The sequence below is a fragment of the Macaca mulatta genome, chromosome 7, assembly GCF_049350105.2.
Source record: "Macaca mulatta isolate MMU2019108-1 chromosome 7, T2T-MMU8v2.0, whole genome shotgun sequence".
Taxonomy (NCBI): domain Eukaryota; kingdom Metazoa; phylum Chordata; class Mammalia; order Primates; family Cercopithecidae; genus Macaca; species Macaca mulatta.
Genome location: NC_133412.1, coordinates 38,955,269 through 39,099,447, shown reverse-complemented (window position 1 = coordinate 39,099,447; position 144,179 = coordinate 38,955,269). Strand labels below are relative to the sequence as shown.

Here is a 144,179-nt window from a genome sequence, read left to right as displayed (position 1 = left end):
GCTCCAATCCACAGTGAAGCTTCGGTATAGGGTTATAGAGTCGACTACAGTGACTCTCATAGGAAGAAAATGTGGAGTGAAATCACAGGGCTGGAAAATCCCTGGAGGAGTTAACTAATCTATCCCCCTGCCTCTGGCAGGACCAAAAGCAAAACCCATTTAGGTTCAGGTACAGACCTATATTCCTATTTTGTTTGCAAAACCTGATTGGTTCATCTCTTTCCATGTTTTAAGTGAAAGCTGTAGGCAAAGTATCAGAGAAAAAAATTACTTAGTATATATAGACATGCACGTATACAGCCAGGGCTTGATCATTAAGTATTTATTGGAGTTCTTCTATATTAAAAGGACAACACTGAGCTCAGAAAGTTAACCCAGTTTAGGTAAAAAGATAGTTTATACTCACAATACAATTTGACTAGGGAGATATGACATCTACCAGAAACATTTATATCCCAATTCAAGCCGGCACTGGATTGTCTTGACATAAGTATTAGGAACCTAATGTGTACTAGCACAGACGGTTCTAATCGCATTCACTCAGACTTCTAGTTCTTTATACATTCATGTCCTGGGAATTCATTCATAACATTTCAAAATTACAAAAACTTTATTTTAACGAGATTGGTGACGTTCAACTTTTGTATCTTGAATTCTTGCTCAGAAATGTTATCCACTCCCTCTATGCCCACTCCCTCTCACTGCTGGAAGCTACTAGCGTCATCAACTGGACTGACGTAAGAAATCCAGCAAAGCAGGGCCAATGTCTCCGTGCAAGGTTATGTCTTACGGCATTCTCCTAGGCTATGGGGTGGTTTTTTAGCTAGGGAGAAATGGTTAATGGTCTGCCGCGAGGTGTCTCCTTAAGTAGGGTCAATAGGCTCCTCCTACTTGGGTCAGAATGCATAGAATTAAACAGAATTAAACTAGGTAGAAAGGCAACCTTTCATTCATTCATGAACTCAATCAATGGGCTGTTATGAGCTAGACTCTGAGGCTATCAAAATGCATGACACCTGGTCCTCGTTTGTGAAGGGCTCACAATAAACAAGTAACAATGATGTTGTGGCAAAGGGCAGTAATCGAGGCAGGTACTGTGGGAGCCAGGAGGCAGAAGGATTTGATTAGCCATGAGGTCTGTAGATATTTCATAAAGTATGTGACATTTAAACTGAGCTTTGGAGTATAGGGGATTTCATCAGATGGAGAAGGTGCAAGAATCATTCTAGGCAGAAGAAATGCTATGTACAAAGTACTGGCCCTGGGACACAGCGTGGTCAGAGAAGGACAAGGTAGAAGAGGACGTGTGGACTGGGCAAGGAGATGGGGTTGTAACAGCAGTGTGATGACCACATTATAAAGGCCTTTTTATAAAGTTTGGTTTGGGCATTTTGATCCAGAAAGAAGGATGCAGAGAAGGCATGGGAGTCACCTAAAACTCTTAAACAGAAAAGGACATGTCTGGGTTCATGTTTTAGGAAGATCACCCCAGGGCCCCCCAGTACATGGAGAGAATACTGAGGTGGGGAAAGCCTGGGACAGGGAGACTGGCTTGGAGGCCACGGCAATAGTCCGGATGAGATAAGGTGGGGAGAGGAGATTGGAGATTGCTGGCATCATAGGAGATGGCAGGATTGGCAGACCAGATCTTGTGGGCAAAGGAGAGAAAAAGCTGGGGAAGGGTTTGTCACACTTCTCTGGAGATCAACAGAACATGAAAAGAGGATCAAATTAGAAAGGGGTGAGGTGTAGAGCCCAGGAATCTTTGAAATGAGTTTAAGTGTAGACATGTTGTATTTGTGGGATGAGTTTTTAGTGATGTTTAGCTCGGGTGAAAACATTAGATTGTAGAGCTGAGGAGTGACTTCTAGGTGGGACAGGACAGTGAAACTCACCGTGATGACCGAATGGATGTTCTAGTTCTGGGAAATGGTCCCGTTGCTGGGGCCGTTTCTCAGTTTGCATGCCCAGAGATAGCTGTGAGATCATTAGTTTCAGCCACACTGTGGTTTACACGTGCCAACATTTCTCCAATTTTTCTACCAAGATGCTCTTATACCGTGGAGAAGATTGGGGCAAGGAGCAATATTATTTCAAGTGCCTGTCTTGTCTGCAAAATGTATTTAATGTCTGGATTCTGTGACAAGTTTGTTTTGATTTAAATAATGTTTTAAATTATTTACCAATTAAATTATGCATGGTAACCACTCCCCACCCAAGCCTACGAATAGCCAGGGTTTTGGGCCCCCTTGGTATGTGACCGACCATACTCCTTGGTGTGCGAAGCACAGATCTAGTAGAGATCTCACCATTACTGTGACCACCCTTCTATTCAGAAAGAGCCTCCTAGGCCCCATCTGTGTGCCTGTAAGATTGCACTGGCCCAGAATTCCCTAGTCATTCCCCGAGGCACAGTGTGAGCACATTCTGACTTCGTGAAAAGAAAAAGAAAAACAAACAAACAGACAAAAACCCAGAGATGATCCTTTTTCTTTTCTTAAAAAAACAAAGAGAACTAGATTATGTATTTGACCATTTTTAAATTACAAAGATAGAACACAATGGAAAAAACTGAATAATACACAAGTGCGTAAAATATCAGGTAGGTTTTTACCTTATTCCTCTCCCTCCTCTCCTCCCCAACTCCCACTTCAGGGCTTCCTATTTGAATCGTTGCATGTGCTATCTTGCCTCAAAATAAAATCCAGTAACTGGCAGCAGCAGCCTCACCTGGGAGCTTTCTAGGAATGCAGCGTCTCAGGCGCCACCCAGACCAACTGAGTCAGAATCTGTGCTTTAGGACTCTCCCTAGGAGATTGATATGCACTACCAAGTTTGAGGGGCAAACTTTTTGTGAAATTTGAAGGAAAAGTTGATTTCCCTTCTCTTCATCGAGTATCAGTTTCTTGAGTCCCCAAATGTTGCTGCTTTCTCTGGGCTTGTTGTACTTGCCCTGCCCTGGAGGGGAGGGGCTCATCTGTACCTGGCTGTGGCCCATCCTCTCTGCTCTACAACTGATCAGTCCCCGCCCAGACAAGTGGTCGCCAGCCAGCCTGGCTGTTTGCAGGTCCCACCATTCATGTAGCACTCTCTGTCCTCAGATTTCCAGGAAAGCAAAACAAAACGACAGGACAGAAGGAAAAATGCACAAATTGCGCTTTCTTGGGCACCCCTCCAGCCATTCACACCCATTTGAATGGATTCCAGCTCTCCTGGTGTGTTGCTCTGAAGCTGCTAGGGGAGGAGGCCCACCAGCTTCTTGTGATAGATCCCCTGGATCCCCTGGGTGTCACTAAATGCTCATTCCTGGCATCACTGCTGCCGGGGAGCTGTTGGCTAGGTTGTTGGTGGAGGTATTTTATCAGGGACCGGTGTGAGGAGACTAAAGCAGAGGTGACATGGAAATGATACTCACATTTTCTATAAAATTATGCATGCTGGAGGGCCAGGTGTGGTGGCTCATACCTGTAGTCCCAGCACTTTTGGAGGCCAAGGCACGTGGATCACTTGAGATCAGGAGTTTAAGACAAGCCTGGGTAACAGGGCTGGGTAGCAGGTTCCTAAAAATAATAATAATAATAATAATAATAATAAGAAGAAGAAGAAGAAGAAGAGGATTTAGCTGGGCATGCATCTGTAGTCCTGGCTACTTGGGAGGCTTAGGTGGGAGAATCGCTTGAACCCAGGAGATGGAGGTTGCAGTGAGCCAAGATGGCACCACTGCACTCCAGCCTGGGCAACAGAGTGAGACTCTGTCTCAAAAACAGAAACAAACAAAAAAGCACACCAGAAGCTGCCTTGCTGCATAGGGAGTCTAGTTTGTATGCTGTTGGCATGGATCCAAGATACCTGGGTCATAAAGATTCAAGTTAGTCCTCAAGGCTTCTGACTCATTGTGGTAGGTTTTACTGGTCACACTGGTTATGGATCTTGGAGTCAGGCACACTAGTCCATCTTTCTCCTTTATGTGGGGTAATGACCACCACAGAAGCTGAAATATACTGGAAGATCTAAAACAATTACTCAGGGTTAAGCTGTGATTAGTTCCACCAGGGCTAGTTCCTCTGGAGTTGCAGAAAGTTTAACTAAAGGGATCTGAGCGTAGTAAAGCATGTACAAAAATGACTGTCTTAGCTGGCTCAGACTGCTGTATAACGACAACCATAGACTGGGTGGGTTAAACAACAGGCGTTTGTTTCTCACAATTCTGAAGGCTAGAAGTTCAATATCAGAGTGCCAACATGGTCGGGTTCCAATGGAGGTTTTTTCCTGTCTCATAGACACCTATCTTCTTGTATCCTCACATGGCAGAGTGAGAGATCATCTCTCTTGTGTGTTTTGTTATGAGGGCACTAACCCCATTCATGACCTATACCCTCATGGCCACATTGCCTCTCAAAAGTCCCACCTCCAGATACCGTCCCATTGAGGGCTGGGGCTTCAGTATACACATTTTTGCGGGGGGAGGAAGGAATACAAGCATTCAGTCCATAGCAAGTACTAAGAGGATGATGTATTTTAGACCCATTTATTTATTCACTAATTTGACACGTAAACTGTGGAGAGAACAGGCCAGTGTTTTAAAGCCCATGCTTTATTGGACGTACCTAAAACTCCCTTCCTTCACTGCCAAGATTTTGAGACACTCGTTGTCTCACCCTTACCTCCACCATTTCTACTTAAAATCAGTATATTCTGTTTATCTCCATCAGTGAAGACAATTTTTAGATGTTTATTTCCATGCTATGAAAATAATGGCTGTGTTTTTCATTTTTTCAACCATAAAAACATATTATTGAATATATTTTCTTAAATTACATGTTGTCTCCACATCCCACCAGGGGAGTTTGAGCCACTCCTTTAAGAAAACGTGCTCCTGGGAGCGAATCACTGTCCTAGGAATTTAGTGCAGGTGAAATTTTAAAAATAATGGTCTTGCAAAGATCATGCTGGAGAGCTCAGAAAAGCAACAAGGCAGCTTCTTCCAATAGATAAAGAAGACATGACAAAGGCGAGGTCTAGATAATAGAGTTTGGGGTTATAATAGGTTTTTCTTTTACCATTTCTCAAATTTGCTTTCCACCAAATCCCTCCATGGATGAAATATGAATCTGGGAAGGTGCTTGACTATTTCAAAGTTATAATTTCAGCACGCTTGTGAATATTTGGAATTTCTTTCATAAGGAACCGATCTATTTTTCCCATTGAAAGTGAGTTTTAAAAGCCCTGGGAGATGCCCTTCAGAAAAGAAACTCCTACTGATGTGTAAATGATTGATGGTGATCTTTCCTTAAAGTAGATTTTGAGGTATGGAGAGGAAGAGAGCATGAGAGCTTTGTGTTTCTGAGGAAAAAAGGTTGCAAAAACCACAGAGCAGACACAGGACGTGGAAGACAAGTGTGGCTAGTGTCACAGTTATTCTGTAGGAGTTTTAGTGTTTCAAGGGCATCTGACAGCTTATTTCCAAGTGCAGGTGGAGAGGGACAAATGTGGTGTTTCCACTCAGTATCCCAATAGCCTCTGACACATAGTAGATGCTCAATAAATGTGGAATGGATCAACAAATTCTTAAAAATATTACTTAGTGTTCTTCTCTAACTCTTGCCACCTGTCACAAGTGAAGTAATGGTGGGCAGATGGTTTCTAATATCCCAGAGGCTCAACTTGATGTTCAAAGTTCATCTGAGCATCCTAAGAGAATTTTGCCGGGAAAAAAAATGATTTTCACAAGATACCTCTAAGGCACATAGAATAAATGTCAGAAGCCTGATCTGAGCTTTGGTACTACTACTCTTGTGAAATTCTCGAAGTCTCCGTTTTTCATCTATCAAAAAGTAGAAATGAATATTTCATCAAGTTGTCATGAGGATTACATGAGACATGTAGGGCACAAGGCATAGGGCCTGGCACTTTGTAGGTGTTAAAAAAAATACCATTATGCCAAGTCATTCATGCTATGAAAATAATGCTTGTGTTTTTCATTTTTCAACCCTAAAAACATATTATTGAATATGTTTTCTTAAACTACATGTTGTCTCCACATCCCACTAGGGGAGTTTGAGCCACGCCTTTATGGAAATGTGCTCCTGGGAGAGATTTGTTATCCTAGGAATTTAGTGCAGGTGAAATTTAGTGCAGGTAAAATTGAGTGGGGAGCAGAGTTCCCTGCCACTTCATATTCCTTTGGAGTAATGACTTTGAGGCCTTTGGATTTGTTTATGAGTGATATATTTCAGAAACATACAGTGGTCCTTTATGGGGACATTGCCTATTTCTCAAGGTAGGGTAAGAATGTTGGTTTTTGAGGAACCTACTTAGGAGTGTGACTCAAACCAAGGGTGTAACTCAGAGGTACCGGAATCTCCTTACCCTGCGAGGACCCTGAGATTTCAGGCAAGTATTATAACAGTGTTTGCAGAAGCAGTGGGCTCTCTTAGGGCTTGGTCTGGTGATTTTCAAGCTAAATGCAGGCATATCTCATTTTATCATGCTTTGCTTTATTGCACTTTGCAGATACTGTTTTTTATACACTGAAGCTTTGTGGCAACCCTGCACTGAGCAAGTCTATCGGTGCCATTTTTCCAACGGCTTGTGCTCACTTTGTGTCTCTATGTCACGTTTTGGTAATTCTTGCAATATTTCAGATTTTTTTATTATTATATCTATTATGGTGATCTGGGATTAGTGATCTTGGACATTACTATTGTAATTGTTTTATGGCACCATAAACCATGCTTATATAGGTTGGCATACTTAATAAATATTGTTGGTATTCTGAGTGCTCCACCAGTCTACCATTCCCTCATCTCTCTCCCTTTCCTCAGTCCTCACTATCACCTAAGACACAACAATATTGAAATTAGGCCAATTAATATCCCTACAATGACCTCTTCTTAGTGTTCAAATGAAAGGAAGAGTTGTGTGTCTCTCACTTTAAATTAAAAGCTAGAAATGAGTCAGCTTAGTGAGGAAGCATGTCAAAAGCTGAGACAGGCCAAAAGCTAGGCCTTTTGCACAAAATAGTTAGCAAAGTTGTGCATGTGAAGAAAAATTTCTTGAAGGAAATTAAAAGAGCCACTTCAATGAACATACTAATGCTGAGAAAGTGAAGCAGCCTTATTGCTTATATGAAGAAAGTTTGGTGGTTTGGAGAGAAGATCAAACCAGCCCCAACATTTTCTTAAGCCAAAGCCTAATCCAGAGCACAGCCCAGCTCTTTTCAATTCCACGAAGGCTGGGAGAGGTGAGGAAGCAGAAGAAATGTTTGAAGCTAGCATAGGTTGGTTCAAGAGGTTTAAGGAAATAATTTGTCTCCATAACATCAAAGTGCAAGGTAGAGCAGCAAGTGCTGATGGAGAAGCTGCTGCAAGTTATCCAGAAGATCTAGCTAAGATATTTGAGGAAGGTGGCTACACTGAACAACAGATTTTCAATATAGACAAAACAGCCTTTTTTTTTTTTTGGAAGAAGATGCCATCTAGGACTTTCATAGCTAGAGAGAAGAAGTCAATGCCTAGCTTCAAATCTTCAAAGGGCAGGCTGACTCTCTTGTTAGGGGCTAATGCAGCTGGTGACTTTAAGTTGAAGCCAATGCTCATTTGCCATTCAGAAAATCCTAGGGCTCTTATGAATGATGTTACATCTACTCTGCCTGTGCTCTATAAATGAAACAACAAAGCCTGGATGACAGCACATCTGCTTCTAACCTTAACTGCTGAATATTTTAAGCCCACTGTCGAGACCTACCACTTAGAAGAAAATATTCCTTTAGAAATACTACTGCTTATTAACAATACACCAAAACCCTAGAACTCTGATGGAGATGCGCAAGGATATTCATGTTTTTTTTCATGCCTGCTAACATAACACACATTTTGTAGCCCATGCATCATTGAAGCATTTTGACTTTCAAGTCTTATTATTTAAGAATTACATTTTATAAGGCTATAGCTGCCATAGATAGTAATTCCTCTGATGGATCTGCACAAAGTAAATTGAGAAACTTCTGGAAAGGATTCACCATTCTAGATGCCATTAAGAACATTTCTGATTCGTGGGAGGAGGTCAAAATAACAATATTAGCAGAAGTTTGAAATAAGTTGACTCCAGTTTTCATGGATGACTTTGGGGAGTTCAAGACTTCAGTGGAGAAAGTAACTTCAGATGTGGTAGAAATACCAAGAGAACTAGAATTAGAAATGGAGCTTGAAGATGTGACTGAATTTCTGCAACCACATGATAAAATTTGAATAGATGGGGAATTGTTTCTTATGGAGAAGGAAAAAAGTAGAATCTATTTCTGGTAAAGATGTAGTGAACATTGTTGGAATGACAACAAAGGATTTAGAATGTTATATAAACGTAATTGATAGAGCAATGGCAGGGTTTAAGAGGATGGACTTCAATTTTGAAAGAAGTTCTACTGTGGGTAAAATGCTATCAAACAGCATCATATGCTAGTTGTGAAAGAAAACCTTAATTGTTGTGTTATTTTTAAAAATTGCCAGAGCCATCCCAGCCTTCAGCAACTGCCACCTCGATCAGCAAGCAGCCATCAACGTCTAGCCAAGATCTTCCTCCAGCAAAAAGATGATAAGGCTTAGATGATTGTTAGCATTTTTTTATTTTTAAATTATTTTATTTTATTTCTCAGACAGGATCTTACTTTGTCACCCTGGAATGCAGTGGCACAATCATAGCTTACTGTATCCTCAACCTCCCAGCCTCAACGGTTCCTCCTACCTCTGCCTCCCAAACAGGTAAGACTACAGATGCGCCCTACCACACCTGGCTAAGTTTTGGATTTTTTTTTTTTTTGTAGATGGGGTTTTGCTATGTTGCTCAGGCTGGTCTTAAACTCCTGGGCTCAAGTGATTCGCCCACCTTGGCCTCTCAAAGTGCTGGAGTTAGAGGCGTGAGCCACCGTGCCCAGCCAATCATTAGCATTTTTTAGCAATAAAATATAAAATTAGCGTATGTACAAATTTTTTTTAGACATAAGGCTATTTCATTCTTAATAGAATGCTTTATTTTAGTGTAAATATGACTTTTATATGCACTGGTAAATAAAAGTATTCATGTGACTCGCTTTATTGCAACATTTACTTTATCACAGCAGCCTGGAACTCAATCCACAATATCTCTAAGGTATGCCTGTATTCATGTATCCAGAGCCTGGAACATGAGCTTGTTAGCAGCAAGGGGCTGTGATCTTTTCTTTGTGACTGCACAGCTTCTAGTCCAGGCCTCCTGGGAGCTGGTAGATATTTGCTGAGTGAATAAATGAATGCCCAAATGAAGGCCAACCAGGGACATGAGCTAGATGGTGAAGACTTCAGACAGGAAACCAGCCCAGAGAGAGGGAGGCTGGTGATGGATGGGGACAATGCCGGAATGCCAAATAGAAGTAGTGCAAAAAGTCACACACCAGGGCAAACGCCACACCCAGGCCAATTCCCACATAGGTTTTTGTTGTTGGTGATGGTGGTGCCCCCAAATTCTACATCCTACAGGGAAGCTATAGATTTTCTTGGTGGCCCTTCAGACAGGCAGCTTGGTCCTGGCCTTAGAGTATCTAAGGAAACTATAGAGAGATGGCTTAACCAGAGGCCAGGTGTGGGTTGCCTTTGGTGCTAGGGTCTCTGACTCTGACTTGCATGACTGCATACTTCCTGTTTGGAGCAGAGACAGAAATCATGAGGTCATTTGTGTGTGAGGCACCTTTGGGCTCTTTTTTGCACAGTAGGCCAGAACTATTGCAAAATGCGTTTGATCATGTCATTAGTAGCAGTTCTTTTTTTTTCTTTTCTTTTCCCTTCTTAATTGAGACCCACCATTTGGCACTGGAAGATTACACTCAATGGGCATCACAGGCCCCCAAAATGGGTACACTCAGACTCAAGCAACATTTATTTATTTATCCTTAAAAACCTTTTATTATAGAAAATATGAACCATCACACACTCATTTAATATCTTCAACAATTATCAACTCCTACAAACTGCCTCCTCCTGAAGATAATTCAGGCAAAATATAATTTCATAATCTGGAGGCTAAAAATTATTATCTTTGTCACTACTACCATCATCACTACCACCATCACCATTATGCTCAAAACTCCTTTGAGAGTCTGATAAGAACTATGGACTTTATCATCAGAAACATGCATCTACCTGCCTGTACCCCCAATCCTGTGTTCCAGTGAAGGTTTTCACAATTCTTGAGGTTTTGCCAAGGCGTTGTGTTAAGAAACCTTGTTTTGGATTGAAGTAATCAGTTCTGGTCTTAATTCTTGGACCTCCATCAGTCAAGAAGACTGCTGATTAAAGCAAAGACGATGTGATATTCCTCAGCAGAATGGAGAAGTGCAGGACCTCCAATCCCGATTCATTACTTTAGTGCATCTCTGAGGAGTCACTTGCATTACTATGAAGCACAAATTATTATTTTCATTGAAGGTGGAAGTAGCTCAAAGCCTTTAAAAGTAATACTTATGAATATGTAATAAAAAGTTAGTCTGGGTTTATTGAAGTAGCAGATACTTTCAATGAATATTGATGAAGAAATATGAGACTAAAAAAGATACTAGGTTATAATACCAATGCACTGAAATTGAGAAAGATAAATTTTAACAAAAAATGATTAAAGAAATTGATGCTGATATAATTTTTATATGTTCCAAATTTTTTAAGGGACAAGAAATTACTTTGGAATGAAGCCAGCAAATGATGTGTTTAAATGCCAGCCTGGCTACAGTTGTGTCATTACTAACTTTCACTAAGTATTGAAAAATCTATATGGGGTGTATTTCGATTCCTAATTTTGCTCATTTTAAAAGAGAAAAGTTAAAAAGGGGAATCCATCACCAGCCTGGTATTTAAGCTCATAATCAAGATGACCAGCATAACATTTAAGATACAAGCTGCTGAAAATAATTGATCATCTTATGTGCAGACAGTCTTACTAACATATGGCAAAGATTATAGGCATAAATATGAGAATCAGCATAAAATCCTCTTGCTTAAAAGTACTAAATATTGTCATTAAAAAATAGTAGACATTATTAGGTAACCAAGCAGATCTCTTCTTCTCAGGGCCTCAGAATGATTTCCTTCCATTTCTGCCATCTACCTTCTCTTCTGCTAAACCCATCTTCAATTCCCTCTGCAGTGGTAGTCAGGCTTCCCCATTCCTTAAGGGTTCTCCTTGACCATTTAGAAAGATAGTGATGGCAATCACTTAATTAACTGCATCATTATCTCCTAAGTGGCTTCACCGGGGAGATCTGAGCTCACCTTTGGGATCTTTACCTATTTTTTAAATCACTCTACCATCTTCAGCCTAGTATATTTAATAGAATTAAGAGTAAGCATGCTAACTTCTGACTTGGTCTCTCTCCTTCTCTCTCTCTTTTGCCCTCTCCACACACATGCGTGCATGCGCGCATACACACACACACACACACACACACACACACACACACACACACACACACACACACACTTTACCCTTCTGTGTGAGCTCAGACTTTCATTACAGAAATAATGTATACCCAGAATTTCTAGATACTTAGGAAAAGTTTGAGCATGTCTTTAGTCGGCCCATCTTTCTAGAACGAAAAGCTTGTCTTAGTTTGCTGCTATCTCTGCTTGGCCTGTGTAGTGTTGGCTTCATCCTCAGATTCCACAATACAGTTTCTAGAAGGAGCTAGGCTTCTCTCTTCTGGTACCGAGATGACATCAACAGTTCCAGGTGTTCACATCAACAAATTTAGAGGAAAAGTGATGGTCTCTTCTGGTAGTTTTATTGAAAAAGGGAATAGTTTCGCTTTCCTGGAAACTCCCTGGTCTCACTGGCTGACGCTGGGCTGTATGCCCCTGAGCCAGTCACTGTGGCTGGGGATGGCACAGGCTGAGTGGCTGAAGCCCTCAGGGAGCTCACCCCAACACTCTTCAAGCCACATGGGTGATAATGGGACAAAAAATAACAGTATTCTGTCCAGAAGGAGGGTGAATATGTGCTGGACAGCCAGCAATGGATGTCCCTTTTACTTCCCTTTCTTTGTGAGACCGAGTTTCACTCTGTCACCCAGGCTGGAGTGCAGTGGCCTGATCTTGGCTCACTGCCACCTCCACCTTCTGTGCTCAAGCGATCCTTCTACTTCAGCCTCCCGAGTAGCTGGGACTACAGGTGCATGCCACCACGCCTGGCAAATTTTTTATGGAGATGGGGTTTCACCATGTTGCCCAGGCTGGTCTCGAACTCCTGAGCTCAAGCAATCCACCTGCCTCAGCCTCCCAAAGTGCTGGGATTACAGGCATGAGCCACCATGCCCAGCCCATTTTACTTTCCTTTTTGCTTTTACCTGGCCACATGTTTAGTGAGATGTGTCCAGGTGCTTGTTACACCAAAATGTGGGGGTTTGCAATGGTGGGGTCATCAAATGGGGATCAGGAAAAAGATATGCAATATCTTCATCTGCAGGCAGACAAGTTCAGTTTTACTGTTATTTAGTTAAGTCTGTTATTAGGACTTAAAAGCCCTACAAGTCTAAAAGTCAAGATAGAAAGCAGAGAGTTTGTAATACCTGTGGTTGATGATACTAATGCTATCATCAATAATCATAATGACATAGCTGTATAGAAACTTACTATTTATAGAACACTTTTACACTCATTTACATTTAATGGTATATGTAAGGCAAGTGTGAATTTCATTCCTAGTAGCAGAATCCCCACAAACATACCAAATAACCCAGGAACTTGTAGAAGTAACAGCTTGTGCTAAAATTAAAATGTTATTTTGGCATGTAAGTAAATACGTGCTTCAGATTATAACATTAGCTACTCAAAGGTTTATGTACAAAAGATATTTACGATAACAAAAATTGGAAGCTACATGAATATTGAACACTAATAGAATGTCTCAACAGATCATGATATCAACTCGATTGCATTATCAGTAGATGATTTTAAAATCATGCCCTTAAAGAATGTCTAATGACAGGAAAAGTTCATTGTATAAGCGATAAAAGCAATTTTAAAATCTGAATGAACCTATATATTGAATGTGTTTCCACAAACAAACGCATACGAATACAAAGAGTGCACAAGCCTTGGGTGATGCTGGGAGTATTTGGGAATTGTTGTAGCTGGCTCCAGCCAATCAGAAGGGACACCTCTGTTCTCCATTGGTGTGTCCATGCCAGTATTTCCCGACTCATTATCTATCCTCAAAAAATCAACAGTGATAAGATTATGAGGTTGATTTTTCTTTTCTTCTTTTAGTTTTAAAAAAATTTTTGTGCCTGTCTCTGTTTTCTAAATTCTGTATGCTGAGAATGTGTTGTTTATAATAAGAATTAATAGAATATGATGCCTTAATGTTCCTTTTAGTGAAAGTAATTTATAATTTCTTAGAATTAGACAATGTTTTTTGCGTTCCTTTCTGTTTCTGTAGCCCTTTCTCACCCTTCACTGGATTTGTCTCCTTTAGTCCATGCAATTTGCAGAGAATACCGGGAATGGGTCAAAAGATATGCTTTTTGAACTGCCCAACGAAGCCAAACTAAATCAACACTATAAAAAAAGAAAAGTCTCCCATCTCTTAGTGCTTATTGGTGTGAAACCACAATGTAACCAGTTATATTTTTAGTGGAGGAGTCATACAGGCCAGCCTACCTATTGACTATAAAAATCTCTTCTCTGTCAACAGAGGAAAATAATTACAGTATTCATTTAACTTTTACGATGCACTGGGCTCCGTTCTAAGCCTTTCCCTGAGATTATTTCCTTTCATCCTCACAACCACCCCACCAAGTAGTTGCCATTATTGCCTTCATTTTTATAGTTGAGGCTTAGAAAGTTCAAGTAATTTGTGCAAGGTCACACAGCTAGCCGTGGTGGAGCTGAGGTTTGATCTGAGAGTCTGACTCCACAGCTTGTGCTCTTAATCAGTTCATTATCCTGCCAACATTATTTCATTTGTGTGTGTAAGAGCCAGCATCGTTTGGAAAATAAGAGTGCAGACACACTATACTTACACACACACACACACATGCGCGTGTGCACGCAAAAGAACATACTGTAGTAGACGCTTAATAAATGATAGATAAGATACGTATTGTTATTAAACCTGTTGGCATTTTAAAATCCTTCTAGTAGACAATGTAGCATAGGACGTAGAACCTCTCGTCTTCAGGGTCTTCTTGCTTTCTACTCTGTGTGGTGGTATCTATGGTCTTTAAGCCTCAGTTTTCTTTCCTATTGAATGGAGATAGGAAAGATAACTTTCAGCACAGTGTGAATTAAACAAGTTAAAATATATAAAGCCCATAGACTAAAGCCTGGTACAAAGTAAGAGCTCAATAAATATTAGTTGTTTCTAAGTGAAATAACTTAGAGATGGAAATGTCTGTCCCTAGGAAGCAACAAAAAGAGGTTTCTACCTGTTCATCAGTAAGGCTTCCATGACATCAAAAGGGAAGGCACAGACTCTCAAATCATAAAGGTCAGCATGGAGCATTTAGTCATTATCTTCATTTCCATGTGCCTGATATTTATTTGCACTATATATTCCAGATTTTTCCCCCTTGAATAGCCACCTCCTAAAAGGCCCTGCTTTGCTCTGTAGTTTGGTTAAGACAGTCCCTCACTGATTTTACATATACTGCTCTTATGTTGTTTTAAGATTAGAGTGAATTTCAGCTGGCAAGGGTTTCCATGATTGATTGTAAGTTCTATCCATTCATAATATGGCTGAAGTGAAGAGAAACGTGACCAGTGGTTTGAAGTTAACATGGTACAAGGCTAATGGGACACTAATTGAGCAGTGAACGCCTAATTAGGAATCACTAAGGGCTTGAGCTGGCATGTGGGGAGTGAAGGTTCCCAGTGAATGCTGAGTTGTGGATTTTGGGAAAAGGACTAACTAAGCTTGGGCGTGTCTACACTCTTCTTGCAGCCCAATGGTCCTTGTCATTCCACATTTTCTGGGCAAGCGACAGCTTCTGGGAAAGAAATTCTGATTTGTGGGATTGAAAAGATGGTAAGAGAAAGTGCTCCCTCTCCTCCTCCACCCCCCACCAAGGGTGAAGAGAACAAGCAATTGATTTCTGAGGCAGGAGATCTCTAAACAATTGTGTACTCCCTGATAATTTGGGGAGCTGCTAACATTTATGGAAATGGGAATATATTTAAAATTCAAACGTATAATTTCTAGCTATTTCCAACCTCCCATATGTGTATCACCAAAAGTGAATTTTGAGAGCAGTAGTGGGAAAATACTGCCTGGGGATAAAGAAAAGTTACCTCAGGAGTCTGGTTTCTATATTAATTTATTTCACAATAAGAGCAAATTCCTTTCCCTAGGGGAGTATTTGACAGAGTAATTGCACTAGGGAACAGTCACTGTTTCATTTCGTTTTCTTTCTCTCTTTTAAACTTTCTTTGTAAAGCAGAGTGTCATAAATCTTCCTGAAAGAGCAGCTTAAACAAGATATGTGGGCTCTGAGATACAGGTTTTATTTGTGCATGTGTACACGTATATGATGAGTATATACACATTCATTCATTCATTGTTGGATTTCAGAATGACATTTTCAACAATTAAAAGTGCAAGTTAAAATGTGTGAGATTAGAGACACTATGAAGTGCATCTTTCCAGATTTAGAGAGGGTAAGAGAATGCAAATCATCTATATATTACTGATCAGGAACAAAAGCCATAGACCTAAACTTGACTTGCACTGCTTCTGACCCAAGTAGTAATGATTTTCTTACTTATAAAGATTGCTAAACATTTCAATTGTATCTATAATACAAATTTTAGACAACAAACTCCTATACATGTGATGGTTTTAATGGTCAATATCCAATTATTAATAAAAAAAAATGCTTAAAGGTAGAGGGATCTGAGAGGCATGCCTTTCTGAACTCTAGCCTTTGATTGAGACCTGCGCTCCAGTATCCTGTAAAACGCAGCAGCCTCCTGGTTCCAGCCTCCTTCTCACCATCCCCAGGGTCTTAGTACTGTCACAGGCTCTTATTAAGGTCTGGAAAATCTCTAATAAACTCAGCTGCACCAAGGTTTAGGGACTGAAGCTGTTGTTCCTCCCATGAGCATTTGTAGCTGCAAAGACAACACAAGTCAGAGGGACGGATTCCACTATTAGAAACATGGAGTTTCATGTGTGAGGAGGATATATTTCAGGATGGGGGGTTTTCTGGCCTATCTCAGTTATTATCATGAACAAAGCATGCAAGTAATGCTCACGCGCTGCATTCTGCAAGGAAAACGAATGCTTACAAAAATAGAAGTGTTACACAAATTTTAAAAAGTAAGAGAGGTAATCAAAGCTACCAGAAAGATAAGAAGAGAAAAATAAATTGATTCTAAAGGGTTCAAAAAGATATTAAATTATGATATTATTACTATTATTTTCATTACTACAAAGACAATATAACACCAAGAAAGTTAGGGAATTGACAAACATAGTTCTCATACTCCTTTTCCCAGTAGGAGAATTACTCTTTTTAAAAAACTTATGTTCCAACAATCTCATTTTCTAGATTAAGAAACCGTTATTTAAAAAACGAACTCATGTGCCGATGATTACATAGGTCAGACAGAACTCATCAAGACTGACAAACAGGACCTACTTTTAAGAAAGGCTTATATATTATTTTGGAAAGTACCTTGCTGATTTTCAAGTACCGTCAACTCATGCCAGCCTGTGTCCAATAAAGACTCCACGATTGAAACATTGCATTGGATTGCATTCTCTTTGTCTTGCAATAGGAATGAGAGTCCTTTACGGGCATCTCCATAGCCCTAGAACAAATTATGAAGGGAAAACTGGGACAGATGCCAGCATTCCTAACTCGAAGCCCAGCTCATCCCCTCCTGTACTTTGCTACTTTTATTGATTGAATTGTTAAGTCTAGAATGGATGCTGTTCATAGATTTCTCTGCACGATTTGTCCTTTTAGATAAGGGGGGTGCTTCTTTTCATGTGAAAATAAGTTTGGGTTGAGAACAAAAAGAAACAATTCTGTGGGGAAGTTAATATTATGGCCTTTGATAGCAGATGAGGAAACCAAGACTCAGAAGGTTGAGTGGGGAGACCGAGTCAGGTGCTGACTAAGGCCTTCATCCCTCCAAAGCCCATGATCTCAAACACTGTGCCAAGGCAGAAAATCTGTAGGAGGCATGGTATTGCTCCTCAATTCTATGTCTTGCCAGACATTGCTAGTTAAGATACTCTTTTCTCTTGAGTCCAAACAGCCTCAGAATCCTCTCAACACAGCACAGTTACTACCAACCAATGCAAACTGACTGTTGTGTGAAACCTATTGGGCCCCAGAACTGCAAACCTCCCCTGAATTAGGCTTATATGGTGGGTAGAGCCCTGAACATCTGCCTGGATCACTTCTGTGAGTTTGTGAGCAAATGCCTTAAAGTTTCAGAGCACCATTCTCCGCATTATAAAGGGGAACAGTCCTGTCCCCTTTCCAAGGCTGGTGTGAGGTACACATCAAATAAGAAAACACACGTAAGAGCACCTGGTAAATATTGTGGGATCTGACCAGCAGCCCACAATGCAACGGGGCTCTCTCTTTGTTTCTAGGAGGATCGGCAGGTCGAGAAATAATAGACACACACAAGATAGTGAAAACTGGGTCCAGGGGGGTCACCACCTTCTGGTCCCGCAGTGCCAACAATGCGCTGGATATGCCAGCATTTATTATTAAGTTCAGTGAGGGCAGGGGTAGGTTAGTGAGGGATTTAGGGTCATTTGATTATGAGGTGAGATGGTCACATGGGGATGAAGTAATTCTTTAACATAACATCTGTATGCAGAAGTACAATATACAGAGATAAGAATTTACAATATAGTGTGTGCATCAGTAATTTCTAACAGAACCTTAAAACGGAAACACAGTCTTTCCATAACCTGTGATTAGCAAGATATTAATCAGCAGTAACAGATACAGCAAAAGCTGGTTACAAACAATCCGCAGAAACAGGACATGAAGCTAGACAACTGGTTAGACCAGAAATTCTCAGAAGGGAGTATGCCTTAACCCTAAAGAGGCCTAGAAGAGCTGTGGCAAGATGAGGGCATGTATAGCCCTATCTTATCCATATGGACAGATGCCCCCCATGCGTCCGTTTACGGGCTCTCCACAAGGGTCGCATTCCATTCCTAGAGCTATGAACATCTGCTTTTCTGGGATAGGAAACTTGGTGATGTGAAACCTCCCTGACTGCACGTCCATTCATAGGCTCTCTGCACGGGGAAGCACATCACGTGCTGTTGGCTCATTCTGGCAGTCCAACCTGGCATTGTCTTTACACAATCCTGCATGCAATTTTGTATTTACAATAATCAGGAGTGTTTCATCTTTTATTCCGTAGCAATAGTTTCAGGCAATCTCCCTATAGGTAAACTGTTCAAATTGAAGGATAATAATAAAAATAATAAGTTTTACAGATGAGAAAAATTGGTTTTGCTTACACAATTCACTCCTTTAGGTATTTACTACTTTTGACCCTTTTAAAAATAAGATTTAATGTACTCTCATATTAATCATCTCATTTATAGCCTAGACGCACAGAAGCAGGAATAGTTGCTAGAATTGTGGCACGAAGTTCCACTAATGATTTTGTTTTCAGTTGCTCCCTTTCTACCGAATAACGTTGTTACCGTTCCCAGACACATGAGGGTTTCTTTAATTACTGTGAAGTAGGTCCCTTTTTATTTCTCGGTAGTGTAGCTTCATCTCTCTTTCCATGCTCATAGCATGGGGAAATTGAGGAGCAGGACTATTTACAAAAACACGGGTAAGGTGAAAGACCGCCACCAAAGGAAATGCCCTATCCCAGGGCTAAAATCAATGGGGGAACTGTTACCTCTTGGGCTTGCAGAGGTACGGGAGAGGGCTGTCACTACAACCTAGAGAGGATGGCCACTCAGAACCCAGCCTTTGGCAGAGGAATAACTGCAGCAGGTGCCACCCTTTGACTCAGTAGAGCAAGAACCAGAGTTCAGAAGGCACAGGAGCTGTTGGTGGGATCCATATGCCCTGTCTCTTGGGCACAGAGAGGTAGGCTAGGGAGAGACTGGGGTGCACAGAGGACACCCGGAGCAGCAGGCATTCAGAGGGGCAAGCAGAGTGGTGCTTAGAGGAATTAGATTTTTTTAGGGGCTGTGACAAGATGTAAAGAGTAGAGGAGAAAGAGGACCCTGTGACCCCAGTGTCTTGACCGTCCACGTGGGAAGCATGTGGCCTTATATTGTGGAGAGATCCAGACTGAGTCACTCTTCTGGAGGCAACGTGGAGACCCACCATGAAGATCTGAAACCAACCATGCATTCACCTCCGCTCTCCAAGCTCTGTCTCTGAAGAGAGTGGGATTACCAGAAAGGTAGGATCTGCACTAAACTTCCTTAGTTTCTGATGGAAATGTCCTCCCAGGGCAGTGATAGAATCCTCTGTCCTCAATGTTTTTACCAAGGATTGAGTTCTTTGAAAAGTCACTCAAAGAATATTTCTTTGCTTAAGTTTCTTCTTGAGACAATGACGATGATTGTGTTGTTCAGAGAGCCTGCCAGGAAGTTCTCGAAAATCAGCATTTGTCATGGATGATCACTAAACCATCTTCATCAAAACTACCAGGAATGTGTGTGGAAAACAATGATTTTTGGGGCCAGGCAGGACCTACTATGTCAGAATCTGCAGAGGGATCCCAGTCATCTGTTTAACGTAGGCTTTCCAGGTCATTCCTGGGCACCCTAAGTTTTGAGGGCCACAGCTTTAGAGTTTTGCACCAGAGAGAACGCTGTTCATTGAGGCCTAAGTGATTGTGATTACGCCATGTGATTGTGAACGCTCTGGCAGCGTGGTTCAACCATCTCTCCCCTTTTACTACTTAGGTTATTCTTTTACCACTGTCTTAATCCCTTACATGTATATTTAAGCCACCTCAAACATTTTCAGAAGTTGACAACGTATGTATCATTAAAGTTCGGCTGTTATAAAATAATAGTTTTGTCTCCTGCCGACTCATAGACACTTGTTTCAGACCCTGCTCTTAATATTAAAAATTTAACTTTCGATTTAACCGTCTTACAAAGTTACTTTTAAACTTACACCTTTGATTTAAAAGCTCACATTCTGACTTATCTATTTACGTAGTACAGTTTGACTGTATGCCTGGAATCCCAGCACCCACAACCACCTGCACTTATATTTAAAAATGGGTCTTATTTCTTGAGTATCTCCCTTGGGGTCGGCAGGGGGTTCAGCTATGAGTACAGAAGGTGAGGGTCATTGGGAAGGGTTCCCAGAGATGCCGTGTGAGGCTGCCATGGCCGGCTTTATGCCAAACATATTTCCCAGGGGCTCCTGGAAAGTAAAGATGCAGTGAGGATGTTCATCTGTTTTTAGTGTCTGACATACGTGGTTTAAGTCCTGGCTTTGTCACTTACTGCTATGTAGATAACTATGAACATATTTCTTAACCTCTTGAGCTTTAGATGGTTTTAGGGATTTCATTGGAGAAAATAGCAATATACTGGATTAATTGAAAATGCTGTCGCCCCACAGCATTAGTGGTAGATTGGATTAAATGAAAATGAGGAATGAAGCCAGGATGACACTGAGGCTGTGTTTTGGAGGTCAGAAAAGGGGACTGTTCCCACAAGCACCCTCGGGGAGCTGTAACATGTTTGGGGGCTGACCGCAACCAAATTCATTAGGTAGATCCCACTTTCAGCATCCCGTGAGCTCTTTTCAGATTGGCATCCTATTTCTCTGTACAGGTGCCCATTGACCTGTCTTAGTGGTTAGCAAACTATGGCCAGTGGACCAAATCTGGCCTGCATGCCCAATTTTTGCAAATAAAGTTTTATTGGAGCACAGTCACATTCATTCATTCATTCATTCACCCGTTGTCCATGGCTGTGTTCATGCTACAATAGAAGAATTATGTAGTTGTGACAAAGACCAAGTGGTCCACAGAGCCTAAAATATTTACTGTCAGGTCCTCTAGAGAAAGTATTTACTGACCCTTGTTCCAGGACAAGAAAGCTTTTTTGGTCCCACCTGTCCCTTTCCCCAGGGCCCTAGGAGGAGATTGACTGATCTGATGCATGCTCCTGATGAAGTTGTTCCTGGTGTCAGTCCTTCCCGGTAGGGTTCTCTTATCAGCATTAGCCTTTAAAGCCTGGTCCTAAGAAGGAAGCGATGTGGAAACTGATGACAGAATCAGGGGCGGGGTGCGTTTGGGATTGTGGAGATTTTGTCTTCACTGAAGTCATACCACATTGACGACACACTTACGGAGAATGAACATATCTTTACTGTTGGTGGAACTAAAAATAGCTTTCACTTACAGATCTCCTTCCCGGTCATTAGGAGCAGCATCCTGATGTTAGAAGAGAGGCAGAGATTAAAGTGAAGATAATGGACAATCGGGGAGTTGTGGGGCTGCAGCTTAACCTCCTTTAGGCCTATTGGGTATATCCTCACTGTCCTGAGCGTTTAACCACCTTGAGGGCGCGGGCGAGTCCTTAAGGCTAATGAAAATTCAGCAATGAAAGCTGAGTCCTGCTGCTTCTTAGGTTAAATGCTAACCAGATGTGCTGGGATGCTTTGGAGACACCTTCTACCCCATCCCCACCTTCCACCCCACTTCCACCCCACCTCTGGTGATTGTAGAGACCCACTGACAGACAGTTTTTGTGTAAAGTTGTGGGGTTGACTCCCCTGACCATCCCAGTCTCTTCAGTCTGGTCAAGGACACCACTCAGTCCTTTAACCCTCCCACCCATCCTCACCCACACAGAAGCTCCTTCCCCTTGGCCCATTGTTCATACACTTCCACTCCTTTGGATGTCTCTTTCCTTCTGCCAGGGCCGCCATCTCCCTTCGAACCTAGATCTCATGTCTCCTTGCTGTGAATCTTTCCTTGGCTCCCCCAGACAGAATCCCTTCTCTTTCTGCGACCCCAGAATATTTTTCCTACTTTGTTGTAGCTTCACTCAGATGGTGTATTTGCATTTTTATCTCTTGATTCCCTGGAAAGTGGGCAAGGACTACATCTTTGTCATTTTTGCATCCCCAGTTCCCAGCACAGTATCTGGCATGGAAGAGAGCACCAGTAAATGCAAAGCAATAAAGCAGCAAGTTTATGAGCATGAGTTAGAATCTGTGGGACTCTGGACAAGTGGCTTAACCTCTTTAAGCCTCACTTCTTCACTGTCATGTGGGAATGATAACAGTTCCCAGCTATAGGATTGTTATGAGGGTTAAATGAACTGATTAGGTAAGGGGCATAGCACGGTGCCTGCTACATAGTGAAGACTCAATGAGTGTTAGCCAATGCAATTACTAGTAATAGTCTCCACTATTTAATTATCTGATATATAAACAATAGTACTGATAACAATTTGATGACTGAATGACTTGATGTACGAACGTCTTTCATTCTCTTTTATTCCCTTGATAGGGTCATGATAAAAACAGTGGTTTGCTACCTAAATGAAAGCATTGTCCTGGGCAGTGAAAGGACCTGATTTCTTCAAAAGTTTCTCCTTTTCTGGAAGGCCTTCCCTCCACTTGGGCAAAGTTTAGAATCTCTGAACTTTCCTTTTCTTCAATCAGGTCAAGCACTCCTGTGCAGGGAGGAACCGACACCAAAGGCCAAGGAATGGGCTCCAACACCCCAACTCATTAATATCATCAGCATCCTAACAAATGGGAGGCCGGAGAGCCAGACCGAGTGGCCACTTGGTCACATGGCAGGGGTCTGCCCTGGGGCCCTGCGCACATTGAGCGGACGGGCACAAGTGCCATCTATATTTCTCTGCACAGCCCCGGCCCCCACCTCCCATGTCAGCCTGCTGAGCGGGCTTGGCCCGGGTTCTTGTGCTTCACAGAGAAGATTTATTCCTCAAGACTGACCTACATGGACGTATGTATCTGAATTCACAAAAGCTTGAGTTTGATGGCAAGCAACAAAAGGTCAGAAGAAAAACAGGCAAGGCATTTAAATCAAAATGATGAAACTGGGTAATTTCATTAGCAACAGTTGTATTTACTGGAAGTCACAGATGGTGCAGTTTAGCTCATAGCCAAGTTTTTAGGACAAAATAAGAATGAAGAAAGAAATATTTCAAGGGAGAGGTGGTTAAAAATTAAATAGGCAGCAGATGGCTCAAGATTGTCCTTCCTATAAATTTGGTGAAGGAAGGCATGCTGAATCCAAAGCCTTTCTGAATGGGTTTAGAGTTTGAAAAGGAACTTTAGGAATATATAAGGCCTTTAAAAGGAAGCAATATTAATTTTGGAGTGATATTGAGTGGAGGTGACAGTATTATATAAACCACATTTTATTTACTTATTATTTATTTATTTAGCATTTATTAAGAACCTCCTGTGTGCTAGATCCTATTTCTAATATCTGTTAATGATACCAAGGAAGGTTATAGTTTCCTGGAATGTTGGAAAGCTCCTTGCTTAGGCTAAGAGGGGGAAAATGTGGATTTGAAATACATTTAGCCATGAAGACATACTTGTTTTTCCTCTGGTACATTTGGTGAGAAATGCTTCAATAATTTCCCATCTTGTAGAGATTAAAATCTAAGCTCTGTACCATGCCCCGAGCCCATCGTGGGCTGGCACTCTCTACTTCTTTAGATGAGGAGTTCGCGAAGTACTAAGCTGGTGTGCATCAGATCGGGAGGGACCTGCATTTCAGCAAGCAACACAGTTGATGTTATTGCAAGCTAAGGATTGAGAGCTACTGTTCTAGACTCTTCTTTTACCTATCCTCATGGTGTCTTCTCTTCAACCTGCTGGGAGTTAGTTGCCACTCTCTGAACTTCTAAGTCTGTTACTCTTGTATCTTTGTAATGGTATTCCCTGACATGTTTTTACAAGTTTATCCTCATGTTCACCCTCCACATCTGAGTTTAAGAAGCATTTCTGGCCATGCGCGGTGGCTCATGCCTGTAATCCCAGCATTTTGGGAGGCTGAGACAGGTGAATTATCTGAGGTCAGGAGTTTGAGACCAGCCTGGCCAATATGGTGAAACCCCATCTTTACTAAAAATACAGAAAGTAGCCGGGCGTGGTGGCAGGCACCTGTGGTCCCAGCCACTCAGGAGGCTGAGGCAGGAGAATCATTTGAACCTGAGAGGTGGAGGTTGCAGTGGGCCAATATCGCACCACTGCAATCCAGCCTGGGTGACAGAGCGAGACTCTGTTTCAAAAAACAACACAAAGGAAAAAAAAAAAAAAAGCATCTCCTCTGAGCCGGGTGTAGTAGCACAAACCTGTAATCCCAGCTACAGCTACTGGGGAGGCTGAGGCATGAGAATCGCTTGAACCCAGAAGGTGGAGGCTGCAGTCAGCCAAGATCATGCCACTGCACTCCAGCCTGGGCGACACAGCGAGACTCTGTCTAAGAAACAAAACAAAACAAAACAAAACAAACCCCTACATTTTAAGGGAAATTGACCTGCTCTAACAAAACTTCCACTAGTTCAGGGTGATCACCAGTAATTTAAATGTCTGCGGTAACAAAACTCATTACTCTTTAGTGGAAGCTCTACACCTTAAAATGATAGAATTTCTTCAATGGAGGAGGCTGAGAATGTATGCATTTTAAGATTTTATATTCTTTGCTCATTTATTTGCTTTTCTTAATCCATTGGAAAAAAATTTCTATTCCTAAATAATTTCAAATTAAGTCATATCAGGCTGGGTGCTGTTGCTCATGTCTGTAATCCCAGCACTTTGGGAGGCTGAGGCGGGCGGATCTCTTGATGTCAAGAGCTCAAGACCAGCCTGGGCAACATGGTAAAACCCCGTCTTTACTAAAAATACAAAAATTAGCCCGGAGTGGTGGTGCATGCCTGTAATCCTAGCTACTTGGGAGGCTGAGGCACTAGAATCACTTGTACCCGGGAGGTAAATGCTGCAATGAACTGAGATCATGCCATTGTACTCCAGCCTGGGCAGCAGAGTGAGACTCTGCCTTAAACAAACAAACAACCAACCAAAAAACCAAATTAAGTAACATCACATATAAGTGCTTTTGAATGTCAGGGTTCCAAGATCCAATACCCAGTAATGTATAGTGCAAAGCCTTCTCCTTATCTTTGGGTCACTACCACATTTTCTCCACAATTTTAAGTTCTGTCTCACTTTACAGTCTCCAACGCTATTCCATCTTAATTCTTGGTAATTTCATTATAAATATACACGATGCTCCCAATACATTTTTTAAGGTGAATTAAAGAATCTTTATTTTTCTTGGCCCTCTCAATTCCCTGATCTTGTCTTGCCGATGATTCTATCCTACCCTAATTCAGCTGCTCACTTTCAAGGTCAAAGCCTAGACCTTGTCATTACTAATAACTGCAGTGCCACCAGCAATCACAATTTTAAACACTCATCTCCTGACCACTCCTCTCTTTCTAGCTCACATGCTTCTCTACGCAAGCTCCAATAGCCCTTCTTCACCTATTAGCCATGGATCCACCAACATTATGTCTCTCTCGAAATTTCCAGAAACCTTCTCTTTTTTCCTTACCATTTCACTTCCTTTGCACACCTCCACCTTCCTAGTTTCTCTCCTAGATCTTCATTCTGGCTTGCTTAGCCACAGGCTGATTATATCCAACTCGTTATCTACTCCAAGCCTATGCCTGTGCAGCTGGAGAAAACATAAGACCAAACTGAGGTCTTCACCAGAGCCCTCACTGCTGTTTTCTCTTTCTTTATCGGAGACAACTGTTTCTACTCTCTCCTCGTCTCCTGAAACCCTCAATTATCTTCCTTATACTTTCAGATAGACCTTGCCTCCTACATCACTAAAGAAAACAATTTCACAAAGAGGAAATCAGTGAAGAACTTCTAGAGACCCATCACCATCTCTCCCATCTTCCACCCTGTGTCTGTCCTGATAATATGGACAAAAAGCCAATAGTGCTGTTTCTCCACATGGGCCCTACCTCTTGAGAGGGGGGTCATTCCAGCTCTCTTCTTTCCCTGCTGGAGCAGCAGCTGCATCCCTCTCTGCTGGCCTTTCCCCACAGCATACAGATCTGTCTGCATTAAAACTCCGACACTACTTTTTCCTTTAACTGCTGCTACAGCTCTCCTCATGAGCCTCTCCCTCCCCAAGAGCACAGTCTCTGGTCGCTGCCCGGTGTAACTCTTGAACCCTATCATCTTTGGTGATCTCAGGATTGAATATTAGGTGATTAGCACAATGGCATATTATCTTTTTACTTTTTCTTTAAACAACATTATATTTCAGTGAAGTTACGGGTAATCATGATTTTCTTCCCTTTACTTATTTGTTCTTTCTAAATTTTCTATGATGAATATGCAATACTTTGGTTAAAATGAGAAACAATAAAATTATATAAAAAGAAACACCATATTTTATGAATACTTTACAATCAATTGCATTTTTATAGCAAAAAGTTGGCAGTGGGTTGGAGTGGAATGGGCATTGGGATTGGGGCCAGTTCTACTCCTGACTTGCTCTTGAGAAGACACTTAAATTCTCTGAATTTCAGATGCCTCAGCTGTGAAGGGGAGAAACTGCCATTTTCCCAGCTTTCCTTTCAACAATATTGTGAAGATCTTAAAAAAAAAAAAAAAGGATGTGAATATGCTTGGGGGCTACATGAATGTAAGCCCCTAACACTCCTGGCCCAGACATGTGTGAGCTACATGGGTAATATCTTTGTTTTACTAATGAGGAAATGAGCACCCTGAGATGGGACAGGTTTCAAACCACATCCAAGGAGAACAGTAATAAGATCAGCTTTTCATGCTTCTTGGCCAGGTTCTTCGCTGTGTCCCAATTTCTTCATCTAACCCACTCCCAAAATATCTAGTGAGAAGGATTCTTCTTCCCTCCACTGAAGGAGGTTGTCGGGCTGGCTGACAAGAAGGGGGTACGTGAAGGCATCTTGGCCAACCAGATTCTATGGAGATATTGGCTGAAGGTCGTTGAAAGTATTTGGGTTTTAAACATCTGTTAGAAAGAATACTCCTTAGCCATGTGAGATCCTCAAGAAGAGTGACCTAATAGTTTGGCTGTCTGCTACAGTTGCAATCTGGAATCTATGACACCAAGGTCTGCTTGGGTGTGGGAGCTCTGATTCGTGTATACAGAACTTGAAATGTTTGTGTTAATTGTTTTTCTCCTAGCCCTTTCTTTGTTTTCTCCATTTTCTTCCTTTGACTTGGTTTAGTTTCTAGTAAGTAGGGAGGGAACATCCCACTGATACTGCAGAGCGAATAGATTTAGTGCATCCCTAGGCTTGACCCATTTTTCATATTAATCACATGCCGGGTGAAGTACTTTCTTCCCCTTCTCTTGTCCTTAGGTTCAGCCCTTGCACTCTTAGTCCAAGATCTGATAAAGAAGCCCCATATTCACTGAGTTGAGTAAACTTCAAGGCATTAAACTGACAAGCAAATTCTTTCACTGCCCAGCCCTCATGGTTTGCCTGATGGTTTGGTTCCTTCCTCCTAGGAGGATGCTTATCTCTTGCTTTCTACCAATCAGCATTCCCAGCCTTCACAAGGAAGGGAAAAGCATTTCCTGAATGTCCACTTTGTGCCAGGAATATTCATATACATTGCTTCATTTAATCATCAAGACAACCATACAAGGCACGTATTAGTCCAGGTCACTGAAACCCTTTGACCTCGCTGTATAGAGATGTAGATGAATTGAAGCTCAGAAAGCTAAGAAGCCACCACGCTGGGATTCAAAGCCAGCTCTGTCTAATTCCAGAGCAGAGCTCTTTGCAGCACCTCCAGCAGTTTTTACAAGGCTTTTCTTCTCTAAAGTTTTCCTTGACCACCCTTCCCTCTCTACGCATTAAAATGAATGCAATGGTTTGCTAGCATGCTTCCTTGACCCTCATCCTTTCCTACTGAGGAACACAAATATTTTCAGTTTTTTCCTTGAATGTGCTGGGATGCTGACCAAACCTATCCAGACAGGGACACCTGAAGCTGCTTCATGCTGAACAAGGAGTTTCCTGGGAGAGAAGAAGGTCTCTACCACCAGGCTTAGAAATGACATGTTGGTTTTCTCGATAATTGGATTGTTAGAGTTTTCAGAGAAAGAGTCTGAATCCAGAGGAGCACAATTTAAATATAAATGAATGTTTACATGGGTATTTGGAGGAACTCTGGGGTTGGAATACTGATGTGGTGGTGCTGAATAACACCCAGGGAGCTGACTTTGGAGGTGCAGGGGTGGAGATTTGCTCCTTCTCCTGTTCTTATCTTGATGGAGAGAAATGGATCTGCTCTGGCTTAAGGGCCTCGCCCAACGTGTTCGTGTCTTCTTGTCAATCAGTTGGTGAAAATACAATGGTGGAAAAATACTTACTGAACTATAAAATGAGTTGTGGAAATGGCCCCTGCCTCTCAATAGTTAAGAGTCCAACCAGACTGCCCTTAGAGAATATGTCTTACTGTCCAATGTGATTGTCTTTTCTGCCTCTGACCTCTCTGCTGCAATTTGCACTCGACTCTAGAGGGCTCTTCTTCCTCTGCTTAGACCTCAGGGAGCCCAGGACTCAAGGTTTGAATTTGTGTTCTTGGCCCTACCTTCCTATCCCTGAGATAGCTTCTCTGTCCCCCTGGATTCAGTGGTTCCTCCTTACTGTTCATTCTTCCCCAAACTTGGACTTCTGGCTCCAGCATTCTCCTGTCCAAGTGCTCAGATCCTATTCTCAAGGACAGCCTTGTGTCCTTGCAGGTACAGAGCACGTCTAATCCTGCTGTATACCCCCTAGGGCAGAGCTGGTAGTAGATGTTCAAAAACTGCTGCTTTTAAAAATTCACACACACAAAAATTCACTGTCACACAATTCACAAGATTAAAAATTCACAAAATCCACAAAATTAAAATGCACACACACATGCACACAAAATTTACTTTCAACAAACATGTAATGAACATGGATGAGCATAAAGAATGGTTTTAAGTTTAACACATTAAAACAGATAATATGTTGTTTTAGTCCGTTTGTGCTGCTACAACAGAATAGAATATACTGGATAATTTGTTTAAAAAATAGAATGTATTTTTCACAATTCTGGAGGCTGAGAAGTCCAAGGTCAGGGAGCCAGCAGGTTTGATGTCTGGAGATGGCCCCCACTCTGCTTCTAAGACGGCACCTTGTTGCTGCATCCTTCAGAAGGGATGAATGCTATGCCCTCACATGACAAAAGGAATGTAAGGACAAAAATGGCAAATGCTATAGAAAGCCTCTGTTCTTTTTTTTTGAGACAGAGTCTTCAGTGCAGTGGTATGATCCTGGCTCACTGCAACCTCCGCCTCCTGGGTTCAAGCAATTCTCTTGCCTCATCCTCCCAAGTAGCTGGGATTATAAGAGTGCGCCACCACGCCCAGCTAATTTTGTATTTTTAGTAGAGACAGGGTTTCACCATGTTGGCAAGGCTGGTCTCAAACTCTTGACCTCAGGTGATCCGCCCGCCTTGGCCTCCCAAAGTGCTGAGATTGCAGGCATGAGCCACTGCCTGGCCAGAAAGCCCCTTTTATAAAGGCCTTAATCTCATTCATGAGGCAGGAACCCTCATGGCCTAATCACTTTCTAAAGGCCCCACCTCTTAATACTTCTGATGCTCCTCAACTTATAATGGGGCTGTGTCCTGATAAACCCATTGTAAGTTGAAAATATTAAGTCAAAAATACATTTAATACGTGTAACCTATCAAACACATATAGTTTAGCCTAGCCTACCTTACGTGTGCTGAGAACACTTACATTAGCCTATAGGTGGCAAAATCATCAACACAAAGCTTATTTTATAATAAAGTGTTGACTATCTCATGTGATTTATTGAATACTGTACTAAAAGGAAAAAACAGAACGGTTGTGTGGTTAAGTACAGTTTCTACTCAATGCGTATCACTTTTGCATTATGGTAAAGTTGAAACATTGTAAGCCAGGGCTTGTGTTACATTGAAATATTGCACCACCTTTGAATATTACCATGTTCTTATTCAACATGAATTTTGGAGGGGACACAAACATTCAAACTCTTGTGAAACCTATGGAATCACAAGCTCCCTTCTCCTCCCTGCCCCCTGCCAGGCTAAAGGATATATGAAGACAACAGAAGATTTGTCTTCTTAGGTGGGGAGTAAGTTATGATTAAAAATACAGTTTGTTCTCTCAATTCAATTAATTCAATTTAAAACTATTTATTGAGTCTCTACTATGTGCCAGGGAGGCTGTGAGTGAGGAGTTAAGATGTGACTATAATCTCTTTAGGGGATTCATCTAGAAGGATAGAAAAACAGGTTTAAAAGGTTTATATGGGCCGGGCGAGGTGGCTCACGCCTGTCATCCCAGCACTTTGGGAGGCCAAGGAGTGTGGATCACCTGAGATCAGGAGTTTTCAACCAGCCTGGCCAACATGGTGAAACCCCATCTCTACTAAAAATATAAAAATTAGCTGGGCGTGGTGGTGGGTGCCTGTAGTCTCAGCTACTTGGGAGGCTGAAGCCGGGGAATCGCTTGAACCCGGAAGGCAGAAGTTGCAGTGAGCTGAGATCGCACCACTGCAGTCCAGCCTGGGTGACACAGTGAGACTCTGACTAGAAAATAATAATGATAATAATAATAATAATAATAATAATAATAATAAAAGGTTTATAGTGCAACATGACAAGGAGTTAACTCCACATGAGGAGATGGGGGCTTCTGTGAGTCAGGGAAGACTATCAGAAATGTATAGTAGAAGAAGGGACCATCTGAGCTCTGTTGTTAAAGCTAAATAGAGATTTGCTAGGCAAGACTAAGAAAGGAGTAAGCCAGGCAGAGAAAGTTGTGTATGCAAATGCTGGGAATGGGCAAAGGCAGCTGTGTTGGAGGCCTGGGAGTGGTTGCCTACCAGAAGGACAGTATTAAAATGCAGGGAGAATGGAAAAGACATGGGGGCTGAGGGAGGACACAGACCCAGAGGGACCCCTGCAGCCCATCTTAAGATCTTGTTTTTTATCCAGCAGCCATATTGAACAAGTGGAGGGCTAACCCAGAGGGTTAGGGATGGCCCTGAGTGGTTATAAAAAGATAGACAAGCACAGGGCAGGGCTGCAGGCCGGCGAACCACTTATGAGCCTGCTGAAACAGTCCAGGAGAGAGATAATGAAGGAGTAGAGAGGAGAGAGGTTTGACAGATGTATTTTTGCTGTAAAGAAAGAGGAAGAGAAAGATAGTGAGATACCAGTCCTGTATAATTCATCCTTATTCTTCCAACCCTCTGTTGCAAGGAACAGTGTTTGATGCACTATGGGCTCTTAATAACTATGGAAATGAATGAATAACTCCATTTTTTTTAAAAGTCTCACTGTGTTGCCCAGGCTGGAATGCAATGATGCGATCTCAACTCAGTGCAACCTCTGCCTCCTGGGTTCAAGTGATTCCCCTGCCTCAAGCTCCTGCCACGATATGCAGCTAATTTTTGTATTTTCTTTTCTTTTTTTTTTTTTTTTTAGTAGAGATGGGGTTTCCCCATGTTGGCCAGGTTGGTCTTGAACTCCTGACCTCAGGTGATCCACCCACCTCAGCCTCCCAAAGTGCTGGGATTACAGGTGTGAGCCACTGTTTCTGGCCAACTCCAAGTATTATATATAATTCCTACAATTTATTAAAACAAAAAAACAGAGCTGGGTCTTTACATAGCAAGACATTTGTCACCTGGAGACTAGAAGAATTAGCACCAGGCATAGTTAGATTACCTACGATCCAAATGAATTATTGGTAGTAGAATGTGTAACCTTGAATAATGCATTTAAATTATCCCGGATCTAGGATGGAGAAGATACACTTCTCATAGCAGTGTTGTGAGGATCAAGAGAGAAAATATATGTCCAAATATTTTGCAATATATAAGGTTTATAAAAAGCTACAGTTCACTAAGGTGTTGCTCTGGATGGTGCGTTGAGTTCTGACCAACAGGACTAATCTTGAGAGGTCAACCAGATGGGCAACAAAGCTTTCTCTGTGTAGAACTGGCAGGTCCCTATGGGGAGCCTAGAGCTATAGAAGCTGCAGTTCCTGAAATGTCACCCTCCCTGCTCTCGACTCTGGTGCTTCCTTTCCTGTGTTTGCTTTTCTTTCTGCACTTGCCTTTGGCTGCCCCTGCCCTGTGGTCACTTCATGGGCAGCACCCAGGATGATGTCACCCTTCTTCTGTTCCAACAATAACCACCCCCACCTGCTACCACCTAAGATAAGCAGGTGTGGCTCTGGGCCCCTCAGCAGCAGGCCACTGGAGAGGCGAGACTAGCAGTGTGTGGCCTGGGATACGAGGAGATAAAAGGCAGCCATGGTAAGTGTTCTCTCCCATAAAAGCATGCTGAGGTGGAAAGGCCTATATGAGTCAATGTGTGTGTGTGTGTGTGTTGGGGGCGGGGGGTGGAAATGCCTATATGAGTCAGTGTGTGTGCGTGTGTGTGTGTGTGTGTGTGTGTTGGGGGCGGGGGTACAATAGTAAAAAACTGTGCTATCACAGCAGAGCAAATACAACCAGCTAAGGTTTAGATGGTACTTGGATTTACAAAGTGCTTCTACTTCTGTTCCACCACAGGTGGTCCTTACAATATCTGGGTAAGGAGGAGCTATTATTCCTATATTCCTATTTATCTAAAGGAGAAACTGAGGCTTACAAGAGCTCAGCCAAGCTCCTCTAACCAGTGGCTGGGAGAGTGAAAGCCCAGATCAAGCTTTCAGACTCCATTCTTTCACTGTCTTTGGTGGAGGGAGAAGAGGAGGTACCAGTGTGCCTAGGAAGCTGCATTCTATGAAGGAACCATTGAAAAAGTTAACATTTTCAGTTAATACAATAAGTAAATGCTTATTGTAAAATTTTAGAAGCACAGAAAAGTCTAAAGAAAAAGTACAAATCATTCAGAATCTCACCATTCAGACAAATACTGTGAATTTACCATACTTCCTTCCATTCTTTCTTCTGTGCTTATGTTCTGTACAGCTGAGATTGCATTTTATGTGTAATTATGTATCCTACTTTTCTGCTTAACATTATATCATAAACATTCTTCTCTATGATAAAAGAAAAATTTCAGCTGAATTAAATTTAAAAGAGTTTCATTGAGTAATGAACGATTCATGAATCGGGCAGCCCCCAGAATCACACCAGATTCACAGAGACTCCAGGGGTGCCTCGTGGTCAGAACAAATTTATACACAAAATAAGGTGACATAAAGAAATTAGAAATGAGGTACAGAAAGAGTGAGATTGGTTACAGCTCGGTGTTTGCCTTATTTGAACAGTTTGAACATTCAGTAGTTTTTGAGTGGTTGAAGTATGGCCGTTGGGACTGGCCAACACTCAGACATTGTTACAGGTGCATACTATTAAGTTAGGTTTTCAATTTTGTCAGACTATTAAGCTAAGTTACTCTTCATCCACAAGGGCTCAAATATAGAAGTACAGAGTCCTTCTTAGGCCATATTTAGTTTGCTTTAACATCTGTTATTAAAAGCTCTTGATCGGGTGCGGGTGGTTCACTCCTGTAATCCCAACACTTTGGGAGGCCAAGGCAGGTGGATCACTTGAGGCCAGGAGTTCCAGACCAGCCTCAGCAACATGGAGAAACACTGTCTCTACTAAAAATATGAAAATTAGCAGAGTATGGTAATGTGTGCCTGTAATTCCAACTACTCCGGAGGCTGAGGCATGAAAATCATTTGAACCCAAGAGGTAGAGGTTTCATTGAGCTGAGATTGAGCCACTGAGTTCCAGTCTGAGTGACAGAGCAAGACCCTATCTCAAAACAAACAAACAAACAAACAAACAAACAAAAAACCCTCTTATTTATAACTATAATTTTTATTGATTGTATAATATTCCTTTTTGTGAGCATACTGAAATTAATGTAAGTGTTCTCTATTTATTGATCAGTTAGTTTAGGGAGGAATTTCCTATTAATTTATTCTTCAGTTTCCACAGACACCAAAGCAGCATCCCAGTTGACTCCTTACTTCAAAAATTCGACTTATTCCATAGATTCTCAGTCTTTTAGGTTGAAACAACTTATCTCTAAATAATCTAACCATTTATTGATTTAAGACAAAACAAGCACATCATCAGTGAAAACAGAGAGGCTGAGGTGGGCAGGGAGGAGGTGACACATAAGAAGTCGCTACCTTTGAAGAGCTTGCAATATTATGATGCTTAGACGACTAAAGACTATGAAACAAGCAAGTTAAGGCAGATGCTCATTGCTAGGCTGTGATCCTTACTGCCAGAAAGCTCATGGAATGGGTTTGTGGGGGCAGAGCCATAGTGATGAAAATAGACAGCTCTCTTACCTGTCTTACACTTCCTTTCATAAGCAGATCTCTCTCACAGGTTTGTCTGCAGGAGTGAGTCATGATCAGTGACCCACTTGATGGACGGGACCTGGAAACTTCGTGTTTATATGCTGCATAGCCTGAGTATGGCTCTCGACTACAACATCTAACCCTTGTAGAGTGTTTTTTGTATCCCAAGCACTCTGTGAAATACTGCATGAGGTTCTTCTTGTCTCCCTTAGACAGGGAGGCAATGTAGCATAATGGTCAAAGACCCAAAACCAAAGCTGCTTTCTGACTGTGTGACTTTAAACAGAATATTTTCATTTCTCCATCTGTTGAAAGGAGAGACAAAAATGTCTACCTCATTGCATTGCTGAGAGGGCTAGATAAAACAGGTGGAGCATTTAGCTTGGTAACTGACACAGAGTAAGCATGCACCAAAGGTGAGCTCTTATTACTTAAGCTTCCCAAAACATTTCCCAGGAGGTCCCATATTTATTTCCATTTCATGGAGGCTGAAATTGAGGCACATAGAAGTGAGGCGCCTTGGCCACAGACACAGACAGAGTAGGACTCTAGAAACTGCACTCTGAATTCTATGCTGTACTGTCCAGAAGGAATTTTCCACCAAGGCACAGGGCCCTCCAAGGAGAAGCAGGGCACACTAACTTTTGTATGTGGTCAGGTCTCGGAAGATGAATGCAGAGCCTGAAAAGGAAAGAGAAGACTAGAGATGTTTGTTTGCCGGGGTCCCAGGCAATAATAGAAGAATTCTCATGGCTGCCAGAAGCCAGGGCAGCCAGCTGTAGTCTTTTGGTCTTTAGAAAGGGAGAAGGATGGGAAACTTAAAATATTTTGGCTGCGTCAAAGTGCCCTATGGGATGCTGGCTGATTTACCGATGATGCAATATGTGCAAATGATTCAAATTTGCTGAAAGAAAATGCTGTTCCTGCACTGGTATCCTGGGGAAGGCCCTGACTAGGGGCACTGGACTGGGCAGAAAGAGTCAGAGAAAACTTGGTTTTGTTTGAATCTTTCACTTTTTTCTCCAGCCAAGTTGAAGCTTATTGTACCCCTCCCTGATTTCATTCTCCTCCTTTCCTCTCCACTAAAGTGTATTTGGTGCGGTGTGGTGTGTGTGTATGTGTGTGTGTGTGCGTGCATGTATAGAACATGTAGCAACCTATTGTTTTACACAAATATACCAACTTTAGTGTTCTTAACTTATTTTTGTCATTTTTGTGTTTTTGCCGTCTACGTTGATACGCATGGCTCTAGTTCATTTAACTTTTTAAAAAAATTTTTTACTTCCATAGGTTTTTGGGAAATAGGTGGTATTTGCTTACATGAGTAAGTTCTTTAGTGGTGATTTGTGAGAGTTTGGTGCACCTGTCACCCAAGCAGTATAAAGACTACAACCCAAGTTGTAGTCTTTTATTCCTCACCCCCTTCCCACCCTTCCCCTCTGAGTCCTCAGAGTCTACTGTGTCATTCTTATGCCTTTGCATCCTCATGGCTTAGCTCCTACTTATGAGTGAGAACATACTGTGTTTGATTTTCCATTCCTGAGTTACTTCACTTGGAATAATAGTCTCCAATTCCATCTGTGTTGCTGTAAATGCCATTAATTTGTTCCTTTTTATGACTGAGTAGTAGTTCATTCATTTTAACTGCTGCGTAGTAGTCCATAATGAGAACATTCTATAATGTATCCATTTCCTTACTAATGGAAATTTCCATTTTGTAAATATTGGCTATTTCGACTAATATTGCAGTGAACATTTTTGTGCTATTCTTCTTGTAAGGACATGTGAGAATTTCTGGTTTTGGTATCAAAGTTATCCTATCTTTTATAACAAAGTTACCATATAAAATGAACAGGATAATTTTTCACTTTTCCCCAATTTCTTGAAACTGTTTGGTTAATATAGGATGAGATTCTCTGGGTTTTCTTTTCTTTTTAGGGTTTGATAAAATAACTTGTAAAGCCATTTGGATTTGGTTTGGTTTTCTTTTTCAGGAGGATGAGAATGTGATGAGATTGGAAGATATCTGACTAGGAATGAAATTGTTGAACTAAAAGATAGTCACATTTTTAATTACCAAATTCCTCTTCAAAGTGATTGTATCAATTTATGCTCCTACCAGCACTGTATGAGAGCAAATGTTTCCTCATAATCTCTTCCACATTTGGTATTATTTAGCTTACCTGATGATACCTTATAGTTTAAACTTTGCATTTGACCAATTGTTAGGGACATTATGTTTCCTCTGTGCATTGCTCATTCATATATTTTGACTAATTTTTCTAATGGTATGTTTGTCTTTTTTCTTAATGATTATAGGAATTGTATCCTGCATTCAAATCCATATCACTAGCAAACTATCTTCTTCCAGTTTGTTACTTGTGTGTTTTGCTGTGTATTGTAATTTAGAAATTTTAATCTCTATGTAGTCAAGTTTATCAATTTGTTTCTTTATGATTTTTGCTTTTTTGAGGGCTTAAGATATTAGTCTTTACTCTAAATTCCTAAACATATTCTTTTACATTATATTATGATAATTATAAAAGTTTGGGATTTTTTTACTTATAGACATTTAATTTTTCTGGAGTTTATTTTTGTGTACAGTATGAGCTGGGTATTCAATTTTATCTCTTTCTTTTTTTTATTTTTTATTTTTATTTTTTATTTTTTATTTTTTTTTAATTATACTTTAAGTTCTAGGGTACATGTGCATAATGTGCAGGTTTGTTACATATGTATACTTGTGCCATGTTGCTGTGCTGCACCCATCAACTCGTCATTTACATCAGGTATAACTCCCAATGCAATCCCTCCCTCCTCCCCACTCCCCATGATAGGCCCCGGTGTGTGATGTTCTCCTTATCTCTTTCTATAGGGAAAACCAACTATTGACTAGCAATTCAGTTTACTTAATGGTGATTGGTTAATTCAGATGTTCTTATGTTTTCTTGGGTAAATTTTGCATGTATACGCATATCTATGTATGTTTGTGTATACACACCTATTTCTGTTTTTATCTATATACTTGTATATAATTTTTCATGTTATCTAAGTTTTTGAATGTATAAGAATTCAGTTTTTTGTAGTATTCTTTTTTGTACGTGTAGTTCATCCCTTTCTCTTTCTAATGGGTCATCCTTGCTTGAGATTTTCCTGTTCTATTAGTAAGGCAACTACCAGCTTTTAATTTTGCAGATCATTAATAGTTTTTCCCATTGCTTTTACTCTTATTTATTCTTTTCTATTTTCTTTTAATTTAATCTGTTTTTCTTTTTCTTACTTTTTGAATACTTAACTCATCTATTTTCAATATTTAACACACGGATTTAAGACTATAAATTTCTCTATAATTCTTGTCTTCATTGACTCCCATAAATTTGATATATAGTACTTTCGTTGTTATTCAGTTCCAAATATTTTATAACCTCCATTGTGATTTTTTTTTCTTTAACTCATTGGTGGCCGGGTGTGGTGGCTCATGCCTTTAATCCCAGCACTTAGGGAGGCCAAGGCTGGTGGATCATTTGAGGTCAGGAGTTCGAGATCAGCCTGGACAACACAGTGAAACCCCCACCTCTACTAAAAATATAAAAATTAGGCGGGCTTAGTGACACACGCTTGTAATCCCAGCTACTCTGGAGGCTGAGACAGGAGAATCGCTTGAACCCAGGAGGCAGAGGTTGCAGTGAGCCAAGATTGTGCCACTGCACTCCAGCCTGGGTGACAGAGCAAGAATGTCTCAAACAAACAAACAAACTCATTGGTTACCTAAGCATGTGATTTTTGCTTTCCAAATTTATGATTTTTTATTCAATTTTATTTTAATTATTTTGTTATTGATTTATGAGTTCTTCTTAACATAGAGTCTATGCAATTTCTAAAACAACCTTTATGACCTAGTAGGTACTGAACTTATGCGTGTGTGAAAAGAATATGTATTTTCCACTTGGGTTCTATGTGTCATTGTTAGATCAAGATTGATATTAGTGCTGTTCAAATCTATGCCTTTGCTAATTTTTTTGTCTGCTTGATTGCTGATACCGTTTGGATCTGTGTCCCTGCGCAAATCTTGTGTCAAATTGTAATCCCCACTGTTGGAGGTGGGGCCTGGTGGAACGTGATTGGATCATAGGGGTGGTTTCTCATGAATAGTTTAGGGTCAACCACCACTTTGTACTGTCCTCATGATAGTGAGTAAGTTCTCATGAGAGCTGGTTGTTTAAAAGTGTGTAGCACTTCCCTTCTCTCTCTTGCTCCTTCTCCCACCATGTGAGATGCCTCACTCCCCCTTTACCTTCCACCATGATTGGAAGCTTCCGGAGGTCTCTCCAGAAGCAGAGGCCGCTATACTTCCTGTACAGCCTATAGAACTGTGAGCCGATTAAACCTCTTTTCTTTATACATTACCCAGTCTCAGGTGTTTTTTTTTATAGCCATGTGGGAACGGACTCATACAATTGCTTACTGATAAATGTGTGAAAAAATTCCTGCTAGCCATGTTGATTTGTCAACTTAATGTAATTCTGTCATTTTTCACTTTACCTAAGCAGATACTGTTGGGCACACACAATTCATGACTGGTATATCTCTCTGGGTGGTTTTTCCCTTTTGTCATCATGGTGTTCCCCCTTTGTGGTAGAGAGAGTTAGTACTCCACATTCTTGCTCTCAGGTTGGGCCACGTGACCTGTTCTGGAGAATGGGTTGTGAGGAAAAGTATGCTCCTTCAAAACTGTGAGGAAAAGTGTGGCTCTGCAGTGCCTCGTTCATTTCTCTCCTCCCCTACCATGGTGATCTGTGAGGTCTTAATGTTTCAAATGACATAGCTAAAATACGTAAGCAGCCCTCCTACTTATACTGACTTTATGTAAGTGAGAAATGAATCTTTTTATATTAACCTGCTGGGATTTCAGAGGTCTGTTAGTCATAAAAGCTAGTGTTAATTATTTTGAAATATATTCCTTTATATGATATATATGTATATCACATATATATTTTAATGACTTTTGTTCAAATTTTACTTATTAATTCCTTCATATTCAACCTTGCTTTAAATGTGAAGTTCCAGACCAGCCTGGCTAACAGGGTGAAACCCGGTCTCTACTAAAAATACGAAAAAGAAATTAGCCAGGCATGGTGGCAGCTGCCTATAATCCCAGCTACTCAGGAGGCTGAGGCAGGAGAATCACTGGAACCTGGGAGGTGGAGGTTGCAGTGAGCCGAGATTTTGCCATTGCATTCCAGTCTGGGTGACAGAGTGAGACTCTCTCTCAAAAAACAAACAAACAGAACAGAATATTGCTGTGTTCAAAACTTCATCTAGGTGTCTCTGTTTTTTATAATGAATCTGTTGTGATTACTGATATATTTGGTTTTATTTCTGCTATTTCATTTTGTGTTTTGTATGTAACAAGTTTTTTCTTTGCTTCTTCCCACCCCCCACCCACCCTGCTTCCTGTTTTCTGTTGGATTGCTTTCGTTTTCTCTATTTTTTTTGTTTTTATTTTCTGGTGGTATTCCTGGTATTCCTGAAATTTTAATACGTGATCTTTTAAATGTATTTTTTATTTCTTAATTTTCATTTTGTAATAATTTTATACTTACAAAAGGTTGCAAAAATAGTACAAAGAATTCCAACATATCCTTCTTCAACCGCAGATAGTAACATCTCACATAATCACAGTAAAGTGATCAAAACTAAGACATTAACATTGATATAATACTATTGACTAATTTATAGGTCTTATTTGCATTTTTCCAATTGTCCCCCTAATGTCCTTTACCTGGACCAGGGTTTAATCCAGTATCATGTATTACATTTAGTTGTTTTATCTCTTTAGTCTCCTCTAATCTGGGACAGTTTCTTGCTTTTTCCTTATCTTTCATGATCTCGACATTCTGAAGAATACTAGCCAAATACATTCTGTAGAATGATCTTCACTTTGGATTCATCTAATGTTATGTCATGATTAAATTCAAGTTTTGCATTTTGGGCATGAATACCACAAATACGATGGGTTCTCAGTACTACGATACCTATTTGTCTCATTACTAGTGATGTTAACTTTGGTCACTTGGTTATGGTGATGTCTGTCAGGTTTTTCCACTATAATGTTACCATTTTTCCTTTCCAATTGAGATATATCTTGTAGGAAGATGCCTTGAAACAGGAAAGCATGCTGATTTTCATCATCATACTCTTATCTGTCGCTTTTAGCATCCATTGATGATTCTTGCCTGCAACACTTATTATAGTGTTTGCAAAATGGTAATGTTTCTATCACCATCACTTCTTTTATTTTTATTAACTAAAATATACTGTAAGGAAGAGTTGTTCCTTTTTTGCATTTCCTTATTCATCTTTTTATTCTTATTGTGTCCTCGCTTGTTTTTTCTATGGGCCATAATCCATTATAATCATTAATTATGTTATTGCTTAAAATGTTTCAGATTTGGCCATTGGGAGCATTTTCAAGTTGGCGCCAATGGATATGCCCCCATCAGTTTTTGAGCATTTCTTTACTTTTTGGCAACATGAGATGTTTCAGGCTCACCTTGTGCTGTTCCTGCTCCAGCCCTAAAGTCTGCCATTTCTCCAAGGAGTTCTGGTTCGTATTATTGGAGACCAAATTTTTAAACAAGATATGGTTGCTAGATGTACATTGCTTCTAGATTCTCTTAGTAGACAAAACTAGGACACTGATCCATGACAGTTCATAGAGATCTTCCTCTTTCTTCCTATGGCTGCATAGATTTCCATAGCGTGAATGTACCAGAGTTCATTCAATTACTCTTCTGTGTGTGAGTATTTAAACTGTTTCCAGTATTTTGCAATTACAAAGAATTTGGCAATGAATAATCTCATGCATGTGTACTTTTGTATTGATGGAGGTATGTCTTCAGGGTAACTTCCTAAGAGTGGAATTATTACATTAAAAGGTAAGTGCATGTGTAACTTATTAGATATTGTGAACTCCAAAAGGATTGTAGTGATTTCCATTTTCACAGCAGTGTTTGAGAGAAATTGTTTCCTTTTTCATCACAGTTTTGTCAACAGAAGTAGTCTTTTTAATCTTCGCTAATCTGATAAGAAATAGTATGTCATTTTAATTTGCATTTCTGTACTTATGAGTGAGTTTAATATCTTTTTATGTTTGAGGGTCATATTTATATCTTTCTTTTGGTAAATTGTTCATATCTTTTTCACATTTTTGTATTGCAGTTTTGGTACCTTGTCCCTCGATTTTTAAAAGTTCTTTATATATTAGTGATATTAGCCCTATCTGTAATATCTGCTGAAAATATTTTCTCTGTCACTTGTCTTTTAACTTGGCTTATGTTTTGTCTTTCCCGTAAATAGTTAGAATTTTAATAATAAATGTTTATTCTTATTTTAAAATTCTATAGAAACATTTATCAATCTATTATTTTGTTACCTCTGGATTTTGAGTCATAATTAGAATACTTTTAATATATAACATATATATGGGTGACTTTCTCTTTAACCTAAGCATGGGAAAAGTGGCTATACATAAACATATATATATGTACTGGTATGGTTCTATTTTATAATTTATGTTTATTTGAAACTTATTTTTTATTTATTTTATGAAACATTTTTATTTATTGAATGAGGCATGGATCTTGCTTTTTTTCATTCCAAATGGCTATCCAGTTTCTCCAGTTTCCTAAGCACCATGTATTCAAAAGTCTGTCTTTAAAGGAAGAAACAAAACAAAAAATTCTAAAAAATTAAAAAAATCCAAAAAACAAAAGTCCATCTTTGACCCAGTTACTTTAGATGTCATACTTTTAATACACTAATATTCCACGTGTACTTGGATGCATTCCTGAGCTTTCTATTATATTTTGCTGGTCTATTTTGCTGGTCTGTCTGTACATGAGCCAATACTGTACTGCTTTAATTATATGGGTTTTACATTATGGTTTAATGTCTGTCTGACAGAGTTAGTTCCCCCCAGTTGTTTTCATTTTTCTGTTGTCGTTGTTGTTGTTGTTGTTGTTGTTGTTTTTTGAGACCGAGTCTCATTCTGTTGCCCAGGTTGGAGTGTAGTGGCGTGATCTTGGCTCACTGCAACCTCCACCTCCCGGGTTCAAGCGATTCTCCTGCCTCCAGCCTCCCGAGTAGCTGGGACTACAGGCGCACGCCACCATGTCAGGCTAATTTTTATAATTTTAGTAGAGATGGAGTTTCACCATATTGATAGGTTGGTCTCAAACTCCTGACCACATGTAATCCACCCACCTCGGCCTCCCAAAGTCTTGGGATTACAGTCATGAACCACCATGCCCAGCCTCTGTTGTTTTTTGAAGTGCTTTCCTGACTATTCTCACATATGTTCCTCATATGAATTTTAGTATCGACTGGTCTAACTCCTTAAAAATGCTTGTTGGAATTTTATTGAGTTAACATTAAATTTATAAATTAACAAAGGGACAACATGGTGGAACCCCATCTCTACAAAAAATACAAAAAATTAGCTGGGAGAGTGGTGGCACATGCCTATAGACCCAGCTACTCTAAAGGTTGAGGTGGGAGGATCAGCTGAGACCAGGGATGTTGAGGCTGTAGTGAGTCATGATCGTGCCACTGCACTCTAGCCTGGGCGGCAGGGGATACCTTGTCTCAGAAAAAAACAAAAACAAAAACAAAAAATCAAAACTGAAAAGGTTGAGTGAACTCCCTTGCCTCTTCCACCTTGAAAGGACACAGCAAGAGGTGCCATCCATGAAGCAGCGAGCCCTCACCAGACATTGAATCTGCTGGCACTTTGATCTTGGAGTTCTTAGCCTCCAAAACTGTACGCAATAAATTTCTGTTGTATATTAAAAAATAAAACAAGATAAAATAACAAAGGGAGAACTGACAATTTTTATGATGTTAAGTCATCCTACTCAAGAATAGATTCTTTCTATTTGTTTAAGTTTACTTTTGTGTCTTCCAAAAGGTTTAAAGTTTTATTTATAGAGATTTTGCACATTTCTTGTTGGATTTTTCCTATATATTTAATCTTTTGCTATTATAAATTTCTTAACCATTATTTTCTATAACTGGTTATTATGTATGTGAAGGCTATTGATTTCTGTATGAACATGCGTTTTATGATTTTGCAAAACTCTAACCCTCATTCATTAACCTTCACTCTCTTCCAAGACAATATAAGAATTTAAGCTTTAATCTCTGCACCGACACTATTCATTTTATTTTTCTCCAGTATTTAAGTTCCTCCTTGATTTCTTCCCACAAGAGATGAGGGTCTCACTCTGTTGCCCAGGTTGGACTTGAATTCCTGAGCTCAAGGGATCCTCACTTCAACCTCCTCAGTAGCTGGGATGGCAGATGCTCACCACTGCACCTGGCTTCTTCCCACTCTTGTCGTTGTTATTATGATTAGCACTCAGTGCTCATTTAGATGTTTCCAAAAGCAATCTAAATAAGAGAAATCTTATTTGGATATTTTAGAAATATTCAAAAGATATTTGCCAATATATTTGCTTGGTGTTACTTTTGAAGCCTTTTTATCATTTGGGGTTCACTTTCCTTCTTAAAATACACTTTTAGCAGATCTTTCAAAAAGGATTTGTTTAGTAAACTCTCTCTGTCTTTTTCTGAAAACACCATTGTTTTGTGCTCACTCTTGAATGTTGGTTTAGTTAGATAACATACTCCATTGTCTTCTGGAATCTTTTGTTGTGGTAGAAAGTCTTAGCCTAATGTTATTGCTTGTTAATTTCTCTGTTTCTGAATGGCTTTGTTTATAACACTTTACCATTCTATTACTATGTGTGTAGAGGTGGGTTTCTTTTAATTTATTTGTCTAAAAATTTTTATGTTCCTGCCATATGAGGATTTCTTTCTTAAATTCTGGAAAATTCTTAAGTATTATCCCTTTGAACATTAACTCTTTTCTATTTTTTCTATTCCTATGTTCTGGAATTCCTAATGTATATTTGGACATTATTATTATATCTTCCACGTATTCAACCCTTTTTCATATTTTCTCCTTGTGTTGCATTCTGAGCGGTGTCCTTATATCTGTTCTTATAATTAATTTCTCAAAGGTTTTGTCTAGTTTTCTGTTCAACTCACCCATGGAATTTTTTTCACTGACACTATATTTTTATTTCTAGGTTTCAAATTTGATTCTTTTAAATGTTTTCTTTCTCATGCTGCCTTATTTTTAACATGTAATTTCCATTCCTGCTGTTAACTTTTGAACCGGGGCAGATCAAGGTTTTGTAGAATCTGAAGCCTATATACTTTGGAAGGCCCCTCTTTAAGAAAAATAATATGTCAACTACATACAAAGTTAGGTAAAATAGTGAATATTTATTTAGAACAAGGAAAAAAGTCACAGCAAATTATGGATTCAGAAAGCTGACAAATACCACAAACATTATACAAATCCAGAAAAATAACAATATACTTTATTAACTGCCTGATACATCTCTGTGGTTGACATCTTCTTCATATGACAAGTTTATAGTATTTTCTAAAGAGAAAATAGGTAGTTCACTCTTTTCTTTACCATATTTGATCAAAATGTAATTTTTGTTATTTGTGGTTTGGAAAAGTTAGTTTCATTTTCATACACAGTTATTGGCAATATCATAAATTTCTAGAATTGTTGTAAAATTTGGAAAAAGCTCTATCAAATTTTTTCTATACATAAGCTGTATGAATGAGAACTTTGGGGGTCTCCTGAAGCACGGCAACCCTCAAGTTGGTGATTACTTGCCCTAAAGTTCATATGCCTTTGATCCCAAACCTACTGGCTGCTGTGTGCAGTTCTCTCTGATGTGGGAGTAGCAAGGGTTTTGGCATGTTCTCAGCCTCATGGCTTGTGAGGCAAGCACAAAGGAACAGCCAGTTACCACGCTGCAGTTGTTGCCCAATATCTTTCCGGGAGCGTGTCTGGGGTCTGCCTGCCAGGCTGCACACCTGCTCCAGCTTGCTCATCACATGGCCCATGGAGCAGCGACTTCCTTTACATGAGGTGGTTACACACCTGTTTTCTTTAGTCAGGCAAGCAAATATGTTCACGGCATGAGCCAAATTTCTCCTTCAAAGACATGCTCAGAGCACCTATTGCAGGTGACAAGCGGCAACTGCTCCTCTGGGCCAGGATGGGCCCCTGTGGCTGGCAGGGGTAATCTCTCCCCACACCTGTGTGCTTCATACTCAAGCCAAAAGGACATAAAACACATATTAACTACAATCGCTGCTTTGAAGTTGCTTCCTGCCATTTTGGAAGCAGTGTGCCATGGTGGTGAATGTTCTTGTACATGTCTGATGAGTAAGTGGTACAACCTGTCCTTTTCGTCAGGAGGCATAGTTGTATAGAATTGCAGTGCTGAAAAGACCCTAAATGTCATCCATCTGAGCCACCCAGAGGACCACTGTTATTTGGATGGCTGTCTCTGCCTGTCTGCCTTCTGTCTGCTGCATCACAGGAGACAGCTGATGCTGACATCACAGATTGTGTCTTCCCTGGAATCCCTAGATAGGGAGAGCAGCATTGATGACATAGGCTCCCAGCTACAGGCAACCCCTGATATGCTAGCTGAGAAAAAAAAGGAAAGATTCTGGTTTTATCTAGTAGTTCTTAAAGCTTGATTTGTGTTCAACTTCCTGATTTGATTTTAAATTCCATTCCTTTACTTTAGTTCTTATTGACAAATGGTGTGTCCATAGAAAGATTTTATTTTCCCTTTTTTAAAATTTCTGTTTCTTTATAGAACTAAGGTTTACTTAGTAGAATCTTAAAAAGTACTCTACTAAAGGTTACTAAAAATTTAGTATCTTGGACTAAAGTTGCTAGATTATGAAAAGGTGGAGTCAGGACTCTTCTCTTACAAATAAAGACCTTCTCGGTGTCCCTAGTACATGCCAACTGATTCCCACTCCAGGGGCTTTGCCCTCACTGTTCTATTTGAAGACTTTTGGTCAGTTATGACTATTAGAAATGTCTAAATTTTTTAGAATCAGGGTTAAAGTTAGGGCAAAATCTGTTCCCCATTGTCTTTTCCTTCTTGGCTGATTTTTTTTCCGCTAATGCCAATTGCATGGACTCCTGGGCACCCCTTTTAGAGAGAAGAGAGAGACATGTATTATTGAAACCTATTTCATCTCCCCAGTGCCTGGAATGTGTGATGTAATTTTACAGTAGGTTAGCTTCCTTCACTTGTTTTTGTGTCATTCTTTTTGGACTTTGACCTTCACCAGGGAACGCTAGGCCAGAATTCAACAATTTTTAAAAATTGATTAAATGCTCTTTGTAAACATCATGTAAATGGCCATATACATAGACTGTATGTCCCAGAGTTTACTTAACCTTATCCTACTTTGGAATGTTTAGATTAAAATGATTTTCTATAATTTTTACAGATCCATAAAATAGGAAACTCACTCATACATAATCAAGAGGTGACTGCATTTGCTAGACTTAGTGCAGACTATAAAATATCCCCTGGAATTAAGGCAGTTGAAAGCCACAGTCCAAAAAGAGCTTGTTCATGTTTTAGTTTCAAAATCCTAGCCAAGGAACTAGGTAAACAGTTATCAAAAACACAAATGGTATTCAGGGAAAGAAATCTGTAATATAGTTTAAGTATGCATTAAATCTTTTATTAAAATATCTTGGCTTATTAAATGCCATATTTAAGGTTGCTTTCCAGATAGTTTTAATAGTGCTTATACTGCAGTGTAGTTTGTGCACCCATTAAAAGAGAGAAATATGTTTACATGGTGTAGTCATAAAACCTATAAACTGCCATTTTGTAAGTGGCTAAGATGTGAATTGCCACAGAAACCCGGACCTGCAGCAGCTGCAAGTACAGGAAATAAGTTTCTAAATGCTGACACCGGTCATGAAACTGATATTTTATTTAGATGTCCTTGCAGCACAGAGCTCTTGGAAATCATGTTTATAGTCTTCGTGCAATAGAAATACAAGCAATGGCGTATATTTTGGCAGGTAGTACCCGATTTAGTTGTAATAATTCACAGCACTGCTTCAGGGCTTCCATGTTGCTCCAGGCAAAAACCTGTATTATAAATTATAGCACACAAAGCTGAATTTGACCTACCAGTTGATGCATAATAAACTGACTTAATTCTGAATATTAACTACACATTGTGGCCTAAAGGTTTTATGCTCTCTAAATGTAGCAATAAATTATACAAAAATCTTCCTCCTGGGTAAAGCCTAAATATAAATAAATCCCCAACCTTAATACTATGCCGAAAGACCGGTTACTATAGATACCAGAGGAATATATTAATCTTAAATATTATTGCCGAATAAAATAACTTTAGAATATCACTAAGTACCTGCACTAATTATAGAAACTTTCAGGAGAAGTTTCAGTACTTTAATAAACCATTTTCCCGTTTGTCACATTTCTTGAGTGGTAAACTGAAAGATATCACCTTGTCGCTTCAGTGATTAGCATAGGTAAAATGATTTTTAAGAATTCACCTCTCTAATCTCAAGCGCAAGAGTTAGCCCATGTGTGTGTGTGTGTGTGTGTATATACGTATATACACATATATATATATATATACATCTGTACGTATATATACACACACACATACTTAGCAAATATTGGTCAGTGAATGAATGGAAAGGAATGTTTTGAAAGTGATCAAAATAGTCTTGGGTTTGAGGAAGGTAGATTCCTGGTTTTAGGTATTTTGCTCTCCCGGTGAGTTTCTGTGTGATATTGAGCAAATCACTTAGCTTCTCTGAGCCTCTTTACTTGCTGGTAAAAGAGAGATTTAAAAAAAAAAAAAAAATCCATCCCTATTTCACAGGATTTGAGGTTTCTGCCTAGTTGAGACCAACATTTGTGAAGTATTTTGAAAAGCATTACTATCTCTAGCAAAGGTGTCTTCTACAGGTGAGAAACAATCAACCCTAGCCTAAGGGTAGACTCTTTTTGCCGTGTTTGTATCATGGGGCTTCACTTCTTTCTGGCCACAGTTGACTCTTCCTGGTTTAGATAGATCTTCTCTTTTGAGAATTTGAACTGAGAGACCCAGAGCCTGGGAACTGGTTTGTAATTTTCCCTGAACCAAGAAATATCATGTCCTTCTTGGGGCCTGATTCTATTTCCTGCCCCCAGTTTCTGTGAGCTCTCCCTGTATCTCAGTAATAAACCCCCCTTTCCTTGAGTTATATTGAGTGGGATTTAATTTCCTGCAACAGAACCATCCTGAGACAATTTTATGCATATCCCTTCTTCATTTATTTCTTGAGCACCTACTATAAATCAGACTCAGGAACTTTTGATTTTAAATTGCGAGGATAAAACAGAATTCAATATGATATGAGTCAAAAATGCTAATATGCATAAAAATATGAGCTGTGGCTTAAATGAAATAGCAGGAAGAAGTAATATCTACACCAGGAGGAGGGGTAGAGTAGGAGAGTCCCAATAGAAGAGAGTTTCTTGTATATACCCCCCTCTTTAATTTATACTGCCTCTACTGTGCTAAAAGCCCTGATTATGTCTTGTGTGGACTATTAACAGCTTCCTAACTACTGTCCTTGTCCTCAGTCTGCCCTCAATACTACTACCAGAGTTGTCAGGTGATATCAACCATGTAATACGACATGATTCTTAAACTCAGCCTTGAAAATACCCCCACATCTATGGGCTAAAGTCTGAACTCATGCCTTGGAAAGCTGACCATTCTTGGTTCCAGAATTCCTTTCTATAGTCAGGTCTCATTCCTTCTCCACACACTCCAGGATCCAACAATCTGGAACCTTGTCCTCGTCCTTGACTGTGTTTTGTCTTTGCCTCTGTGCCTTGGCTTACACCGTCCTCTCGTCTTTACCTGGAAATCCACTGTTCTACCTTTTAGCTGAAGTGCTACCTCTTCTGAGCCTTACCATGATCCTTCTCCATAGTGGAAGTAATAATTAAATTTTCGAAATCCATCCATGTCTGCACAATGCACTATACATACTAGCACAATGCCTTATGGTTAATTGTTTATGTGTCTGTCCTCCTTTTTCTTAGGAGGCAACTTGAAGGCAGGAGAGGTCCTACTCATCTTTCATCTTCAGTGACTCAGTGGAAAAATCTCATGGAAGAGGCTCAGCAAATGATTGTTTAATCAGATTGGGATGAAATTCGAATTGGACTTTGTACAATGGTTACAATTTCAGAAGGTAGTTGTGGGACAGATAGGCCTTAAGAACCAGAGAACAAAAACCTGAGCAGCGGGCAGGAGCACTCAGAGCAGGTTCAGGGGAGGGTATGCTGTCAGTTAGACTGGAAAAAAGAGAAGAGATAATAAAGATGAATAAAGAAGATAATGTTGCAAAGATTGGTTAGGACCCTGTTGTGGCAGATTTTAATTTTAAAAATGGGAGCTTAATTTTGTAGGCACCAGGGAGCCATGCCTAAGTCCTTGAGCATATTGGAGATGTGATCAGAACTGCATTTGAAGGAGATTAACCTGGTGAGGTGTGAGGGTGGACTGGGCTGGAGGTCCTGCAGGACTCTCATGCTCCAGGGGAGAAGGCAAGGCATGGTCCCCCACTGTGTCCATCTAGTTAACTATTTCTTTATATTTTTCCATTTCTTCTTTTAAACAAATTACAACAGACTTATCCACCATGCCAGTCTGATTTTCTTCATTTTGGGAGTCAGAGCATTTGGGGGGTTTTAAAGCATTTGATAGACAAGAACAAGGGCATATCATCCCCATCCAGATGTCACCCTGACTTTCAATTTTAGCAACGCTGGAGAGATGGAAATGGTTTGATATGGAGACACACTTGACCTGTTCTATTTTTGCCATGCTTTCAGGCGGCTTCACAAGAACACTGGGTTCCTGCATCGACGAGGGAATTGGAAGGTTTCACGTTCCCTCAGTGGCTTTGGTTTCCCTTCTGACTCCCCAAACTTGGCAAAATTCAGAAAGCATGACCTCCAGGTTTCAGCTGCCTTTATCACAGTATCATGTATTCCCTGGAGTCTTTGTTAAATCTTTACCAGCCCCCAAGCCCGAAGTGACCCCACCTCTATGGTATTTACGTTTTCTACCTGAAATTATGATTATCTGTAAAATGAATTTATGTGTCCACGAGCCTGAAATCTCCCTGAGGGCAGGCCAGGTCTGTGTATTCTTAAAACCTTAGTTCTCCTTACTCCTTATTCTGTTTCATCAATGTCCATGTTCCTTGAAAGTAGCAGGTACTGATACCTTACATTTGAATAGCACTTAATAGTTTGCATAGACTCTCTGCATATCAGGAAAGGAAAACTTTCTCATACCCAGTTCTCTTTTGCAGATGAGACCATCGAGACTCAGAGTATTTGAACAGTGCACCTAGGATTGCATAAAATGACAAAGCAGAGATCAAGATTCATTTTTTTCCTTCCAGGTTCATAAATACTCTTTCTACTACACTTCCCTGCCTCATGCTGGCTGATGAATGAGTGAATTTGCGTTTTAGTTAAGATTTTATCTTGGAATTACACAATATTTTAGTGAGGAAAGAACCTGTTGAGATGTCATCACATTCTCTGTAGCATCCTGGGGAGGCACATATGACAAGCTGTGGAGTGCACGGTAGTGTGGAGATTTCCTTGATCCCACTGAAATATTTAAAATTCAGCCATTAATCATAACAGCTGCATTCTTGCTTCAAGTGATCAGCCAGTAATGATTTCGACATTCTGAGTTTTAGAAATTCCCATTAATTGTCCTTAAAAAAGGGCAGGAATGAATAAACTTGACTTCATTTGTGAGGAAAGAATCAATTCCTCTCACTCTGTTAGTTGCTCTTGATCTCCTTTTTTTTTTTTTCTTCAAAATGATTTGATCTAACGTGCAGCTATTTTCTGGACTTGTTTCTCCAGGTCTGAATTGTAATGGCTGAATGTTCTAGATGGCTGTTGGTCCCCGGAATCAACAGGAAGCGATGAGCCCTTTGATAACAGGTGCTTCTGGGAGCAGTCCCTGCTAGCCAGCTTAGCTTCAAAACAGAGCAATGCTAGAAAAGACAAGGACTGGAGGCTGAGAAAGGTAAACACTCGTCAATATTTAGAGTGATAAACTTCTTTAACATTGAGAAGATAGTATTGCTTTAAGATAATGTATGAGTATATATGTATGTATACATAGATGTACATTTGACCGTCCATATCTATGTTCCACATCTTCAGATTCAACAAAATAAAAAGAAATGTAAAAATTTTGAGAAAAATGATAAAAAAAATAATATAATAAAACATAATACAAATAAAAATAATATAGTATAACAACTATTTACCTACCATTTACATTGTATTAGGTACTAGAAGTAATCTAGAGATGATTTAGAGTATATGGAAGGATAAGTATAGGTTATATGCAAATACTACTCTATTTTATATTAGGGACTTGGGAATTCATGGATTTTGGTATCTGTGAAGGCTCATAGAACCAATCCTCTGAGGATACCAATGGACAACCGTGTGTGTGTGTGTTCATGCATGTAGTATATGTGTGTGTCTGTGTCTACGTCCTCTATATCATTACTTTATACAAAAGCTCTCAGATTTTCCATAGTTCCTTCGCTCATTGATTCACAGAATTTGGTATGAATGTGTAGACAACTTTGTATTCTAGTTTGGAGTTTTTCAAAATAGGTTATTTCTCATCTTAATCTGCTGTGTAATGTAATCATTCATTCTTAACAAGTCACTAATAATTTCAGAAAGACTAAACCATTCCAGGTAGACAACATTCAATTGCTCGTAAGTGAGGAGTTTAATTTTCTTTCTAATGGCAACTTTCCCAGGATAATCTCATCAAGTATATTTTTAATTATTTGTGTTTAGCTGTTTCATAAAAACCTGTGTATTCATTTGCTAGGGCTGCTATAACAAAGTACTGAAAACTGAGAATTGAATGGCTTAAACAATAGAAATGTATTGTCTCACAGTTCTAGAGGCTAGAAGTTCGAGGTCAAGGTGTTGGAAGGGCCATGTTCCCAGGTTTCTAGGGACAGAGCCATTCCAGGCTTTTTCCCCACCTTCTAGTAGTTCCTTGGCTTGTAGCAGCATAACTCCAATCTTTACATGGTATTTTCTCTGTGTGCATGTCTACATCCAAATTTTCTCTTTTCATAAGGACACCAGTACAATTTGATTAGGGGTCTGTATGAGTCTGTTTTCATGCAGCTGATAAAAGCGTACCTGAAACTGGGAAGCAAAAGAGGTTTAATTGGACTTACAGTTCCTCATGGCTGGGGAGGCCTCAGAATCATGGCGGCAGGCAAAAGGTACTTCTTACGTGGCAGCAGCAGGAGAAAATGAGGAAGAAGCAAAAGCTGAAACCCCTGATAAACCCATAGATCTTATGAGACTTATTCACTATCACAAGAATAGCATGGGAAAGACTGGCCCCCAAGATTCAATTACCTCCCCCTGGGTCTCTCCCACAACATGTGGGAATTCTGGGACATACAATTCAAGTTGAGATTTGGATGGAGACACAGCCAAATCATATTATTCTGCCCCTGGCCCCTCCAAATCTCATGTCCTCACATTTCAAAACCAATCATGCCATCCCGACAGTCTCCAAACGTCTTAATTCTTTTCAGCATTAACCCAAAAGTCCATAGTCCAAAGTCTTATCTGAGACAAGGGAAGTTTCTTCTGCCTATGCACCTGTAAAATCAAAAGCAGGCTAGTTACTTCCTAGATACAATGGGGGTATTGGGTAAATACAGCCAATCCAAAGGGAGAAATTGGCCAAAACAAAGGGTGACAGGCTCCATGCAAGTCTAAAATCCAGCGGGGCAGTCAAATTTTAAAGCTTCAAAATGATCTTTGACTCCAGGTCTCACATCCAGGTCACACTGATGCAAGAGGTGGGTTCCCATGGTCTTGGGACCCTGCTCCAGTATGGCCTCTTCTTAACTAACCATATCTATAATGACTCAATTTCCAAATAAGGTCACATTCTGAGGTTTTGGGAGTTAATACTTCAACATGTAGATTTTGAGGGGAGTGGGGAGGACAATTTAACCCATAACGGTATGCCTTCTGACACCCCTACATTCACTTCCTTCTCACATGCAAAATACAGTTATCCCATCCCAGCATCAAGTCAAAGTCTAAAATCTCATTCACATATTATCTAAATTAGGTCTGGGTGGTACTCAGGGTATGATTCATCCCTGGGGCAAAATTCCTCTGTGTCTGTGAACCTGTGATACAAGTTATTTGCTTCTAAAATACAATGGTGTTACAGATATAGGATAGATATTCCATTCCAAAAGGGAGAAATCAGAAGACAAAATAAGGGTTATGGGTTCTAAGTGACCCTGAAACCTAGCAGGGTAAATTCTATTTGATTTTAAGGCTTGAGGATAATCCTCTTTGGTTGAATGTTCCATCCTCTAGGCACGCCAGGGCAGCGACCTCACCCCCTCCACCCTAGGTAATGGTTCTGCCATTTAGAATGGAGGAGGTGGCTTCTCCCTCTGGAACCAAGGAGGTGGCCCCACTCTTGGGGTCTTTCTTCCTTCTTCTTGAAAGATGACATATATCTGTAACCAGACATCTCTATAAGCCCATTTGCTGCCCGTAGAAGCCCAGAAGTCCAGCATCTTTCCTTCGTTTTTGTTTTTTTTTTTTCCTGTCTCTGTCCCCTTCCATCCAACTTGGCAACACTTTTGTTGAGATGGCTGACTGGGTCCACCTAGTTTCTATAGCAAACACCTGTTCAGCCACACCCTTGGTGCTTCTCCAGAGCATACTTTTTAATTTTTTTGTACTATATCTAAGTTGCGAATTTTCCTGATCTTCAAATTCTGATTTCTTTTTGCTTAGCAGCTCCTGTTTCAATTTATCTTTCTCCTCTCACATTTTAGTGTAAGTAGCAAGGAGAAACCAGGCCACACCTTTAACACTTTGCTTATGAATCTCCTCAGCTAAATAGCCACGTTTACAACTTACAAATTCTACCTTCCACAAACAGTAGAACACAATTCAGCCATGTTCTCTGCCACCTTAAAACCAAAATTGCCTCTCTTAATTACATCTGTAATGACCCTGTTTCCAAATAGGGTCACATTCTGATGTACTGGGGGTTAAGATGTCAACATATGAATTTTTGGAGAACACAATTCAACCCATAACAACCTGCTAAATTTTCACTGTTCTAGAAGGACCTAACTACCCTCTGTCTCAAGATCCACATTATGTTTTTGACTTGGGTATAGTCAATGACAAAATAGCCATCAGAGATGTCAGCAATTAAGCCAGTTAAGTTCTGTGGAACTGATTTCATGATTGTATGAGTTTCCAGGGCAAGGTCTCAGCACTTGCACTGTGCCTGGTCTAGCTGAGTTGGGAAGCATTAAATAATAATAGTCAACATATATTAAGTTCCTATGATATGCGAGGGGCTATACAAGAGTCCTCATAGATATATTACATAATCTTTAGAATAACATTGCAGAGTACTATTTATGATTTCCATTCTAAAGATTACAAAACCAAGTTAAAGAAAGTTTAAGAGACTTGTACATGGTCATAGAGAGTACAGAGATCCATGCCTTGCAGTGTCTCAGAAAATTACTGGGGTGGTTGAGTCAGTCTGGAATTGTCTGCAGACCTGGTATCTCATCTGCCTTGGGGAGCTCATCAATACAACCTTATTCACTTTGAGCCTTTAGATCTAGATACCCTGGAATCTTCCCATTTAAAAACAGTTTTTAGTTCTGGTGAGTTTTTCAGCTCATCATCACATCCAGAGATCAAATCGGTGGTCTGATGATCTGGTTGGTACCCAAGTCCCTGCCTTGTTCCTTTTAGCCTCTTCAGGGGACCAGGATGCTGCGCTTGAAAGCCTAGCTACTGAAATGATTCTGTGCCTATTTGGAAGAATCTGTTTGTAGTGGAAATTGCTAGCAGACATGGAACTCTGCCTATTTAAGCAGTCTCCCCATAGACCAAGTTCAGCTCAAATCACACCCTCAAATTTTCAGGTCCTCTTGGACATTATGATTGCCACTGCTTGTGTGTCCCTTAGGTTCAGTGGGCTTGGCAAGTGAGGGATAAAATCTATTTTGGATAATTAGTTAATTAAATATTTTGCGCATGTGTCAATTTAACAGTAATGAATTCCATGGCCATGATTTCTTCCCTCTTAGAGCATTACAATCTCTGCGCAGACTCAGTTAACTCTCTTGTGCCTGAAGTCTTATCATTGAGATCCTGGTGTGCTTCACAGCCATGGCTGCATAAGTGAGACAGAATATATATGCAGGACAAAAGCCCAGAGAACACTTGAGGTGAAATTTGGAGTTCATCTGTTTGCTAAGAAATTTCAGGTTATAGCCACACTAGGTTACTTTGATTCTCATGCATTTCAGTATCCTTGTTTCATTAGGTAATAAAGGGTAGAGGTACAGCTCGTGTTTTGCCTGTGGCAGAGGCCAAAATTTGGAGATACCCATGGGAATGTGTGTCGTGTTTGTGAATGTCATCCACCTGTGCTGTGTTTGATAACAACACATCTATTAGGTCAACTTCAAAAGATCATGGCAAACCCTAGTCAAATATCCTGACTTCCCTCACTGGTCCACAATGGATCTCTTATTTCACACGTTCTTCTAAACGTGCTTTGATTCTATTTATAAATGGCCTGTACCACCTCAAGGGCTAGTAAGTCCCATAAGTTTCCTACCTGCTGTGTAAAGTTACATTTCCTTTCAATTTTTCCCAAATGGCTTCCTTCCAATTTGGAGGCTGCTCCCTAGTCCCCATGTGTAGGGTTAGCTGAACAAGGCCATGTACAACTTCTCACTCCTCTTAATCATTATCTGAAGAGACTTTGATTGGATTGTTTCTGAGTCCTGATCTTTTCAGACTGAGGAAGCTGTGTCATTTAATACCTTTTCTAACACAACAGAGGCTGCCTACCCTTGATCATCTGGCTTTCCTTCACAACGGGTCTGCTGTGGTTGTTAAAGCTCTAGAAGTGTGGCACCCAGGACAGCAGGGGTCCTCCCAGGCAGGACCCCCCACCTGCACTCCTTGCCAGCAATAATGAAATCTCTTGGCCCCATCTTCCTCAGTTCTTATTCCCCCAAAGATTCCTTTAGCCAGAAGAGTGTCCCTCTGAGAATTCTAAAGCAGCTAACATCCCACAAAAGGGGAAGCAAATTTCCTCTGGGGTCACTTCATTTGCTGTCATTCCAAGCGTCTGATTATAGATTCTGAAGTTCTGAAAGCCCCCGAAGAGTGGAATCACCTGCCGAGAAGCTGCATGGCTAGCCAGGGAGAGTCTCTTGATGCGGGCTTTATTTCAAGTGTGAGGACCTGGTTTATTAGAAGCAGTAGGGGAAAAACTCACACCTGAGACTTCTCACATGCTTGTGAAATTCAGATATGAGAAGAAACATTGTTGGGATCAATCAGAATCTGCTGGCCACCTGGCTGGAGGGAGATGGCCGAGGAGGCAAATGGTGAAGACTTTGAATATTCTGCCTTGAATAAAGTGCCCTGGCTCCCTGGGGTTTGGACAAGGATGAATGAAACCTGCTTTGGCTTGTTCTGACATCCAGTCCCTGGAGCGAATGGCATCTGCAGCGGGAGGCAGGGGATTCTGTTCTTCCTTTTTAATAGGAGCCTTTGTGGTGCCTGGTTTAGAATGTCTCAACCCTGCCATTCCAGCTCCCTTTAAAAGGTGGCTTGTCAACACTGAATGTTGGGTGAGCCTTGAAAAGGTAGGCTTGTTCTTGGCAAAATTCTGATTTAAAATTAAGTTTTCCTCCATACTTTCAACTGAAGATCAACTCAAAGACTTGACTTCACTAAGTGTGGGCCAATGAGAAAGAAAATTAAAAATCTGCTGCCCCTGACTTTTAGGGAACATTCCCCAAAGTGACACTATTTTATGTTCAACCACTTGTAGGTAAAGAAACCCAAATAGAGAGGTAAGGAAGACAGGGGTAGAGAGGAAAGTCGATGAAAGTGCTAACACTAGCATTGCTTTCAGGTCAGGCAAATCCAATTACTTCTAGCTAGCTGTGTGATCTTGGGCAAGTTAATTAATCTCTCAGGGATAATGATACCTATTGTACAAGGTTGGTATGAGAAATAAATGTAGTATTTACACAAGGTGCAACACACTGTAGGTACATAATAAATGTTCTTTTTTCATTTTCGGAGACACTATTAAAGATCCTTCTACAAAGAAAATGCTTGCCGAAATGTAATTGCTATTAAATGCTCTCCCCCCAAAAAAATTAAACAAAGAGATAATGTGTGATTATCTGTTTGTTTTACTTTTAGGGGGGCATGCTATAGAATGAAGACGTTTGAATCAACAGCAATATGTTCATGAGGAAGTTAGGTTGTAACTATAGAAGGCAGGTGAATGGGCAGTCCTTATGTCCTTTCTCAGCAGAGCCTCCACAGATACTGGGCAGGATGTCATTTAAGGATACATGCCAGATCTGTGACAGAGGTCCTCTGTGAGGACACGTTGAGGAAAAGGTGTTTCACTTCACGGGTGTTAATAATGGGACAAATGTTAGAACAGCGTATATTGGTTGCATATAATTTGCTACTAATATAGAAGGTGATTACATTTATTTTTAAATTTTTGGCAAGTGAAAACATGCCCTAGAGAAAATAGCAAGAGAGGAAAACATGGATAGAAGTTGCAGAACTCAGAGGCCTTGATTACTTGAGAACAAAAGAAGAATGTCTTGTGATGGGTAAAACAGAACCCAACCACCAACCTGGGCTATAAGACGGCCCCAGATCTGTCTGCTATGGGTAGCCTTGACTCCTGCTACTATTATTCCACACCAAGCCCTGTCATTTTCGGGGACACCTGCCCAAATGTTCTTTTCTCTCCCCATGTGGCCTTTGTTTCCAGCATCCCAGGCTTACATAGGAGATCCCTCTTGTGTTTCTTTGGTAACACATTTCATGTGTTATTCTGTTCGTCTTGGGGAGGCGCTCACTTTAAGAAAAAGAATATAAAATTAGGCCTAAAAATATTTATTTAGAATGAGAGAAGAAATCATAACAACTTACACATTTAAAAGCTGGGAAATACCAGACATTGCAAACTTTGGGGAAATTGTTCATTATTTTAATCAATAAATCAACTGATAAACCTCTTTCCTTTATATTCTTTTGGTTTCATACTCTGATTACTTTTTCCTAGGATAGTGATCTTATAATATTGCAGAGAAAGCAGAAGGATAATTTGTTCTTTATCATAGTTGATTGAAAATTATTTTCATTATTTGTGATGCAGAAGAGTTTCCTTCAACTTCACAACTCATCACATAAATTTTTAAAGGACCAGCCCAAAATGGCAGCATAGAGCAAGCTGGCTTCACTCTCCTCCACAGAAAACTCAAAACAAATATACAGCATTGGGATTTTCATCAGCAACAACCCAGACTCAACTATGAGAATGAGATAGCCCCAGAGAAATAATACAATTGTGAGCAAACAATAGGATAATTGGACTCCACAACTTCAACATTCCTCCCCAACATTCTGCTCAGCACCAAGCATGTGGAAAATCTCCCTGCCAACTGGTTTCTACACTGGAAAAAGTGAGATTGAGGTGGTCAACCAGCTTCTCCACCAACCTGGGTGTACTTGCAGGAGGTCTATCTTGCCCTTACCCCACAAAGCATCATGACTGTCTGAAGGGAGAAAGAACTGTCCCCGAGGACAGCCAGAGACAAAGGGAGAAGGTAGGATGACTATCCCCAATCCTGGAAAATCCGCTGTGTAACTTGGCCAAATGAGATGCCTCGTCAGAGTGGCTGCTTAGCAGCACCATGCCATAGGAGGTACGTTCTACAGGTCCCCTGGGCATGAACCCCTAAACCAGTCATCCCACCCTGCTGAGATAATGCCTGTGGGACCTCGCCAATTCAGGACAGGAAGTGCTCTAATCATTTACCGGAGCCAAGGCGAACCTGGGTTTAAGGTATCACCTAGAGCCAAAAAGGAGGCAGTGACTTAGTGGTAAAGATTCACTAAGAGAATATATCCAATAAAAACCCAACAAGATGGATAGGGAAAACTGGAATACATACTGATCCTTCAATGCAAAGACATAGATGCATACCCTCAAGAAACAACAGCAGAGAACCCTGACCTCCCCGAAAGGACAAAGCAAAAATCCAGTGACTTGGTCCCAAGGAGGTGGTGATTTGTGAGCTCTCTCACCATGAATTCATGTAAATTGTTAAGATTTTCATCAAGTTTGGGAAAACATCAAGCTTCTTTCCTGTGTGAACTGTAAGATTTCAGGGCATTTCACTTTTTTGGTTCATGGATTAACTCCCCATACTCCTTGAACTGATGATGTTAGGACTGTTCCTAGAAGTGCCCATGGCCAGTGATCATTCAATTATGCTTGGGAGTGACCACATTCCACATAAAAAGACTTCGCTAAACTGAAATGTGTTTCCCTAACTCAGCTTCCCAGAAGTTACATCCTCCAAGTGCCCAAGATTCCTCCAGTAGCCTTTAATTCTGAGGGGGGAAGATCATGGCGGGTAAATTGGATTAGGAAGCAATACCAGTAAACTAACTGAAGTCAAACTATCTTTTGCAAATTTTATAAAAATTATATAACCTTGAGCTTTATCAGCATCATGGATAATCTGCCTCTGTCCCTTTGTCTCTAGAATTGCCCATCTGGCATCTGGTAGAAGGTCAGTTGGGTGAATCAGGGTTACTCCAAGTCCTTCTTTACTTTCTAGCCCCTCTAATGCTTTTCCCTCTCCTCCCTCTATCCAGTTTCTGCTCAGCCTTTGAGGCCCAGCTCATGTACATGTCTTCTACCATGACCACCTGGTCCTGTATTGTTCACATTGATTTCTCCCCTGCCACTGTCATATTTCCAGTTGAGACAGGGAAACGTGGAGGCAGGGACACCTAACACAAATAATTCTTGACAAATGGACTTGAAAATCCATCTGTTTCCTATGGTTAACTAATTGCTGAGTGTCATCTTGACCTGAACCACTCAGTAGAACCAGATGTTCTCCAAGTTATTTTAAGGATTGTTTCATAAATGTAATTTTGACTCTTTTTTTCCAAAGATAAAGGAAAGCCTGCTGGGCTATTGCTCTCTGCCTACAGATTATACAGGAGAGAAAAGCCTCTCATAGATGACTGACTTCTAAAGCAGATGTGCCAAGTTCCTTGGGCTAAAAACTCTTTAGTTGGAAATGATCAGGGCATTTTTAATATGAGTTTTCAGAATGTGTACTTTGAGCAATGCTAATAATGATCAGTGTGATGGTGACTTGGTTTAAGGGTTTCCGGGATTTCAAGTGCTAATAAAACTGCCCAGAGGAACATGAACTTCACCTGATATAGCAGAACTAATGAAGGACTCGGCTCACAAAGTATCCCTTGTCAGAGCGGAAGTATTTGTGTGTGGCCTCATCCAACGAGGCATTTGACAAGGACAGAAATAGAAAACCGTTTGTGGCCACCTGCCAGAGATTTTCCTGGTGTCTTGGTTTATTATTCCTGCTATTGTGCTTCATTCTTTCCTAAAAATCTTTTTTTTCCCCTCTTTGCCTTTTCAGTTGGCTTCAGCACCTTTGTGAGTTTTCATCAGCACATTTCATTCTTTATGGAACAATGAAAATATAAGAGAGGGATAAATGAGGGAATGAGTCTATTAGTAATTGTGATGGGAAGTTGGGGGAATTGCGTTGGCTTCCCTGTTGTTCATCTAAATCACGTTGTTCATTTTCTTTGACACATGCAAGAGGGAGATGAGGGCTCCTGTATTTAAATGAAGAACCGTGAGCACCCAGGCTCCTCTCTGAGTTAGGATGAAAATTATTATTTATTCAGTACCCACTATGGGTTGGGCTAGGTGTTTAGCACTGAGGACAAAAGGAAAAGACAAATTTGTTGTCCAGGGAGCTTAGAATCTCTCGAGCCTGAAGTTTGCCATCCTTACAGCGCAATGGCTGCAATCCTTAACGGCACACCTTCTGTGTGCTAGGAATGGTGAGAGATCCAGAGAGGTCAGGCAGACTCTGCCCAAAGAGGGCAGGCCAGGCAGAAGGTGGCAACGCCAGAGAGTATTCAGGCCTGAAGTCCCTGGGAAGACAGTGGGAAATCAGCGTGGGCTGGTAAGGGAGAGAAAGTACAGAAGAGAAACCTCGTGCTCCATTTATCCTGTTTAGCTCACAGTAGCCCTAAGAGGGGGATAGTATCCTAATTAAAATAGGAGAAGTTCTGCCTCAGAGAGGTCGATGATTCTTCTCAGTGTCACACAGCTGGCTGCAGAGCTTCTTGAAAGCCAGGAGTGTCTTATGCATCTGTGTATCTTGAAAATGTCGTGATACAGAGGTAATGCCCGATCAGTCCTTGGGAATTAAAGAAGTGATGAAGTGCTGAGAGCAGGTTTCAAACTCAGCCCTATCTGAATGCAAGGTCTGTGGTCTTCCCTCTATTCCACGGTGGGTTCCACTGACAGAACCGGAGGCAGAATTGGAGGATGTGGCATTGCCACCTTCTGCCTGGCCTGCCCTCTTTGCGCAGAGGCTGCCTGACCTCTCTGAATCTCTCACTATTCCTGGCACACGGAAGCTGGGCAGTTAAGGATTGCAGCCACTGCGCTGTAAGGATGGCAAACTTCAGTCAGGCTAGAGAGATTCTAAGCTCTGTAAGGACAATGGATTTGTCTCATCTTGAGTAAACAACTTAAACAGATTGAAATCCAGGTTTAAGCCTCTTGCGGTTCAGTGATAGTGGGGATTTCTATAGATCCCTTGGAGACACAGGACTGACACCAAGGAGTGAGTTCAGGGCTCAAGAGGAGACCCTAGCACCATGGGGAGTGGAGAAGGAACTGAGATGGATACACAGAGAGAAGGAGAAAGTCCCGGGTGTGGGGAAGTGATCTTCTTGGCATTGTTTGGATGGTTCAGATTGGGTGGTGCCTTGGAGATCATTCAGCATGCCACCTCATTTTGCAAGTGAGCAAACTGAGAACTGAGAGTTTAGGTAACTACTTGAGGTACACGGCAGTCAGGGGCTGAGCTGATGCGAGAACCGTGGTTCATGGGCCCCTATACCTCCCTTTTTTATGATTTCTTCATAGTTCCCCTGAACAAATATTTAATGTGTCTACTGTCACTGGTGTGCATCTTTCCTTTGTATTTGTCTCCTTTAAGTAGAGAGTAAGGACAGCTAGACAAGCATTAAAACCCAAGAAAGGGCCCTGTTTTGTTTTGCACCATTCCCGTAGTGCAAATTATATGGTCATTGGTCTCTAAAAAGATGAGACGTGGAGATCTTGTCACATAGCGTCCAATATTTAGCATGAGTCTCCATTTGATTTTACATAAATACTGCAAGGATCTGAGGGAATGATGCAATAAAGAATATCCTGTATACAAATTTGATAAGCTCTTAACAATATGGTGCCTGACAGCCTCTCACTTAAAGAGAAGACATCCCGTCAATCAGCATGAAGCATGCTAAAATCTCTGCTGCTGTGAAGTTCTTTATGCCTGCAAAGCAGCTTTCTTCTCTCCAACTCTAAGTGTCTTTAATATAATATGCCAACTGTAGCAATTGGAAGCATAACGAACAGTAAGTTGCTTTCTTACTCTCAATAACTTGTTATTCCCCTGACACCAGCAAGACTCTGGCTTCTGAGTGTTGCATTTGCGCTTTTTCCATCCTCCATCCTCCACTGTCTACCCAACTTGGAGTGCAGGGCAGAAGCAAACTTCCATGAATCAGGCCTTTGCCCTGACTGCGCATAGTGTCAGATACTTTCTTATTTACTTAATCCTCACAATAGTCTTGGAAGGGTGGTAAGTGAGAGGTATAACAGTGTCCCCATGGTAGAGATCAGGAAACTGAATATTATGGAGTGAATTATGTTCCCCCCAAAATTCATAGGTTGAAGCCCTAACCCTCAGTGTGACAGTATATGAAAATAGGCCTTTAAAGAGGTAATTAACGTTAAATGAGATCATAATGGGTGGGGCCCTAATTCCATAGAACTGGTGTCCTTACAGGAAGAGGGAGAGAGTGCAGGAGCACAGGTGTGAAGAGAGAAAAGGACTTGTGAGGACACAGCGAGAAGACAGCCATTTGCAAGCCAAGGAGAGAGGTGTTGGGAGAAACCAGACCTGCCAACACCTTGATCTTGGACTTCCAGCCTCCAGAACAGTGAGTAAATAAATGTCTGTTGTTTAGGTCACCCAGTTTTTGATATTTTGTTTATGGCAATCTGAACACACGAATACGCTGAGGCTCAGGGAAATTAAATCAATAGCACAGAAATGCTATTCTCCCACTGAGAACCTGGAGAAGCCCTCTGAGACAGAAACACGGACTCAGGGGACTTGAGTTTGCATCCAGGCTCTATCACTAATGAGCTGTGTGACATAGAAGAGTTACTGCCTGTCTCTAGGCTCATTTCCTCGTCTCTTACAAAAAAAAAAAAAAAAAGTGAAATAATAATAATTGACCTTTGGTATCCTTTCCAACCCTTGAAATTCTGTCTATCAACATTTTCTTCTAGGCCTCAATTCCTCATCTGTAAAAAGGAATAATAACACCTACCGTAAATAGCCTGAAGAATGTAAAGAGAATCTAATGAGTTATAGGACTAGGGAAGGACTAAGTATAAGATAGGTGTAGAACATGATCTGCCTGGGCCCAAGTCCCAGCTGGGCCCCTTTCTAACCTAGGTTCCTTGGACAAGTGCACATACTATTTTGAAGCTTCTCTTAACTCACCTTCTAAATGGGCCAAATAATACTCCTTAGGGAGCTGCTACAAAGAACAAATTAGATGCTCTGTGGACCATGCTCAACAGAGAGCAGAGCCCATCCCATTCTCTGTAGTGTCAGTGATTTTTATTGTTATTATGGCCCCAGAATGGTGGGCTTGTCTGCAGTGAGCCCTGTTAGAGTTAGCAGGGTCAGGCTTCAGTTCCAATTCCAGTGCCTACTTCCCTGTGAGCATGGGCAAATTGCTTAGCCTCTGGGATTTTTGAGGTTCTAAGAATTCTGAGTGTTAGGTTAGTGCCTACTGTACCGATGATAAATTGAGATAAAGCACGGAATGTGCTTTGTCAATTATAAAGCTGTATATAAATGTGAGGAATTACTGTTATGAGCAAGGATCATTTCCTCTGTTTTCTGCCAATACTGTATATCTACTGCCAAGAGCCTTGCTCAGAGATGCTTGAAAAATGGGGAGTGTGGAAGGAATGGAAGGCAAATGCTTACTGTAGTTATAATAGCACACAGAGGTGTCATATTAAACAGAATTAATGATAAACTTGGAGAGGGTGGCAAGGAACGTGTTCCAAAGTATCCCCCTCCCCCATCATTGCTAGAGAGTGTCTCAAGGCAGGAAAGTGTTGACAGGACAAACACCTGCAGAGTGCTTCTAGCCAGTCCAGATAAAGCTGGGATACCTTTGTTAGATAAACACTCTGCCCAGTGGCTGCCAGAAAGGTCACTGGTGAGAAAGGGGAAGGTGATCTGTTTTTTTCCCACCTGGCATATGAAAGTCAGACTTTTTGAGGTTAGGCCTGTGGTGACTGGTTGTGGCCTATCTGGAACATCAAAGGGTCAGGCACATGGCAGGATGAGGCCTATAAGGACCCTCATGGCCAGTGGAGAAGGTGAGGTCAGAGCCTTCTAGGACCAGGGGTTCCTGCCCAACATAGCTTTCCAACATAGATGGGGTCCACCTGCCCACTCCTCCTTCCTCTTCGTGGACACAGGGGTTATGGGAAGGTGTTGGATGGGGGTTGGAACCAGTAATGTGGGGCTTGGGATGTTGCAGAAATTTTGGCTATAGGCATTCTTTTCTAAGCTTCTCTCTTTGAATCAGATTGGTTCAAGATATTTGCTGACTTCCATGGCATGAGGAACACTGTGAGACCCATAAAATGTCCTAAGATTGCTATTCAATAGCTTCTATCTTAATTTATATTAACTGTCTTTGAAGTGTTTTGAATAAACTCTTTCACATACACATTTTCACAAATTATTTCTTACCTACACTTTGTGCAAGGTACTGTAATATTTTCTATGCTATTTGATTTTATTTAAAAAATGTTGATCAAGACCCACTCAATTAAAGTCATGATGTACAAAAAGTTTGCAACCCTCAGCTTGGAACCACAGGAATATTCTATGGTCATCCAGAGATACCGCAATGTCCTGCGAACAGTCATTGAGCTGTGCCTTTGTGATGTGTGCACCTTCTGAAACAGGATGACAATGTAGAAAGACCATAGGCTTTGGTGTTAGACCTGAAGGCCAATGCTCTCCCTTCCTGACTTAAGCCCCCTTTTCCTTATAATGCCTACTTTAAAGAGGAGTTGTAAGGACAGAGTGATCAAGTGTGTGTGAAAATGCCTGACATAGTCTGGCCCAAAGTAGGACTTCAACAAACATTAACTCCCTTCTTATTTCTAACCAGTTGAGAGTCAAAGTCTCTGACAATACTTGCAGTTTTTTAGAACATCTGTCCTTGCTACGTCCGCCTGTTAGCTTCAGAGAGCCTTTGAAGGAAAACTAAAGAGTTGCTTCTCTGCACTGATTGCTTTGAGGGGCTTCTTTAGGGTTGAATTTCAATAATCTTAGAGTTGCTAGGGGAGCTTAAATATTGTTTGCTCTCAAAGAACTCAGTGGCTAGGGATCTTGCTATATAGAAAGATGATTTTTTTTTAATTAATTTTTTTTTTTTTGCCTTGGTTAGATGTCTTTTCTGGTTAAGAGGCTGTTTTGCAAACACATCAAGAAGAGATGGTATCTGAACTCAAGACAAGAGAAAACTTACCAGCAGCTGAGTCAATAAAAGCCTTGTAGCACCTGGTGAGCAGTTAGGTAAAATGCATCTGAGCCCTCCTTGTCTGATTTCAGATTTTTGTATCCCATGTTTGACTTCCCGTGACACATCCTTGCTTACCACCTGTACTCAGTATAACTTAGTTATCACTCCCTTCCTGTTTCCTAGACACATCATAGAAGAGTCCAGGGTGGACTGTTTTAGAGGAAAGAGTAGTCTGTTTTATGCTCCTTGTCATTTTGTAACTCACCAGCACTTGCTCCTTTCACTTTGTGGCTGGTGCTCTGAGACCATCATCCTCTCAAGGTTCTCGGCTGCCACTTCAAGCTAACCACAGGAGATGAAGAGCAAAAGCAACACTGTCCTCCCCACCACTCATTAGCCCAAGTATGGGCACAGGCTTCCCCACCACATCCCAGGACTCTTGTGTTTAACACACTTGAGTACTTGAGGACCAGGGAGCACTAGGGGGATGGGAAGTGAAGACTTGTTCAGATGCTCTGCTCCCGAAGACCATCAGTGACATGCACCATCCTATGTGATGGGAAGGGCCAATGCCTTAATTCATTTAGAGCAGAACCCCCCGCCTCCATTTCATCTTCTCTCTTACTTCAACTCTGCCTCCCCACATATCTGCCTCCTTTGGCACTTCCTCTTACTGATATCCCAATGAACCCTCCACTCAGTTTATGATGCAATAGCTTCTCCCTCCAAATGACCTGCTTTGTCATGCAGATCAGTTTAGTTCTTTGTTTCAGTCCCTTTCCTTCTTTGCAAAAAACCCACAGCAGACCCATAACTTCAAAAATTGTCTTCACTCCTGAGATAAGTTTTTTCACTCCTAGAATTTGGAAATACTCACTGTGTTTTGTTTTGGTTTTGTTATTATGCTTAGGAAGATTATTAGTTGATGCCTTTTGCGTGGGCTATCTGTAACAACCTCCACGCCCACCCCTGAAGTTATCTGCTGGGTCTCAGGTGGTTTCTGATGCCAAATCTTGTTTGTCTATTCCCAGCTGGTGAGCCCCTGGAATGGATAGAAACTACAGAGGAATAGACTTTGTTCTACGTAAGAAAGGATGAGTCATGGTCATAGTTAGGGTGAGAGAGGATGTCTGAGCAAAACTATAGCAGCCAGAGGCTGGTTACCATGAAGCAGGACTGAAAATCAAATATAATCTTATCCTAAGTGGCATCCCACTGGCACTAGGTAATAACAATAGTTGGATCTCCTGTCAGGAAATATCCAAAAAGCAGAGATGTCTGGCATATGTGGAGGACATTAGATGCATTAATATGTTATTAGGAGATGATAGGAGCAAATATTCAAGCCAGGGACTTGGCTCTTATCAGTAGGGCTCTTGGTGCATTAGGAGAGAAATTACCTCTTCACTTGAGATGCACAGCGTGTGTTCAGACCTGTAAGTCTGGTTTGGAGTCACAAATGGAGATGTGCTGAAGTTGACAGAGGTGACAGCTCCTCACATATGGAAAACTGAATAAGAACAACAATTCCATTTGTGAAGATGGGCTGGAAATTATGTTTTCAATTTTGATGCAAGGCAGGGGCTGAGACAAACAGCTTCAAATTGGAGTTTGCCTAGGCTATTTTCCTTTTTAAGTGACAAAGGAAATAATGGTTGATGAAGTTGCCTTTAGGGGATTTGGGAAAGATTCTTTCTACTATTAAGAATATGAGATTTCACATGGAAGCTATTAATTACTACTAGCCATTTGATAAATGCAGCATTTACTGATTTAACTCTGTCAAACACTCTGTTGCCCACACTGCTCTGAACAGCATAGTTGTAAATACAGATTGCTGATATTCATGGAGGAATATATGCTTATAAAAGGCTTAAGTTGGCTTCTGTTTTTGTTCTTGTTTTTCAATGGATGGTGTTATGGGACTATGAATGTAAATAAATATATGGTTTACATTACTTCAAAAAATGAATATCAAGCCAGACTGGCTTTAAAGGAGGGAAACACAGAATCTTGAGTCCTAATCTCAAAAAGGATAAAATATTTACATAATTACTTTGTCTTGAAACTAAAGTTACTTCTTTTGATTTCAACCAATTATAAGAGAGTCCCTAAGAGCTTGGGCTCTTGAACCAGAGGCAAACGAGCATGAGCCCCTGTTCTATCTTGGTTTCCAGTTCTTGTGTAGATGGCTTGTTAACATGGCTATTGACTTCCACTCCTAAATCAAGCCTAGATTCAACCTTACAACAGCAGTTTTCTACCTTTTACATTAGAATCACCTAAAGAGTTTTAAAAAAGCACTGAGGCTAAGTTCTGCTCTAAGTTTGGAGAAGCAGGCATCTAACAAGCCAGTTCTCCCATAAACAAAATCTATAAATCCTAGACAAACTCTCTAAAACAATTCCTTGAAGGCTTTCAAGACTGAAATCAGATAAGTAGATTTTAGAGACGTGCTGAATCTCAAAGCAAGCAACTTCCACAGAGTAAGTTCCATGGCTCTGTGGCAGCTAAAATTCTAAAACAAACCCCTCTGAAGTTTTGGACAGAGGAACCACTTGAAAGAGCTCAGATCAACCAGGGCAGCCAGAGTATGAGGGGGAAACCCTGAAAAGAAAAGAACTAAAAAAGAGAAGCTCCAAATTCTGTGTTCAAACTCAGTCCAAGTTTCTGGCTGAGTTTCATGAATGCATGGGACAAATTGGAAGCATAATACAGCTAAAGCTTAAAGAACAGAACTGAGGTCTGAACGCTGTCTCCCCACCTCAAGTGTGATAGTTTCTAGTCTAAGTTGAATCAAATTAGTAGTCTACTAAAACAAAAATGCCTATACTCTTTGGATAAATATAACATAATCCAGAGTATTTACAACTTAATATTTACAACATCTAGGATACAATCCAAAATTGCTCAACATATTAAGAACCAGGAAACTATGGCCTGGTCTCATGGGAAGAAACAATTAACAGATGCTAATCTCTACATAATAGTTTGCAAGGGCTGCCTTAACGAACAACTATAAGCTAAGTACCTTAAAACAACAGAAATTTATTCTCTCACAATTTTGGAGGTCAGAAGTCTGAAATCAACATGTCAGCAGGGTTGCTTCCTTCTGGAAGCTCTGAAGGAGACTCCTTTCCTTGCCTTTCTCCTCACTTCTGGTGGTTTCCAGCAATCCCTGGCATTTCTTGGCATGGGGTTGCATGAATCCAATCTCTGTCTCCATCTTCACATGACCTTCCTCTCTGCATCTCCATGTATCTAATCCTCCCGTCTTTCTCTTATAAGGACCCATGATATTTTAAACATAAAGTTTTGTATCCAGACATATTATTATTTAAATACAAAAACATAAAAGTATTTTCAGGCCTACAAGGCTGTGAATGGGGCTTAAACCACAACGGTCCATATTGAAAAAACTCTGGAAGGAAGTATTCAAATCAGTAGAGAAACAAATCCTGCAGATATTGCAAGAGATATATAAAATAAGGATGATCAAGTATTTCAGCAAAGGTTGGGTATTTTTTGACTCTAAAGAAAAGCTAAGCAAAAGGAAAAGAGAAAGTATATGCTTAATAATTCATTACTAAAATTCTATGTAGTATCACTGAGAGGGAAGTTTGGAATATGAGAATGTGGGTGGGTAGAGACCAAGGGATATGAGAACAGGATAAAGGTCTTATTTTGTTAGGGAAGTGCTATAGGTATCAATTTTTCTTTTTAAAAGGCAAGAAAGAAGACTAATAAAAAGCTAAACAATTTAGTAAATTGAAAGTAGAAACTAAAGTTATAGCAACAAATCCTTGCATACTCATTATAAACATAAATCATCTAACTAAATCCCCAAGTTAGAAGACAGAGATTACTAGCTTAGGTTTAAAAACCTAAAGTTTTATGTGTTTTATGAGACTAAAACAGAATGAACTAGAAAAATTTCAAATAAAAGCATGGGAAAATATATATTGGATAAATATTAACCAAAAGAAAACCAATGAAAAAGAAAAAGTAGGTTTTAAAACAAGAAAGCAACATTAGGGTTAGAAAGGGTAAAATACAATGTTTTAAAAAGTTTGATCCATCAAGAAGAGGATGTGACAATTCTAAACATGTATGCAATTAACAAAATAGCCTTAAAATATATAAAGCAAAAGTTGATAAAGCCATAGGGATAACCGATAAATCCCCTACCACATTGGGAGATTTCAATTCATTTTTTTGTTTACTGATAGGTCCAACAGGCAAAAAAATTAGCAAAGGTGCCAATAGTTTGAATAACAAAATTAACAGGTAGAATCTAATAAAGATGTATGGAAGTCTATAGCCAAAAATGAAAGAAAACACATGTTATATTATAATATTTATTAAGTATTTAAGGAGTTTAAACTGGGTAGCAATTTCGAATGTGTTAGTTATTTTAGCATGTTACTTACAAAACTGTACATATTTTTATTGTCTCACTCCTTAGTTTTCTGTTGCTATGTAACAAATTACCACAGATATAGTCATTTAAAACAACGCAAACGTTTCCATAGGTCAGAAGTCCAGCATGGTATGGCTGGATTCTCTGCTTAATGTCTCACCAAGCTAAAATCAAGATCTCCTTGGGGTTGTAGTTCTGGAGATAAGGGTCCTTTTCCATGCTCACTGGTTAGTGAATTTGGTTTTCTTCTGTTGTAGAAATTAGATCCCCATATCCTTGCAGTTGGTCTCTGCTCTCTGCTCCTGGGGCTGCCCACATTCCTTCTCTCAGGGCCCCCTCCATCTTCAAGTCAGCAGTGGCTCATGTCATTCTTCTCATACTTCCAACCTGTCTGACTTCATCTTCTATGTTTGTCTGCTGCCACTATGCAGAGAAAATTCTCTCCTTTTAAGAGCTCATATGATTAAATTAGGCCCACCTGGGTAATCTCCCACTTTAAGGTCCATTGTGCCATGCAGCATGTCAGAATTATGGGAATGATATATCATTAAATTCAGAGGTACCAGAAATTAGAGGATAAGATATTAGGAGCCATGCATAGAAGTTTTGCCTGCTATAAATCCTTACTTATTTTTCTCCTTGCGTCCTGTTATTTTTATTGTGTGAAATTCCATGACATGGTAGTTTTGCAGAAATGTATAAACTATAGTATAAGAGCAATGATTGTATTTCATAATTCCCCATATGATCATCTCTTTAACCCAAAGGTATGAGATAGACATATAGGAGTTTTCATAAATCTATCATTTTGTAATTGATATCTGCATTGGGGTCACAGAAATAGACTGTAAAATGTTAACTTTTTAAAATTTATAAAAGCTTTCTTTGAAGTCCAGTACCTAGATAATTTTTCTGAAGGTTCCATTTGTTCTCAAAATAAATTTATGTTCTACATTTGGTATAAACTTCTATTAATTGTGTTATTAAAATTTTTTATATTTTATTTATTCTCTATGTTATCAGTTTCTGAGAGAAATATATTTTCAACTATAGATCTTGTTTCGTATGTTATCCCCATAATATTGTCACTTGAAGGCTATGTTTTAGGTACATACATGTATATGGCAATTATATATTCTTTTGTTTTCATTAGCTTATGCAACTTGGTTAAGGGAAGATAAATCAATTATCAGCTGAGGTATTAGATGATCACTCTTCCATTGACAACTTCCAACACATATTCACAAATAAGATACATTAAAGATTATATTGGAAGATAGACTAACTGTGCTGTCTTCTAACAATTTAAATGGAAATTATAAGATGTTGAAGAATATTTTTGAATCAAGGTGTTCCCCAACTTCTATTTTTCTAGAGACCAAGAACAGATTATTCTTTTATTGGCAAGCATAAAATATATCATGTTTTGTTTTGCTGATGCTATATATTCAGCACCAATTCTTTAGCCACCTCAGTTATGAGCAAAAAGTATATCATGTATGTGAAATCTCTAGTGCTGGAGGGCTTAAACAAGATGGATGCTGCTACAGCAATGATGCTTCTCCCATGTGACACCTGAGTATTCATCTCCCTGCTGCTCAGATGATCTCCTTAGCCGGTTAGAGCAGTGAGAAATGGTTTTAGTATCATAACCAAGTTAAATTGAAGTATTGGACACATAATATACAAGTTTCCATATTGAAAAATTCTGAATCTTAGCTACCTATTCTTTTGCAACAACTTTACATTTTCTGAAAGCAGTTACTGTCCAAAGTTAGAAATAAGTCATTTTGGTTGATCATGTACATGAGTAAAAGAGATGTAAAAAAAAATTAAAATGTAAAAGAATAATTCATATAGGAGAGTTGCCAGATTAGAAAATTAAGAAGTACCAGTTATTTCAAATTTATTTCTCCTGTAATGCAGGCTATTCCTTTTTTTTTTTTTTTTTTTTTTTTTTTTTTGAGACGGAGTTTCACTCTTGTTACCCAAGCTGGAGTACAATGGCACGATCTCGGCTCCCTGCAACCTCCGCCTCCCAGGTTCAAGCGATGCTCATGACTCAGTCTCTCAAGTAGCTGTGATTACAGGCATGTGCCACCATGCCCGGCTAATTTTGTATTTTTAGTAGAGATGGGATTTCTCCATGTTGGTCAGGGTGGTCTTGAACTCATGATCTCAGGTGATCCACCTGCCTTGGCCTCCCAAAGTGCTGGGATTATAGGCATGAGCCACAGTGCCCGGCCTAATGCAGGCTATGCTAACATTAAAGTAGTATCATTGCATGTCATACTTCTGAAACCACCCCCAAGATATTTTATTGATTTTTCTTTGTTTTTGATTTTCATGCAATCTCTGATAGTAGAGGGTTATGTCGGTTTGGATCACATAGCACTGGAAAATAGTGGATAAAAGAACCTTTGAAATAGTTTAAGCAGACTACATTGATGTTAAAATATCAAGACAAATATTGCCATTACTGTTAACGTATGGATGATAAATTATTTTAAATGCAATCTTAAGTGGTTTCAATGCAACCTTAGGTTGATTTATAGGAAAATGAATTTTCAAAAAGTAAACACTACTTGATATGGACTATTAGGTCCCATAATTGTGACTTGCCAATAACACTTATCATTCCTGACCAGATCTGCAGAGCATTGGCTGGAGGGCCATGGGCCAAAGAGCTAAGTTTCAGTGCCATGCATTGCCTTTATTTGGTCTGGCTCTGTACCCTCCTGGTGTGGGCACAAGATTTGGACCAAAATACTTGATTTTGGCTGGTAGGCAGGCAGGAAGGGTGCCTTTTAACTAAATAATCAGTAAGTTGGATAGGGAAGGCAAGGACCAGGGGCCAGTCATAGGATAAGCAGGAGAGGGCTGTGGAAGTTAGTGGGCAATAGAAACCCTCAGATGTAGAGATGCAAAGAGAATCAAAGAATTCCCACTGTTATAAGTTCCTTTTCTTCTGTCCCTTTCATTTGCATAGGCTATTAGTTCTCGTTTCTTACTATAATTTCTAGCCTTAAATCCTAAGTTATATTTTGACTTGACCCTGTTTGTTGGGCATGAGGAAAATTAGAGACACATTCTTGGGTTTGGAGTGAATACACTGTCTGGTGAGGGAAGCCTCTGTATCATCTGCAAGTAATGGAAGTGCTCACCTTAAATAGGGAAGAGTTGGACACCTTTGCAGGTCCAATGGTTCAGGGGAATCTAGGGATCAAAACATGTTAGTGTAACAACCCAGTTGACCCCATCATGTCAGGGTCCCACTCTTTCCCATTCAAGGCCCCAATTTTGCCTGTGTTGAGAACTTAACTTTCTCTGGATCTCAGTCCTGATTGTCAGTTTTCTTTCCATCCGTCAAGGAAGCCTTCTGGTTTTCATCCAGCTTTTAATTGATGATCACCATCACCATCTTTCTCTACAGTTTCAATTGTCACCAGCAACAGCCATTCAATTCCATTGTTCTTTAAATCCTTATTTCCCCTATATTTCCTCAACAGCTGACTATTGCACTTCCACCGGTATACCACCTCAGTTCACCACTTGTGAACATTTTAGCAGTTGTGCAGCAAAGTTGTGCACAGAGGTGCAGTCTGTGCTCCTCCACCTGCCCTGATGGTGTCCTTGATCTGACTCCCAAATTCTATTTTAGTGTCTACTGTCCTGGACCTTTCCTGGTAGTACCTGTTGTAGGTTGAGATCCTCCAATAGCACGTTCTGAGACAGAGATGAGTGTGTAGGGATTTTAGTAGGAAAAACTCTGAGGATCAGTCTCATCGGGGTAGGGTAGGCAGCGGGATCAGTAGAAGGAGAATCTGGGCTGCAGTGCAGTTTTAACAGAGGCCCCAGCCAACCACACAAGAAAGAGCTCAGAGGCTGGGATGGCCTTTTGGCATTGTCCCCAGCTGAGACAAAGGATCTGGTTCGTTATACCTCTGCAGTGACCAAAAGTTGGGTACAGTTTGCCCTGGGAATGAGGTGTGATCTTGAGCTCTTCAGCTGAGGGCAATTTCTGGAGAGCACGGACAGCAGAAGGCACTGTGTGCAACTAGCTGGGTGAAGGGTGATGTGGGTACATTTGTGCCTTCCAGGGAAGATGCCAGCAACTCTTGCTAGTTATTACCTTGTTACCTGCTTCTCTATTTCCTAGAGTTGGTATGAAGATTAGAGAGAATGTGGAAAGTGTCTGGCACAGAGTTGGTGCTCAATATATTATTATTAATAGTAGTATTAATATTAGTATGTATATCTTTATAGTACTTTGCCATGTGTTTTTTTCATAGTTGTTATCAGCTAAAATTATGCATATTTTCCATGTTACCACATAACTCTTGTAACCATGATTTTGATTGGTGCTTCAAATGTAATTCCAGTGGGCTGATCATAATTTACTATTTTTACTTTTTATATAGTTTCATGTCTTTGCAGTTATAATACTGAGTTGCACATCTTCATGTATCAATATTTTTCCAGGCATCAGATTATTTTCTTAGGCTAGATTCCCAGAAGTGTAATTACTGAATTAAAAATATTTTGAGAGCTTTTGATTAAGAGTGCCAAATTGCTTTACAAATATATTGTAATAATTTTATGGCCACTAGCAATATTAAGAATATCAATTTTCCTGAGGCTGTATCAATAATGGGTATTACCAGTTTTTTATCAAAATCAGGTGAATAATTGGTTTCAATTTCTATTTCTTTAAGTGAATTGAATATTTTTTTATAAATATTTACTAATACTGTAGTATACTGTCTTACATGAACTATCTGTTCATGCCCTTTATCTACATATTTATCGGGATATTATTAGTGCTTTAAAATAATTTTATGAGTTCTTTATATAATTATACTATTCATCCTATGCTTTATTCATCAGGCTTTGTGAACCTGTTATTTGCTTTATTTTACACTCTGCTTTAGATATATAACACTTTAGGTCTTCAGGTAGTTGTACTTGTTGATCTTTTACTTTGTAACACATTCATCATTTTATAGCGTAGTACCTCATATCTTAAGAATTCTCATAAATATTCACTTCTAGGCTTTTAATTTTTCTAATTTTCTTTTTAGTCAACTAATTCGTTCAGAATTTATCTCATTAGAATGTATCTTATTCAGAATTTATCTGTGGTATATGGTAATATAAACAGTTACCCAGTTATGACAACGCTGTTTTATTAGTACAAGTTAGTCAAAAGGGGTGAGTTGGAGTTGAGGGCTGACAAGAGAGGAATTTGGGAGATAAAGCCCAGTGCTGGGAAGAAGCAGAGTTGAGAGAGGTGGATCAAGGAAGCCAGGCAGAGTGTTCTGTTGAGTTTGGTTTCTGATTCATTAAGCTATTCTGGTGAAAACGAAGCTAGATAACATGTTAAGGAAGGATGTGTAGCAGCACTTGGCTGACGGTGTTCAAGTTCCCACTTAGTAAGGTCATGCTAAGAAAATGTCCCCTTCCGTGTGTCCAAAGTGTTCTGCTGCTCTGGGGCCCTTAATGCAACCAGATTGGAAGCCAGCCTGTTGAGAAATCATTCCTTTTCCATTGAGTGGTAATCTTGTATTTTCTTCCAGTTTCTATTTATTCTATGATTTGATTAAGCTGTTTATTTTTGCATCAGTACCAGAACCAGAATGTTTTAATTATTGACATTTTACTTTGTGTTCTAGTTTTGTGAAGGGCTTCTTTCATCCCATTTTATGTTTTTAATATAATTAAATTTTCTTACACTTGATTATTTTTCCAAATTAACTTTACCATAATTGGATCCAGTTTAAACAAACAAACAAACAAACAAATAAAACCCCTATTGGGATATTTATTGAAATTGCTTTAAAGCATAATATGTTAATTGGAAAGAATTGGCATCCTTAAAATATTTAGACTTTTCATAAAGGAACATGCTGAGTCTTTCCATTAGTCAGATTTTATTTTATATCTCTCAGTAAAACACTTGAGGCTTCTACCCCCACTTCTCCCAATCTAGGTCACACATTTCCCATTAAGATTCTATCTTAGTAGTTTATATTTTTGGTTCTATTGGGAATGGATTTTTTCATCCTCTGTGAAATGTTCTATATCTTTATCTGGCAATTTTATTGATTTTAAAAATTAGCTCAAATACTTTTTTCAATGGATTGTTTTAAATAGTAGTAATTTTCCTATTTCCCTTAAAATATATATAAAACTTTTTTTTCCATCTCCCTCTTTTTACTGGTCAGAACCTCTCTATGAATATATTTGTTTTGTGCCTGATTTTACTAGTACTGTCTTTAATGGCATCAGCTTTAAGCATGATATTGCCTCTTGATTTAAATCAAATGTTTATATGTTGAGGGAGACATGCTTCTATTTTCACTACTTGAAGATGTTTTATAAATAGTGGGTATTGAATTTTATCTGCTATATTTTTATCTTTTTATGATAAGATTATATGATTTTTCTTACTTGGCATATTGCTAAAATTATTGTAATTTCTGGTACTAATCTGCCCTTGCCTCCCAGCAATAATCCCTATTTGATTATAATAGTCAGGTCTTTAAGTTAGCTTTCAAATTTCATTTACTATTATAGTTGAGATTTTTATATCTATATTTATAAATGATATTGGTTTATAAGTTTTTATCCTGCATATTGCAGGTTTTGTGTCATTTTTATACTTGCTTGGAACTGTGTAGCTTTTCATTATTTTATGTTCATCAAATTTTATAGACATTTGTAATGGTCTTTTTTGTTTGTTCTTAAAGTTTTAAAAATCTCACCAATAAGAGAAACTTATGCCAGAGATTTGAGAGAGGCACAGCTGTCTGTTTAAACATCTTTATCTTTGCTTATTTTTTATATATACATACTTTTTTTTTTTTTTGAGATGGAGTCTCACTCTGTCACCCAGGCTGGAGTGCAGTGGGACAGTCTTGGTTCACTACAACCTCTGCCTCCTGAGTTCAAGTGATTCTCCTGCCTCAGCCTCCCGAGTAACTGGGATTACAGGCACCCGTCACTACACCCAGCTAATTTTTTGTATTGTTAGTAGAGACAGGGTTTCACCATGTTGGCCAGGCTGGTTTTGAACTCCTGACCTCGTGATTCGCCCACCTTGGCCTCCCAAAGTGCTGGGATTACAGATGTGAGCCACCTCACCTGGCCTATTTATTATAATTTTAAAGTTTTATATTAAATTAATTTTGGTAGTTTTTTTCAGAATATTATTAATTTCTTTAATGTTTTCAAATATAACAATATTCTCATTCTTCTAATGTATATATTGTATGCCATAGATCCTTTCAGTTAAAAAAAGTATTTTGGTTTTTCTCCCTGATTTCATATGCCATAGATTTTGTTTGTAATTTTAAAAAATATCCAGGAACTGGTTTTATTTATTTATAAGTCCAAACACAAAAGCTGAATGCCCACAAATGATTAGGAAATAAGCAGTAGAATTATTAAATAAAATTAGTAATCTGATGCCTATCTTCTCTTTCCCTTGTAATCATTTTCCTTCAATCTGGAAAACTAAAGATTTCCTTTTTATCCTCAAAATGTGTATTTCCCCCGGTTACACTTAGGTCAAATTCTTCAACAATAATAGTGTTTCAACTCAGTTGGTTCTTTTAAAAATAGAGTCAAATCTTTCTAGGAAAAATTTTCTGCTATTCTTTTAAAAGCCTGTAGCGTCTGTTTAAAATGTAGCTTTTATTTTTTTCAAAGTTTTATGTGCACATTATTTAAAGGGTCTAATAACTCTGCAAAGCTTGCTGTGAAAAGCATCCCTCTTCCCACCAGCCAATCCCCCCCCTATAATTTTCTACTTCTCTGAGGCTTTCTACTTTCATATCATTTAGTTCTTTCATGTCCATATTTTTCAATAACATGCTTATTTTATTACTTCTTGAGTCTTCGGTTTTTGGCATTTTCTGTCGCTTTCTCATTATCGAAGTTGTTTTAGCACTCCTCCTCCTCATTCCTTCCATACACACACACACACATGCCCTGTTCCCCATTATCCTACTTTAATATATTAATGTTTTGAGTAGGTCATTTTTATTATTTATCTTATGATGACAAGGGGTATTATTCAAAATATTGAACAAAATATTTATAGGCACCAACCAGACAGGATCCTCCAAGACTCTTACTATGCCAGTCATTAATCCTCTAGTTCCTCATTTATGAGAAGGACCTAGGGTGCCTTGGGAAGAATTTAGCATGAAACGGGCTCCGGCAGCAGATTTTCACCAATCAGTAATATTTTAATATACCAATTTGTAGGTACTGAATATAAGCCAGTTTATGATTAGAAAACTTCACAACCAACCATCTAATACGATTACTTTTCCTTTCTTGAGCTGCATTTTGTTTTCTCTGGAGCCAATGTTTATCTTATTTATTCATTTGCTTACTTTTCTCTGGATATAATTCCAAGTCAGTTCCAAACTTTACACTGGTTTTCTACGGCTCCTTTCATTTTGGTATTAATCAGGGTAGGCTAAGCTAAGCTATATTATAATGAACAACACTAGAGAATCAGAGGACTCTAATATCAGAGGCTTATTTCCTTTTCGCTTTAGGAGTGCGCTGCGAATTCGCAGGGTCTCTGCTCCTTATCTCTTTACTCTAGGTCCTAGGCAGATGAGCCTCTATCTTCGGGAGCGCAGGTAATTGCTGACGCCCGCGGAAGGGGAACGTGGTCAGGCACTAGCTCTTACAGGATTCCTGTTGCACCATTAGCCAGAGTCAGTCACATTGCCATCTCTAATTTCAAGAGACAGAGAAACGTGCACTATTACTGTGAGCCCAGAGGAAGGAAAACTGAAATATCTGATGCATGCGTGATGCTATGGGCTATCGCAGCTGTGTTCAGCAAATTAACTATTCTATCCATTTTGTCTCCTTTCCTGGAATCTTCTGGTCAGTTCCAAACTGCACTGGCTGCCCAAAGGCCAGCTACAAAGCTGTTGTCTTGGAGTCCGCAGCCAAGAGGGGTTCCTTAGCTCCTGGTTTGTACAGAATCCGTTTCCTCAATTCCATTTCTTCTCTTAGTTGATTTTTTCCTTTATTTTAATCAAGCATGTATTCTAGAAACTACCTGAGAAAGAATCCGTGGAAGTAAAATGTTTGAGACCTTTGCTGTGTGAAAATGTCTTTATTGTCCTTATATATTTACCTGAAAATTTGGCTGGGCATACAATTATAGGTTGGAAAGGCATTGCTTCACTGTATTCTAACTTGTGGTATTTGTGTTTAGAATTCTATTATTGCAATCTCTATTGCTATGACTTTCTTTTTTTTCAATACCTTACGAAACCACTATTACTCAAATATTATAATACCCGAACTAGTCTTCCGATTTTCTTACATTTTCCCTTTATTTTCTATCTCTTTGTGTTCTTGTTTACTTTTTGTGAGATTTCCTCAACTTTATATTTCATCCTTTACTGTCATTTTAATGGGGTTCTTGTATTGCTAAATGCGTATTCAAACTTCCTTACTTAATAAAAAAAAAATCTGATTATTGCTAGTTTGGGTTTTCTTTCCCTGTCAAATGCGAGTATAAAAGAATTAGATTTACTGAATCCATTTTCTTTGCTTCTTATATGTTCTCTTGAAATTTACATTTGTGCTTTTAGCTATAAAAGAATTTCACCAGCCTGTCTTTTATATTATTTCCTCTTTGTCTTTTTTTTTAGTATCTTTTTTGCTGCTCACTACTTTTATTCAATTCTTTTTAAAAGATAGAATGATTTAAAACATTTTTCAATAACTCTTCTGTATTATGCAATAACTTTTCTGTGTTTTCCAGATGCTACATTTGCTCTTGTTTTATTGAATATGCAAATATATATATTCAAGAAGCATGATATATAATTTCCTGAATTCAGTCTGTTTCAATTGGAACTATTTCCCTCAAAATTTTCAGCTTGGTTCACGTCTTTCAAATTGTTGGTCTCTTCACTTATCCCATAATTTTTTTGTTATCTTATTTTATGGGTGGGAATTTTCATAGCTGAAAGTCTCATTATTTGTAGATCAATCAGGACTGAAAGCTGCTGCAGATTTCATCAAGAATTACAGTGTATAAGCTGTGTGTGTGTGTGTGTGTGTGTGTGTGTGTGTGTGTTCCTGTGTGTGAAATGAACTGTCGTTCTGTTTTTCCTCGTGGACAACCTATTTCGTCTCTTCCTTCACTTCCTCCGAATTGTAGGAGTGTTTCTTAAGCTTATTCTCTGCTTCATTAATCAAAAGACAGTTGCTATTTGGCTACTGCAATTTTATTTTGGAGCAGTTTTTTTTTGTTTTGTTTTGTTTTGTTTTGAGCAGCCTTTTTTGATTCAACTAGAGTCATATCCAATGTTATCCTGTTGAGAACAGGAAGCAGTTGCTTTCCTAATATTGATATTGTTTTGGAGCAAATCAATTTCAAAGAAAGAATTCTATTCTGATGCTGCAAGAATTCGTTCTTACTGTCTTTCAATGGGTCCTTTCCCTTTCCCTTTTCCTTTCCCTTTCTCTTTCCCTTTCCTGTCCTTTCCTCAGAGTCTTACTCTGCCACCCAGATTGGAGTGCAGTGGCAAAAGCACAGCTCCCACTGCAGCTTCAACCTCCCAGATGCAAGCGATTCTCCCACCTCAGCCTCCTAAATAGCTGGGACTACCAGCACATGCCACCATGCCCAGCTAATTTTTAAATATTTTTGTTGAGATGGGGTCTCTCTATGTTGCCCAGGGTGGTCTCAAATTTCTGGGCTCAAGTGATACTCTTGCCTTGGCTTCCTGAAGTGCTGAGATTACAGATGTGAGCCATCATGCCCAACCTGACTGTTACCATAGACTTCATTTTATTCTTTTCCTATTGGTTCATTCTCAAGCAAGGAGAAATGTTGACCCCGTAAAGGCAAGGAGTCAGGAAATGAGGTTCGCCATCAGCCACTTCATGTTCTGCCCAAGCACTGTGCATTCCTTTTCTCAGGTCAAACAAAGCAATTCCTGTCTTATAGAAAGAATTGGATGCTCAGCTCCAAGTACTTCCAAACCTCCACGTCAGCACTGTCAAACAAAGTTACTGAAATGATACTGTATCATCACACTATTATATTTGCTCTGTCCAATAGAGTAGCCACATGTGGCTATTAAGCACTTGAAATGTGGCTAGTGTGACTGAGGATCTGAATTTTAGATTTAATTGTAATTAATTTGAATTTGAATTTGAATAGCCACATGTAGCTAGTAGCTGTCAGATTGGAGAACAGAGCTCTAGGCAACTCACAGCATTCAGATTGAGGAGAAAGTCCCCATTGCAGGAGTAATTCTTATTTTATTTGGAAGGGAAATGTCAGCCAGAAGCTGATGGCCTTCTAAGATCCTGGATCCACAGAAGCAAAAGGAATCTTCCAGTGAGACTGAGAGGTCTTTTGGTTTAAGAAAATGTAGATTCAAACGATATTTGAACCTCCTGTATAGAAAGTACACATGCTTCAGGATAGTGACCCAAATGCTGACTGGAGTTGGAGAAAGATACATGGGACTGCAAGAAGTTAGCTTGACAGTCACTGATTTTTAATCGTTAACCCACCACTTCATAAATTCCCACCAGCATCTGCATATGGTTGTTTCTTGCTTCTCATTGTGGCTACACAAAAGTCTTCTTTTATAAGGTGTAACAGGTACTTTAAGAAATCTCTGGGAAAAAGATTTCCTTGTACTTTCACTACTTAGCCATCTTCCCAGAATTCTTCTGACTTTATTTTCAAATTTGGAGAAACAGAAGTTATCAACCAGGCAGATAAAATGATTAGTTTGATCATCTAGGAAGTGAGAGCTTGTAAAAGGCATTTGTTTGAGTGCTCCAGTTAATCTTGACAGCACCTTGCCATCTGACACTCAATTTAATGTGAAATTTGGAGAGAAAATAGAAAAGGAATGGTTCAGGTGTCATCTGTTAGCACTTCGAAGACAAGGTCACTTCTATCCGGCCTGCTGGGACCCTCCCCATCCCATTCAGATTCCGCAGTCTCTGGTCACTTTGCCCTGAAACTCAGCAAAGCATCTTCCCACCAGGCTTCACCCTAATCAGATTCTTTTTAAGTGCAAAAGATTAGTTCCATGATTACATCCTCAAAACTCCATCTACTTGGCACTGTGGCCAGGTTCCCAAACAGCCTACAGACTTACTGTCAATGAGTTCTGTGAAACGGGTGGCACACCGGGATGGACTTATTTGCTTTCTGCTTTAAGTAGAAAAATTGGATTTAGAAAGCTTTTCCTAATCTGGATCTCTGCAGTATATAATAAACTTCTTACATCTGTCACCATCAGCATTCTCCTTGCAGTCTTTACCTTTTATGTTTCAAAGAGGAAAGACAGGAGTGCCCTTTCTTTCTCTTCCTATTCATGCACTGTCTTGGGACAGCTAGCCTTGAGAATTAGTGACATCTTCCTGGCTGGGGTGATGGGAGACCGGAACAAATTTAGGATTGCCCTCTATATCAGCCACATTCCATCCCTATTAACTCTAAGGAGCAACTCTTGATGTAGAAGCTTCTAACTCTTTGGAAACTTTTCAGACAGAAAAATAAAAGTCGAGCCCAATACTCTATGAAGACATTCTTTATTGGGAACATTGATTACATCCTAGAGGCAATGTTTTCAAAGCAGGGACTGAAGTCCACTTGCACCAGAATCATCTCTTGTGCTAGTTCCAATGGGCATTCCCAGGCCTCACTCCAGGCCCCACTGAATCAGAATCTCATAGCTCTATCTGCATTTTAACAACTGTCCGGGTGATTTCTATGCATTGCAAGAAATACCCTGAAAGAAGTCATATTATTAAAGAATTCATTCAATGGTCACTCTTGGAGGCTGGGGAATTAGACAGCAGTCTTTTCATCAGCAGAGAAGCGTTCCAGTGCAGAGTAAGGTGTGAAATGTGAAGAATGAAAGAGGCAACAGTTTTAAGTCTTGTGCCATTATTTGCTTGCTGTAGGACCATACAAAATCAATTTAGCCTTCCTGACTTGGTTTCTTCATTTGCAAAGACATTAATGCTTGCTTCACAGGCTTGATGAGGTAGGAATAGAAATCACCTGGTACAAAGTGAGCATTTGATAAACATTTTCTATTGTGATTTCTCAACAGATGCTATGTTTAAAGAGGTTTGATGTATGAAACAACTTGATTTTATGAAGCAATAATTTGTTTATTCAACAAAGACATATACATCTGCCAATTAGAGTTCTGATGAGCTTAAGTTCTTCCACTGATGTCATTCCTATCAGTTGCGAAGGATTTTGGTGTCTCAGACTGAACATTGACATTTGAGATTTTTGAAATTTTCAAGTAGCTCCTATATCCTCATTACTACAAATCTTTGTCAATTCTTACTGATACCTAAAACTAGTTGGCAGCTGCAAGATTTTAGGCTCGTGGTTAGCTAACAGGAACCAAATGTCTCCACGTCTTACAATTGAGAGAACAATTCAAGAGGGCTGAATTCATAAAGCCACAGTTATACCACCAGAATCATTCTATGTTAGGGCTGTCGATTGAACATTACTCATCCTTTTTCCCTGCAGAATTTTCTGGGGATTTGAGGACTGATTTTGCCCTTCAGAAATATCTTTCTTCATGTTTTACAGGTTAGTTTTGGGAGTAAGATTCACCTGGGGGATGGGAAGTCAGGAATCTGGCTCCTCTCTAAGGAGAAGTCTGAAGTACAAGAGGGCATGTCCAGCTGGGGGCTCAAAGTGTTCTCCAGGTGTTCTCAGAGGTGCCCGAGAAGTCTTGGGGGAAGGAGGCTAAGATCTGCCTTTCACAGCCCTTTTCAACCACAGCCACTCTGCAGGTAATCTGTTTCATGTTTTAGTATCCACGTATGAATTTATTTGAAAAAAGAGAGTCATTGTAAAACACTGAACAACAGTCATTGAAAATTATCAATGTGGTCCAACACATTAAAGTTTGAACTATGACTGAACAAACTGAATTTCCATCAGGGAGCTTAAATGCCTAGAGTAAGAACTCATGGTTGGATTAAGGCAATCACTGTGCTTGGCTAGCTGCCTGTCTATCTATCCATCTATTTATCCATCCATATCTGTGAAATGGCATCATTTCTTACATTTTGAAGACGACGAAACCAAGATGTAGAGAAGTTGTGTCTTGCCCAGGTTTACACAATTAGTAGCTGGCAGTAGTAGAAGCTGGGATTCCAGAAGAGCTAGTCTGACTCCAGGACTCACACGTTTATCCACTAGGAAAATCTAAGAACATTTTACCAGTATGTAGTTTTGGAACTACACCTAAAATGATAAGAATTATTTTAAATAAGAGGTGGGAGAGGATTGTGGGGAAAATATTCCAGGCAGTGCCCAGTACAGACAAAGTACTGAAGGCCTATTAAAATGATAAAAACGCAGTGTGGAACCACATTTTGGAAAGGCTTTGTAATTGCTGTCTCAAAGAGTGAGACTTGAATTCCCAGTGCACACAGACTAGAACTTAGCTCTTAACTATGAATCGAAGATGGGCTGGGAGACAACATGAGGATTGGGGTCAGTGGCTGCCACCTCCCAGTTGTGCAACACCAGGCAAGCTACTTAATCCCTCTGTGCCTGGGTTTCCTCATCTCTAAGATGGGAGCATAATAGCCACTTCACAATGATATTAAGAAGATTAAATGGGGTAGTGTACATAGAGGCATTAAGGGTAATGCCTATCCTGTGATAAGTAATAGATGGTTGCTAATTATTTGGATTGACTCTCAACCTAATAAGACAAGCTAATTTTTTGAGCACTGATATATGTTGGGCATTGCACCAAACACTGAATAGGCATTATTTAATCTTTACAACAACAGCTCTATGAAGCAGGTGCTCTTATCTCCCTGATTCGCAAAGGATGAAACTGAAGAGGAATATAGTGTTGATTTTAGTGTCTGATTCCAGAGCTCTTAACTATTACATGGCCCTGTCCCCTTTACAGGACACTACTTGGGAATTTCAGCAAGTTTTCATGTAGACAGGAGGTTCACTGGAGAGAGAGATATTTGGAACAAATGGGCTTTATAACAACCTCATGAAATTATACCAAGGAGATGATAACCAAGTATTAGGTCTTATGCCTCTTGAAGGGTTCATAGTCTCTTGTATAAAGTCTAGGGTTTTGCTTTCTGCATACTCTTAACTCTTTTACCAGCCATTCCATGAATGTATTTTATTTTTTTTATATCTTTGTAAAAGGCTATATAAGTTAGCTTTAACAGTCTACCCTGATATCCAGTGACTTAAACCCTCAACCATTTATTTAGCTCATGATTCTGTAAATTGGCAGACCGGGCTGGGCTCAGCTCTGTGATTCTTCTTTTGATCCTGGCTGGGTTATGTATAAAGTCAGCTGCCAGATCTGCTGGGGCTTGTTGGTCTGATGGGATGTTCCGTGGGGATGATTCATTTGGTCTTTCATTTTCTAGGGTGCTAATCTGGGTTTATTCTTGTGGTGGGAGAAGAGTTCCAAGAACTAGAAGAGAGAGAACAAACCCCAGTGTGCAAGTACTTTTAACGTTTCCACATTTTGAATGTCTGCTGTTGTTTCCATGGCCAAAGGAAGTCACATGACCACTCTCAGAGTCAGTGTGGGAGGAGGCTGCTGGAGGGAGTAAAGCAGGCACATGAAAAACTTGGATGCAATGCAGGAATAATCTACCACCTAGGTTTTAAAAAGTCAGCCACGGTGGCTCTGCAGAGCTGCTGTATAGTCACAGGTTTGGAAGGAAAGCATCTTTTGTCAAGTTGCACTGGGTACTCAGCTTTTACTTGGGAGCAGTTAGACACCTTCTTGGTGTGACTGCGGTATCAGATGGTACCAGAGGTGACATGACACATCAGGGACCATACACTCTTCAGTTGTCGCCTTCCCACCCTCCATGTCCAGCCCTTCAATCTAAAGGAGGACTCACCAGAGATAGCATTCTAGTAGCTGGTGAGGGCTGAGCTATGGAATGACTGGTTTTACTTTTATCTTTACTTTATTTATTTATTTTTTTGGGCACACAGGCTGGCACGGCCTGAAGAAAAAGCTGATACATCCATTAGAATTTATGCAATACTTAAGATACCCCAATAAAGGCATCTGCAGCCCTATCCAATGGCTGTCATTCTAAAGGACCATCTAAGTTGATCTTGTTTACCCTTGAAACAAGATTGTGGTGGTATCACCCCACAAACTCACTCAGGTAATAAATTTCAGGCTTACATTCAATTTAGTTACCATATTAATGGTTTTTGTAGTTTACGTTTTGCTCAACCGTATGTTATGTCGCATTTTATTTCATGAAGAGAGAAAACGCGTTAGGGTTTTTGAGGACCTTGGTATCTGGTATCCAGCCACACACACATTACGATACAACCCATTACTCAATGCTGGCCATTCTGGGAAATAAAATAAAGAGTCTGGTGAAAATAATTTTTCAAAAGTACTTCTTGTCCTCCTGTGATTTCAATATAAATGTCAGCATTATAATAAAATCCACGGAAACAGGAAAAATTCCTTAGCTCTTTGTAAATATCTTAAGAAATAGTATGATAATACTTTCATACCCTGAAACTTGGGGCTCAAAACAAAAATGTAATAATCAGATTCCATGGGAATGAGATGATGGCATCCATCCAGGCTCAGCCGTGTTTACTGCTGCTACTGCTGTGTGTCATCAGATTCTGGATTTTGATTGCAGTTTTGATGCCACAGACCTTGTGTGGAGAGGTCCCTTTTGCATATGCAGTTTCCTTACAGTTTCCACAGATACCTTTAATGGGGGTTTGAGGATTTCAGAATTCAGTGCCCTAGGGACATGTTGTTGTTGTTAGACCATCAGCTCAGTTCATTCCAATAAGCATTAGTATAGTTCCTTCTGCACCAGGTTCTGTAGCAGGTTCTGAGCCAGGCAGACACACAGCCCTGACCCGTGGAAGCTTCAAATCTGGTAGAATTCAGTGACAGAGGCAGGCCTGTGGGATGAAATAATATCTTTGATAAAGATACCAAGAAGTACCTAGAAGAGAGGAACACACTGTAGAGTGGGGAGGCAGGAGAACAGAGAGGAGATGTTTAAGGGGTATTTTGAAAGATAAACATCAAAGGACATTCTGTCTGACTTGGTGAAAACTGAAGATTAGAGAGCTTGAGCAGACTACTATGGCTGGAGAGACAGTGAACTAGTTTCCTAACTACCTAAATATGCTTGACAAAACAGCTAGACTATCTAAATATACTTAACAAAATGTTGATATATGATAATTTTAAAATAAAAGTTGAGCATACCAGAAAACAAGGGAAACTCCCCGTGGTTGAGAATGGAAGGGGAGCAGGAGTCCAGAGAGGTAAGTGATGGTCAAAGTTGCTGACTACCAAGAAATTTCAGGTTAACCAGGAGCTCTGGCTTCGGTAGCTGTTCCTATGTCTAAGGGAGGCAGATAAAAAGATCTCAGTCGGGAGAGAAGCCAGTGGTGTACTCCTGTGGTAAAGCTGGGACTGACGAAGGACAACATTCTCAGGGAAAGAGTGAACTAGAAAAAAATATCTATGCCATAGAGGCAGATGGCAAAGAACCCTGACTGATTTAAACTGACTCTTGAAGGGTGGAGAATGTGGTGATATACCAGCTTTAACATAGGTTCAAGGCCTGAATTCACAGTGTTTGCATGGTCTGAATAACCACAAGCTAAGAATTCAAATTGTGTTCACTCCTGCAGACTCAGCAGGAGTGAACACAAATTTCTAAAGGAACTCAGATTCAATTCATTCATAAAGAATTTTCGTAGGCTGAGTTCCAGCGAGCATGAACTCAGAAATGACAAAACATACAAGAAAATAAAGCATCATGAGTGAGAGTCATCAGAGACAGCCAGTAACAGCAAATAATGACCTTGAATGTTTAACATGTTTAATACATTTAAAGAAATAAAATAGGAAAGCAAAACTATGAATAAGGAGTGAAAGGCTATCAAAAATGACCTGTCACACCTGAAGAAGTACTAAATAGAATGTCTAGAAATTTAAAAAAAAGGTCATTGAAGTAAAAAATTCAGTGAAATAATGGCCCTAAACTAAAAAAAAAATGCAAAAATTCATCAATAGCAGAAGGAGTAAATTGTGATATATTCATATAATGGAATGTTACAATACAATGAAAAGAGAAAAATATTGCTAATGCAACACCATGGATAAACATCATAGTCAAAATATGAAGCCAAACAGGCCAGATACAGAGCATATGTACTATATGAGTCCATGTATAGAAAGTTCAAAAACAAGCAAAGCTAATCTATGTTGATTGTGGTCAGAATAGAGGTGACCTCATGCGGTAGGGTACTGATAGAGAAGTGGCTAGTGGGAGGGCCTCTGGGGTGCTGGAGGTATTCTACATCTTGACATAGATGGTGGCTACCTGAGTGTGTACACCTGAAGTGTCATCAGGCTGTCCATTTAAAGATTTGTGCTTGTACACTATGTGAATTGTATCTCAATACAAAAGCATAAAAACTTAAATGGCCCTATCTTCCAGTTCCTTTGACCCCCAAGACTAGATTAGCCACAGCCAAAGAGAAAATTAGTGAACTGAAACTGAGAGAAATACACAAAATTCAGCACAGAGAGGAAGATACATGAAAATGACAGAGACGTTAAAAGACAAATGAGGCAAGAGTGAGGTCTAAGCAGAACTCTAAAAGGTATAGAGAATAAACAACTTCTAAGAAAGACTCAGATCCTTTGATTCAGGATATCTAATAAACTCCACGCAGGATAAATAAAAGAAATCTACACCAAAATACATCATAGTAAAACTACAGTCCAAGGAACCTAGAAACTGCCCAGGTGAAAATAGAGATTGCCTACGAAGGACTGTCAGCCCAAGGAAGTCTTCTCAACAGTAATGTTGTAAGCTGGTAGAGTATGATGATATCACCAATGCCTTTGAAAGAAAGTAACTCTCAACCTAAAATTATAAACTAAGTGAATGAGGGCAAAATAATAATAATTTAAAAATTAGGCAAACAAAGCAAAACTAAAAAATACAGATTTTTACTACCAGCAGACCCTCATTCAGGGAATTGCTAAAAATGTACTCTTAAAAGAAAAAAATGATTACAGGACTGAGATACAAGAAGGAATGAAGAGCAAAGGAATATTAAATAGCAAGGTGTATATACAACATGGGAAGTATTTGGTTCTCTCCACACACGCAAACACACACACGCACACACATAAAATAAAGAACTAGAGTGTTGTGCAGGGCAGGCTGGAGACTTATGCTAAAGCAGGGCATACTGACTACAGTTAGTTGAATTGAAATGGAATCCCCCTCTGTATAAGTCTATCTTGTATCATGAGTTGGGAGTTTTGTTACATTCCATGGAATTTCCGGAATTGCCATTGGACATTGACCTTGTTAGATGAATTAGTTCTGCCATATCTAACAATTTTCAATGTTCCCCTTCTTGGTAGTTGTTGAAAATAGCAAGCCCATAATAAGATAAAAACAGATTTTATTCTTACAATGCAAGTAAAGCCTAGAGATTAATTAAACAGATTTTATTCCTTTACATAATTAGAAAATTATTTGCAACATCAGTCCTAATAAACTTGGATTTGTTTGACAAATGGGATGATTGGTTCTGGGATAAATATATGTCCTTTGCAAATACTTTTGATATTGATAGAGGGCACGGCCTCTTCAGGAGCAAATGATACAAATGCCTGCCCTTTGAAGGGTGCCCGGTGCTGTATAAACATTCAGTATTACTCTCAGTCACGGTGGGGTGAGTACAGCTCCCTGCAGTGGGTGGAGAGGGTGGCTGCTGGCTGCCTCAGCTGATAATTCGAGAATCCATTTTCTTGGCATTCTGCTATCATTGTTGTAATGACAGACTGGTGGTTTTAAACCTTGACCTCAATTTTCTAGTTCTTCCACGACCCCACAGATCCCTTCCATCTTAAACATTCCTTCAGTGGCCTTTAATTCCTCAGTGAATATTTTAACCTAAATAAAATTTTCATCTTTTCAACCTTCAACAGACAGCTCAGAGCTCACCTTCTCTGTAAATTCTGCCCTGAATTCCCTGGCAGGATTAACCATACTCTCCTGCCTGCTCCCCTGCCACTCATAGCTCTCTATGGCAATTATTTGTAAGTAGACAGAGAACACAGGAAAGGCAGAGACTTTGTGAATTTCTCATGTCTCCATCCCCAGTGATCAGTCCAATAAATGTGTGCTACACTGAAATGGAATTATTTCCATTTGAACAGGAACATGATTAATATGACATTGCATCCATAGGCTTATAGTGAAGACGGCCTTGGCGAAGCATTGTTTCTCAGGGCTTATGAATGTCTTCAAGAGCAGTTCCGATGATATTGTCTCGTGACATCTGTCCTCATTAAGTAGTTGGAGCAAATATTCATACCTTCATCTGATAGATAAGAAGCCCAGGAAGAGAAAGCTTAAGTGGCTCACACAAAGCTCAGCAGTTTATGCAAGGTGTAAGTCAATGGATAGGGTGGTGGATGGGAAATAATAAGAAATAGGGTTTGTACTCCTCAGAGAAATGACTTCATTAATTTTCTCTCCATTTACATCCAACTCCATCTTCTCCAGTTCTTTTCTTCGTGGGATCAGAGGAGCAGCCTTTTGATAGAAGGAAGGCATACCACTGAGATGCTGAATATGAACTGACCCTCACGTGGGGACCATTTTCCTGTAGAAGCAGCAACAATCATAATGCTCGCTTGAACTTGGTGCTTTTCTTCTCTTCAGCATAAAGTCTGAAGTTACCCGCTGATGCCTTCGGCACGGCAGTGGGCGGATGAACAGAGGAGAGGCTGGGGACTGCGAAGTGTGTTATTGTGGAGAAATTCTTGGGGCTCTCGGGGCTGTGAATGGATTTGGTGAATAAGCCAAGCTGGGGCAGTTCAATAGGTAGGGTGATAAGGAGGAAGCTGTGACATTGTTTCTACAGAAGGAATCGCTGGAGATCTCTCAGGGGCTGTGTTGTGTTCAAGCCACTGAGCAGAAAGGCTCATGGGAGGACTATGCCAAACCTTTAGACTTAAACAAAAAACCTACTTCTTAGGAATCCCAGGAATGTCAAGAAATCTAATTTCATAGAGGATTGGAAGCATTGATAAAAATCAATAGCTCTTTGACTTTGGGGTGTTGGTTTTCTCAGGTCTGTAATGCAACCCAGGTCTGTGGCAATCTCTATCGTGGCATAATGCAGTGTTTTGTGCAATAGAAGAGCACTCATGAAAATTTAGGAGTCTTGAATTGACAGCTCTTCTTTCATGTATTTCTTTTGGTACCTTAGAGGATAGATTTCCAGAGCACAGACCTCCCTGGCCTCACCCTGGTGCCATTTTCAACTTGCAGGAGGAGGGTGGGAAGAGAGACAAGAATAAAACAGCGTGGCATGCTTGGAAAACTGCAGTCGTTCTGTGTTTCTGGGGTATGGAGGATGTGGGGAGCAGTAAGCAATGAAGCAGGAGAAATGATCATGGACCAGGTTGTGGGGACCTGATGGGCCAGGCCAGGAAGTATGGATCAAAGCCAGGGGGACTGCCCCAGGTGTAGGCTGGCTTTGAGGGGGTGCTGGAGTTCAAATCATGGCGTCCAAAGGTACATGGCATACTTGGGCTTGATTCAGGTTGCACGGGTATCATAGGGTCTGATCTGAGGGCAGTGTATGCCCACAGGAATTTCCTGGTGGTAGTGACATTTGATGCCATGTGCTGGGTAGCCTTTTCTGGGTGATCAGGACCCTATGTTGTTGCTACAGAAACAGGACTCGGGATTTAGTCCTCTGCAGGAGAGGGTTGGCCAAGACAAGGCCTAATGCCAGGGTCCTAGGAAAATGGGCTGGGGTTCAAGGAAGGAATAGCCCAGCTGCTGCACACACTGGGCCAATCCAGAGTAGGAGAAGTTGACATAAGAAAATGGAGTCCAGGCAGCAGAATAATTTCAGATCCCACCAGCCAGTGGAGGGGAGACATCTAAAATACTCTCTGGACCACTCTGGCTAACACACACATTTAGTGGAACAGAACTGCACCCGGAGAGGCAGGGACTAGAGAAAGCAAAGACTGATGCGAAGATTTCAAAGCAAAGAGTAGCTCAAGTTCGAGTGAAGGAGTCCTCGCACGCTCCTTGGAAATGCCAAACTGTTGTCTTTGTGACCTTCACAGGTGTCCTCAGCCTGGAGCACTCCCCCTGCTCTGACTTCAGACATGAGCTGTCGGCAGGCCAGTCCACAGGCTGAGAACCCAGTGTGAACGTAGAAAACCTGCCGCCCAGGCCGACCTGAGCCTGGAACTTTCTTTCCAGAGGTCTGCTTGATCTGAGTGAAAGCTGGGACAGGCCGTCCTCTCCGAAGCATTTCCTCACTGCCTCGAAAATAACCCTCTGGATAGGACAGGCCTGATTGTGAAAGGAAATTCCAGCTCTACAGGGGACCAGTCCACACCCCTGTCCTATTGCCTAAATAATCACTTTGTGAGGCTTCCAAGAGCAGTATTTTCAGAATAGTTTATGAGAAATCTTCTGATAATATAATCTGCTCAGTGTGCAGAAAGATTGTTTTTTTTTTTTTCATCTACCAAACACACATCACACACACACACACACACACACACACACACACACACACACACACACACATTGTGGGACATTTACTGCTAATTTCAAAGAGCAGCTAATGGGTTTTTTCTTCCCCTAGTCATCTGGGATGCTGAACGATTTTAAATTGAATTGTTCCTGAAGTATTGCGAAGAGATGATTTAAATAAAACTCTCCTGCCTGCTCAGACTGTGCTTTGGGCCCTCAGCCATAGTCTGGGGTCCTGTCACAAATCCGGGCCACCATGTTGTCACTTCCCTGATCCTGAAGTGCTTGACCTGATGAGTAGCACATGTTGAGGAGTCCCCAGGACACAAGTGACATCTGCATGTTGATTTCCCTCTGCTCTAACACCAGCCAGTGCTGGGTGCACTGCAGAGGCTAGGTTGTGGGCTGAAGATCGCCACAGAGGTCCCCAGAGAAGGTAGGTCACTGCTGGCAGACAGGGCCCAGGTCTTTCTCTCTTGGTAACTCCAGGACTAGCAAGTGCCATGCCTGCAGTTGCTTTGAGAAGTGGGTGGCATCAGTCTGCAGAATGAGGGGTAGCACCATCTTGTCTCGGGAGTCAGGTGGGGGGCAAAGTGCAAGAACTCAGCTGAAATGAGGCTGCTGTGGGGTGTGGCACGTGGAAGAACAGGAACCAAAGAAATGTCAGAGACCTGGTGTTGGATTAAGTGAACCCAGCCTCAGGATTAGGTGAACTTGTCGGAAGCGCTGGCTGCTTTTCCATCTCTGTCCCTGGGAGCTTTTCCATCTCCTTAAACTCAAGTAGAAGCTGCAGCTGTGAGGACTGCCAGTGGGCCTCAGGGGAACACAAGGCCTCTAGAGAGGCTTCACTCCAGCTCCCCCACCCCTCTTTCCTGCTGAGACCCCCATCTTCTCATCCCCCCCAAATACAGGTTTCTAAGAAAGCCAGAGGAGGAAATTAGCATGAAAAAGAGAATTCTAAGTATTCTTCTGGGTTCTGTATGATCCATAAAAAACCTTCAAAAGAACTGATTTTCTTATTTCCAGATAGGTAAACCAAAGCTTAGAGATAAGTCACCCAACTTGGGACACTTTGGACAGTGAAAAAGAGTGCTAAAAAGACTTATATTTATTATCTGAAAAAAAAAAATTGGTTTTATATTTTTGAACTTACAAAATAATTATACTCAAAAACTCTTAAGAATAAAATTCTTTCTTAAAAAATCAACAGACATAAACCAGGACTGGCAAGAGGCATTCTGTGGTTGCCCTGATGTAAGTGACTTTTCCAGGATCACACAGCTAGTAAGTAACAAAGTCAGGCTTCAAAGCCAACCTCATTCCGTGCTTTTACGCTGCTTCATTTTGTAAGCAAAAATTGTTGGAAGTCTCCTAGGTGTTACAGAAGTTTCCTTCCAACCTCAAGCATGCCCCTCTTTCCATGCAGGAGGTAGACTTGTCTGCCGGGCCATGTCCTTCCTACCTAAGCTCCTGTCAGATGGCTCCCAGTTGCTGTGCTTGGGCCCAGGCTGACCACTTCCTAGGCAGTGGCATTGGAGGTGGGTGTGGCCTTGCCTCCAGGATCTCCTCGCAGCTTGTGCTTCCTGACAGCTGTGGACACTTGGCCTGACAGCAGACCTCCCGCTACCCTGACTTCCAGCAAGTGGGTGTTACTAGGCCTGGATATCTCCATCTCAGGTCCTCTGTGTTTCTTGATCCTTCCCTGCTCCCTCGGGTTCTGGCCGTTGCTTCTGCCTTGACTACCCGCCCTCAAGCATGACCCTGGGTCCCTGGGTATGGCTTCCTCCCTGCACAGCTTTGCTCACCCCTCCCTGACTCAGTCCAGAAATTCCTCTCTGACTGTGGTCCCTCCACCCCGCCTCCACGCCCCTATTCACAATTTGACAGTCTTTGAGATTTAATCAACTAGTTCATTCAGCAATCCAGGTGTATACCCACCTGATTTGAAGTGATTTAGTTTAATGAAGATAATCATGTGGCCCAGGTTTTCTGGGGCAGCCCTAATTTCAACTATTCTGTCTCTTTGTCCTCACAAAAACTATCAGGTACTAAAAATCCTGGTATTTTGGCACAGAAACATCACTTTCAGGATTGCTCATGGCACCCAGAAAACAAAAAAGAAGCATAAATCCCTAGTCAGGCAATATGTCCCAGTTTTGGCTCAGGACATACAGGTCTCCGTTAAACCATTATTTTTTGCAACCTGGGTGAGCCTAAGAGAGAACAGCTTTTTTGTTTATTTTCTTGAATCATAATATTTCTGTCTCTAGTCCCTGTGTTTACTAAAGACACATCATGGTAGGACACATTTATTTACAAAATAAGTTTTAGTCTTATTATGCTGGCCTGGTTATTTGTATAAAGTACAGCAACAATATTATTTGCCACCTAGGCCCATTTTAACAGGCGAACATAGCAGGGACAGACATTCTAAGAAACTGCAAGTATTGTCAGAGACGCTGACTCTCAACTGCTGTTAGATACTAGCCTGTGGTTTCTGAGTTTTTATTATTTTCTGCAATTTGGACTAAATCCTGAATTCTTTCTGGGATACAAATTCCTAAACTAACACTTTCAAAATTTTCTTCCATTTTTCTGATTTGGACTCAATGAAATTAATACTACATTATTCTTTGTAATACAGGCAGGAAAAACATATCAGACTGTCACTGCCTTTCTCTTCTGTAACTAAAAATGCTTTGAGTCTAACATCTGGGTAAATTCTGTCCAATGTTAAGAGAAAGAAAAGAGGCCGGGGGTGGTGACTCACGCCTACAATCCCAGCACTTTGGGAGGCCGAGGTGGGTGGATCACCTGAGGTCTGAAGTTCAAGACCAGCTGACCAACATGGTGAAACCCCATCTCTAGTAAAAATACAAAAAATTAGCCAGGCGTGGTGGCACATGCTTGTAATCCCAGCTACTTGGGAGACTGACAGGAGAATTGCTTGAACCTGGGAGGTAGAAGTGGTAGTGAGCTGAAATCGCACCATTGCCTTCCAGCCTGGGCAAAAAGAGCAAAATTCCACCCAAAAACAAAAAACAAACAAACAAAAAAAACGGAAGAAAAAAAAGTTAACCCTGCAAAATCTAAATATCTTTTAATATATTTAGAGGATTTTTTTTTTTTTTTTTGCACTTTATACATTAAATAGGGCATTCTTAACCTGGACTACATAACTTAATAAGTTATGCATATGCCTTATATGTCCAGAAACGCCTGAAATTAAAAGCATATTTTTTGTGCATATGCATAGGTGCATTTTTTGAAGGAGGGGAAGGTTGCTGTAAGCCACAAAGTAGGTTTTTGGTCTTTGTGAACTGCATGAATCACACCCAGAAGAAACTCCCTGGCCAGCAGAATTCACTCTACAACTGCTCATTGAATGGGGGCTCTGGCGCTCCCTTGGACCCCCTGGGGTTCTGCGATCTGTCTGAGGCACGTGGCTGTGCTGCTTCATCAGCAAGACTTTGATTTTGCTTGGTCCCCTTGCTCTTGGGATCTGTAGCTTCTCTGTGATGCCTCCTTCCCTCTCTGGCCTGCAAAGTCCTTGAAACCTACTGTGGCTGCTGCTATAAATCCTGCCTTATCTATGGATGGCTGACATGACTTTCACAGTTACACAAATGGAGCAGGCAATGTGCATGCCAGGCAACCCAGGCTACTCGCATTTCAGCAAACAGTCAGTTGACACCTCTTGGTGCCGGGCACTGTGCTAGAACCTAGGTGTAGGAAGGTAAGATAAAAAACGATGACAAGACCGGTTGTGGTGGTTCAGGCCTGTAATCCCAGCACTGTGGGAGGCTGAGGTGGGTGGATCATGAGGTCCAGAGACAGAGACCATCCTGGCCAACATGGTGAAACCCCATCTCTACTAAAAACACAAAAATTAGCTGGGCGTGGTGGCACATGCCTGTAGTTCCAGCTACTCGGGAGGCTGAGGCAGGAGAATCGCTTGAACCCGGGAGGCAGAGGTTGCAGTCAGCCGAGATCACGCCACTGCACTCCAGCCTGGTGACAGAGTGAAGCTCCATCTCAAAAAAAAAAAAAAAAAGATGACAAGCGGCTCTTGCCTGAGAGGACTCAGACAAATGAGCAACTCATTATAAGTAGTAAAAGGGCAATGATATGGAATTGTGGTCCCTATCTTGTCAGAGCTGTACAGTGACACTAACACTGTAGAAGGGTGAGCCTGCCCTGTGTTCCTCGGTGTCATCATTTACTCATCTAACAAATATTGATGGTGTGCCCATCCCATGTCAGATACTACATTAGGTCCCAGGATCCATGGCTGAGCAAACACAGACAGAGTTCCTGCCTAGGGTGGAGACAGACATAAATTAAGTCAAACCATATAAAATTATGACCGAGATGTGGGTCGTAAGGTGGGGAGACATGGCGCTATAGCAAATGTAGAGACTATGACAGGGGATGTTGGGTCTTGTCACAGGATCTCGGAAGCTTCCCTAAGGAAATGATGCCCGAACGGAGATCTTAAAGAAGGAAAAATGGGAGTTAATTGGATGAAGAGGGCAAGGACAATAAGGGAACTCCAGGCAGAAGGCACAGCATGTAGAGACCCAGTGATGAGGGGTAACTTCGTTCCTGTTAGAAAATGAAAGAAAAGCCATGGAGGCCAGAATCCAGAGAGTGAGGAGCACTGCCTAGAATGAGGCTGCAGCCAGACTGTGAAGGGGTCAGTTTGGGTTTTGGTCTATAGGTTGTTATTCAATGGCAAGCCTTCAGGATTTCTTTGAAGGTGGGGTCTTGCTCTATTGCCCAGTCTGGAGTGCAGTGGCGAGATCATAGCTCACTGTAACCTTGAACTCCTGGGCCCAAGCAATTCCTCCCCGACCTCAACCTCCCAAGTAGCTGGGACTAGAGACGTGTGCCATCATGCTCTGCTAATTTTTATATTTTTTATAGAGACAGGGTCTTGCTATGTTGCCCAGGCTGGTCTTGGACTCCTGGGCTCAAGCAATACTTCCACCTCGGCATCCCAAAGTGCTGGGATTACAGGTGTGAGTCATTATGCACAGCCCCTTTGGGATGTTCTAAGCAGGAACATGACATGATATATGAGCAAACCATTTCAACAGGGGAGATCAGGGAAGTTTTCATGTGGTAGATAAGTGACTTTGGAGCTGACTTTTGCAAGATATATAGGAACTCAATTGTGAAAGAATAGGAAGGACCTTCATGGGAACCGGTGAAGATGGAAAATGTGGAAGAATGAAGGCGTGCAGGTGCCTGGGGAGTGGTAAACTGCGGGTATGATGGAAGCTTCATGTCTTTGAAGGAATGACTGAGAAAGCTAAGGGAAGCCAAACCATGAAGAGCTGAAATACTACACTGGAGGGTCTAGGTTTTATCAAGTGGGAAGTCAGAATTTTTGGGAAAGGGTATAGCATGATCTTACCTGCAACTTGAGTCCTGAAATTTCCACCAGAAGTGGTCCAGCCATTTCTAGCTTCTGGCATCCATCTCCAGTTGTACAGACAGGGATTTTAAACAAGGATTGCCAGATAACTTGTATTACTGAGGAAGAAACTATTGCTTGGTTCCCCTTTTGGCATGGGAGTGTCTTTGGTCATCATTGTACGTTGGGGTTGGTTGCATTGATTCCTGTGAAACAGAAGAATTGCAAAGTCTTAATCCCACAAAGCAATGGGATCTAGACGTTCTCCTCATGTTCTGCCATTGATCATGGATGAGGCTGCACTATTGGGGGAGTCTCCGAAGCAAGCAAATGAAAGCTAAATTTATTATGCTTTTGGAAAAGTGATAGCTGCGTTGAATTCTCAAGTTTGAGATTTCTTGGTCTCTAAAACCTAGTTGGTAACTGGAACAATTCTAAACTTTCAAGTTCCCACTTCATGGAGAAATCTTAAACATCTTCCTGGGATGGCATTTGTATGGCGTGGAGAATGTGCTTGAATGGTACTAAATGGTTGAACCTCTGCAGAAGAAAGCAACCATTCTGTGAAGGGAGCTGGAAGACCAGTTTGTTAAATATACATTGTGACTTGGAATACTTACACAAGCCACGGAAATAAAGCAAAAACACGTGCTGAGCGTTTCTTCCTAGGACACACTCTGAAGGTGAAGATATAAGAGGAAATAAGTATTGTTTTGAAATTCCTGAGATATTTTCTGTATATGTAACAGTACTTTTTAAAAACATGTGTTGTTTGAGAATTGAGGAAGATATTCTCTCCTTGAAGTGCCTGAAGGAAGGGAAAACGAAAATGGGAAGTAGATTTTGTTGAGTGTCTGATTTGTTTAGGGCATATCCCACATGTGGTGTTTTACTTACTCCTAGGACAAAGCTGCAAAGCAAGATTTACTGTACCCATTTTATGGCTGAGGTGAAGGCAGGCAATTCATAAATGGCAGGTCTAAAATTTGGATTTAGGGTTGACTGTCTCCATGTCCATGTTGTTGCATTATTCCAATTTTACAGATGAAGAACCGGAAACTAGAATTCCATTGCTTAAATAAATGATGGTGCCACCTCTCAGGTCCAGGTTGTCTGACCTATTCACCGTATTGCCTCTGGGGAATAATGGAGTGAAACCCAAATCATCATAATAATACTAACTAATGTTTACTGAGCGTGGTGCTAAACTCTGCACAGATTTTTATCTCATTTAACTGTCATAACCACCCTGTCAGGTAGGTGCTTGTATAATTCCCACTGTCTAGAAGAGGAAACTGAGGCAGGGAGCTGAAATAATTTAGCCATGCTCACATAGCCAGCACAGGCTAGATATGGGATTCAAACTTGTACATTCTGTCTCTAAAACCTGTGACCAAAGCTCCATTGCCACACAGCCTGGCTCTCAACAACCCACCCAGAGAAGCTCTTTGAAAGAGCTCTCCCTGCTCCCACTGAGATGATGCTTGTGTTTCTCACTAAGTTTCCTTTTATATCCATTTTCTCCTGCATATAAAGATACGGCTTACGTATGTCATATCAGGCTGTAGGAAATGCCATCCGTGTGTTCCCCTTGACCAGCTCCTAATTCAGAAGGTTTCGTTCTAAGTATCCTGTAAGAATTCGAGTAAGCTTAATTTACAGGGCCATAAGCCATAAGACACAGTTTCTTTTTGGATAGGTTTCATTTACTGACTTGCAGGATAGATGACTCATAAATAAATTGCTCCTTTTCCTTGTCGATTTCTGTCCCTATCTTTGGGAATGCATGGTTGCCTTAAATATCCGCAAAGAAAAGAAATTGGATTCTGTGTTAGTGGCACTGCTGGTTCTCTCTGTCTCTCTCTCTCTCTTTCTCTCTCTGTCTCTCTGACACATTCTGAATATTTTACCCCTTTTTTTCCAGCATGGAAATCTTTATAGTCCTAATAGAATTATTTCTTGTATGGTGCTTTATGCAAAATTGCATTATTAATATTAAAATGATAAATATTGTGACTCCTGAACTGATGTGTTTTGATCACACTTTAACTGTGGCAAAACACTTTTTTAAGATCCTTTCAAATGTTGTTATAACCCTATATTCACATGCCTACACAGATATGGGTCATGTGGGCTGACATTTAAAAAGATGAAACCCAACTAATTCTCCCACAATAGTCTTTGATATAAATTACAAGAGAACAACAAATTGTTTTGCTTCTGATGAATGTAGGGTAGGTATGTTTCAAAAGAAATGTTAATCTTTGCTTTTCAAGAGGGAAGTCTTAAAATGAATTTTTGGACCTTGGCTCACAAAGCTGAATTTTTATGTTAACCTGGCCTTAACCATGCCAGACAGAGTCTCCCTCAGTCCTTGGGAGACAGAACCATGCACAGTGCTTGCTGCATCATCGCAGTCTGATGGAATAAAATGAGTTTAGGGCCAGGGATCAGGAGGCACAATCGCTGACACCAGCTTACTTACTAACAGAAGCGCTGAATGACTGGGGCAACTTCCTTCCCCCAGTGCCTCCATTTCCCCATCTGCACAATGAAGGACTGGAATTAGGTGGTTACTAAAGACTCTCTGGCACTAACATTTCATGATTCTATGATAATGGCCACGGGGGAAGTCCACAGAGGCCTCCTTCTTAAATGCTTAATGTAGAATTAGTACTTTATCACTTTTTCAATTACTAGCCTCTCTAGTTTTTCTTTGGAAGGAGCAAGAAAAAAACGAAGTACAAGAAATGATAGGTCTTGTTATACCTGAAAATATTGATAATATAAAAAATATTCCTTATACTGCGTGTTGGTGAAAAACACGGGTATCCGTACAGAGCTAGGTCCTCTGCTGTTTCTAACCTTTAACTCACAAAGAAAGGATTAATTGTCCCATTTTACAATGAAGAAACTGAATTTCAGAGATGTAAACTCACTCGCCCAAACTTGTAACGCCACTAGAGAGGAAAAGCCTGGTGTACAGAACTCCACACTTGAGCTTGGCTGCTGTCTCCACAGCCAGCCTGTCCTAACATCTGTGGGGATTAGGGCAAGAGAGCAAATGGACACCATTTATCTAAATATTTCTAAGTCAACCTTCATGTTTTCCCCATGGGGGCCTTCTTTACAAGGTATACATATGTGCCATTGTCATACTCTACTCCTCAGAATCCAGGTTAGTAGCAGCGTTTCCCGCCCTCTGATCTAGCTCATATGAGTTATCTCAGCTGTCCTTCATCGGCCTTTGGTGAGCTGGAAGACTGGGCATTTCGTAGCTTCATGTAACCACAGCTACTGACTAACAACCCACATGTCTTTAGCTCTTATATTAGTTTCCTGTGGCTGCCATAACAAATGATCATCTACTGCGTGGCTTAAAACAATAGGAATTTATTCTCTCATAATTGTGGAGTCCAGAAGTCCAACACCAAGACATCGGGAGGGCTTCCTCTAAAGGCTCTAGGGGAGAATCCTTCTTTGCCTCTTCCAGCTTCTGGTAGCTCCAGGGGTTGCTTGGCTTGGGGATGCATGTCTCCAGCATCTGCCTCTGTTTTCATGTAGCCTTCTCCCTGAATGTCTGAGTGGCAAATCTCCCTCTGCCTTTCTTTTATAAGGATACCTGTCATTGGATTTAGGGCCTCAGAGGATCTCATCTCAAGATCCTAAACAAAGAGTCCAGCAAAGACTCTTTTTCCAGAGAAGGTCATATTTGTAGGTTCTGGCAAATAGGTTATGGACATATCTTTTGGGGACCACCATTTAACCCAATACAGTTCTGGATGCCACCAGCTGGGCTCAGCCAGGGATAGGGAGATCATTGGATGTGCACAGGCATAGATGAGGCCAAAAGAAACATGGGAAAGAATCACAGTATGCCGAGAAGGAGCAGGAGATGAACTTGGGGAAGGAAAGGAACGTTTACTGGGGAGAGCTGCAGCAGTTGGCACACCAGGGCCCAGTGCTGTGGCATGAAAGCCCAAATACATTTCAACAGTCAAAGTGCATTAAGTTTCTACTCTGTGAGGTCCTACGGGAGAAGTCAAGACATTTCAGCCAATGCTGAGGCCCATGGTTTGCAGATTGGTGACAGGAATAGCAAAGAAGAAAGAACCCTTTTGTGATAGTAATTCAGTTGGTCCCAGGATGCAAACCATGCTGGGACCTTGGTAACATTACAATGGTGAAGGCTGGCAGGAAGCCATGTTGCAGTCAGATGGTGGCTGAAGAAATGATTTCCAATCCAAAATACAGCTCAGCAAAGGATAGAGCCATAAACACTAAGCAAGGGAGGCCAAGTATTAGATTAATCATTGATAAATGATATCATTAGTCATATTAAAAGGTACCATTGATCAGGTATTTACTGTGTATCAGGAGGTTCTGTGCTAAACATTTTTACTGAGATCAATTTATTTAATGCTCACAACAGCCTATGAGGTAGGCGCTATTCTTTAGGGAAAATATGAGACTTGGAAACATTAAAGAACTTACCTAAATCCCACAGCCATTGTGGGGCAGAGCTAGTATTCAAAATCTGGATGACTTGAGTGTTTCTTTCTTTAGTCCTTGACTGAGCAAATGGGTGGAGATCTGCCCATATCTGGCAGGGGCCAGCCAGTGCCTAGGAGTACAAGGGGATGCTAAGTAAGTCTCTGGGAGGGGAGACATAAAAAACTAGGGCCTCCATCAAGCACGCTGGAGTTCACAATGGAGCCTCAAGCTGGGGACTAGTCAAGGAAGCCAGCCAGACCAGTTGGCGTGGACTGAGGTAGGAGGCTGGTCCTGCAGACTCAGCTATGGGCTAGCCCTGGAGATGGCAGCAGCTGTGTGTAGGGGCTTTCATGCCCCAGAGCTTGCTCCTTGTTCATGGAATAGTGGTGAAAGTAAGGCAGGCATTCTTGCAAAGGAAGCAGCTCAATGATTGGGAGTGAGGAGACTGTCTCTCTACTAGGAACTTCCTGAAGCAGGGTATGGGCTATTTTGGTTCTTCCTGTTTCCAATTAAGATCAGCTTAGGAGCAGATTGGAGGCAAGGGAATGGGCCAGGGGGATGGGCCTCAGTGCCCCCAGCCCTGAGAGAGTAGAGAGGAAATGAGGTGGCAGCTGACAGACCCAAGTCTATGTGCATGTGTGCGTCCATCAAGGGATGGAGGGAGATGGGGGACTTGACTTTTTTTTTTTTTTTGATAACCCAGTTACGGGCAGGGGACTCTGACTGCAATTTCTCATAAGTTTGCCTCTGGCTTCCACATCCTACCATCTCAGAGTCTTTGTCTTCCCTGTGTAAAAAGTTAAGGCATGTACAAGTTCAGAGAATTTCTCAAAATGAACTTATTAGCACGTTAGTTGTATAAATAAGTATTTTAATTTTTGTGGTGCACATTAAAGTTGGTGGATGGGAGACTGTCAGAATTCTTAATCGTCATGAAATATGCTCTTAATAATCAGTCTTATTAAATCTAAATGAAATGCCTGTATGAGGCCCTATTTTAGTATTTTCTGAACTCACTGCAGCTTTTTTATCTCAAACAGCAACCACAGTCATTCTAAATCATCATCAAATTAACTATTTATGTTCCCCTTCACAAATGTTCCCTTTCTCCCCCTGCTCTGCCTCTCCACCAGCCTCTCCACAAATCTCCTGTTTTATGAAGAAATAATCAGCTCTTGCAGCTCAGCGGCGGGCACCCTTTGTGCGCTGGAAGGGAGATCCAGTCATGGGGCAGAGCGATCCCCTGAAGCTCCAGTAGTGCAGGGGAAGCATCTCCTCAGAGGAGGCTATTCCTGAATGAGAAGTCCTTGGCGTCAGGGAGCAAGAGAGTATGCCCACTGGAGCGCAGCCTTTGTAGAGAGACATCTGATGGCTCCCTTAGTCAGCTTCTCTTGGCAGAAGGCCAGTGAAAAGGTAACGCCTCATCTCCATTCCCTTCAGATGTGATTTGGAGGAAAGAAGCTGACCAGTTTTTCAAGACCTTTTCTGTTCTGCCTTTTGGAAGCATAGCGGAAGTTTTCCAATGCAGAGATATGAGTTGGCCATAAACCATGGTGGCAGATACAATGCAATGTCATTTCAAAGTCTGGAGAAGATCATGAAAGAGTTGCACCCACAATCTTCTAAGATGCAGGGAGGAAGAAAACTCAGAGGTGACACCTTCTTTGTATGGACAAATTTCCCCTCCCCTTACTTTAGGACAGTAAGTTGGATTTTTACTAGAAGAAAAGGAAAGAGAGAATGACGTAGTGTGATATGAGAGCGTGCAGAGTACAGGTTTCTTATCCTATGATGACTATCATCTTGCCCTAGCCCCTGCAGGAGGCTGGCACCATCCTGGGAGCCCCGTGCCGTGGGTAGGGAAATGGAAGAGATCTGCCCAGCTTCATTCAGCCTTTGCCACCCTCACTTCCCTCCATTCATCAGGACAGCCTAGGCCAGGAGCCTCCCTTTCTTCAGCCCTTCTGCCTTCTGTTGTTACTCTGTTCTTTTTCCAAGGGTGGAGCTGAAGCTGGACCTTTGGTCAGGGCCATCACTTTCAGGTCCATTAGTGGCAAATGGTATAGGGGCCAGCTAGATATGAAAAAAGCTTTACATTTTTCTATGGAAATGTCATTTAGCAGTAAGTACAATGGACACCAAAGCTCACCTACTTGAAAAAGAGGGATATTCTCCCAGGAGGAGGCAGAAGGAGGGAGTTAGAGAAAGTCTCAGCACCACCAACACTGTTCCATCCCACGTGGGGAGCTTAATTAAGGCCAGGGGTAGTGAAGCCACTTTTCCAAAGTGACACAGCTGTTAGCACAGAATCTAAACCATTTGGCATAGCTCCTGGTTCTGAACATAGGATCTCTATGACCTTATGGGAAACGATTTCCTCTCCTTCCTCCTCCGTCCAGCCTTTCCTAATCGCTCCTCAATACGTCTGGGCTCTGTTTTGGCATCTGAGCCGCAGGGGGATTTTGGGGGTTTGGAAGGAGCTTCCACTGTGATGGCAGATCTGGGTTTGAATCCCACATCTGCCACTCACCATCGAGTGACCTTGGTCAAATGAGATAACCTTTCCGGGTCTCAGTATTCTCATCTTTAAAATGGAGGTAATAACATCTTCCTCATCAAATTAAATGACAAAATGCATGTGAAATTCCTGACGCATGATAGGTGCTCAGTAAATGCTACTTCATTCTTTCCTTCCACAAGAACGAATGTAATCAATTTAGGAACAGGATTCTGGACTGTGTTTGGCATCATTTACATGCTGCCATTACACAAACAAAGATGTTTGAGCCTGCAGTTGGCACTACTTTTTTGTAAACTGAAGTTGTCATTAAACTGAAATGAACACAGTATGTCAAGTTCAGCTATTTTTACAACAGGGAGAAAAACGCATGTCACTTAAGGACATAGCCCCCATCACAAGGAGCTGGGAAGGCACATTTCTGAACACCGACATGAGGCAAACCAGGGGCTTTTTGTAAGTTCAGCTGTGCCCTGTGAATGTGATGGTTTCTGTTCTCTGTCGTGGCTCAGATGGGCCAGAAGCCCAAAACAAAACGGTGGCATACCCTCTGCGGGCCTTGCAGGTGGCCAGTTGCCAGAATGCACCTGAGTCCTGGTTCTTCTCAGTCTCATATCTGGGATCCTCACATCTGAGCAACGTTGTAGACTAAGTTTCTTCTCATCATTCATTCTTTCATCAGACATTTACAAATATCTGCTTTAATCCTAAGCCCAGGGGACACAACAATTATCATAGAGCACCGAATAACCAAAATGTGTACAAAGTAATATTGCACTGAAATGATAGAAAGTGACATTGAAATAGGTAAAATAACCAAGCAACAATCGAAAACAATTGCATGTCAGCAAATCAGGAAATGGCTTTCAACAATGGTCATTTAGAAGGGAGAACTAGGTTTTGCTGCAATCACCTATACAGCAATGGAAAAAGAATTGGATTGCAACTCGGGGTAGTTAGGTTTAAATCCTAACTTTTGGTTCTGGATAAGTACTTTGTTTGAGCCCCCGTTTCCTCCTGTGTAAAACTGGAACTATAAATACTTTCCTTATGGTATTTTCATTAAGAAGATTAAAGTCAGTAAGGTTCTTGGAAACACCTAGTACAGGGCCTGATACATAACAAGTGCTTGGTGAACAGAGGCTGAATTTGGAGAGGCTGCAGCGAGGGTCAGAAGCGTCAAACAAATCTCACATCAGATAAGGTTCAGGCAGCGTGACTTAGAGCAGATGGCTCTTCTATTATCCAAATTAAATTGGATGAAAAATTCACCCTGGAGATTTTTAGGTGAATTTAAATCCTGTGTCTCCTTTTCAGTGTTTCAGCTCCTTCCCTTGCCCACCCACTGTGTAGAGTTGTTTTTCCTTTAATTTCCTCAACATTTGCCTCTTTCAAACTCCAAGGGGAACTCTTTTGTTCTTGTGGGCCTAAACTCTTCATTGACAAAGGAATTAGGAAGTCTATGGGCCAGGGAAGTGAATCTACTTTGAGGCTTCATAATTAGTATCTGCCTCAAATAGCTTCTTCTAGTGCCTATTTAAAACAGAAACCAACTTGTTCTCAACTCCCTTGATTACCCTCCTGCCTTTTGCCCCTTCCATAAAACAATGATTGTTTATTTTAATTGATACCAGAAAGTCACAGAATCATAGGATTAAAATGATAATAAGTGATGGTCAGGGCCCGGCAGGGTCTGGTGTCCTGGGACTCCTTGTCCAGTGCTCTCCTTCCTCACACAGTCTCTGCTCCGCGTTCAGGTGCTCACTTAGTCTTACCCCCCACCCCACCCTCCTCAGCCCCTCCCTGTATTGGACACATGCCTCATTCACTTACAACTGATACAAGGAGCGCATCTGAAATGTATTCTGCAAGCACAGGATCAGTGCATCCTCATTTCCCCTGAGTGAACTTATCAAAACCTATGATTGTTTTATTGCCTTCTTCTCATTGTCATCGATACTGTCATTCTTAAAAAAAAAAAAAAAAAAAAAAAAAAAAAAACTTCTGCAATTACATAGCAATGTTTGCTTTTCAAGGCACTTTTGTATACATTATTCCAGTTGATCCCCAGAAAACCTTGTGCAGTAGGTGTGGTATGATTATCTTTGTTTTATAGATGTGATAAAAACACAGATTCCCCTCAGCTCACACAGCAAGGCCAAGATGGAGCACCCACACTTCTGATGGCAGGCCGGGACTCTGCACTACACCTCTCTCTAGGCACCAGAGCTCCTCAGGGAAACTCAAACACCAGCTCTTGCCATCGTTTTCTGAAATTCCTCTTTAGCTAATTCCACCACCCCCATGTACACTTGCAGGCCTCTTTCTTCCAGGAATGATTATGCAGAAAATGGGAACTGACAGTGATAGATGGACTTTTCCATTTTCTGCTAACGTGGCTATGAAGTCAGAACCCATTTTAATGAATGTCCATTAAGGTCAAATTTGGAAAGCAGGTATTAAGAGTCATTGCCGCTAATTACACCCTGAGAGCTCTATTTGTATTTTCAAATTGGATAAAAAGGTTAGTAAAATGGAACGTTACAGCACAGGCTGACTCCCGGCTTGCTCTCCAAGTTTTCGGAAATGATCGGCTGCCCAGACTTGCTGAGAAATAATGTTCTGTCTTATTCTTGCCTCGTGCCTCACAGGTGAGCCAGCGCCATGAGGAGTGGCTGCCTCTTGAATCCTGTCAGTCTCCGGCAGATCCGATTACATCTGGGGCCCTTAAGAGTACTTCAAGCAAATGGCGCTGGTCTATTTTAATCCTGCTCCTTCTAGAAACCAGAAACTGTAAGGAGAGTCTTCCTGCTGACAGGTGGCTCCATAAAAGTCGTCCATCTGCTGCTAATTATGGCAGAAAGAAAATTCACAGAGCCGAGTTTTCAGTTTATTTGCTAAAGATCTCCAAAGGTGTAACTGTCTTCCCAGATCACAAGGCCATTCACAGCATTACATCTAGAGCGCTTGTTAATTATTTAAATAATTTACAACCCGGGGTGGCAGCGAGCATTTAACAGAAGTCTGGCTGGGTGAGGATGGGTTTGATGGTTGATCATGGCAGAGGAGGAGAATCTGTTTTCACAGCTCACAGAATCTAGACTCGCGGGGTTTTGTTTTTCTCCTTACCATTCTTTCCAAGGGAAACTCAAAAAGGGGCAGAATTGGGCATATTTTAGACTTGATTGCTTTGATTCCCAAACTCGAGTTCATCTCTCTCTGTTCTTTATGGTTTCATCTACAAAATGGGTACAATCTCTCAACTGTTTTACTCAGAAGGCTTTTGTGATCTTGGAATGGATAATTTATTTAAAAGTGCCTTGTATAGCGTAATATATAAAGAATTTTAGGTCCATGGAATAAATAGAAATGAGTAAGTCTGATAGGTCAGATGACAAAATAATTTAATAATAAAAGACAGATATTCTTCCCTTCCCTGTAGTTTTCCTTTCCTTCTCCCATCCAGATACCAGTAGAATTTAAAAGTTGCTTCCTTATTTTTGTTCTTAAAGAATTATATGTGTATATACATATTTCTCTTTTTCTTTCTGCAACAATAGCCTTACATTGTAATTTAGTCATGGGTTTATGGATCCATCTCCCTTTGCTAGACTGGGAATGATTTGAGGATGGCAACAATATCTTATTCATAGTTAATGCTCCCAGTACCTAGCAGGGCCTGAAACATTGTAGATGTTCAATATATGTTTAATTGAAGAGCCTTGACATTAAGCAAATGAAACAAAGGTGATTTTACTTTATGATGAAGTTATAGTCAATATTAAGCTTAATTAGTGGCACTAAATCTGTCAAATTCAATCATTTTTGACGTATTTGATGATTTTTCTGCAGGTGCTAGAAATACTATAAAATGCATTTTAAAAGACGTATAGCTTCAAGTTGGGTGTGATGAACTGGAACCCTCCTAATCTGTTCTGTAGGTTCTGTCCTTGAGCATTACACAGAACCTTACATACGACTCTGGTTTGCAGGTATAAAATGAAGGTAGGATTGGGTTAACCACATGACCTAAGTTACGTCAAATACTCTGATGGCTATAACGTGGAAGTCAGAAATTGGTCGCTAGTTGAATGATTTGCAGAGAATATACAGAAAATACACAAATCAAATGAAGTCATTGCATATGAAAATGGTAGAACAATGAGGCAATCGTGAGGTCAAATGCTAGGGTCCATGTCATGAGACAAAAGCGGTGCTAGGTCCCTCCTGACTCCATCTGGCCCATTTTTTTTGCATTATATTTGGATGTCCTTTTACCTAGATAATATTGTTGGAATATAATTCATATGGTTTTCTATATATTCAAGTTCTCATAGAAGGCAGGTTAGGAAAATAAGTTTTGATAAAAATGACATAAAACAGCCCAAAACAATGAAGAAGTCTAAAAAAGTGACTAGAAAAGAATTGGCTGGGATAGTGAAAAGATTTTTATTGCAAAATGTCCTATTAGATAAATCTGGTTGCATTTGCTGTTGATTTTATTTTTAAAATGTTTTATTCTGCCACTGTTCTTTGCAGACTTTCTACTTCTGGTTTTTCAATGTTTCTCTATTCTTTGAAATGTTACATGCATATGGAAGCGGCAAAGTGGGCACTAGATTGGAATAGGCCTCTCAAACCCTACCATTGTTTGGATCTCAGTTTTGAATTAATTACCTAACTTACTTTGCCTTTAATACTTCCTGTTCTGGTCTTACCAACTTCTTACCTTGTGACCCAATCCTTTGAAGCTGAGCTTCACTTGGTCTCATTTCTCTGTGCATTTCTTGGTTGCTTTCCTTGATCTCTCCCTCTAAATAGATCTATTTTCTAGATCTCTCTCAGCAAGCTCTCAAGCCTGCTGGGCAACCTCTTCTGGCCTGGCTTGGCCTTTGAAAGCATCACGTCTTTCCTGGTCCTTCTGGCCCCTTAAATAGGACTTGGCAAGACACTAGGTGGCTAAACTTCGTGTTATGGGAACTTTTGGTTACAACCAGACTTCAATGAGTCTTCCTCCAATCTCTCTCACTTTTCACAGTTTTTCCATTCTCCATTTTACTGTTGCATAAGTTCCCATGGCAGGATTTTCCAAAATCTGGTTGTGCTCAAAGCCTTGTATATTTGATTGAAAGAAACATTGCCATGGCTCTTTCTTCTTCCTTTTCCTATAGCTAATTGTAAGACTTGAAGAAAATGAAAAGGGGCTCCTACTTGGGAAAGAGCTGGAGAATTTTTGACTCATAGTCTGTATAACATGAACTAATGTATATTATACATTGTTGTATGATATTCCTTATTGACATTGTCTTTCTAAATATATGGTTGATTCCATAGAAGGTAAATACTTCTCTCTTCTCTCTCTCTCAAGTTTAACACCATGCCTGCACATACCGTAGGATCATTAAGTATTTTTTTCTTTTTATATATTTTTTTATTTCAATAGCTTTTGGGGTACAAGTGGTTTTTGGTTACATGGATGAATTGTATAGTGGTGAAGTCTGAGATTTTAGTGTACCCATCACCCAAGTAGTATACATGGTATCCAATGTATAGTTTTTTGATCCCTTGCCGCCTCCCTTCTGAGTCCCCACAGCCCATTATATCACTTGTATGCCGTTGCATACTCATAGCTTAGCTCCCACTTATAAGTGACAATATATGGTATTTGGTTTTCCATTCCTGAGTTACTTCACTTAGAATAATGGCCTCCAGCTCCATCCAAGTTGCTGCAAAATACATTATTTCATTCTGTTTTACAGCTGAGTAGCATTCCATGGTGTATATTTAACACATTTTCTTTATTCACTCATTGGTTGATGGGCACTGGGTTGGTTCCATATCTTTGCAATTGTAAATTATGCTGCAATAAACACATGTGCGCCGGTGTCTTTTTGATATAATGGCTTCTTTTCCTTTGGGTAGATACCCAGTAGTGGGATTGCTGGATTGAATGGTAGATCTACTTTCAGTTCTTATGCAGTGCACAAATTCTGCCTCTTCACCACATCCACCTTGACATCTATTGTTTTTTGACTTTTTAATAATATCCATTTTTGCAGGAATAAGGTCATATCTCATTGTAGTTTTAATTTACGTTTCCCTGATGATTAGCGATGTTGAACATTTTGTCATATATTTGTTGGCCATTTGTAAATCTTCTTTTAAGAAATGTCTATCCATGTCATTTGTCCACTTTTGATGGGATTTTTTTTTTCTTGCTGATTTGTTTATTTGTTTGAGTTACTTGTATATTCTGGATGTCAGTGTAAGATCATTAAGTATTAACTATAAAAGTCACCATAGTCTGTCCACTAACTCACACTTGAGTGTTATTGTTACCACCAAACAGCTGCTGAGAATCATATATTCTTATCTCTTCATTTTGTAAAGATGAGATACCTTTGTAAATCAAGGCCAGTGAGGTTATACTTTTGTTTTTCAAGAAGAATTATTAATGAGAGTGTGCCAATAACCCTAACATGGTGTAATGATGGTCTATGTCATCCTGAATAAATAAACAATTATTTGGGGGTGATTTTGTGTTTTAGCAAAGATTATTTCTGTGATTAAGTGAATTATATATGCAAAATATTTTTTGGCAGTTATATTCTTAACACTCCAGTGTGTACCTTGATGTTTTGAGAAAATACCTCCATTGTTACTACTCTGTGGAGCTTTCGCCAAGGTACATTTTGCTTTGCTAGTGTAGAAATGGCCTTTCTGTGGCCACTAAGGATTTCTTGGCAATCCTGAATCAAAATGTCCTTGCCAGAACCTAATTTGGGGAATTGCATCTTTTTCCCACTAATTAACTCCATTGTTTCAATTAGGAAAGAACGATTCCTTCCAGCCCAGAACACTGTCTCTGAACAGGAAGATGGCTTTGAAATGCTTTCACAATGAAGGTAAGGATTTGTTGCATTAAGCTCACCCAGCATCTCTTGTGGCCAGAATTTCAAGGTGGCTGACCCTGTTTTTTGAGCGAGAATATGTTGGAATCAGAGGGTTATATAGAGTTGGAAGTTATATCAAAGGAATGCAGGGGAAGCTAAAACGATCTTATTGTTCCCATTTGATGGATGAAGGCTCCCTGAAGTCAAGTATCCAGGCTCATCACAGTTAGAAAGTGGAAGAATCAAGTTGAGAGCATAGGTCTGTTCTCTCCTTGGATAGATAGACTAGTTCTAACTGACTCAAGTGAATGTCACATCATTAAAATTGATTTCCTTAGAAGTGTAGTAACTAGCTGAGTTAATCAGTCATAAATTCTAAAAGCCATATCAGCCACTTGACTCTCATGGTACATGACTGAAGTGATACTTTTCACCTAGAGTAGACAGCATAGTCAGCAGTCTGTGATCTTTGGCTAGGAAATCTAAAATTACTTCCTCTCTATTAATGCAAATTATTATAATTAACATCAGTGATGTATTTAATTGCTATTTGTAAAAGCTACTTTCTATCTGCATTAAGGTTTGAAAAATAGCTATAAATATTTTGGTGGCTTGTGACAGTAAATTAATTGCAGTACTGACTTAAGAATGATTTAGAACCATGTTAATCTATTGGCTCATTTTTCCAAATTACTTTGCCCCTTAGCCAGAAAAAGAGAAGTTACCAAAGATACCTTTGCCTTTGACGGATGTTTCTTATTTGTTATCCCCATATTGAATATTTTAATGTTCAGGGAGAATGGTCGAATGTAAAAGATGCTTATTTGGCCTTTCAGAAGAGGCTCTAGGAGCTGATGGGAGGAGGAATAATATTAACTTACCCTTTCCTATTCTCATAAGAGTTCTTGTCTCATGTCACCCTTGGAGTGTTAACTGAGCACAAGACACAGGATCCAGGGTGGGACACATGTTCCATTCAGCTCAAAATATGCTCTAACAGCATATTTTGCTTCAACAGCATATTGAAGATTGTCAATGCTAACATTAAGAGGGTAGGAACAGAAATCAAACAACCTCTCCTACATCTTTAGTCTAAGTCTATATTATCCAGCTATTAATTTACAGGGTATCATCTCAGCTAATATGTCATTTTGAATCAATAAGTTCCCTGTTTTGATTCCTAGCTGTGTGAAGAAACATTGCCTTTTATTTATTTGCTCTGAATCTACACTTATAAAAACTCCATGTACTGTTATTTATCCTGATGTCACTGGTTTAATTAGGCAAGAATGGGAATACGCAAAGGCACCTGGCTGATGGTCCAGCCAGTGCTGAAGGTAGTCATCATGAGAACACCATGTCCAGGGTATTGTTTTCCATTGTTTCCAAAATTGCTAGTCTTTGGGGCACTGAGAATTGAAGCAAACGTTCCCCTCCCAATATTGTATTTTGTCACCAGCATCCAACTAGCACTACTAATATTCAAATTCTCATTCTTACTCAGTATTTCCTTCCTAGTGTTGTCTAGTATTTGGCTGATTTTTTTGTAGCTGTGCATTGACAAATATTTTTTGGTAATAATGATTACAAAGTCTGTAATTTGCCATCTTTTTCTTATCTATTAGGAGAAGATCTTCCTATTTAAGATTTATAGATTAAGTACTATTTAAAAGATTGGACTATATTGTAAGAACCTTGTATTAGTCAGCTCTCACACTGCTGTGAAGAAATATCCAAGGCTGGGTAATTTATAACAGAAGGAGGTTTAATTGACTCACAGTTCCACATTGCTAGGGAAGCCTCAGGAAAGTTACAATCATGGTGGAAGGCAAAGGAGAAGCAGACACCTTCTTCACAGGGCAGCAGGATGGAGTGAGTGCAAGCAGGGGAAATACCAGATGCTTATAAAGAAAGCCATCAGATCTTGTGAGACTCACTCGTTATCATGAGAACAGTATGGGGGAAACCGCCTCCATGATCCAATTACCTGCACCTGGTCTCACCCTTGACATGTGGGGATTATTACAATTCAAGGTGAGATTTGGGTGGGGACACAGAGCCAAACCATATCAAACCTTGAGGGCAAGGAATAGTTGACTTCATAATTTTATACCTAGTGGTGCCTAAAATAGTATCTAAAATATGGTAGATACATGATCCAAATTCTCTAAATTAGAATGAATGACTGTGGCCTTTTGTGGTTATCAACATATTGTCTAATGGTGAGATCAATTTTGGATGGAGAAATTCAATTTTGGAAAAGATGCTGACACATAGTAGTGAAAGATGAGGTCATTTGTAACTTCAGTGGGTGGTTCCTTATTTCATTCACTTAACAAATATTGATTGAACCCCTATTAGGTTCTAGGTGTTGGGCTAAGTTGAAGGAAACTAGAATGTGGTTTGAAATTCCTTTGGGGGCACTGAATTACATTTTTAAATACATTTTAATTATTATATCTCAACAGCGGTATAATTTACATAGAATGAAGTATGTAAATATAAAATGTACAGCTAAAGTTTTTACATTTATGTCCCCATATAACTACTACCAGATCAAGTTATACAATATTTTCATCACCCCAGAAAGTTCCCCCATGGCCTTTTCTGTTAATTACCTCTCCTACGTAAATAACTATATTCCAGTTTATACCAGCATATATTAGTTTTCTGTTCATCAACCTTTTATAAAAGAAATCATACAGCATATGCTTTTTTTGCATGTCTGTTTTATTTTACTGAATATACTCTTTTAGAGATTAATCCATGTTGCATGTGTCAGTAGTTTTTTTTAAAGTTAGTAGTTATATTTCCAGAATTATATTATTTAAAATGGTATTAAGAGGACTCTGGGAAATGGCAGTGTCAAGGCAACAGTTTTTAAATCTCTGGAACCACCCATTACAAAAAGTCAGAGTAAGATAACAAAGCCAAAACACCATGTACGGTATATCTACAACAAAACCAAGTGAAAAGATATCCCTACAAATGCCAAGCATTGAGCCATACTAACCAAACTACTATAGTAGACAGTGACACAGAAGCTAGACAGGGAAGATCCAATGCGTGTATAATAGGAGTTTTCAAAGAAGTTTCAAAGAAGAAACTGAAGTATGGAAAATAATTAATATTAATTAATATTAAAAACTATAATTCAATCAAGCTTTCCTGAAATAAAAGTAAATAAAAAATATACACTGGAAAAGGGCATGCTATTACTGAGAAAATCAATTCACAGTGGCCAAACTGGCTTAAAAATTTAAGAAAAGACTTCTTTATGAGCACCCAGATGTAGTTACTGGCATTCACAAGAGAGGGGGAAAAAAATCAGTTTGTCATCAGTCTTTTCAAAAACAGCACTTTAACCTGAAGACGATGAAGAAACATATTTAGAATACTCAAGGACATAAATAATAAGCAATGGAATTGATGCCCAACCACACTGATCTTCAAGTATAAAGGTTGTGGCAAAGTACTATATACATACAAAAACTCAGAGAGTGGTGTTCTCATTTGTTTTTCATCAGGAATTTACCAAATGGCTGAAGAAACATGGACATAAAGACTGATGTCTAACAGCAGCATTCAGAATTAATTTTAACATTCTTCTGTAATAGGAGCACCATCATGGAACACATTGACATTTCAGTCCAATGACAGACTGCATATACAATGGTGGCCCTATAAGATTATAATACCATATTTGTTTCCTTAGGAATGTTTAGACACAAATACTTAACATTGTGTTACAATTGCCTGGAGTATTCACTATAGTAACATGCTGTACAGGCTTGTAGCCTGGGAGCAATGGGCTATAGCATATAGCCTAGATATAGGCTATACCATCTAGGTTTGTTTAAGTACACTTGATGCTTTTCCCACAAGGAAGAAATAACCGCACAACACATTTCTCACAATATATGTCTGTCGTTAAGTGATGCATGACTGTATTTATTCTAAGAACAAAAGGCTTGAGTGCAAATGAACCTTTGAAGTAAGTCTGAATTATAAGAATAAGGTATAGTCAAGGATAAAATAACGGTGTTCAAGTAGTTCAGGTGTTTCAGTATCAGAAACAAATTTATTATGAATTAATCTTCCTTAGGAAAACCACTGGTTGTGTAAGATGAAGTTCTGTGTATGATAGTGGAAGAATAGCCATAGGCCAGTATCCATGAACTGTTGCCTGCATATAGCTTTTGTAAGGATCCAGGAACAAAACACCTGCAAAGAATTCACAGACAATCCATACCAACACAAGTATACCCAGGCTATACCTTCTGCAAACAGTCACCTTACACAAAGTTTCCCTCAGGTTAACTATTTCCAGAAGTGGATATTGGCCTGTTCTGGAAAATAAAGTTAGTCATTCTGTATAACCCTGTCAAGAAAGGAGATCTGCAACCTGTGGTGGGTACAAGGTGATACACTGAAGGCACTGTCTACAGAACTGTGAGGGATTTCTGAGCTTGAAGCTTGTTTCACGTGGTCCTCCTGTGAATGTCTACCTGTAATCTGAATACCCGAAGCATACACATTGCATCTGGATTTGCGTTACCTGACTTTGGTTACAAAAAGCCATCCTCTTCCATTGCAGCAATACTTTCAATTTGTGAAGGACGTGTGACTCATCCACACCATGGAACTCAATAGGATTGAAGGTCTGCCTCAAGCCGCTTGTTCCAGACTTATTCCAGTTCTCTGGCTACATTTGCTGTATGCCCTATGCATCCTACTTCCACAGGAATGGCAGTCTGGGACATTTGAAAAAGTTGAAGTGCCCTGTTGCATGTCCTTGGTCCCCAAATCCAAGGATTGTTATTGTCCCCAGATTGTATTGCTTGCAGAAAGATGGGACACAGTATTTGAAACCAATGGGCTAAATTTTGCTAAATAACATCTTGTTTTATTTATTCACAAATAAAAATAATTTTGAGATACTCTATAAATAATTTTATTGAAAACAACGTTCCTTTTGGAATTGAACTGAAATAACCATGTCAGAAGCCAACAAGCAGATGGTAAACTTTGTTTCTGCTGACTTGGGCAGATTTTCCTTAAAGCTGAAGAGGGGCTCCATGCCCTAAGATCTCAATGCCTTCTCGTACCTTTCAACTATATCAGATTTGGATCATTCACCGAAGACCCACATTTATTTCTAGCCTATGTAATCTCAGCGTTATCACACTATTTAATTACAGTACATGATTGACACCAGGAATGCTGAAATGTAATCCTGAAATTGTAGAAAAGTATTAAATTCTAGTGTTAATGAACCCAGCATATTTACTGTTTCAAGGTTTTGGGAGCCTGTAAGATATTTTTTGTTCTTCTGAGTAATTCTACAACCGTGTTTTGCTTATTGAGGTCACTAAAGGTCTGTTAGGTCAGTATATTTGTGGCTTCAGTTTTTCTGGTTCCTGGCAGACCTGAGGTAGTTCCTGACTTCCTCTATGATTTCTATGTTATCTTTTTCCTTGTGATATCTTTTCCTTTCAGAGGTACTGCCCCTTCTGAAACCTCTATCTCCATGATTCAATGGCATTTACTAAACAGTCATTCTACACTAGGCATTTTGTTAGACACATTCACCTTTCAAGTTAAGTTAATATACATATACAGTGACTGTATATGGTAGGAATATTTGTCCCTTCTTTTTCAAAAGATAAGAAAAACTGAAGTTTATTAAAGGAGGAACATGCTTAAGGCCACAGAAAGTAAATTGCAAATTTAGAATTTGAATATTAAGGCTTTGGCACCGAAGCATCTGGTCGTGCATCCTAAAAGGAACATTTGCTAGCAAATTACTTACCTGGGTTTCCTATTTATTACAAGTGAACATAATTTCTACTTTATAGGGTTGTAAGAACCACAGATAATATACATAAAATGCCTGGCACAGAGCCTGAGACATAACAAATGCTCAATGGTGGTGGTGGTTGTTCAATGCTTTTCATTCAATGTAACTTAGAGACAAGTGTTTAGGCTCTGGAGATAGAGATTTGTACATGAATTCCATCTCCACTGCTTACTAATCATTTAATTTCTCATTTAATTCCATTATCTGAAAAATGGGAATAATAATAGTGCTACTTGATAGAGTTGTTGTGAGGATTAAATAAAATAGTGTCAATTAATTTTTAAAAAGTGCTACTTCCCAGCAGGCACTTAATAATGACCAGTTATTACTGTCCTCCCTCAGTGCCAACCTGTTCTCAGAAAAGGATCAGGCAAATTCCTGTACCCTAAGAACTAAGTTATTGAGAAGTCTTACTACAACATTCCTCTCAGATAAGTTATTTGGCTCAAGATTTTAACATCTACTGGTGAATTTTTTGGAATCAACAGCACAAGCTGGTAAAAATCTGCATCTGCTAGATACGTGTCCCAAATGTCAAATTTCAAACTTTGTGAAAAAATCCACCTCAGAGACACAATTTGGTACTGAATCCTTTAGTTTAGGTCTGGTCCACAGAATGAGAGGCTCTCAGATGGGACAGATCTTAGCAATTTATCTGGTCTGATCTTCTTACCATCAATTCCTGGTAAGCTGTTACACCCTCTCTGTGCAAACTGACTCACTGCTAGGGATGAAGGTTAGGTCCACTCCTCCCCTGTACCCTTCTAAATTGTCGAAAGGACTCCTTTCTCTTATTCTGCACTCCTGATTGACTGTTGTAGGGGCAATGCTGTAATGCTCTGTGCCAGTTCTTGTATTCATGTTTAAGTTCAATCTTTAACTTTTCCAGAATCTATGACTGGCCTCCTGAATAGAATAGAAGCTCCCTGAGGACATGGCTCATGAATTAAATTGCTTTGAACTAATTATTAATAGCAACTCCTGTGTTCTGTGCTGTGCTATGGGGAGTACAAAGAAGTTGGTAATAAATAAATAAGTAGGCCAGGTGCGGTGGCTCACACCTATAATCCCAGCACTCTGGGAGGCCAAGGTGGGAGGATCGCTCGAGCTTAGGAGTTTGAGACCAGCCCAGGTGACAGGTGAAGCATGGTGAAGCCCCATCTATACCAAAAATACAAAAATTAACCAAGCATGATGGCACGCTTCTGTGGTCTCAACTACTCAGGAGGCTGAGGTCGGAGGATCTCTTGAGCCTGGGAGGCAGAATTTGCAGGAGCTGAGATAGTACCAGCGCACTCCAGCCTGGGTGACAGAATGAGACTCTGTTTCAAAAATAAATAAATGTATAAGTAAATAATTGTAAAATAAGATTTTCAGCCCCAAATCAACAACAGCAAATCCATTTCACCTCTCCTATCAGTGCTGACCCTACTCTAAAGTGGTTTATATTCAGAAAAATGGCAGTATGTGGTATACATATACATACCACATACCATTCTAGAAAGAAGAGGAGAAGTGGGCATTGTCTCAGTCCTTGAAAGATAGGTAGAATTTTAATAGAAAGACCCATGAGTGACAATGGCAGTTCACATGGGGGATGCTTTGAGAGAAGGCATTAAGTGTCCACTGCAGTGCAGAATATGACACCTTCACTATGGTAGCTGTGCCACCAAAGACAGTTGAATTCAATGCCTATAGGAAGAGACTTCCCTCCAGGCTCAAATACCAGGACAAGTCCCATGAGAGGGTGGCGTCATTAAAACACAATTTTTTTTTTTTTGATATTGGCTCAGCTGAGAGTCCTCTGGCTGGGGTGCCAGGATTCAAGTGATCTGATTAGGTTACATAAGGAATTGCTAGAGTAGCTGAATATTAGAGGGAGGTCTCCAAGCAGACTTTGGTTTTTTTAAGGGAGTTATGGAAGATGACAGCCATCATCAGCATTAAGCTCTCCTTCTTACTTTTGTAGAAAGGTGCCTAGATCGCCCTGGGAAAAGTGCTGTCTACAGTTGTTCATAGTATATATTATTATATAATTGTGTGGATTATTTCCCACTTACATGTGTCTGGGTTTCTATTGTAAGGGCGTAGTCATGTTGGTGTTGATTAGGCAATATAGCCAAGTGGTTAAAAGCATGATCCCTGCATATGAACAATGGCTCTATGACCACTAGCAAGTTACTTAATCCTGCCAACCCTCATTTTCCCCATCTGTAAAACTGGAATGACAGTCATGCAGATTTTCTAGGGCTTATGTGAGAATCAAGTAAAATAAACCACTTAAATATGCCAGTCACTGTTTTAACCAGCTTACTTTTTTTTTTTTTTTTGTGATGGTCTCTCACTCTGTCACCCAGACTGGAGTGCAGTAGTGCAGTCTCAGCTCACTGCAACCTCTGCCTCCCAGATTCAAGCAATTCTCTGCCTCAGCCTCCTGAGTAGCTAGGACTACAGACACCCACCACCATGCCTGGCTAATTTTTGTATTTTTAGTAGAGAAGGGGTTTCACCATCTTGGCTAGGCTAGGCTTGTCTTAAACTCCTGACCTCGTGATCCACCTGTCTTGGCCTCCCAAAGTGCTGGGATTACAGGTGTGAGCCACTGCGCCCAGCCACCACTTTACATTTATTAAGTCACTTAAGTAACCTGACGATCGTAAAAGGAGTTACTATTATTTTTTCAATTTCAACATGTGAGGAACTAAAGCAGCAATCAAGTGATTTGTCTATTATTATTATTCTAGACACATTATTGTAGTATTTTCTCTGAGGGAGAATTTCTTCCTGTGGAACCTTAGGATTCTTCTAAAAAAAAAGTTTGGCAGCTTCCAAGCCTCTCAATGTGAGAGCTTTCAATGTTTGAGATGACGTGGGGTAGGGGTAGAAGGTTCCTCATGAACCCAACCAGGCTGACTAGAGGCTGAGGTAAGGTCAATTTCAGCTTCTACACTGTTCTGTGGACCTGCACATTCTTTATATGCCAGGACTTATCATATTTTTGGAATCTCTATGACTCAATTATTGGAAAGGAATTGTATCATCATAATCTCATGAGGTTTTATTTTTTAGGATTTGCTTTTGTTTTGAAAAGAGATACATTTTAGAAAATTACGTATTTTTCAACTTCTAAGTGAATTTGCTGACCGATGAAAATCTTAGGCCAGTAGTCTTTATACAAAATCTCAAATATTTTCTCATGCCTGCCGCACACCTAGCAATGCCCCAGGATTTGGGACTGAAGAAAACCAAAAAGACCTGCGTCGTTGTTGAGTTGTGCTTTTAATGTTTGTGAAGTGACTTTCCTCATCACTTCACAAAGCCTAACTTATTCCTCAGGATGACAATCAGGACACGACAGAACCAAGCAGGAAGGAAGGTAAGGACTCATGCCAATCTGTGTCACTCAACAAGCTTGCGCCTCATATCTGCAGAACATGGGTCTCCCCAGGCCACCTTCTCCTCCATTTGGACAGGTCTTGACATTCTGTCCTCAGCCCTCATCTCAAATTTATCATGTGCAAAGAAATATCTGGAGAATTTGTAAAACATAGACCCCTGGGCTACAGAGATTCTGATTCAGTAGGTCTAGCACAAGGCCCAAGAATTTGCACATTTAACATGCCCCCTCAAACCTTCCTTAGAATTGCTCAACTCTGCAAGGAGCAAGCTCATTCTCACCACTATCTATTTGTCTTTACTTTCCCCCCACTGATACGCCTTCATCATTCCTCTTCACCCATCTCAATTCTATCCATTCTTGAAAATCTGGTACCAACTCTGCCTCTGCCATAAGCCTTCCCCAGCATCTCTGATCTCTCTCTGTCTCTCCACTTTAAAAAGAAATAAACCTTTTGGATCATTCTCAATCACATGATCTCAGCCTCAGCCATTCTCTGGTTTGTGGAAGGGGAGGGAGTGTGATATTGGATGGATGATTGATTTGCCCAGTTCTTGAGGAATGGCACCTATCTATTTCCCATCTCCAGTCGAAGTCCAGCTGACACCAGATGCCACTGGGGGTTTCAGTTATTCCCCATCACAGCCACAGCTCACCAAAACTGCAGGAAACTGGACAGGAACGGCCCCCTGCATCCTAGACCTTAGACCCACAAAGTCTGCTTAGTTGAAAAAGCACTCCCCTTCCTGTCCCAAAGTGTAGAGTTCTAAAAGTCAGAGTGGGTTATGAGAAGCCCTACTTAACCTGTACAGGCCGCTTGTCTCGGCACTGTTTCCTGAGCCGTTGGTTATTTTTACTCTCTCTGAGCTTCTTCCCATTCTTCAGGTGCTGGGCGAGGTGGTGTTCATTTGGCTTTGCTTCTGACACAAGATAAACGAGCTTGGGGCCCTTGGCGACTCACTCTGGCTGCCAGGGGGTTCCAAAATAGCAAACTATTTTTCATATCAGCAACGTGATATGAAGGGAGATGCAGCAGGTGCACTCTGCTTTCCCCTCACCGTCTGGGGCACGTGGTGGGGGAGAGGATTCATTAAGTTTGCACTTGTGTCCAGGAAAAAGAAGGGACCTGCTCTCGCAGTGGCCATTCCCCTTTGGCGGGATCAAGGGCTCACCTCCTGAAGGCGAATCTCGTCCTTGGGCAAGGTGGAAGTGCAGTTAAACAGCAGTCCGGGCGCCCCCATAGAGTTCAATGCCTTTTTCTTTTTCCTCATAGAAAGGTAAGGTTAGGAATGTGACTATCTGCTGAGTATTTTTTTTCTAACACCACCTTGTGTGTTAAACAAAAGAGCAAGATTTCTTAAATGTTTCAAATGTTTGACACTATAGTTCATTAAATGTAGGGTCATTTCAGAAAGTTCAAAGAGGAAACTTCTCTTTTATTTTCTTTTTTTTCCAAAGATGTAGAAGTGAAAGATCAAACTGACGTGGCCTCTTTGAGTTTCTCCCTCATTCTCTTGGCTCATTAGAAAAAAAAACTGTTTTCATGGCACTGTTCACTATTAAAAAGTTGTCTCCAGCCCTGCATCTACTACTCCCCCCATCCTCCATCATGAATTACGTACATGTTTTTAGAATGAAAATTATAACAAAGCAAGGTGGATTTTAATTTATATTTGCATGTATTGTGAGTTTCCTTTTGATGTTTCTCCCTGTCAAGTTACTAGATCTTCTTGGCCAGAGATGAATTAAAAGTGAAATTAAATTATATGTGATGATGATGATGATGATGGTGATGATGATGATATGGGCTTCTTGAAATTGGGGTGAGGCTTAGGGGATAAATATTTTGTAAAAATGTTCAGAGTCAAGGTCAGAGTGAGAGAGCAATTATAGTGTAAAAGCTACACGTTAGTGAGTTGTAATTCAGTGCATAAGACACTGGAATCTGTCTTATAATACATCTTAATTTAAACATTTCTTTTCCCAGGGGACCACAGAGTATGTGGTGCATGAATAAATAAATGCCATGACTTATTTTGGAGTCTCCAATCATAATATAATTATATGCATTGCAAATTTTCATATGCTACTTTTAGTTTCTAGGATTGCTGAAAACAATTATTAAACTGCATTGCAGGAAGAGATCTACCTCAGTTCAGCTATGAAAATGAAGTCGGAGAGGCTAGTCACATTAGACAGCAGGATCCCTTCCACCGTGAGCTTGATCACATCAGAGAAGTGGTGATTACAGTTTACATGGAGTTATACTAACGACTGGCCCTGGCTCAACGAGCCTAGTAAAACCAGGTATAGACAGAGTTGTGACTGTCTCTTATTGTCTTGTCTTGCTGGGTTTTAGGGACCATTCTTCTTCTCAAATCAATGGTAGCTCCTAATCCACCACTGGAAAATAATACATTTTTTCCTTCTTAAGAACAGCTTTTTCTTTCCCTGGGTCACTAAGATCCATTTGCTAAATAACTCTTGAAGTCTAAAAAATTGTCTCTGAGTAGTCAGAAGAGGTGAATTCAACCTTGCGAATAGTTATCTAAAATCATCATCCTCCTCAAAAGCCTTTTCTCTTTATACAGTGTATAAGTCCTATCCACATGGGGTAATTTGCCATCTTGTGCTCTCTCTCTGGCTTTGATTTCCACATTTCATTCAATTTCACTTTATTAAGGAAACATAAGAGAGATGCAGGATAGCGGAACAGTTAAAGGCACTGGCTTGCAACCACACAGACCTGGGTTTGAGTCCTATATTTTCTACTACCTACGTATTTACCAAGCTGTGTGACTCTTGGTAAGTTGCTTAACCTCTCTGTGCTGCAGCTCTCACATGTGAGAAGGTGATAGTAATAATTCTTATCTTATTGGGTTGTTGTGAGGACTGCAGGAGATACTGCATATAAAGAGTTCAGCAGAGTGCCCATGTGATTCTAATAAATATTATCAATTATCATATCAAAAGCACCTCACTACAGTACATCTACTCAGCTTTTAATTCTAGTCCAATCTCATTAAGAAATCTAGAAAACAATCGATCTTTGGACTAACAGGATTTGGGTGCTGAATTATTCTATTTCATTTTCTTATGTTAAGGAAAATCCATACTTTTCTGAACAGACATACCCTTCTCCCCCATATCCCCCAGTCTCATGTACACTAAATTTGCTGCCTTTTTAAGAGGTGGCTATACTCTCTTAAGACCAGATGAAAAGGAATTGAGCAGCAAAGCAGGGGTTGTGGTTGTTTTTTGTTTGTTTGTTTGTTTTGTTTTTTGCCTATCCAAATACAGTGACTTATTTTCTCTCTCTAAACATGTTGGGTCCTAAGTGGAAAGCTCAAGCTCTGGGCACATGAAGCCCCCAGGAGACTGGTGTTTTTAAATCATCATTGACCTTCTTTCCATTTAAACCAGGAGCTCAGAACTTTGAACATATTGCAAAGAGTTTACATTGGTCCATTTACGCTTTGGCTCTGAAGTAACCTGATTGGGCTGTATGGGAGAGATAACCATGGCTAATAGGCCTGAAGTGTGCAAGATGGGGGCCAGCCTCCTAAGGCAAAGTGTGGGAGAGGCAGAGACTCATTAATGAAGGTCTTGGACGAGGATGGCACTCCAGCGACTCTGGCCAGCAGGTGGGGCCACAGCCCATCTCCACCAGCCAGGTGCATCTCCCTGGATGATTTCTGGCTGCTTTCTTTGATTTTCATTTTTACTTTAGAACTTGATTTCTCCTCCCTCCTTTTTTTATTGTTGCTACAAAAGTTATTTTATGTTGCCGTGAAGATTTTTTCCTTTTCTTTCTTCATTCCCATTCAATTCACTCGACACATATTTGAGTGTCTACTATGCACCAGGCACTGATTCAGACACTGCCAATATAGGATTGACTGAAACTCACAGGGTCTCTGTGTTTTGGTGCTGATGTTTAGAGATGTAAGACAGTGCTTCCCAAACATCAATGTGTGTGAAAACCACCTGGGGTCTGTGAAAATGCAGATTCCAATTCAGGAAGTCTGAGGAGGGGCTAAAGACCATAGCTCTTAGGTCTAAGAAATAAGCTCCTTGGCGATGCAGGTGCTGCTGGCCCAAGCCCCATCCTTTGCATAACAAGAATGCGAAGAACTTCTATTCCCTTTCCTCCTCTATATGACTGGCTGAGTGTCCTCATTTGTGTTAGCAGAGTTTAACAGCATCGCAGACTTGATCTTTCCTATGAGACTATTAGCTTTATTCAGTGACTCTGACCTAGGCCACCTTTCACCTAAACATCTGAGAAGTACAGGGGAAATAAGTGGGAGGATATAGATAAATGACTGCCTCCCCCGCCCCCTAGCTTGCCATCCTGGCCAAATCCGATGTCATACTGTGAGTGGGACCACTAAGGACTCATTGTATGCACAGGACAGCTCCTGACTCCTAAATGGTAATAGTCCTTTAAACACATAGAGTGATATGGCTCCTCTCTGGTAGCTGGGGTGCCATTTACTAATTTGCCACTCTTACATGACTAATTTAACTCTAGTTACTACTCAGTCATTAGGGAGTCACTTATTCACAAAGCAGAATCAGGCTAAATAAATAATAGGAAGCTGGGAAAAGAGACAGATGAAAGTAGAGAGTGCGAGTTAGCTTTTAATACAGGCTAGAAACTTGCTGGTGTTTAAGGCAGATCCTCATTTAGCGCATAAATGCAGACTCTTCGTCTGTTTTTAAGTCCTGGTGACCCTAAATGAATAGAATCCTGTAGCAGAGAGCAGCTACCTTCTCGTCTAATAAGAATCACATTCCAATAGAATGTACATTTCCAATTACTATGCAAAAACAATGGCAGAATTACTTAAAAATGTACAGCCCCTAAGGGCTCTGTATGCTGCAGCCCATGGGAATCTATTATTTGCATGCAACTATTGTGGGGAACAACTGAATCCTCCATCACCGGCTATTTAATCAAGCGAGAAGGCCCTAAATTTCTTTGCAAAGATTCACGAGTTCTGGAGCTAAATATGCAATTGGTAATGTATTCTGGCTGTCTGCACGCAGGCTTCCTTGTTTCCTTCTGAATGGCATGGTGTTTGCATTGACATTTAGATGATGGGTCATCTTGGATTTCTCCTGTTCACAGCTGGAACCTTAGTGGCATCTCCCATTAGTAATCACTGTGCTTTTTTTTTCCTAGTGACTGAGCCGTTTACAAACTAAGAAGAGGAAAAATTATATATTTGGGTACTGACTATAGAAAGAAAATAAACTAACAGCACAGTAGGAAAGGTGCCTAGGGTTACTTTCTGTGGATAACTGAAGATCAAGTGGAAGTAAAGGACTCGGATGATGTGTTTCCCCAACCCTTACCCACCAGCTTTAGTGGCAAACTTATTATTGGAGAGTTAAATGAAAATAGTCTGTAAGGACAGACTCCGGGATTAACCACAGCCACTAATGCAATAAGATTTGGGGCAAGTGGAAAGACTTGCCCCTACAATTATCTACTTTTCTGACCTATAAATGTACCTGGAATTCTCCCTTGATTTTACCTATCTATGCCTTTGAAGTCACCTGTTAAGATTCACGAGTGTTTTTTGGGTAGGGCTCCCATCAGAAAGCCCTGGAAGTCACAAATGCTTTGGCATCATTTATTTATCAGCTTCACCATTCTGAAACAAGGCCCTGAGGGACCAGTGGGCCTGAAGACTGGGGGAAGCAGGCCAGAGGCAATGCTTTACCACATGGAAGCCCCAAGCACTGAAAATACAGTGGTCCCTGCCCTCCGTATGCAATGCAAAATAAACAGCATCCTATACTATACAATTAGTGTAAGCAAGTTGAACCCAGTTTTGTGGGGGGTTTGTGTGGTAATAAGAAAACACAAAATATACTGTCATACAATTTTAAATATAGAGTATATTATAGTTAACTATAAGGACAATGTTGTAATGTTGCAGAGCAGATACCTGGAACTTTTGCTTCATGCCTAACTGAAACTCTATACCCATTGAACAGCAACTCCCCATTTCTTCCTCCCCCATCCCCAGGCAGCCACCATTCTACTTTCTGTTGCTGTGAGTTTGATATCTGTAAATGAAATCAGACAGTATTTGTCCTTCTGTGATTGGTTTATTTCACTTAGCATAATGTCCTCAAGGTTCATCCACGCTGTAGCATATGACAAAATCTCCTTTTTTATGGCTGAATAATATTCTGTGATATATATATATATATATAAAAATAACATTTTCTTTATCTGTTCATTCTTTGGTGGGCATTTGGTTGTTCCCACCTCTTGGCTATTATGAATAATGCTGCAATGAACTTGGGAGTACAAATATCTCTTTGAGATCCTGATTGCATATGGTAGTTCTATTTTTATTTTTTTTAGGACACTTCAGCTGTTTTCCATAGCAGCTGCACCATTTTATATTCCCACCAAAAATACGTAAGTATTCCAATTTCTCTACATCCTTGCCAACACTTATTTTCTGTTTTGTTTTTTGTTTTTTGATTGTGGCCATCATAACAGGTGTGAGGTGAGACCTCATTGTGCTTTTCATTTGCATTTCCCTGATAATTAATGGTACTGAACAGCTTTCCACATACCTGTTGCCCATTTGTATGTCTTCTTTGGAGAAATGTCCATTCAAGTCCTTTGCCTATTGTTCAATCAAGCTTTCTGTGTCTTTGTTTGCTTTTCTTTTGGGTTGTAGGAGTTTCTTATATATTTTGAATATTAACCCCTTATCAGACATATGGTTTTAAAATATTTTCTTCCATTCTATAGATTGTATCATTGTTCTATTGATTGTTCCCTTTGTTGTGCAGCAAGAAGCTTTTTAATTTGCTGTAGTACCATTGGTCTATTTTTGCTTTTGTTGCCTGTACTTTTGGTGTCATATCCAAGAAATGTTTTCTTCTAGTAGCGTCATTGTTTCAGGTCTTATGTTCAAGTTCTTCATCAATTTTGGTCTGATTTTTGAGAATGGTATAAAGTAAGGGCCCAATTTTATTCTTTTGTATATGGATATCCAGTTTTAGCAACACCATTTGTTGAGCAGACTGTTTTTTCTGCATTGTATGTTCTTGGCACTGTTGTGAAGATCAGTTGATTGTGTATATGTGGTTTTACTTCTGGGCTCTCTATTCTGTTCCATTGGACTATATGTCTGTCTTTATGCCAGTACCATACTGTTTTGATTACTCTAGCTTCATAATATGTTTTGAAAGCAGCAGTTATGAGACCTCCAGCTTTGTTGTTCTTTTTGAAGATTGTTTTGGCTATTCCAGGTCCTTTGTGGACATCAATATAAATTTTAGATTTTTTATCTTTGTGTTTCAGTTAAAAATGCTATTAGATTTTGATAGAAATTGCATTCAATCTGTAGATTGCTTTGGGTAGTATGACCATTTTAACACTACTAAGTTTTCTAATATACGAGCACAAGATGTCTTTCCATTTATTTGTGCCTTTTAATATTTCTTTTAGCAAGGTTTTATAATTTTCAGTGTATAACAATTTCATCTTATTGGTTGAGTTTATTTCCTAAGTATTTTATTCTTTTTGGTTCCTTTATAAATGGGCTTGTTTTCTTAATCTCCGTTGTGGATTGCTCCTGGTTAGTGTATAGAAATGTAACTGATTTTTGTGTGTTTTGTATCCTGACTTGGGTATGTTTATTGAATTTATTGATTAGTCCTATCAGATTTTTGTGTGTGGAATCTTTAGGGTTTTCTATATATGAGATCATGTCATCTTCTAAAGCAGATCATTTTACTTCTTCCTTTCTGATTTGCATGCCTTTTTTTTTTCCCCCCTACCTAATTGCTCTGGATAGGAACCTCCAGTACTATGCTGAATTGAAGTGGCAAAAGTAGGCATCCTTACCTTCTTCCTGATCTTAGAGCAGAGGCTTTCAGGTTTTTACTACTGAATGTGATGTTAGCTGTGAACATTTCATATACAACCTTTATTACATTGAGGTAATTTCCTTCTATTCCTAGTTTGGTGACTGTTTTTGTGTCATGAAAAGTTGTCAAATGCTTTTTCTCCTCTGTTGATATGATGTAATTTTTATTCTTTCTTCTGTTAATGTGGTGTATAATATGAATTGATTTCTATATATATGTTAAACCATCTTGGCATCCCAGAAATAAATCCCACTTCATTGTGCTATATGATTCTTTTAATGTGTTGTTAAATTTGGTGTGCTAGTATTTTGTAGAGGATTTTTGCAAATACATTTATCAGGGATATTAGCCTGCAATTTTCTTTTCTTATAGAGTCTTTTTCTATCTTTTAATATGAAGTTAATACTGGCTTCATGAAATAAATTTGGAAATGTTATTTTCTCTCCACATTTTTGGAAGAGTTTAAGAAGGACTGGCATTAACTCTACTTTAAATGTTTGATAGAATTCATCAGTGAAGCTATCAGGTCCTGGCCTTTTCACTGGATGTTTTCAATTACTGATTCAATCTCCTTACTCATTATTGGTCTGCTCAGATTTTATATTTCTTCACAATTCAGTCTGGGTGGGTTGTATGTTTCTAGGAATTGATCCATTTCTTCCAGGTTATCCCATTTTTTTCATGTATAATTGTTGATAGTAATTTCTTATAATTCTTTTAATTTCGGTGGTGTCAGTTGTAATGCCTCCTCTTTCATTTCTGATTTGGAGTGTTATTTATTTTCTTCTTAGTTAATATAGCTAAAGATTTTTATTTTGTTGATCTCTTAAAAAACAAGTCTTCATTTTGTTGCTTTTCCTATTCTATATTTTATTTATTTCTGCTGTAATCTTAATTATTTCTTTCCTTATCTTAATTTAGGGATTAGTTTGTTCTTTTTTTCCTGTGTCCTTGAGGTGTGCAGTTAGTTTGTTTATTGAAGACCTTCCTTCCTTTTAAATGTAGGTGTTCATTGTAGACAATATTTATGGCTCCTTCAAATTCACACATTGACGCCTAATCCCCAATGTGATTGTATTTGAAGGTGGGAACTTTGGGAGATAATTAGGTTATGAAGGTGGAACTCATATGGATGGGATTAGTGCCCTTATAAAAAAGGACCTAGAGATTGGAAGGACCCAGAGATCCTTCCACTATGTGGAGTTGCAGCAAAAAGACAGCTGTCTATGAACCAGGAGGCAGCCGACTGTCACCAGAATCTGCCTATGACTTGATCTTGGACAGTCCAACCTTCAAAACTGTAGGTAGTAAGTTTCTGTTATTTATAAGCCACCCAGTTAATGGCATTTTATTGCAGCAGCCCAAACAGATGAAGAAAGTGTTTATTGCTGTAAACTTTCCTCTTAACACTACTTTTGCTGTATTGTATATGTTTTGGTATGTTTTGTTTTCATTTTCATTTGTCTCAAAATATTTTCTAATTTCCCTTTTGATTTCTTCTTTGGCTTACTAATTGTTCAAGAGTATGTTATTTAATTTCCATATATCTCCAAATTTTCTAGTTTTCCTCCTGCCATTAATTTCTAGTTTAATTCCATTGTGATCAGAAAATATACTTGGTATAATTTCAGTCTTCTTAAATTCATTAAGACTTGTTTTATGACCTAACATGTGATCTGTCCTGGAGAATGTTCCGTGTGCACTTAAGACTGTTTATTAACTGTTCTGTATATGCCTATTAGGTCTGCAAACATATTTTCGTAGGCTTATGTGTTACTGTTTAGCATCTATATGTTTTCATTTGTAGGACTCTCTAACATTTCTTGTAAGGCAGGTCTAGTGATGACAGATGCCTTCAGATTTTATGTACTGGGAATATCTTTATTTCTACCTCATTTTTGAAGGATAGCTTTGCCAGATAGAATACTTTTGTTTAGCAGTTTATTCTTTTGGAACTTTGAATATATCATTCCACTCCCTACCATTCTGTAAAGTTTTGCTGAGAAAACTTCCGATAATTTCGTGGTATATTTGTATATGAGTACTCACTTTTTTCTTGCTGCTTTCAAAATTCAGTCTTTATCTTTGACTTTTGACAGTTTGACTAATGTGTTTTGAGTGAATGTCTTTGGTTTCATCCTAGGTCAATATCTGTTGGGGTTCTTGAAACTGGATGCCCATTTCTTTCCCCAGATTTAGACAGTTCTTGGCCATTATTTCTTTAAAGAAGTTCTCTACACTTTTTTCTCTCTCTTCTCCCTCTGAGACTCCCATATTGCACACATTGGTCCACTTGATGGTGTCACATAAGTCCCTTAGGTTTCCTTTATCCCTTTTCATTATTTCTTTTTGTTTTTCTGCCGTATAATTTCCAATTACCTATCTTTGAGATTACTTCTTCTTTTTTGTTTTGCTTGGTCAAGTCAGCCATTGAAACCCTCTAGTGAATTTTTTGGTTTAGTTATTGCATTCTTTATTTCAAAAATTTTTGTTTGTTTTTTAAAATATTTTCTATCTCATTGATATTCTCATTTGTTCATAAATAATGTTCTTGAGCTCATAGAGCATTTTTATAAGGTAATTTCAAATTCTTTTTCAGGTATCTTATGTACCTACGTTTTTTTACGATGTTTCTGGGGACTTATTTTGTGCCAATCTTTGGGCCATGTTTTCCTTTTCCTTAATATATCTCATAACTTTTTGTGGGATTTGCACATTTGAAAATACTGCCATCTCTCCCAGTTTTGATGTATATGTTTTGTGTAGGAGAAGACCTTCACTGATCATCTTGGCTACAGTTTCTGAGGGCCTTTGGATCTTTTGTTGGGGGTGGGGTTGGGGCTGTGTGATTTCTCTGGGCCTTTGCAGGCAATTTCTCAGAGAGGCCTGCCAGTTTCTTTTTCAGGGGTTCATAATCTTCTGCTTCCTCTGTTACTGTGGTACTGCAAGTTCTGTGGTTGTAAAGTAACAAACAAAGGACAAACTCCTTTGTTCTCAGCAGCCACCAGGCATCCAAACTATGTGGTTCCATGAGGATTTTGAGTGAAGTGAAACAAACCATTCCCTTGGGAAGTCCTCCAAAAAACTGGAATGTTGCACGCATGCTTCTTTTCTCTTTCCCTGAAGAGGGAGAAGTCACAAGCAGGGATTATTTCCCAGCACTAAGCTATGCCAGCTAGTGGGAGAGGCTGACATGGATAAAGTGAAATTGCTCTTATTACCCATTTCAGTGTGGCTTTCTTCATCTTTGTGCTCTGCTGGGGCACTGTGACTTCTTAACTGAAGTTAATTGGAATTCTCATTAATGTATTTTAGTCTGTGTATTATTGTTTTATTAGTATCTCCGTGGAGGAACAAAGGCTGGGACTTTCTATTCCACCATCTTGCTGATGTCACTTTTCTTGAATTCAGTTTTGACTTTTTTTCCATTACAATATAGTATTTCCATAGCATTTTATGTCACTGTCCCTGCTTTGTGAATGTCCCAAAAACATATACTTGGCCTGCCTGTTGGAAAACCTAGTTCTGGGAGCCAGAAAAAATCCAGGAAGAGTCAAGACATAGAATGGAAAGGCAGCTGAGGCATGGGAATAGAAGGAGAGTGGACAAAGTAGTAAAGCGTTTCCTCTCTGAAATGTGCCTACTTGGCAATTATGATAAGAGTAGCCTATGTAGTTTTTCTTTCAGGGATGAAAAGAAGCTAACCTCCCTTTTCTCTTTAATTCTTCAAATTATTTTCTATTCTTGTTCTTGTTACATAACTTCACAACTCAGCTCTGAGGTTGACCCAAAAGTAGCAGTTGTCAGTCCACTAACGGATTGTGATAGTCCTTTGGGCTAATTTGGCTGAAGATGGCATCCCCTTCCACCTTCTCTGAGGTGGAGTAAAAAGAAGTGGGGAGATGTGAACCAGGAATGATCACTGTCTACTTTACCATCCTGCCACAGAAATGGCTGAGGGTGGCTCACTTTTCTCACCGTGTTGGATGGACTTTGCTTGTTTTAATAAACAAAACATGCCCCATTTTCTAAAAATAAGATGGAATAGTGAGAATGTTTATAGTAACAATTTACATCTGTGAGATATTGTTATACAAATTAGCTCATTTGCAACTCAAAGGAGTTCTCTGAGGTAAGTCTAGTTATTGTGGGCACCATCTTCATTTCATAAATTTGAAATCTGGGGTCCATAAAGGCTAAGTAAATTGTCCAAGGTTATACAACCAGAAAATTGCAGAATGGATCCAAACTCAAGCATTCTGATATTCTCAACTATACCCCTCCATGGGCCCACTAATATGCCCATGTTTGAGAAACAGAAGGAGCTTCAAAGGTAGAACTGCTCATCTTTCTTGGAACTATCAGACAAAACACAGATTATCTGCCACCGTGGTAGGGCAAGACACTGAAGCCCAGCAAGGATGAACTGGGGAGATATGTGCAGTGAACTTGGGAGAGGAGCCAGAATGACTTTGGTGGAAATTGAAAAGAAGTTAATAATGAGAAGAATTTGTAATTTTCTTTTAGATTATTACATCCAGGTAACAAGGATGGCAGCTTGTTCAGACAAGCCATTCTGAGAGGTTGGCTTGTAGTCCAGATCTTATAGAATGCTGGCCACTCATTTATATCTAACATGATTAGGCTCAAAGACCTTCCTGCAGAGAGGAAACTACAAATGACAGCTGATACCCAGAACCTTAGACACTATTCTAAATAGTTTACAAATATTAGCTCTTTGAATCATCATGACATCTCTCTGAGGTAGGTATTATTATTGTTGTTGTTGTTTTCTGATGAAGAAACTGATGCAAAAAGAGGTTAAGATTTATAGAGATATAAGATTTCTCTTTCTCATGCAAAAATTCTCTAGAACTTTGCTTAAATCTTTCAGGTAGCACATGCATTGAAGTACATGTTTCTACACAGCCACCATTGTTATTGGCAGCTTGCTGTGTAGAAGGTTGTATGCTAAATGCTTTATACAAAAATCCCGTGAGGGTTATACCTTTTTTGACAGCTTGAAACCTGAGGATTAGGGAAGCTAAGTAGATGACAGAGGGTCATGTTGTACATAAGTGGCTGAGCTCAGACTAGAACCCAGGGCTATTGGTTTCTAAAATCCATGCTCAATTACAGCAGTATGTTCCTTAATCCCTAGATGGGTTAAAATGACTAAGAGTTGTTCTACTGACCCAGGAGCATATCTTTCATCCTATGTGCCATAAATGGAGTTCAGTTGCCTCTGAAGGAGGCTAGGTAATGTCCTAGTTTCTTCTCTTATAGCAGAAGTTTTGGCAGTTACAGAAAAGGGGAGTTGTGGCTTTCAGAAGGCAAGCACTATGATTTTCAGTGAACATAAATTCAAGTCATCAATAATTAGTGGTCACTGATGATAAGCTTTTATCCTATTACATATTTTAGCATTATGAGAAAAGGATTGTGCTGTACCTGCCCTCAAGAAACTTGTCATCTTATTACATTGAAAAGTATTTACATATTTGATAGTATATATTAAGCACAGAAATTAATACAAGCCAGCTTTGACCACCTAAAATTTTAACATTCTCAGTACCAGAAATTTGTGGATCAGAAAAGATCAAGAAGCCTGAGTTTTCCTTTTTTGGGCAGTCTCCATCACCTTGCACATCTCTCTATTCCCTCACCCATGTGAGACTTGTTAGTCTTCAGCATTGAGACCATAGTCCCTTGAGCCCTCCCTGTTCTCCTACTCCATCACCTCTCTTCTGGATCCACTTCCCTTCCTTTCTGGCCAAAACCCCATGGCCATCTATGCCTTCTTTTTCTAGTAGAATTCCTTGCTCCCTACCCCTTTTCACTAACAATAATGTCCACCTGTCCTCCTTGACAGCTTCCAATCTGAGTATCCTCTATTGCCTACTTTCTTATCTCTCATGTCTAGAAAACGTTATGGAAGCAGTGGTAATGTGGTCCACGAAATATTGGTGGTCTACATTGCCACAGCTGGTCTCTGGCTCCATAAATTTATTGTCAGCTACCTGCTGGATTCTCCATAGTGACTGAACCAACCCTTCTTCAGGCTTCCAGACTCGTCTTTCTAGTCCCTGTAATCTGAGCAGATTAAGACCCATCACTTTTACTACTCAAGTCTATGAAACTCAATAACTCTCAACCTACCCCTTTCTAACCACAGAATAATTCAATATTTGCACTCACCATCCTGGTTTCATTCCTAAGCCTGAAGAAGAAATAACTTAATTCTTGTAGAATTTAAGCTCTTGAAAATGAGGAAGTTTCAATGGCTAGTATGATGTATGTTTTCATGGGAGGTAGTTCTACTATATGCTATTTCTTTCTCTTTTTGCACCCTCTTCTGGTTCTCCTCCTTCAGACTAAAATATACTTAGTCTTCCTTTTCCTTGACACAAAACAAACAAAAAACTCTACATGTCTCCTGTCCTCTAACCCTCCAACTGGCTCTTTGTTTAAGAGCCAGACTCTTAACAAAAAAGACAAAACACATTTCCTTACCAATTTCTAACTCCTCAATCTACTGCATTTGGCTTCTACTCCTGTTATTCTGTAGAAACTCTGCTCAGTGGATTTCCAATGTTAAAATTTTTAGCCTTGTCTCATTCTTCATCCTGCTTGACCACTGATGGGTGTTTCTTCAGAAAGCAAACCTCTTGGAGAGCAGATTCTTCTGAGTCAGCCTGTCACTTAGGGTCCATGCTCTGGCCCCATGCTGACTTTCCAGCCACTCCTACTAACATTCTTTTATTCCCACATTTTCACCCCATGCACTGGACTTTAAGTGGACCCAGTACTTGCCTACTTCTGCTCCCTTCTACAACTGAACCTTCAATTTGGCATTTACTTCTTCCTGCTTTATCTCCATCTGTCGAAATCATATCCATCCTTTAGTGCCCAAGTCAAACATCACCTGTTCCAGATAGCTGTTCATGATTTTCCCAGTTAGATTTCTTTGATCTTCTTCTACTCTCCCTCCAGTAGCATTGTGTTCATATCTCTGTCATGAGCCTTTGTACATTCTGCCTTTAGCTATTTTTCTTTCCCTCCAAGGTAATAACTCGGAGTACTCAGGCTCATAGAGGTGTCATTGGTGAGAAAAGCCCTAGAATATAGCAGGTGCTCAATAAAATCTTGATGCATAAATTGTCAATGGTCAGAAAAGAAGAAATAAGCACTGGCAGACACAGTCAGGTCAGTCTCATAGAGGAGATGCCCTGAAGCGTTGTGTAGTCTTTCGGTGTGACAGAAATTTTGGTTGACCTTATTTCACCCTGGTTGCAAGTAACTCATAAAATCTACCATATGCTTACTGTGCTGCAGGCATTGGACAAGTGCTTTTGATGCATCATTCTACTCATTCTCATAACCCTTTCAGGGGAGTACTGTGATTATCCCTCTCATTTAGATTAAAGCCTCATCTATAAAATGAGCCTGCAAGTGCTCATGTAATTTGTTAGAGGTCATGCAGCTGAAACTGCACTGAGCTGGGACATGCACTCAAAGTTGAAAGGTTGAAACCAAACCAAAGTCGAAACGAAAGGTTGGTTGGGGCTAAAGCCTAATCTCTTAATAACTACATTGTACTGTTTCCACACTAAACAATTTTTTCAGATTTAAGAAGTTTCATAAAATCTACATTTAGTGTCAATCACTAGAGTCTAAAACTTGAGCTCAAATTCCAGTCCCTGACTATTCTTGATTTGTGGTTTGATGTTCCTCTGTGGGCTATGGAGATACCTGTCATTCTTGCCATACCCCTGGCTTTCTCTCTTATTACCTTAAGAAAGAAAGCTGATGTTTTCACTAAAGTCATATAGAATTTCATATTCTTCTTGAAGAGCTGTTGATCTCACCTTCAAAATTCATCCATGTTCTCCTTGGTCATGGGGAAGTCATATGTTGTGTTATTGACCTGGTGTAGGAAATAGCTTTGTTCCTTTCCTTGGAGGGGATAAATCCACGTATGATAGATTATATGCCTTCAGAAATAATTACCTTACAGAGCACTATAATCTCCAATGTATAAGTTCATTGATAGGAGAAAAAATTCCGCCTTTTCAAGGTTATTTTATTTCTTACTGTATTGTGGGGTGAATGCTATTGTCTATTTCCCAATGGTGGGTTGGACTTGCCTAGATTATAGAACAGGAAGTTTCTGAACAAACAGTGATGGTAGCTGAGTTAATATTGCCTGCCATTTACTAATTACTTAGTAGTTTCTAAGTGTAAAATGGCATGAGTTACCATAAGTTGCACAACGTATTTAATATCTTGAGACATTATATCCATGGCCAGACATTAAACCCAGCTTTCTTCAAACTGGTATGGAAAGAGAGAGGGGTGAAGTATAGTAAAAATGTCTTTCTGTCTTGCCTTTAAAGACATAACACATTAAGGGTTTTCCATAAGCCCACAATATTCAAACATGGTAAAATCTCTTTTAGGATTCATTATATCATCTCAGTCTTCATTTACTGGAAAGTTTTACTTAAAAGTAAGTGTGCCCTTGATATTTCCTAATCAAGAAATAAATTTTGGTGATTTTAATCTAGCAATCTAATTTATTATAGTAACAAGCTGTAACATCTCTTCTCACATAAATATTGAGTGAATTCAAGGGAAAATTAGTGAAACATTCTAAAATCTTTGGAAGCTGCTCAAAACAGAGATGTATGTATTATCATCTGTAGAACTCAAACTATCTAGATACCATTTAGACACTAGTGACCAGAGTTTGAGGTATATACATCCCTTCCTCCCTCCTTTACTTCAACAGTTATCAGGTATCTTTAAAGAAACTCCCTAATGTTAGGATTGGGCTGGATAACTTAGATTGGCTGGAAAGGTAGGGTGAGACCAGCTGTGAACTTCAATAGATTTACAACTTTGTCCTGGACATAAGGTATAAGCACGGCTAATGTGTGTTATGAATCTAACCAAGCCATGATTGACAAATATGGTCTAAACAAGGAGGAAGTAAACTAAAACCCATGATCCAAATCCAGCCTGCTGCTTGTTTCGATGAATATAGTCTTACTGGAACACAGCCACACTCGTTTGTTTACTTAGTGTCTACGGTTGTTTTTGTGCTATATCACAAAGCTGAGTAGTTGCAGCAAAAACCATATGGCTTACAAAGCCTAAAATATTTACTACTGTGCCCTTTACAGAAAAGGCATGTTGACCCCCTGGTCTAGACGTCACTGATGAAGGCAGCCTAAAGTAAAAGGTAAAAATGACAATTGCTGGTGACTTCTGCATGGCTTTACATTAGGATGTCTGGAAGACTGGATTTCAATCTTACTGCTATCACTTACTAGATGCAAGGCTTTAAGTAAATCTGACTTAGTTTATTTTAACTTTGAAACACATGGCAATCAAAAAAAAATGTAATTATGTGTTTTGAGAGAACTCAAAGACGGTATTTACTACACCAAAATAGGAATCAATATTTGTGACTATAACCATCAACAAACTGTATGCCGTGGACAGGTCATATGAGCAGGGGATGAGGCTGAGGGCAGAAGTTAGAATTGTTTAGAAAGCTGTAGTAGGTATGTGGGGATTTTAGTGTAAAAACAGCTTCTGAATAAACTAGTTAACTGATCATCTTATTCTTTTTCTCTTTCTTTTTTTTTTTAATGGAGTCTTGCTCTGTTGCCCAGGCTGGAGTATAGTGGTGCGATCACGGCTCACTGCAACCTCGGACTCCCAGGTTCAAGCAATTCTCACTGCCTCAGCCTCCTGAGCAGCTGAGATTACAGGCGCCTGCCACCATGCCTGGCTAACTTTTGTATTTTTAGTAAAGACGGGGTTTTGCCAAGTTGGTCAGACTGCTCTTGAACTCCGAACATCAGGTGATCTGCCTGCCTTGGCCTCCCAAAGTGCTGGGATTACAGGCGTGAGCCACCATGCGCGGCAGAGAATCTTTTTCATATAGAAAAATATTTGACACATATTCTAACAATTAAATATCAGTAGTTAAACAATATCAGTAGATAAGACAAATTTAGGAGGGAAAAGTTATCATTGCTCTGATAAAAGCTAAATTACACCCACTATCCCTTTGAAGAAGGAAATTCCCTCTAATTTCATATTTCCCTCCTCCTTTGATTTCAAACTTTTAAAAACGTTTCTAACAGCTGTAGCGTATGACCCTGGCAACACATCATTTATCCAGGGAATAACATTCATTTTAATATCATTTCACCCAGGAAGCAAGTCCTAAACCCACATTTTCTGATCCACTTAGTTGATAATATTCTTCTAAAAAAATTTCTGGCTGGCAAAAGAAAGATAATTTAATTTAAAGAGATTAGATATATTGCTTGAAATGCAAGTCCCCCAGAATCTGACAGCAGAACAAGACCAGTGAACAGAAAACTCATCTTGCCACCTTGCTAATACAGGCATCAGGGAATTTATAAGTTGGGCCGTCAGTCTTTGCTCCATGGAGTAATGTCTATGTCATTGATTCTTAAAAACTGACATTCATTAAAAGTACCCAGTGTGGGTATGTAGAAGGATTTTTGACAAATCAGCCAAGTGTCACCATTCTGTAAAGGATTATAGAATGATGCTTTGCGGCTTTGAGCTCTTTCTTTAAACTGAACGAATTTTGTCTTCATATAGCACGTGAAAGATCGGGTTTCACTGCCATTCCAAATGGGCTGATTTTGCTTTTTTCTTTTCCCATCAAAAGTTGGGGGAACTTGGGAAACAGGGGAGGGGTAACCTTTACTATTTACTTACTATGAGCCAGGTATGTGAGTTCATTCCATCTATCCATTTATCAAAATATTACATATGTATGTATCTACCTGTGCATGTGATTGTTAAATCAGTTAGGTGTTATGATTTATCCCCATTTTACAGATAAAGAAACTGAGGCTGAAAGAGGTCCAGTCATTTGCCCAAGTAATAGAACATCAGTGAAGAGGAAGTCTATAAACTGTTGGTAGAATATTTGTCAGTGACAGAACAATGTCATGCACTATTAGATTGGTCAAGCTGCTCTTCCCACTTCCACCTTTGAAGGAGAGATAGAAATCCACGCATGCCTGTTGGCTCTTCCAACTTCATCCTCTCCTCAAAAGCCTTGGGCGGAAACACCGTAGCAGTATTTATTATTTTGAAAGCAAGCACACACCTGCCCCTGCCCCCAGTTGTGTTGTTAGATTGGGAACAGTGCCGCCCGTTGCTCTCTGTACCCTCCCCTCTCATTACAGCTCATCCTTGGAACACAATCATTTTCTGTGTTATCCAAAGGTGTCATTACAGGGTGCCTGCTATATAGTTAGTGCAGTGTCAGCATATTTGATGTGGAACTCCCCCGACTGTTACCCCCACCCTCCTAACCTGGAGGATATAACTAGGCCATAAGAATTCCTCTGGGGCTACTGTATTGGGTAGAGACATAGTTGTGTCTGGGGAAACTTTTGCTAGTGACTTATTCTCTATAGCTTTAGGTCAAATTTGAATAAATTCTCCCTTCAATTCTAGGGAAACAATAAACCCACAATTTGTGATGGAAAAGTCAAGTGCATTTGCATAAAGGCTTTGAGGAGGCCAAAAAGAAGACAGGCCATGAAATGAAAAACTAGAATTAAAACTTGTATATAAATTGGAATTTTAAAAATATCAGCCTGATACTAAAGATTAAATAAAATCAGCCTAAGTACCTTAGCTACAAACAGCCATCAAGTGCCAACTGCCTCCTGGGAGCTCCTGGGAGCTCCTGGGAGATACAAATGCTGAGAATCCTCCAAGGGCTCCAAAGTCCTCAGGGAAGGTCAATTTACTAAGGGCATTGGGCACAAGTGCAGAACTCATTGGCACGCCCCCTGTGCAATGCACAGCCCCAGGAGGGTTGCAGATTAAAGAAATACACAGGACAGGGGTGGGATTCCTTGGAGAGAACTTCCTAGAGGGCAGCATTTCTTTGGGGAATGCTGAAGGTTGAGATAACTGTGAAGGTATCTTCAACTTCTCTGGGCTCCTTGACCACAAGAACTTTGTGTTAGTCACCTGGGGTACCTTCTATACCTCAAAAATAGATTGTCTTAATACATGTTTGTGAACTTCATGTGGATTGAATTGAGCCAAGCCCCAAGGACGGTATCTAGTAAATTATCAGCAGAATTCTGCAAGGAAAGAAAGGAGTTGTGGTAGGGGTAGGGAGAGATGGGAATATGGAGTTTGTGTGTGTGTGTGTGTGTGTATGTAGGGAAGGGTATATTAAAGGCAGGGGTTCATAAGGTGACATAAGGCTCATTAAGTAGATAGAACCACTATGCATTGTTGAGGGAAGTGCCATAAAAAGCCCCAGGGAACTCACTTGTTAGTTGGGGGCTCAGGATGACCAGGGTCCAGTGAGGGTTCCTAACACTATGGATTGGAGTCCTTCAGAAGAGGTTGTGCTCCTTGGGAATCAAGGCAGGTGGCGGTGGGGTGTCTGTGAAGAAAGAAGGGCTTGGGGCAGTTGACTAAGGGAATTGCTATGTGACCAGGGAAATATCACCTTAAAAGAGGGATCACTTTTCCAACTGCTGTGTGTGTTCACCAAGGCAGATACTAATCAGAATAGCAAGAGTTACTAATAATAGCTAATATTGATTGAGCACATATAGGTCAGGCACTGTGCCCAGCACTTTACATGGATTAACCAAATGATCATGCTAAAAATATTTATGGGGTGCCTACTATGTGTGTCAGGCATCGTTTAAAATACTGGATGTTCATCAGTGAACAAAAACCATAAAACTTCTACCCTGACAGAGCTCTTAAAGTTATACTTCCTAATAGACCAATAAGAGGCAATATTGGGAGCAACAATAGGTAATAGGTACAATAGAACAATAAGATAGGTCATAAAGGGAGCAACTGAGGTGCCGTACAGAGCGATTAAGTAATTTGTCCCAGATTACATGGGTAATCATCAGTGCATTGCTTTGTGAATATAGTCAACACCAAGTCCCTGCTATATAAATGAGACTGGGGTCAGTCCTAAGAATATCGAAATGGCTTAGGTATACTGCATGCTCTGGATGAGCTTCCAGTTGAGTGCAGATGATGAGCATGCAGACAGTAATGGTAGGTTAATGTGGCACATACAAGGTGTGAAGGAAGTCTAGAGCAACTAGCTTTTCCAGTGGGGCAGGGAAGATTTCCTTGAAGGGCTACAAGATGAGTAGGAACTTACTGGGTAGAAAAGTAGGCTGGAAGTCAAGAGGACATTTTAGACAGGGAAAGGTAGCATGCTGAAAATGCACAGAGGAGAAGAGGTAGGGAGGATGCTAGCCTTTGCCAATTAATGTTATCTTGTACCGGCGCTTCACATATTTTTAAATTAAATATTACATGCATAGAAAGAATATTATTTCCATTATATATGCAACAATTAATATGACTGTGTACCTAACTGCATAGCTTAATGAATAAAATATTGCTATTAAAAATTAGTTTTCAAGAAAGTTAGGACAGATTGAATCATTTGTCCGAAGTCATCGAGTTAGGGAATGGTAGAGCCAGGCTTGCTGCCCATCCTGTTTGGTCTTAAAACTGTCATATTGGAGTCAGCACGCCTTCTTCTTGCAGGTGGGTAGAATACTTAGACAGTGGTGGGAGTTACTGCATAGAAGTTTTCAGTGTGCCAGTGAGAAGGAAAGAAGGAGAAGAGTCTATTCCCACTGCTGTCCTCTGATTAGACAGAAAGACAACAAACGTGAGAGAAAACAGTTTCTTCAATTAGTGATAAATCTCCAGAGAAGCAGACATAACAGGGTGCTGGACCTGGGAAAATAAAGTAACTGTGGGCCACATGTATTTCTGCTTTCACCAGAATGGTCAGAGTGGGCCTCTGGAAAAGAGACTTTGATCTAGTTCCTGGATGATAATAAGGCACTAGTGATGCAAAGTCCTGGGGGAACATGCTTCAGGCAGAGCAAGCAGTCAATGCAAAGGCCCTGAGTGGGGGTTATTTTATTTTCTTCTAAGGTGGGTGTAGTTGAGACTTTCAGAAGATCAAATACTTTGACCATAAGACCTTGGCCCCAGGGGCGTTCACCTTTCTACATATGCTTAAATTACATGTGCAGCAAAAATACAAGTATTGCCCAAACGAAACACTGCATTAGTGTTAAAATTAGTACTCAATTAAAGCCAAATATCACCATCATTGAATAAACTTCTAGGAGTTAAGAATAAGTATGATACATTATTTTAAAATAAATCATTGTGACAATTTTATTATTAAAATTTTAGTAGTGGTTGTCATTATAGTGCAGGAACTTTCGGCACTACATAGAAACTCACTTTAAACTG

The 144,179-nt window shown here is 40.1% G+C and overlaps 2 long non-coding RNA genes across 2 annotated transcripts; one reads left to right on the top strand and one right to left on the bottom strand.

The window, feature by feature from the left end:
- Positions 1–15,316: 15,316 nt before the first annotated feature.
- Positions 15,317–16,780, bottom strand: LOC114679258 (uncharacterized). Its single transcript, XR_003730967.2, has 2 exons — positions 16,694–16,780; positions 15,317–16,127 (listed from the first exon to the last, which is right to left on the bottom strand). It is a non-coding gene; the product is annotated as an uncharacterized LOC114679258 (long non-coding RNA).
- Positions 16,781–32,279: 15,499 nt separating this feature from the next.
- On the top strand, positions 32,280–112,319 carry LOC144329723 (uncharacterized). Its single transcript, XR_013395333.1, has 3 exons — positions 32,280–32,409; positions 51,326–51,491; positions 108,436–112,319. It is a non-coding gene; the product is annotated as an uncharacterized LOC144329723 (long non-coding RNA).
- The last annotated feature ends 31,860 nt before the right edge of the window (positions 112,320–144,179 follow it).